Source organism: Rhinoderma darwinii, chromosome 12, assembly GCF_050947455.1.
Source record: "Rhinoderma darwinii isolate aRhiDar2 chromosome 12, aRhiDar2.hap1, whole genome shotgun sequence".
NCBI classification, from domain to species: domain Eukaryota; kingdom Metazoa; phylum Chordata; class Amphibia; order Anura; family Rhinodermatidae; genus Rhinoderma; species Rhinoderma darwinii.
In genome coordinates this window covers 33,169,120-33,313,298 of record NC_134698.1, presented here as the reverse complement: position 1 = coordinate 33,313,298, position 144,179 = coordinate 33,169,120, and the positions used below count along the sequence as shown (strand labels likewise).

Below are 144,179 nucleotides of genomic sequence, written 5' to 3'. Positions count from 1 at the left end.
AGCGGACACACGCTGCGCAAAAATCACTGACAGTCTGCACTGCCCCATAGACTAACATAGGTCTGTGCGACACGCGTGAAAATCACGCGCGTTGCACGGACGTATTACACGTTCGTCTAAATAAGCCCTTATGACCTATTTTAGCTTTATGCTAATGAGTTTCTCAATGGATAACTGGGCGTGTTTTACTATATGACCAAGTTGGCGTTGTGTAGAGAAGTGTATGACGCTGACCAATCAGTGACCAATCAGCGTCATACACTTCTCTCCATTCATTTACACAGCACTAGCGATATAGCTATCTATGTGCTGCCACATAAACACAGTGTAACGTTACTGCAGTGTCCGGACAATGAATATACATTACCTCCAGCTAGGACGTGATGTGTATTCAGAATCCTGACACTTCTGTAGCGTCTCTGTGATTTACAGCACAGCAGGCGAAATCTCGCTGTGCTGTGATGTAAATCACAGAGAAGTGCAGAGAAGTGACAGGAGACTGAATACATATCACGTCCTGGCTGGAGGTAATGTATATTCATTGGCCGGACACTGCAGTAACGTTATACTGTTTATCTGGCAGCACTTAGCGATATAGCTATATCGCTATGTGCTGTATAAATGAATGGAGAGAAGTGTATGACGCTGATTGGTCAGCGTCATACACTTCTCTCCACAATGCCCACTTGGCCATATAGTAAAACACGCCCAGTTGTCCATTGAGAAATTCATTAGCATAAAGCTAATATAGGTCTTAACTCCATCAAAAATTATTGTTTTTCTAAATAAAAAACACTGCTGTAATCTACATTACAGCGCCGATCACATAATGTACAATATAGGCCACTTATAAGGTGGTGACAGAGCCTCTTTAATATTTATTGTGAGTGTTTGGCAGCTGAGCTGATATCCAGCTTTGAATTATACTAGCAACATAGGAAAAACTAAGAGCAGCCTGGAGAACGCTGCCCCTCTCTCCACTACTCGTGGAAGACACGTTGCCAAGCAACAAGCCAGACGCTTAAGACCAAAACAGCACGCCAGCTGTTTAAATCACTGCTCACACGGTGTTCAACCAGCTTTAAGTTGAAATCACTCCTGCATCTGTGCATGTAACTCCGTGACACTAAAGGCAGCTTGAGGAACGCTGCCCTTCTCGTGGAGAGCACGTTGCCAAGCAACAAGCCAGATGCCGGAGACTGAAACAGCACGTCAGCTGTTTGAATTACTGCTCGCTCTTGTCTCTCCGTAAGCGGCGTCTAGCAGTGCCACTAAGGGTATGTTCACACGCAGAGTCAAAAACGTCTTAAAATACGGAGCTGTTTGGGGCGTGGCTTGGACCTGCATGAAGGCAGACGTGTGACCGAGAGCTCCGTGGCTGTGAAGCTTAAAACGGCTTAAATAAACCCTCATTTCGATACTTACTCTCCCTCCCGGTACATGTGGACGTCTTCTGCCTAGTTGTCGGCTTGAAGGTGTGTGATCGGTAGCGGACGGGAGCTGGCTCGGCTCTAAAACGGCTCAACGCCACAGAGGTGATACACGAGGTGCTTCTGCTCGGGCTCAGGCCTTTCTAAAGAGACTGCAGGCAGCAGCATAGCAGTCGCTGAATACTCAACTCCTGGTGTGTCACGGGGGAACGGCATTTCATGTGGACGGGAGACATTGTAGATTTATGTATATTCGCTGGCCTTGGAGACGAAGCTCAGACCGGAGGTGAGGAGTTCAGAGGGGAGGACTCGCCATCTTGATTGTCCCGTTCTCCAGAGGTATGTAACAAGGCTGCTCTGAGCTAATCAGAAGAGATTTAACAGCTTCGTACAGACTTTCATAGACAGTCCATAGACAGTCCTTCACTTTGTTACCTCTCAACTGTAACTTAGAAAGCATTTACCGAAGCGGTGGGACTATATTGGCGGGAAAAGACGCCATTTTCCTCCTTCCTTCTCCTCACTTTGTAAAGCTGCGTATCATTCATGTCCCCAGCCCCATTCTCTGATTAAGTTCCTCAAAATTGGCAGGGACTGAGTGGCGGGTAGATTAGGGCTCACTTGTCTGTTTCCCTACCCCCATCATTACAATTTCTTTATTCAACCTGTTAACAAAGTTCATAATGGGCGGCACTACAAAGAAAAAGGACCAGAAATCCAAACCCACTAAACTCACAGAGTTTTTTGCCACCTCTCCTTCTCGGCAGGGACGAGCGCAGAGACGACTGTCGTTGCCACCTTCGTCTCCTGCTTCTTCCTCCAGAGCAGAATCATTAAATAACGACATAGGGGAAGACTCTGATATACATCCAGTATCGGAAACTACAATTAAAAAGTTATTGAATTCTTAGAGAGACTCTTTACAATCTCACTTCAAAAGCATCTTGGGGGAGCTGAAGACAGACATTCTTACCATAGCTTCTCGCACGGACCATATTGAACATAAAATCGAAACCTTTGCTAAATCGCATAATTTGCTGATAGATGCGAATTCAACATTAGAAGAGGAGGTTCAGAGGTTATCCAACAAAGTTTTAGACCTTGAGGACAGATCACGCCGGAACAATGTGAGAATTAGGGGTATTCCGGAATCGGTGACCCCGGAGCAACTCTCTCCATATCTAACGGATCTCATGGCTACAGTATTACCTCAAAAAACGACCTTGGATATGACTATAGATAGGATTCATCGTATTCCTAAACCGCGGCATATCGCTGCCCACCTCCCGAGAGATTCCATCGCTAGGATTCATTTTTATCACATAAAAGATGAATTTCTTCGTGCTCTGAAAATCTCTCCAGAACTACCGGAACGTTTCAAAGAAATTGCGATTTATCCAGACCTGTCAGCAGCTACTATGCCAAGGCGTAGAGAATATATGGCCCTAACTAAAATTCTACGAGACAAAGGAATCCTCTACAAATGGGGATTTCCGGTGAAGCTCATTGTTTCTAGAAATGGCAGTACACATGTATGTACTTCACCAGATGCAGCGAAAGAATTACTTCAAGAATGGGGGTTTATCACTTCACCTTCACAGAGCCCTCGTCGCCGAGAAGATTCCCGTCCAGAGGTGATCACTCCATTGTGGTCGGAAAAAATCAGCCGATCTAGGAAAAGACCGGGAGACTGATATACAGATAATTATATTGTGTTAAATGTATAAAAGCTTCATTCTACCTCGGTATTCTTGGTGGAAGGTTGTGGAGGTATTCATATTTGCCTAAGGAAGGGCAGGTTCTACTGACGTTGCCTCCTATTTTTCCCTGAAAGAGGGAAATACTATGTTGTTGTATCACTTATGCAATCTGTTAGATTGGAAAGTGTTTTGTTTCTACATTGTAGTTTGCTTTGTTTTATGTTTATTTTTCGGCCTCCCCCCTATTGAGATTACTGCTATACACGAGACAGCCTTACTTAGTCATAATGGGTCTTACGTTTTTATCAATTAATGCACATGGTCTAAACTCCCCTTATAAACGCTCTATGTTATAGAAGGAAGCAAGCAATTCTAGGTGTGATGTAGTATGCATTCAAGAGTCACACTTACGTACTAAAGAGGCTCATCTCCTTAAACACTCAAAATTTCCTAATGTTATTTCAGCTACCACTACTGTGAAAAAAGCAAGTGTTACTATTGCAATTAAAAATTCGGTATTGTTCGAGAATATTGCGTCTTTAATAGACCCTCAAGGTAGATATATAATTCTGGTCTGCAAATTGGATTCAGTTATGTATATTATAGTTTCTCTATATGCTCCTAACAAACGACAAATTCCGTTTATTACTAAAATTCTTACTAAAGCTAAAACTATGCAACAAGGCGGCTTACTAATTTGTGGGGATTTTAATATGGTCATGCATAATAGATTAGATAGATCTAATCCAGGGAAGGGCAGAGAGATAGAGAGATAGAGAGATTTTATTAAACTCTGAAAAAACTGACATTGGGGTTATCACCTGGTCGGATCACGCCCCCATATCCTTAACCCTGAAGGCAAAATATAGTCTGCCTCCTAGAGCCCCATGGAAACTGAACACGTTTCTCTTGAAGTCTCGGCGTAATCAAGATTTTATATGCGCAGCATTAAAAGAGTTTTTTTTAAATAAACTCTCCCTCTGCTTCCCCAGAAGTGGTGTGGTGTACTCATAAGGCTTTCGTGAGAGGTCTTTTTATACAACAGGCGGCTAGGGCAAAGAGAGATCGGAACAAATAATTGGATCTGCTATTAACAGCAATTAAGGTTAATGAATCCTTGATGAAATCCAACCCTACGCTAGCTACAGGTGAGATTCTTCGAGATTTAAGAGATAAACTACAGATCTTGAATTTATTTCAATACGATAAAAATTTGAAACGCCTCAAAATGAACTTTTACGCACAAGGGGATAGGCCTGGTGAACTTCTAGCGAAGAGAGTAAAAGTTCAAACAGCCAGATCAAAAATTCAATACTTATCCCTTCCGAATGGACAAAAGGTGTGTGACCCTCAAAAGATTGCAGATTCCTTCGCAGACTATTATAGCCGATTATATAATTTGAAGGAGGACTCTTCTTTAACCCAGGTTTCGCCAGATCTAATTAAAGAGTTCCTGTCTGAAATTAATCTCCCTCAACTATCTGAGGCACAAATAGTTAGCCTAAATGAACCAATTTCAGAGATTGAAATAAAAAGGGTAATGAAGGGTTTAAAACTAAACAAAGCCCCAGGTGCAGACAGACTCCCTAATCAGTATTTTAAACTGTTTGATGAAGTTCTTCTCCCATATATGACTAATACATATAATGAGTTGGTAGCGAAACAGTCGCCTCCATCGGAAATGCTTCAGGCGATTTTGATAACTCTCCCTAAACCTGGTAAATCGACGGACAGACCAGAGAACTTTCGCCCAATTTCGCTGCTAAATAGTGATATCACAATTTTTTCAAAACTACTGGCTATGTGAATTAATGAGTGCCTGCCATCTTTGGTCTCCCTGGACCAGGTAGGATTTGTGAAAGGCCGCCAAGCTAGAGATGGCACCAGATGACTATTAGACTTGATTCAGATAGCATATGATTCGTCAGAACCCACAGTTGTCCTTTCTTTAGATGCGGAAAAAGCATTTGACCGGGTACAGTGGCGTTTTTTAGAAGCTGTCTTAGATAAATTTGGCTTTCACTCTTTTATTAAACAGGCGGTCCTCTCCCTCTATTCCAATCCCTCAGCTCTGGTGTATACATCTGGGTTTTTGTCCAAACCGTTTTTTATAAGCAATGGCACTCGTCAGGGCTGCCCTCTGTCCCCCCTAATTTTTGACTTATGTATGGAACCCTTTGCGGAAATGATTAGAACATCGCCATATATCTCAGGTATTATTGCAGGGGAAGAGAACACAAAATTGGTCTCTATGCGGACGATGTGGTTCTTATTTGTCAGTCACCTATGTCCTCCTTAGCTGAAATAACTAGGATTATAACCTGTTATTCTGAGATGTCATATTATAAACTGAATGTATCAAAATCCCTGCTAATGCCCATTCATATTCCTCCTATGATGAAACCGCTTCTCTCTAGCTTTAATTTTATTTGGACAAATGAAGGTATACCATATCTGGGTATAATATTGACTCCTCATCCATCTATGGTTATGAACACAAATTATATGGCACTCCTCTCCCAATTAACGAAGGATTGTAATAGATTGGATAAGTTTCAATTGTCATGGATGGCCAGGATTAACATAGTAAAAATGCTACTTCTACCCAAATATTTATATTATTGTTGGACAATTCCTTATTTAATATCGTCCTTGTTATTGTCACGACTACAAACGATACTTATGAAATTCATTTGGAATAATAAGAGAGCGAGAGTGGCTAAGCATCTATTGTTTCAAAGGGGAAAATATGGAGGATTGGGAGTTCCAAACTTAAAAGCGTATAATGTAGCGGCCATTATGGACCAGATGAAACCAAGTTGGATTTCTTCTGAACAGCTTTTGTGGTCTCAATTAGAAGATGCAATGTTTCCTACATTGATAATGAAGCATTTTATGGTAGCTGCGTATTTAGGGGCTAAAACACCACCTATGCCTTTTCGGTCAATGTCGGATTCACTACAGGTGTGGAGAGCATATGTCTGTAAAGAAAACTGCATCAATGTGCCATTGACTCAAATTCCAATCCTAATTATTGCACTCTTTCTCCCTCACATCTCGATTACTCCATGGCTGGAAGCTGGTATTGAGTGGATTTCTTATTTTTTTGAAGGTTGTACGTTTAAATCTTTTGAGAATCTTGTAATTACCTATAACATTCCCTCTAGATATTTTTTTCAGTACCTTCAAATGCGACACCTAATGCAGTCCATAAAGTTTCCATCGGCTCCAGAAAATCTCGGTGCCTTTCATAAATTCATGTGGATTGGGTCAGGTCATAGCAAAGGACTGGCGTGTAGTTATGACCTTATTCTTAAGATGGGGAAAGGTGGAAAGGCAGTGTATATGACTAAATGGGAGGGGGAATTGGGGACTTCCTTCTCAATTGAGCAATGAATTAAAGCTTCTACATGGCCAGCTAAACTGTCCAAATGTGTGAACCATATGGAATTAATGAAGAAAATCCATCTCAGATGGTACCTTACTCCTTCTAGGATGTTGCACATATTTCAGGGGTCTTCCAGAATGTGCTGGAGGGGGTGCGGACTCACGGGATCTCTATTACATATGTGGTGGTCTTGCCCTATTATTGCTTCTTTATGGACAGATACATTTAATCTAATTTCAGAGGTATCAGATTCAAAAGTTAATATCAATCCTCCTCTAGCAATTCTAGACATTTTGCTTGATGATATTTCTCCTGATAAGAGAATGGTCACACATCATATTCTAATTGCTACTAGATTAGCCATAGCTCGGTCATGGAAGTCCCAGGTTTCCCCCAATATTTCGGAAGTTATTCGGAGGGTAAATATGCAATGTCATTATGAAACATCATTACTCTTACAAGTTCATACTCATCACCGTACTTGGGTGTCATGGGAAAGATGGTTACAATCTAAGTATTTCAAGTGATGTAACATAATTGATTTCTTTAGGGGTTTTTGTTCCTTGGAGGCAATGTTTATTTCCATGTTTGGATTTACGTGTAACAAAGTCAGATCTCGAAATGTTTAGAGATCTTCAAATTCATGTTATGTTTTTGTGCTGGAAGATACAAATAAAAATCTATTGAAATTAAAATACGGAGCTGTTTTCAAGAGAAAACAGCTCCTGATTTCCAGACGTGTTTGTGCCACTCACGATTTTCACTGCGTTTTTCGCTGCGTTTTTTTACGGCCGTTTTTGGAGCTTTTTTCAATAGAGTATATGGAAAACAGCTCCAAAAACGTCCCAAGAGGTGTCCTGCACAGAACGCAGTTTTCCCATTGAAATCAATGGGCAGATGTTTGGAGGCATTCTGCTTCCGATATTTCGGCCATTTTTCAGGCGTTTACAGCCCGAAAAACGGCCGAAAATAGGCCGTGTGAACATACCCTAAGTATTACCCTGCTTGGTGATGGCTCACCAGCAGGTATTACCCGAGTAAATTTCCCTCCAAGTCAGTATTGTCTTCCCCTGATCTCTGATATGACCCGACGCACGTTTCGCTGACGTCAGTCAGCTTCATCTAGATCAGGGCTAAATTGGAATCAATAAAGATCCTCAAGAGGAATTTTTATTACTAGTTTCTATTGGTAGCATTTAAAGTACCATATAATGTACTGGGAAGCTGAAAAAAATTCGGTTTAGTTTTTACGTCTTTCACCGTGTGGTAAAAACAACAACTTAACTTTATTTGGTGGCTCAATAGGATTACGGTGATAACAAATTTGTATGTATTTTTTTATATTTTACTACTTTAAAAAAACAATAACTGTTTGTTAAAAAAAAATAATAGTTTTGTTTCACCACATTCTAAGAGCCATAACATTTTTATTTTTCCGTGCATTGAATGGTGTGAGGGCTTATTTTTTGCGGGACGAACTGTAGTTTTTATTGTTACCATTTGTTGGTACGTATGACTTTTCGATCACTTTTTATGAAAAAAAATTTGGGAGCCATGGTGACCAAAGAACTGCTATTTTGGTGGTTTACATTATTATTTTTTTACGGCGTTCACCGTTCACACAGCCGACACCCACAGCATATGGAGCGCGCGCCATACTTCCTGCCCTGCACCAGCACGTACCAGTGCGACCTGGTGCACTAAGGGGTTAAAGAGGTAATGTCGTGGGTCAATAATATGCCAATAGTTCCTATTATACAAATAGGGAGTTTTAACACTGTTATACAACCCTATTGGGATAGACTGGGATCGATACAAACCCTGAATTCTGACTCATTGACTCACTGGTGAACTAATAAGGGAAATATCATTCCTTGACTTGTGACGAGATCGCCACCCGGGGATTCATGTATTTTCATGTCATTCTAGATCCCATGACACACTCTCACGTATTGATCTAGCCATAGGTACTGAGAATATCTTACAATTTCTAGTCTATGTCGACTATAGCTCTAGAGTTCTCTCTGATCGCTAGGTATTGGTGTTGACCCTCCGGGCATCCTCGGCTGTAATGCCCTTGCAGCATGTATGCTCCTTTATTGCATTTTGGCTGCAGGTAATCAATGTTTCCAGTGTGGAATCCTCTTTTACTAGAATACTTTAATAATAATGTGGGAACGGTGTCATCAGGGATACTGTGGGACGCCATGAAAGCTTATTTACGAGGTAGTCTTATTGAAGCAGTGAGTAAAATTAAATTAAAAACCCATCAATTTGGGGAATTCTTGAGCTTAATGGTACAACATGCCCTTCTGCTGGAATGGAAAGAGGCACAGGATGCATATTCTTTCCATAAAAGTGAACTGGCTAAGACTCAGCGGGCATTCCAACAACAGAAATACTATGAGGATATGTTCACACGATTAACAAAATACGCCTGAAAATACGGAGCTGTTTTCAAGGGAAAACATCTCCTGATTTTCAGATGTTTTTTGAGCAACTCACATTTTTCGCTGCGTTTATTACGGCTGTTTTTGGAGCTGTTTTCAATAGAGTCTATGAAAAAACGGCTCCAAAAACGTCCCAAAATGTGTCCTGCACTTCTTTTGACGAGCCGTCATTTGCCGCGCCGTATTTTGACAGCGACGCGAAAAATAAAGGCTTGTGGGAACAGAACATCGTAAAACCCATTGCAGGCAATGGGCAGATGTTTGCAGGCGTAAATGGAGCCGTCTTTTCAGGCATAATTCGAGAAGTAAAACTCCTGAATTATGTCTGAAAATAGGTTGTGTGCACATACCCTGACGAGGGCGAGAGGACAGGTCATGTGCTGGCACTGATTGCACGAGCACAATCGGGTTCTACCTATGTATCTGCTATGAAGAACAGGGAGGGAGAGCTAGTATTTACAACTGCACAGATTCTGCCTCTATTCCACTCATTCTACACCTAACTTTGTGACTCTAGACCAATATATTCTGGGGAGCAGGTTATCTTATACTTAAGGGATCTTAATCTACCTCAACTATCTGAGGAAAATAGAGAATACCTGAATGGCCCACTAACACTTGAGGAACTGGAGAGGGTGGTAGCATCCATGGCCAATAATAAATATCTGGGATCCTGTAACGGCTGCGGCCACAGACAGCCGCCGTTCCCCTCTGTCGTACGCCCACGACCGCAGAATCTTGGCCCCCTACCAGCGCCTCCCTCCTAGGAGACGCCAGATCGCGCGGCCATCCTGCCCTGGACTGACTGCTAAGGTGCACGTGCCTACTAAAAGTTCCCTATCCAATCCCCAGATCACCCTGGGCTATAGAAATGCCTACGCCCTTCCATTCCTTGCCTGAGCGTTGGTGTTGTCTACCCGTATTTGTACTGCAAACAGTCCCTTAGTTGTATCCTGCTCCCAGTGTTCCCGTATCCTGCTCCCTGTATCTTGTTGCCGTGTTGTCTCCTATATCTAAGCCTGTAGTTGGAATTGTTTGTATCATCTGCCACGTCTGCTGTCATCTGCCACACCTGCTGTCATCTGCCATTCCTGGTGTGACCTCCCACGTCTGCTGTCAGCTGCCACGCCTGCTGCCATATACCACGTCTGGTATCATCCACCAGGTCTGGCGTCATCTGCCACGTCAAGTTCCATCCGTGCCAAAACCTCTGCTACTGTCTGGACTCTTACAGGTTCTCTTTTGCTAAGGACTTTGCATAGACTTTATAGACAGTTATTGGCCAGCTGCCACTCCACCACAACGGAGTGGGCGAGTGGCTCCACAGACCCCTAGATCGTGACAGTACACTCAGGCCATTGAACCCACTGGTCAACCTAAGACTGCGTTTTAGGTGATGCAAACACATATGCATGACCTGCGTGCATGCCAGGATCAGCTCCTACTGGCAGTAAATTCTATTATCACCCGTCTGGATCATCCTCCTCCTCCTCCTGTGGATGCTGCTGCTGTTCCACTGCCTGTTACCCCTCCTGCCTGTTTTGGATCCACAGTTTTGCTACCTCTACCACCTCGCTTTGATGGAGATCCCAGAACCTCTGGAGACTTTATTAACCAATGTACCATCCATTTTAGACTGCGTGCGCATTTGTTCCCCTCTGATGAGGCCCAGGTAGCATTCATCATTTCTATTCTTGCTGGCAAGGACGTGGCTTGGGCGAACCCCATCTTGGAACGGGTGGGCCCGGAATTCTCGGATCTAACATTAATTTTAGAGACTTTTTGTACAGAGTTCGAAGAGCTGGGTCGAACATCCTCTGCAGCGGCTTCTCTGCTAACCCTCAAGCAAGGGTAGTCGACGGTAGGAGAATATGCCATCTCCTTCCATACACTGGCAGCAGAGTTGGCATGGAACAATGAGGCCTTGGTGGCAACCTTTTGGCAAGAACTGTCCACGCACTTCAAAGATGAGCTAGCAGCCTGCGATCTTCCTTCCACTCTGGATGCTCTTATCCTGTTGGCAACCCAGGTCGACATTAGGATCTAGGAACGTGCTCAGGAGGTTCGGTGGGAGAGACGCTTCTACAGACTAGCACCCTCGCTCCAGAGACCTCTATTGCCGTCCTCCGTCATTCCCCCAGAGGAACCTATGCAGGTGGACAGAATAAAATTGTCCGAGCAGGAGAAACAGTGCAGATGCTCTTCAGGTTTGTGTCCTAATAGGTCTTTTTGTGCACCAATGTTCACAAAAGCCTGGAAACTCCAGCACCTAGAGTTGGTTGGAGAGACAACCCTGGGTGGAACGATGCCAAATGCCAAATCCTCTCCCAAATTCTCTATTCCTGTAACCATCGTCTCTAGAGAGAGATCACACTCCGCCTCTGCCTATCTGGTGTTAGGAAACGTCCGTCACTTTAAGGTTGGCATGACTACTAGTCAAGCTTCTGGGTGGCCCTGGTTTTTGATACAGAGCCAATCTCATTTATTTGTCTGCGTTCTATCAGGGCCAAGGGTGGAGTATTTGAATCTGTTCAGTTTGTCTCATTGTTGCTTGTGATTTCTTGTGTATGCATTGTCTGACCAAGCTCCTGGTTACACCCTGTATCACCTTGACTGTTTGGACTCTTGGAACTCGACTTCGGCTTCATCTTTGAATTTACCCTCTGCACACTGATTTGGACATTCTGCTCTCTGCCTCTGCTACTCCTGGTATTCTTCGGTTTTGCGATTTGGACTTTTTGTATTGATTTTTTATACTCTGCTTGCTGATTACCCCTCTGGCTTGTCTGGTTATCCGTTCTGGTATTGCCTGCAGTTGCACCTCCTGTGCAACACCGTATTCTGTAAAAGCAACCTGGGTTCCATGCAGCCAAATCCAACCTATTTTGTGGTGGGCTCTGGTGAAGACCATAGAGTAGCCTTAGACTCTGCTGACCAGACTGATCCAGACAGTCTCCAGCTGCCTTTGGGGAAATGCTTGTATAACAATTCCATAAACTTGCACTCTGGGGAATAGGTCAAGTAGTGATTCCTTTACATCTGAATTCCAGAGCAGCCGAAAATTTTATCCAGCAGGATCTAGTGGATCGCCTACAGTTACCCACAGTTCCTCTGGAGAGTCCTCTGGCTGTTGCTTCTGTGAATATACTGCCATTGCCCGATTCTATTGTGTCCGTTACTGAACCATTGACACTACAAATCAGATTTCTTCACTCAGAGCAGATTGCCTGTCTTGTCTTGCCTAAAGCTATCAACCCTATTCTGCTAAGCCTGCCTTGGCTTCGTCTACATGCTCTGGTTCTCGACTGGGGTTCTGGAGAAATCCTCCAAATGTCTTCAACGCTATCTGCCACTGGTTCATCCTGTTTTGCCTCCACTGCCTCAGTCACTCTCTGATCTGCCCTCACATTATGCCAGTTTTGCGGATGTCATCAGCAAGACGGAGGTAGAGACTCTTCCTCTTCATCACATCTACGATTGCCCTGTTGAATTACTTCCTGATGTCTCACCACCTTGTGGACGCGTCTATCCTTTCTCCCTGCTGGAGACCTAATGTGAGGGAGAACCTTGAGAGAGGGTTCATCCATAAGTCTTCCTCCCAGGCCGGAGCCGGAATCTTCTTCATGAAGAAGGATGGATCTCTTCACCCATGTATCAACTACCGAGGTTTGAACCAAATCACGGTCAAAAGCAAGTTCCCCTTGCCGCTCATCTCAGAGCTCTTCGACAGAATTTGTGGGGCCAAGGTGTTCACAAAGCTGGATCTACGCGGGGCTTATAACTTGATCTGTATCCGCAAAGGTGACGAATGGAAAACTGCATTCAACACCCGAGACGGTCACTACGAATATCTCGTGATGTCCTTTGCTCCAGCTGTGTTCCAGGAGTATGTAAATGGCATCTTCCAGGATCTGCTGTATGTCTGTGTGGTGGTCTATCTGGACGACATCCTGATCTACTCACCTGATTTAACAACGCATCGGAAGCATGTTCGTAAGGTTCTGTTGCGGTTAAGGGGGATACCAGATACCTTTATGCCAAACTGGAAAAGTGTGTATTCGAGAGGAACTCTTTACCCTTCCTGGGCTACATCATATCTGACCGTGGACTCAAGATGGATCTAGAGAAGGTGAAGTCCGTCTAAGAGTGGACACATCTACAGGATCTTTGAATCCATACAACGATTTCTGGGACTCTTATTTTTCTATCAAGAAGGGGGTGAACGCCAAGGTTTGGCCTCTGGAGGCAGAGTTAGCATTTACCAACCTCAAGAGCGCTTTCACCTCTGCCTCAGTTTTTCATCACGCTGAGGCATCTCGGCAGTTCTTTCTAGAGGTGGATGCGTCTTCTGTTGGTGCTGGAGCACTACTATGTCAAAGAAACTCTAAAGTCAAGATGGTGGCCTGTGGCTTCTTTTCAAAATTATTTTCTCCTGCAGAGCGCAACTATTCCATCGGAGATCGGGAGTTGCTGGCCGTCAAGTTGGCCTTAGAGGAGTGGAGACCCTTGCTGGAGGGCACTGTTCACCCTATTATCATTTATGCGGATCACAAGAACCTCACGTACCTACAGTCAGCACAACACTAAATCCTCTCCAAGTTAGATGGTCACTGTTCTTCGATCGGTTTCAATTCTGTCTTCACTTCCGTCCTGCTGACAAGAATGTGAAAGCTGATGCCCTGTCTCGATTATTTGAAACTAATCACTCTGAAGAGGTTCCTCAATATATCATAGATCCTTCTAGGATTATTGCCGCTAACCCTCTACAAGTTAGAGACATTCCTACCAGACAGACTTTTGTTCGTCTTGCAGACAGGAAGAGAATTCTCCGCTGGGGACACAGCTCCAAACTGGCGGGGCGCTCTGGCGTTCGAAAGACTCTGGACTTGATAGCTCATCATTACTGGTGGCCCAAGCTGCATAGAGATGTTATATATAACATAGAAAAGAAGGATGCTGAAGAAACACGTGATGTATGATAAATAGAAAAATACTTTATTAGCATACATAATATGAGACAATGAACAATGCATAAAACCGAAAAAATCCATAGACCAACAGTTAAAAAAGGGACACTGAGCTGTATCTGTGATTTGACTTCCAGGAAACAATATATGTGAGGAGAGACAATATGTGAATAAAAAATATATTAGACTTGCGGATCTAGATATAGCCCATAGTATAATTAAAGGTTTGTCCAGTAGCCGTATAGAAATGTAGCACTAAATTGCATACAGACAAACCATTTGTGCAAAATACTGGTGAACTGCATGAGCACAGAGAAAGGTAGATAAACCATAAATATGGTCAAATTTAAGTAGATGCAACAGTATATATCACAGATACGGTCAACATACAAGCGATCAAATATATACTGAAAGAGAAATCAATAAATGAACAATAAAGGTAGCGTATTTACACAGGATATACCATACCCATGATCAAATGCCAGGAGAGGCACAGCCAGCGTCCACCCCATGTGCATAGAGATGTTGTGGACTATGTCTCCTCATGTACGAACTTTGCCTCAAACAAGTTTACCTGCACCAAACCTTCTGGTCTGCTCCTACCCCTGCTTGTCCCTGATGCCCCTTGGCAATATATCGCTATGTGTCACAGCGGGTGTGTGGACCTACTCGGCCGTACCACCATAGCGGGATAGCAGCTGGCCAAACAGGATACCAATGCAAAGTCAATAGTTCAAATAAGGGTACCTGTGGCAATACAGACAGTAGCGATGGCAGGATCGGATGGGACCTTGGCAGCAGGCAGACACCAGGCGCGTTGAAATACAGCAGGTGTAGTATACGACACAATCACGACTCCAACTCTCTACGGCACAGGAACAAGGTAGCACGGGATACAGGATACAGGCAGCAGGTACGGGAACACTGGGAACTGGAAAACACTAAGGGACCATTTGCAAATACTAACACGGGTAAACACAACAACTCTCAGGCAATGAGTGGAGGGGCAGGGCCCTTCTTATAGACCAGGGTGGACTGGGAGTAATCAGTTCAATCTTACTCATATGTGCGCTCTGGCTCTTTAAGGCCGAGACTGAGCTCGCGCACGCACCCTAGTGGTCACTGCGGGACAGGACGGCCGCATGTGCTGGCATCTCTGGAGAGGAAGGCGTCGGCAGGATGAGAGGAGTCTGCGGTCAGTGACCACGGACATTACACTATGGACTTTATTACAGACCTTCCTGGGTAGTATTGGATCCTTTCTCTAAAATGGCACATTTTATTCCATTGACTGGTCTTCCATCTGCTCCTCGCCTGGCAAATCTATTTATTCTGCACATCTTCTGTCTGCATGGAATTCCTCTGCGTATTGTCAAGTGGAGAGGACCAATCAAATTTTAGAGAAATATCTTCGTCATTTCGTTTCCACCCAACATGACAATTGGGTACAACTTCTGCCTTGGGCGTAATTCTCCTACAACAATCAACAATCGATCCTCTCGACTTGGCCATTGGACAGGTAGGCTGAGGAAAAGTCCAACTTTACATCAAGGAGTCTGCAGAGGGCTCCCCAAAATTTTGAGGTGAACTGAACTCCCCGATCCGACATGATATGCAGAGTTAAGCCATGCAGGCGGAAGATGTGTTGGATGAAGAGGTCGGCCAGTTGAGAAGCAGAAGGTAGACCGGTCAGTGGAAAGAAATAAGCAATCTTCGAGAATCGGTCCACCACTACCCAGACCGCACTGCATCCAGCAGAGGGAGGCAGGTCCGTGACAGAGTCCATTGCTATATGCTGCCAGGGAGCATTGAGCACAGGCAGTGGCTGGAGCAGACCAGCATGCTTGGAGTGAGCAACCTTGTTAGCAGCGCACACCGTGCAGGACAAGACAAAGTCCATGATGTCTTTGAGCAGCATGGGCCACCAGAAATGACGGGCAATCAGGTCTCGGGTTTTACGGGCACCCGCGTGACCTGCCAGTTTGGAGCTGTGTCCAAAGTGCAGGATTCTCCTTCTGTCTGCCAAGCGCACAAAAGTCCTCCCTGGAGGGATTTCTCTTACTTGCAGAAGGTTGACAGAGATAATGCAGGACGGATCAATGATATTTTGTGGAGACTCCATGGTGTCCTATGTCTTGAACGACCTGGACAAGGCATCTGTCCTCACATTCTTGTCGGCAGGGAGGTAGTGGAGCGCAAACTGGAACCGGGCAAAGAACAGTGAGCACCTGGCTTGACGGGTGTTCAGTCATTGGGCCGTCTGGAGATAGGTGAGGTTCTTGGGGTCACTAAATATCAGGATGGGATGAACTGCGTCCTCTAGTAGATGTCTCCACTCATCCAGGGCCAATTTAATGGCCAGTAACTCCCGATCCCCCATCGAGTAGTTGAGCTCTGTGGAAGAGAAAAGTTTAGAGTTATAGTCACATACCACTGGCTTGCCCTTGGGACTTCTCTGGAACGGAAGAGTGCCAGCACCAACAGAGGAGGCGTCCACCCCCAACGAAAACTGTAAAGATACATCAGGATGATGGAGGGTAGAGGCTGACGTGAAGGCACTCTTCAGGTATAAATGCGGATTCCGCTTCTGGAGTCCAGACCTTGGCATTCATGCCTTTTTTTGGTGAGGGTAGAGATGGATGCTGTCAGTGAGAAGTTTGGGATGAACTGCCGGTAGGAAACGCTGTATGGACCTTAAGCCTTGAGGGCGTGGCCATTCCAGGACAGCCTTACGTTTTCAGGATCCATCTTGGGGCCTTGATCCGAGATGATGTAGCCCATGAAGGGTAGAGAATTTCTCTCAACCACGCACTTGTCCAGCTTGGCATACAGGCAATTCTCCCTGAATCGTAGCAAAACATGACGGACATGTCTCTGATGAGTCGTCGGGTCTGGAGAAAAAATTAAGATGTCATCGAGATAGACCACAACACAGACATAGAGGAGGTCACGGAAGATGTCATTAACGAACTCTTGGAAGACCAGGGGGAGCGTTACACAGACTGAAGGGCATCACGAGGTATTCATAGTGCCCGTCTCGGGTGTTAAATGCCGTCTTCCATTCGTCAACCTGGCGAATCCGGATTAGGTTGTAAGCCCCATGCAGGTCTAGCTTAGAAAAACTCTTGGCTCCTCGTATGCGGTCAAAAAGTTCTGAAATCAGTGGCAACTGATATCTATTTTTGACCATGATCTGGTTGAGGCCCCAGTAGTCGATGCAGGGTCGATAAGATCCGTCATTCTTTTTGACGAAGAAGAAACTGGCCCCGGTTGGAGAGGAGCATTTTCGTATGAATCCCCTCTCCAAATACTCCTTAATATAGGCGGACATAGAGTCTCTTGCAAGGAGAGAGGGTATACCCTTCCACAGGGAAGGGATGCGTCAGGAAACAGTTCAAAAGGTCAGTCATACACCCGGTGTGGGGGCAGCGGTCTCCGCCTCCTTCTTGCTGAAGACATCTGCAAACTGCGAATAGTGAGAAGGCAATCCTGCCAATGACTGAGCATGGGGAAGCTGGGCCGGGTGGATATGCCCCAGGCAGCGGTTGAGGCACTTGGGACCCCACTGGAGAACCTCTAAAGAATTCCAGTGCAGAACTGGGGTATGTAGTCGGAGCCAGGGCAAGCCCAGCAGCACATGGTTGACGACCTTGGGCAGGACAAAAAAAGAGATGAGCTCGGAATGAAGGACTCCCACTTGGAGCTTCAGTGGTTTGGTCACAGCTACAATCGAATCTGGCAGAGGCAGTCCATTCACCGATGCAACGATCAAAGGGGGGTTGTGGGCAACTGGAGAAGATCCACCAGGTCTCTTTGAATGAAGTTAGCTGCAGATCCAGAGTCCAGATAGTCAGAGACCTGGTGTGTATTTTCGCCGGACACTATGGTCACGGGGATGGACAATTTGGAGGAAAATCCTTCTTCAACCAGAGTTGTCTCTCCAACCAACCCTAGGCTCTGGGGTTTTTGGGGGCACAGACGCACAAGATGGCCTCCGAGGCCACAATACAGACAGAGTCCCGAAGAGCGTCTGCATTGTCTCTCCTGGGTAGACAGCTTGAGATGGTCCATCTTCAAAGACTCCTTGGTGGAACAGCTGATGAAGGCAGCAGGGGTTGCTGAAATGTAGGAGATGGACTAGGAAGTCCTCCCTCCAAACGAGCCTCTTGGAACCGTTCTCGGATCCTTATATCAATCCGGGTGGCCAGAAGAATGAGGTCATTCAGGGTAGAGGGCAGATCTCGGGCGGCAAGCTCGTCCTTAATCTCAGGGGACAGTCCCTGCCAGAACGTAGCCACCAAGGCCTCGTTGTTCCATAAAAACTCCCCAGCCAGGGTGCGGAAGTGAATGGCGTACTCGCCCGCGGAAGTGTCTCCCTGGCGAAGGTTCAGCAAGGAGGCAGCCGCTAACAAAACCCATCCCCACTCCTCAAACATAGTCTGAAATGTCACTAGGAAACCCTGGAAGTCACGGGTCTCTGGTCCTTGTCGTTCCCAGATAGGGTTCGCCCATTCTAGGGCCCTGCCAGTGAGGAGAGAGACGATGAAAAAAACCCTTGTGCCATCAGTAGAGAATGCTCTGGCATACAGGCTGAAGTGGATCTGGCACTCGTTCAGAAATCCGCTGCAGGTCCTTGCGTCGCCATCATAGCGATGCGGTAGAGGCAGAGAAAATCGAAAGTCAGCACTGCCAGGAGGTGTAGTCAGAGGGTGCGTACTGCCAGGAGGTGTAGTAGGAGGAACAGCAGAGGCAATAGGAGCAGGTGAACTGCCGCTTGCATATCCAGCCGATGTGCAATAATGTTCAATGCCTTGAAGAGTTGGTCCTGTTAAGACTGGAGGTCTAGCATATCCGCCCGCATCACTTGTGACGTCGTCATGGTCTTGGGTTGACCAGCGGCGTCCATGGCCTGAGCATACTGTCACGGCGGGTGTGTGGACCCACTGGGCTGTACCATTGTAGTGGGATAGCAGCTGGCCAAACAGGATACCAAGGCAAAGTCAATAGTTCAAATAAGGGTACCTGTGGCAATACAGACCGTAGCGATAGCAGGACAATCATGACTCCAACTCTCTACGGCACAGGAACAAGGTAGCACGGGATACAGGATACAGCTAGCAGGAACGGGAACACTGTGAACTGGAAAACACTAAGGGACCATTGGCAAAGACTAACACGGGTAAACACAACAACGCTCAGGCAATGAGTGGAGGGGCAGGGCCCTTCTTAAAGTCCCAGGGTGGTCTGAGAGTAATCAGTTCAATCTTACTCATGTGTGCGCTCTGGCTCTTTAAGGCCGGGACTGAGCTCGCACGCGCACCCTAGTGGTCACTGCGGGACAGGACGGCCACATGTGCTGACATCTACGGAGAGGCAGGATGAGAGGAGTCTGTGGTCAGTGACCGTGAACATTACACTATGAACTTTATTACAGACCTTCCCCCTTCAGCTGGATGTACTACGGTCTGGGTAGTATTGGATCCTTTCTCTAAAATGGCACATTTTATTCCGTTGACTGGTCTTCCATTTGCTCATTGCCTGTCAAATCTTTTTATTCTGCACATCTTCTGTCCGCATGGACTTCCACTGCATACTGTCTCGGACCGGGGTGTACAGTTTACGTCCAAATTCTAGAGAGCTCTGTGCAAGCTGCTAGATGTAAAGCTGGACTTTTCTTCCGCCTATCACCCGCAGTCCAATGGTCAAGTGGAGAGGACCAATCAAATTTTAGAGAAATATCTTCGTCATTTCGTTTCCACCCAACTTGACAATTGGGTACAACTTCTGCCTTGGGCGTAATTCTCCTACAACAATCATACAACTGAGTCTACTGCCTCTTATCTTTTCTACATTGTGTACAGCCAACATCCACGAGTTCCTCTTTCTGTGCCAGCCATGACTCAAGTACCAGAAGCTAACTCTTCATTTGGGACTTTTATTCACATCTGGCAGCAAACTAAGTCTGCAATCCTCCAGGCAGTGGACCGCATGAAAAAGTATTCCGATAAAAAAAGAAAAGTTCCTCCTCAATTCTCTCCTGGAGTCAAGGTCTGGCTATCTTCGAGAAACATTAGTTTTAAGATGCCCTCTCACAAATTCGCTTCTAGGTTCCTCGGTCCTTTAGAAGTTCTGTGACATATAAACCCTGTGTCCTATAAACTTCGGATGTCTCTTACTCTTAGGATTCCACTCATTTCACGTTTCCCTCGTTAAGCCTGTGGTTCTGAACCACTACAGTAAAGCTCCTAGTTCTGCAGTTGCTCCCAGTGGTTCTGTTGATGTGTTCGAGGTGAAGGAGATCTTGGACTACAAAAGAGTAGGAGGAAGGACTTTCTATTTAGCGGACTGGAAAGTTTTTGGTCCTGAGCAGAGGTCCTTGGAGCCAGAAGAGAGTCTTAATGCTCCTACCTGTCACGAAGCGGGTTAGTGGACCCACTAGGCCGTACCGCCGCAACGGGGAGGTAGCTGGCCAGACAACAGGACACCCCAGAAATACAATGTCCCGCACAAGGGTACCTGAATAGTCCAGATGGTGGCCGCAGCTCTGGCACAGATGAGATGGGTGCAGCAGATGGCGCCAAACATGGCGGATGACACAGGAGCCGCAAGTTGCGCCAGACGTGGCGGGCTCCTCCGGGCATAGCAGAAGACACAGGACGTGGCGGATTCCACCGGATGTGGCAGATGACACAGGTCGTGGCGGATTCCTCCGGACGTGGCAGATGACACAGGACGTGGCAGATGACACAGGACGTGGCACGACTCGATACTAAGGAACAGCACGGGAAACAGGAACGGGTAATAAGGCACGGGTAACAATTGGAATGGGAAACACTAAGGGACCATTTGCAAGACAGACTGGGAAAACTAACAACGCTCAGGCAAGGATCAGAAGGCCTGGGGCCTTCTTATAGACCAGGAAATCATGGCCGTTGATGATGATGACGATTTCCTTTGTGCGCTCGCTGGCCCTTTAAGGCCAGGCACGAGCCTGCGTGCGCACCCTACGGGACACAGCCGAATGGAGTGGAAGTGAGCGCTGGCGTCTCCTAGGAGGGAGACTGGGAACAACGCTCATGGATCCATGGCTGCGGGCGTCGGGAGGTGAGTGAACCCGACGGCCCGCGGCCATGGACGCTACACTACCCTCATGCGCTCTGGACCCAAGAAGAGGGGACATAAGGGGACGTACTGTAATGGCTGCAGCCGCAGACCGCCGTCAATACCCTCCGTTGGACGGCCGTGACCGCAGTCTCCTGGCCTCCTGCCAGTGTCTCCCTCCTATGAGACACCAGCTCGCGCGGCCATCCTGCCGTGGACTGATTGCTAAGGTGCGCACGCTCGTCCACGACCCTAAAGGGCATACTAAAAGCTCCCTATCCAATCCCCAGTTCACCCTGGACTATAAATTAACCCAAAAACAGTACCAATACAAACTACAACCCATCCCACAAAAAACAAGCCCTTACACAGCTTTTTTGATGAAAAATAAAAAAGTTACGGCTCTCAGAATATGGTGAAACAAAAAATTTATTATTTAAAAAAAAAAGGATTTTATTATGCAAACACTGTCAGACATTTTTAAAAAAATGATATACATATGGTATATTTCCGTAATTGTATTGACCCACAGAATAAAGTAAAACTGTAATTTATAGCACACGGTGAACACTGTAAAAAAAAAAGAATAAAAAAACTTGCCTGTTTTTGGTCACCCTGCTTGCCAAAAAAAATGAAAGAAAAAGTGATAAAAATATCGCATGTACCCCAAAATGGTACCAATAAAAATTACAGATTGTCCCGCAACTATACACACAAGAAACAGAGTATAATGCCAAATATACACTACCGTTCAAAAGTTTAGGGTCACTTAGAAATGTCCTTATTTTTTAAAGAAAAGCACAGATTTTTTCAATGAAGATAACATTAAATTAATCATAAATACACTCTATACATTGTGAATGTGGTAAATGGCTATTCTAGCTGCAAACGTCTGGTTTTTAATGCAACATCTACATAGGTGTATAGAGGCCCATTTCCAGCAACCATCACTCCAGTGTTCTAATGGTATTTTGTGTTTGCTAACTGTGTTAGAAGGCTAATGGATGATTAGAAAACACTTGAAAACCCTTGTGCAATTATGTTAGCACCGCTGTAAACAGTTTTGCTGTTTAGAGGAGCTATAAAACTGACCTTCCTTTGAGCTAGTTGAGAATCTGGAGCATTACATTTGTGGGTTCGATTAAACTCTCCAAATGGCTAGAAAAAGAGAGCTCTAACCAGAGTAGAAAGAGAAGTGGGAGGCCCCGCTGCACAACTGAGCAACAAGACAAGTACATTAGAGTCTCTAGTTTGAGAAATAGACGCCTCATAGGTCCTCAACTGGCAGCTTCATTAAATAGTACCCGCAAAACGCCAATGTCAACGTCTACAGTGAAGAGGCGACTCTGGGATGCTGGCCTTCAGGGCAGAGTTGCAAAGAAAAAGCCATATCTGAGACTGGCTAATAAAAGGAAAAGATTAATATGGGCAAAAGCACACAGACATTGGACAGAGGAAGATTGGAAAAAAGTGTTATGGACAGACGAATCAAAGCTTGAGGTGTTTGGATCACACAGAAGAACATTTGTGAGACGCAGAACAACTGAAAAGATGCTGGAAGAGTGCCTGACGCCATCTGTCAAGCATGGTGGAGCTAATGTGATGGTCTGGGGTTGCTTTGGTGCTGGTAAAGTGGGAGATTTGTACAAGGTAAAAGGGATTTTGAATAAGGAAGGCTATCACTCCATTTTGCAACACCATGCCATACCCTGTGGACAGCGCTTGATTGGAGCCAATTTCATCCTACAACAGGAAATTGGTAGAGGAGACCTCCAATTTTAATTTTTCTTAGATGTTAAATTTAATTATCCCTCCATGCTCAGGTGTACACCACCTAGTGAATCATAGAAATTATAGGTATGGGGAGAGAAGGAAAAGAGAGAGCATGGTGGATTGAATGTCGCCTTCAAGTGTTTTATTGATACCGACTATTTTGATAGGAAAGGATTATATTGTGCAATGTCCCCTTTTATTGCCACATTGTGTGTTAATTTATTAAATTAATACAAAGTGTAGTAACGACTTTCATCTGATTCCACTAGGTAGAAAGCCTGTTGTTTGCCTTACTACTTTAGTGAAAATAGAAGAGGTAGTGCTGCAAGGATTATTAGTGTATTGTAAAATACCCTGCATCAGCACTCCGCAAAAGGTTATGTTGAATCTCTGTGAGCAGCTGCCTAGTCACGGAATACGTTGTTGGCGCTGCCGCTCCAATCAGTTAGTTGTGCAGCAGCGCAAAAACAATTGCGATTTATGTCAGTGAAAGGTTTCTTAATCTGCAAGTGCGTTTTAATTATTATCTTCCCTGCACTGTCGCTTCGATCCTATTTTGAGCAACAATTAATTCAGCAACGTGAACAATAGAATTCTCACTCAGTGAGCAGCTGACTAGTCACCGAGTCTGCTGTATTGTGTATTTTCAGCGTTGCCGCTGCGATTCTCAATTCGGCAGCAGTGCAGAGATATTAGCTTTTGCTATGTTTTAGCAGATAGACAGACTGCCTTTTAGTAGTGAACACTACTGCTTCGTAAAGTTGTTAAGCTCGCTGGCTGTACGCCAGCAAGCTATCAAAGTATTAGCTGTGAGTGCCGCGACGTCATCGGCACTTACCAGCTCAGTAGCTTGTAGTGATACTCCCACTACGTGCATTCGTTCCAGCTTTATAAGGAGCGAAGTAAATGCGGTGAGATTAGTTTTTAAATTCCATTGAACTAATCTTGCCCTCTATAGTCATTAATCTTTCCCTATCTTCAGGGTCGGTATGGTCCCGACGCGCGTTTCACTGAACTAAGTCAGCTTCTGTGCTAATGGACTGAAACACAGACCTCCGAATCAAAGGTGCACCTAGTGAATTTTTCAGGCCACCCTTTCTACTAGAAAATATTTTAGGCACCATGTCAGGTTTGAACAGGTCTTGTGGTGCCAAAACATAGAGAAAACCCTCAAAAAGACACCATTTTGGAAACTACACCCCCAAGGAATTAATCTAGGGGTATAGTGAACATTTTAATCCCACAGTTTTCTTGCAAAATTTCTTTGAATTACACAATAAAAATTAAAATCAACATTTTCTACAAATAAAACATACAATGTTTTCATTTGTACAAGGAATAAAGGAGAAAAAGCAGCCCAACATTTGTAAAGCAATTTCTCCCGATTACGAAAAAAAACCATATGTGGTTATAAACTTATATTTGAACACACGGCAGCCCTCAGAAGGGAAGGAGCGCCATTTGGCTTTTGGAGCTCAAATTTTGCTATAATGATTTTCGGTGCCATGTAGCATTTGCAAAGCCCTTGAGGGAAAAAAACAGTGGAAAACCCCCAAATGTTACCCCGTTTTGGAAACTACATCCCTTATGGAATTTATCTAGGGGTATAGTGAGGATTTTGACCCCCTCAGATTTTTTTGCAGAATTAATTGGAAATAGGCTGTGAAAATGAAAATCCAAATTGTTTCCCAATAAATGACATTTTTGGCTTCGATTTTTTTCATTTTCACAAGGGCTAAAGGAGAAAAAGCACCCCAATATTTGTAAAGCAATTTCTCCTGAGCACGGCAATACCCCATATGTGGCCCTGTTTGTACCCACGGCAGCGCTTAGATGGGAAGGACCATTATTTGGCTTTGGAGCTCAAATTTTGCTTTAATAGTTTTTGGGTGTCCTGTCGCATTTGCAAAGCCCCTGAGGGAGCAAAACAGTTGAAACCCCCCAAAAGTGACCCCATTTTGGAAACTAAAGCCCTCAAGGAATTTATCGAGGGGTATAGTGAGCATTTAGACTCACAGGTTTTTTGCTGAACTTAGTGGAATTAGGGCGTGAAAATTAATATCAAAATTTTTTACACTAAAATGCTGCATTTTTTCATTTCCACAAGGGACAAAGGAGAAAAAGCACCCCAACATTTGTAAAGCAATTTCTCCCGAGTACGGCAATACCCCACATGTGGTCATAAACTGCTGTTTGAACACACTGGAGGGCGCAGATTTGGCATGTCGCATTTGCAAAACCCTGAGGTACCAGAGTACAGTGGAAGCACCCAAGAAGTGACCCCATTTTTGAAACTACACCCCTCAAGCTATTTATCATTTGCCTGGACATATGACAGGGCTCAGAAGTGAAGAGCACAATATGTTGTGCCCAGTTTGTGCCACTGAAGACAAATACCTCATAGAATGTTAAGCGGGTTCTCCCAAGTATGGCGATGCCATATATGTGTACGTGAACTGCTGTTTTGGCCCCCTGTAGGGCTCATAAGTAAGGCAGCGCCATTTGGCTTTTGGAGCGCAGATTTTGCTTGGTCGTTTTTCTGTTTGGGGTATTGCTGGTATTTCAGTTTATAATGTGGAGGCATATGTCTGCTGTGTGGAGTACATCAGGGCATAATAAGAGGGCATAATAATGTGGTAAATAAATAATAATTCATAGATATGTGGCAATTGTCGCACTGATAAATGGTGCCCAATCTTATTTGCTTTTGGAACACTCTGCCCATTTTGCATCGCCATATTCTGAGAGCCAGAACTTTTTTTTCTCCATCGGAGCTGTGTGAGGGCTTAGTTGTTGCGAGACAATCTGTAGTTTTCATTGGTACCATTTTGGGGTACATGCCATTTTTTGATCACTTTGTATTAAATTTTTTTGCACTCCTGACCAAAAACCAGGAATTCAGTAAAAGCCATCCCAGTTGGGCAGTTCCTCAGGATGAGGCGGATCTGCTCCACTGATCATCTATTTGAACAACAGTCTGCGGATCTCAAACACAGATTTGAAGACAGGGGATATAGCAAGAGATCTATTGAAGCAGAATATCGTAGAGCTAAAAACACACCCCACATTGATCTTTTAAGATCCAAAACCCGCAGAACAGGAGATATAGCAATAAGGTTTATTACCACCTACAATAACCGATGGGAGGATATGCGGACAATTCTGGGGAGACATTGGTCTATCATCAGATCTGAGCCAGCTTTGGCACCCTGTCTTGGTGAAAGACCATTGATGACGGCCAAGAGAAGTAGAAATCTTGGAGATCTCTTAGTAAAAAGTCATTAGACGCCAAAAAGAGTGAACTATTTTGGATCACGTGGACAGAGGTTAGGGTGCTACCCATGCGGCAATTGCGTTGCATGCCCAAATATCAGTAGGGTGACAAAATTTGACACAGTCGACGGTACTCGATCCTTTGACATCATAGATTATATTTCTTACAGTACTACGCATGTAATCTACTATGCTGTGTGCGGATGTCCGAAGGTTTACATAGGTCTGACATCTAGGGAGCTAAGAATACGTACAAGAGAACATGTGAGGGATATCGTTGGAGCGAGTGCCATCGATGGTCTCACAGAGTTGAAAACCCTACCAAGGCACTTTAAATTGTACCATGGATGTAATCCAAAATCTTTAAAAATCTGTGGCATTGAACAAGTACATTGCGGCATCAGATGGGGCAATATGAAGAAGGTGTTGGCACAGAAAGAGTGCAGGTGGATTGTCCAACTGGGGTCCATGACACCATCTGGACTTAACGAGAAACTTATTTTCGCACCTTATCTATGAATAAGCTCTACCACCTATCACCAGCTTTCTATTTTAATCCCTTTTTATTACCATTTGTGTGTCTTGTACTAATTTGATATTTTTTTTAATAGGTATTTGTTGTACCAGTTGACGTTACCATGAGTGCCTATGTATGTGAAACAACAATCTAAAAATCCAGATGATCTCCTACACTATGGATTAGGATAATATGTGTCAAGTATGGAAGATATGGATACGTGACGTGCCAAGTCTTTGCCATTTTAACCCCCCCCCTCTCCCCCCTGCCTCCTTTCTTTTGTATTCACCCTTTGCCGTATGTCTTTTACATACGACCTTATATATTTTTGTGGTTATTTCTAACAAAATATCCTTTTGTGTTCACAATTTGTAACATATATTTATTTAATTGTCGAGTTTATGCGGGAGGCATAGTGGTGTCTACACCTACACTCCTCGATACACTTTTATATTTATATACTTTTTATCTTGCTTTCTCTTTTACACTTTACCTTGTATTTTTACCTGGTCTTATTAAGTATACTTTTCACTGATTATTCATGAAAGTTTTTGATACGAATTTCTTCTTTATAAATTCTATATTTATAAACAGTTAAAAATTAGGATTAATTTGCATCATGACACTATCACAGTTCTCTGGTTTTTAATAATAGATTATTCACTGTACACCGGTGTATGTTGCTCCTTTGATTAGAGGGCATGTGAAATGGGCAGTTTTTAACACATTACAAACACACATTGACATTTGACACTTACCCTTTTCCTGCTTTCATCGTCCTATGGGGAGCGCGCTCCATGCGCACGTGACCGGGACTGTTGCTGACCCCGTCCGAGCCTCCTATAGTGTGGTGCGCATGTCCGGAATTCCTGGTACGCGTCAGGAACCCGGACGTGCGCCGCAGCACTGGAGGCCGGATGTGGGGCATGCCACACTTCCGTTCGCGTCGATGGATGTGCGCCACACACCGACGGACGTAGAAACAACTGTCTAATTAGATTGTAAGCACCTGGCTATACACTATTTTGGACACACACGAGTTAGACACCTTTATACCCCTTGAGGAAGTGGACATCGCGAAACGCGCGTCGGGGAAATACACAGGTATCCAGGCCACCAGGACCACTATCATGGGTAAGACTATCTGAGTCACCAATTTCAGGGGTTATTTGCTTCAGAAAAGATACACTCTTTTTCTTAACATAATAGCTTATAACCAATCTATTGACTTTATACAAGATAGCATACTGCCCTAGTCACATGCCCCTAATATAGGGACTTTAAAACACACCATATACTCGGTTCTGATCTTTACCTGTGTCTGCATTATATAGTGTCTCTCCCTTCATATACCTTTTTAACATGTATGTTTTTATATGTATTTAATAAAGATCTGCTATTTTTTTCACATACACTACCGTTCAAAAGTTTCGGGTCACCCAGACAATTTTGTGTTTTCCATGAAAACTCACACTTATATTTATCAAATGAGTTGCAAAATAACTAGAAAATATAGTCAAGACATTGACAAGGTTAGAAATAATGATTTTTATTTTAAATAATAATTTTCTCCTTCAAACTTTGCTTTTGTCAAAGAATTCTCCATTTGCAGCAATTACAGCATTGCAGACCTTTGGCATTATAGCTGTTAATTTGCTGAGGTAATTGGGAGAAATGTCATCCCATGCTTCCAGAAGCCCCTCCCACAAGTTGCATTAGCTTGATGGGCACTTCTTGCGTACCATACGGTCAAGCTGCTCCCACAACAGCTCTATGGGGTTGAGATCTGGTGACTGCGCTGGCCACTCCATTACAGATAGAATACCAGCTGCCTGCTTCATCCCTAAATAGTTCTTGCATAATTTGGAGGTGTGTTTTGGGTCATTGTCCTGTTGTAGGATGGAAATTATAGGTATGGGGAGAGAAGGAAAAGAGAGAGCATGGTGGATTGAATGTCGCCTTCAAGTGTTTTATTGATACCGACTATTTTGATAGGAAAGGATTATATTGTGCAATGTCCCCTTTTATTGCCACATTGTGTGTTAATTTATTAAATTAATACAAAGTGTAGTAACGACTTTCATCTGATTCCACTAGGTAGAAAGCCTGTTGTTTGCCTTACTACTTTAGTGAAAATAGAAGAGGTAGTGCTGCAAGGATTATTAGTGTATTGTAAAATACCCTGCATCAGCACTCCGCAAAAGGTTATGTTGAATCTCTGTGAGCAGCTGCCTAGTCACGGAATACGTTGTTGGCGCTGCCGCTCCAATCAGTTAGTTGTGCAGCAGCGCAAAAACAATTGCGATTTATGTCAGTGAAAGGTTTCTTAATCTGCAAGTGCGTTTTAATTATTATCTTCCCTGCACTGTCGCTTCGATCCTATTTTGAGCAACAATTAATTCAGCAACGTGAACAATAGAATTCTCACTCAGTGAGCAGCTGACTAGTCACCGAGTCTGCTGTATTGTGTATTTTCAGCGTTGCCGCTGCGATTCTCAATTCGGCAGCAGTGCAGAGATATTAGCTTTTGCTATGTTTTAGCAGATAGACAGACTGCCTTTTAGTAGTGAACACTACTGCTTCGTAAAGTTGTTAAGCTCGCTGGCTGTACGCCAGCAAGCTATCAAAGTATTAGCTGTGAGTGCCGCGACGTCATCGGCACTTACCAGCTCAGTAGCTTGTAGTGATACTCCCACTACGTGCATTCGTTCCAGCTTTATAAGGAGCGAAGTAAATGCGGTGAGATTAGTTTTTAAATTCCATTGAACTAATCTTGCCCTCTATAGTCATTAATCTTTCCCTATCTTCAGGGTCGGTATGGTCCCGACGCGCGTTTCACTGAACTAAGTCAGCTTCTTCCGGGGGCAGGAGCATTTTGTTTCTAGAGCTTATTATAGCTCAGGATTTGACTGACGTTGAGTATAGCCAATCAGCGCATAGGTGATTTGTTACATTGTTTCCTTCGTAAAGGAAACTCTGATGTGTATCTTTGTTATAAGTTACAACCTGACACCATCATATGCAAAAGTATCTTCAGCAGTATTTAATGCATTGACAAAATTCTTTGACTTCTGTCTGTTTATTTAAAACAAGCAGATGAATTGGACACATTTTTCACTAAATTGACATCTATTCTTATTCTCTGTATTGTTAGTCACTAAATAAATTATATTGTATTGAATTATCTACTAAAATATTTTGCTATTTGTTGTCTTGAAAAATAATTACTTTTTTTAAAAGATTTTTTTATATATATTAATTTTAATTATGTTTATTGTGAAATTTTATTCTTTTTATATATTGTTTTTAGTTATTTTTATATTTATGTATTGTTTTTGTTTTTAATTAACCCTTTAAGGTAAAATACTGTATTCCATATTCTATTTATAATAATTCTTTATAGAAACCATGTATGTATTTTATGCATCGCACACTGTTGAGAAAATTAATTTATAAAAATAGAATCAAACTTGAATTCCTGTCAGCTATAATTCTATATGAGTTATTATATAGTATTTTCATGTAGATATCGATATCACTGTCACTTTTTTGTCAATCCCATAATTGTTATATTTTTAACATTGTGGAGGTTTACGCCATCCACTATACTTGTAACATCTCAATCATGTATTTCATGTTCCCTTATTCTGGCTATTCCTTTAGATCATAGCACTGTATTGTATAACCATGATAAGTCTCCTTATTCTTTTTCGTCAAGTTTTTTTTATCAAGTTTTTTTAATGTGGTTTTTTGATGGACTTCTTGTTATATTGTTCACTTAGCTTATGACATCTTGTTTCATGGCATAGTTTATATAAGCAAGTTGAAAATATTGTATATACGGTAAATGTGGGAGTATCACATATTTAAAGAAAACAGCCAAAATTGAAGGATTCATTGAGTCCATGTGGATTCACAGAATTCATGTTAAAAATCCACTTGCTCTCCTCTTTCAGCAGCATGGAATCCACATCCCCTCCTCTTATTCCCGTAGTGAGGTGGCAGATGGCCCAACCTGATAGTTCTTTAATGTTGAGATTGTGGAAATATTTGAAGTGTCTGGCAACTGGTGTAGGTTGAAACAATTTATTTTGTTTTTTTGCCCCCATTTCCAATTTGTCATAATTTCTTATGCTTCCAATATGTTCCCTTATCCTAGTTTTAAGATCTCTCTTAGTCTTACCCACATAGTGTAAGTTGCACGTACATCTTAGGACATATATCACCCCCTTGGTGGAACAGGTGATATGTTCCTGAATTTTATAGTAATCTCCCGTTCCATTCTTGAAACCCTGCTTTTTTTCAAGAATATTACAGGCTGTACATAGGCCACATGGATAGAACCCTGGGTATTTTTGTTGTTTCTTTTTTATACAATCCCTCGAAAAGTGACTTTTAACAATGTGTTGTTCTATAGTGTTAATTTTTCTGTATCCTGAGGAGATTGTTGTGCCCAGATGTTGTTTAAGGTCTTCGTCCAGTAGTAGGATCTGCCAATGTTTAGCCATGATGTCGTGCATTTCTTGCCACTTTTCGTGCAGTGTGGTGATAAACCTCACTGTGTTTTCACTTTTCAACTTTGCCTTAGTAACTAGCAGTGTATCTCTATCTGTCCTAAGAGCAATATTGTATGCCTGTTTTATCTGGTGTCCAGAATAATGTCTGTCCTTAAGTCTTTGTTTCAAGTCTACTGATCCCTTCTTAAAATTCTCAAAGGTAGAGCAGTTTCTCCTTAATCTGAGGAATTCCCCCTTGGGTACTCCTCTGATTGTTCTCTTGAGGTGAGCACTGTTAGCATCTAGCAAGCCGTTAGTAGCTGTCTCTTTCCGATACAGGTTCGTGATAATATCACGATTGTGATCTGTACCAATTTTGATATCTAGGAATGTTACCTCCTGCCTGCTATAGTTTAGGGTCAATTTTAAATTCAAATCATTGGTGTTAAGTTCCTCAATGAAATTGTGTAATTCGCCCTCCGAGCCCCTCCAGATGAACACGATATCGTCAATATATCTTCGCCATATCGAGATCTTCTCAGTATACATCTGGAAGGGCTCGCCAAAAACAATTTCTTCCTCCCACCATCCAAGGAACAGATTGGCAAAGGTAGGTGCACAGGTTGTCCCCATCGCCGTTCCCTGGGTTTGTAGGAAGAAGCGGGAATCAAACAAGAAGTAATTCCTACTTAAGATGAATTTCAATATCTTATTGGCAAAGATCCTCCTGTTGGGGTTATAATCTTGTTTTCGACTCAAAAAGAAATCCACAGCTTTGCAACCTAGATCATGTCTGATGCTTGTATAAAGGCTCTCCACATCCAGGGTTACAAGGATTTCTCCCTCCTCCAAGTTAGCGTTGTTAAGCTCTTGGAGTATTTGCATTGTATCCCTGGTGTGGGAGGGTAATTCATATACAAAATTTCTTAGTTCCAAATCTAGCCATTGACTGCTTCTCTCAGTTAGACATCCTAGGCCCGACACTATCGGTCTGCCAGGTGGCTGTTCCACATTCTTGTGTATTTTTGGTAGCATGTAAAAAGTTGCTACCTTAGGATGCCCAACTGAGAGAAACTTGGCCTCACTTTCGGAAATAGCCCTTTCTTCTACACCTGACTTGATAAGTTTATTATATTCTTCTTGAAATTGAAGGGTGGGATCCCCCCATAGGGGTTTGTAGCAATCTTTATTATTAAGTTGTTTTTTGGCTTCCCTAATGTATAGGTCCTTGGGCCAGATAACCACATTCCCACCCTTGTCCGATTGTTTGAATACCACATCGGTCCAGGTTTTAAATTCTTCAAGAGCTTTATATTCTTCACGTGTAATATTATTGTGTCGTGGGTTTTCACTTATTTTGTGAAGATCTTTTGTGACCAATTCCACGAAGATTTTTACTTGTGGGCATAAGTCCAAGGAAGGCATTTTTTTTGATTTTACTCTTAATCTCGGATTTAGGGTATTGGTTTCTTCTAATTCTGTTATTGCAATTTCCAAATCAATTTCTTCATTCATAATACCACCTTCTATCGCTAGTTCTTCTAAATTCCTCAATGTTGCACTTTCTTGTGCATTAAGGCTCTTTATGAAAGGGTCCATTTCCCTATCTCTTTGACTAAAGATTTTTTTGTATATTAATTTACGTCCAAACAGGTGTAGGTCTTTGATGACCTCAAACTTGTTTAGCCTAGGTGTTATGCAAAAATTGTAACCTCTTTTTAAGATGTTTGTTTGTGCGTTCGTGAGCACATGTTGTGACAGGTTGATTATTTGCATTGTGTTGTATTCACCAGTACATGTATTTATCTTCTCCTCCTGCCTCTGGGCGGACCTCCTCTTTCTCTCTGTTGTCCCCTGTACCCCCAACGTAATCTGTCTCGTAAAAAAGTGGATTGTTCTTGTTGTATTTCTGGGTTAAATTGACCTCTTGAAGTACTGCTTTTTATTTTGTCGGATTCCCCCTCTATTTCTGAAGAGTCTGAGACTTCAGATTCACTATTATCTTGATTGTATCGAGAGAATCCTGGTTTGGCGCTCTTTTTATAATTTTTATCTGCAGCTCTCTGAGATCTGTTTCCCCAGATATATACTGAGTTGGACTTATAATCGCGCTGGTCTCGCAGAAATTTCCTTCTCTTTTTTTCTTTAATTTTTGCTTCAATTTTGTCAATCTGGACCAGGACTTTGTCAAATTTATCCTCAAATTCTTTATTTTGTTTATGTGTTTCAAGGGCTTCTATTGTTTTATTTAGCTGGGGTTCTATTTTTTCTAACAGGATGGTTTCATCTTCCACCAAGATTGTCATCAGTGTTCTAGAGCATATTGTCAGAGCTTCCTCCCACCTAGTTTTTAATTCTGGTTGGCTCAATTCATAGCTTGGGAATAAAGGTATTCTCAAGCCTCTAGTAATCAGGTTCAAGGACAGATATTGCTCTAATGTGGACTTAGTCCACCAGGCTTGAGTCTGCTGTAACGTTAAGTCCTTAAATTGTTTCAAAAGTAATGAGACGTCTAAGTTAGGGTTGTCCCCCTCATTTGTTAGTACATCCTCTGCTGAAAATAGATTTTGTACTGATGATAGTTGTTTATTTTGTCGTTCTTTAATTTTATCCACTATATTGTAAGTAGCCATGGATTCACCTATATCGCCAAAATTGGAAGATCAAGAGGTATCCAAGCAGGACACAAATAGTTTAGGAAATTGGTAGAGGAGACCTCCAATTTTAATTTTTCTTAGATGTTAAATTTAATTATCCCTCCATGCTCAGGTGTACACCACCTAGTGAATCATAGAAATTATAGGTATGGGGAGAGAAGGAAAAGAGAGAGCATGGTGGATTGAATGTCGCCTTCAAGTGTTTTATTGATACCGACTATTTTGATAGGAAAGGATTATATTGTGCAATGTCCCCTTTTATTGCCACATTGTGTGTTAATTTATTAAATTAATACAAAGTGTAGTAACGACTTTCATCTGATTCCACTAGGTAGAAAGCCTGTTGTTTGCCTTACTACTTTAGTGAAAATAGAAGAGGTAGTGCTGCAAGGATTATTAGTGTATTGTAAAATACCCTGCATCAGCACTCCGCAAAAGGTTATGTTGAATCTCTGTGAGCAGCTGCCTAGTCACGGAATACGTTGTTGGCGCTGCCGCTCCAATCAGTTAGTTGTGCAGCAGCGCAAAAACAATTGCGATTTATGTCAGTGAAAGGTTTCTTAATCTGCAAGTGCGTTTTAATTATTATCTTCCCTGCACTGTCGCTTCGATCCTATTTTGAGCAACAATTAATTCAGCAACGTGAACAATAGAATTCTCACTCAGTGAGCAGCTGACTAGTCACCGAGTCTGCTGTATTGTGTATTTTCAGCGTTGCCGCTGCGATTCTCAATTCGGCAGCAGTGCAGAGATATTAGCTTTTGCTATGTTTTAGCAGATAGACAGACTGCCTTTTAGTAGTGAACACTACTGCTTCGTAAAGTTGTTAAGCTCGCTGGCTGTACGCCAGCAAGCTATCAAAGTATTAGCTGTGAGTGCCGCGACGTCATCGGCACTTACCAGCTCAGTAGCTTGTAGTGATACTCCCACTACGTGCATTCGTTCCAGCTTTATAAGGAGCGAAGTAAATGCGGTGAGATTAGTTTTTAAATTCCATTGAACTAATCTTGCCCTCTATAGTCATTAATCTTTCCCTATCTTCAGGGTCGGTATGGTCCCGACGCGCGTTTCACTGAACTAAGTCAGCTTCTTCCGGGGGCGGGAGCATTTTGTTTCTAGAGCTTATTATAGCTCAGGATTTGACTGACGTTGAGTATAGCCAATCAGCGCATAGGTGATTTGTTACATTGTTTCCTTCGTAAAGGAAACTCTGATGTGTATCTTTGTTATAAGTTACAACCTGACACCATCATATGCAAAAGTATCTTCAGCAGTATTTAATGCATTGACAAAATTCTTTGACTTCTGTCTGTTTATTTAAAACAAGCAGATGAATTGGACACATTTTTCACTAAATTGACATCTATTCTTATTCTCTGTATTGTTAGTCACTAAATAAATTATATTGTATTGAATTATCTACTAAAATATTTTGCTATTTGTTGTCTTGAAAAATAATGAATTTTTTTAAAAGATTTTTTTATATATATTAATTTTAATTATGTTTATTGTGAAATTTTATTCTTTTTATATATTGTTTTTAGTTATTTTTATATTTATGTATTGTTTTTGTTTTTAATTAACCCTTTAAGGTAAAATACTGTATTCCATATTCTATTTATAATAATTCTTTATAGAAACCATGTATGTATTTTATGCATCGCACACTGTTGAGAAAATTAATTTATAAAAATAGAATCAAACTTGAATTCCTGTCAGCTATAATTCTATATGAGTTATTATATAGTATTTTCATGTAGATATCGATATCACTGTCACTTTTTTGTCAATCCCATAATTGTTATATTTTTTAACATTGTGGAGGTTTACGCCATCCACTATACTTGTAACATCTCAATCATGTATTTCATGTTCCCTTATTCTGGCTATTCCTTTAGATCATAGCACTGTATTGTATAACCATGATAAGTCTCCTTATTCTTTTTCGTCAAGTTTTTTTTATCAAGTTTTTTTAATGTGGTTTTTTGATGGACTTCTTGTTATATTGTTCACTTAGCTTATGACATCTTGTTTCATGGCATAGTTTATATAAGCAAGTTGAAAATATTGTATATACGGTAAATGTGGGAGTATCACATATTTAAAGAAAACAGCCAAAGTTGAAGGATTCATTGAGTCCATGTGGATTCACAGAATTCATGTTAAAAATCCACTTGCTCTCCTCTTTCAGCAGCATGGAATCCACATCCCCTCCTCTTATTCCCGTAGTGAGGTGGCAGATGGCCCAACCTGATAGTTCTTTAATGTTGAGATTGTGGAAATATTTGAAGTGTCTGGCAACTGGTGTAGGTTGAAACAATTTATTTTGTTTTTTTGCCCCCATTTCCAATTTGTCATAATTTCTTATGCTTCCAATATGTTCCCTTATCCTAGTTTTAAGATCTCTCTTAGTCTTACCCACATAGTGTAAGTTGCACGTACATCTTAGGACATATATCACCCCCTTGGTGGAACAGGTGATATGTTCCTGAATTTTATAGTAATCTCCCGTTCCATTCTTGAAACCCTGCTTTTTTTCAAGAATATTACAGGCTGTACATAGGCCACATGGATAGAACCCTGGGTATTTTTGTTGTTTCTTTTTTATACAATCCCTCGAAAAGTGACTTTTAACAATGTGTTGTTCTATAGTGTTAATTTTTCTGTATCCTGAGGAGATTGTTGTGCCCAGATGTTGTTTAAGGTCTTCGTCCAGTAGTAGGATCTGCCAATGTTTAGCCATGATGTCGTGCATTTCTTGCCACTTTTCGTGCAGTGTGGTGATAAACCTCACTGTGTTTTCACTTTTCAACTTTGCCTTAGTAACTAGCAGTGTATCTCTATCTGTCCTAAGAGCAATATTGTATGCCTGTTTTATCTGGTGTCCAGAATAATGTCTGTCCTTAAGTCTTTGTTTCAAGTCTACTGATCCCTTCTTAAAATTCTCAAAGGTAGAGCAGTTTCTCCTTAATCTGAGGAATTCCCCCTTGGGTACTCCTCTGATTGTTCTCTTGAGGTGAGCACTGTTAGCATCTAGCAAGCCGTTAGTAGCTGTCTCTTTCCGATACAGGTTCGTGATAATATCACGATTGTGATCTGTACCAATTTTGATATCTAGGAATGTTACCTCCTGCCTGCTATAGTTTAGGGTCAATTTTAAATTCAAATCATTGGTGTTAAGTTCCTCAATGAAATTGTGTAATTCGCCCTCCGAGCCCCTCCAGATGAACACGATATCGTCAATATATCTTCGCCATATCGAGATCTTCTCAGTATACATCTGGAAGGGCTCGCCAAAAACAATTTCTTCCTCCCACCATCCAAGGAACAGATTGGCAAAGGTAGGTGCACAGGTTGTCCCCATCGCCGTTCCCTGGGTTTGTAGGAAGAAGCGGGAATCAAACAAGAAGTAATTCCTACTTAAGATGAATTTCAATATCTTATTGGCAAAGATCCTCCTGTTGGGGTTATAATCTTGTTTTCGACTCAAAAAGAAATCCACAGCTTTGCAACCTAGATCATGTCTGATGCTTGTATAAAGGCTCTCCACATCCAGGGTTACAAGGATTTCTCCCTCCTCCAAGTTAGCGTTGTTAAGCTCTTGGAGTATTTGCATTGTATCCCTGGTGTGGGAGGGTAATTCATATACAAAATTTCTTAGTTCCAAATCTAGCCATTGACTGCTTCTCTCAGTTAGACATCCTAGGCCCGACACTATCGGTCTGCCAGGTGGCTGTTCCACATTCTTGTGTATTTTTGGTAGCATGTAAAAAGTTGCTACCTTAGGATGCCCAACTGAGAGAAACTTGGCCTCACTTTCGGAAATAGCCCTTTCTTCTACACCTGACTTGATAAGTTTATTATATTCTTCTTGAAATTGAAGGGTGGGATCCCCCCATAGGGGTTTGTAGCAATCTTTATTATTAAGTTGTTTTTTGGCTTCCCTAATGTATAGGTCCTTGGGCCAGATAACCACATTCCCACCCTTGTCCGATTGTTTGAATACCACATCGGTCCAGGTTTTAAATTCTTCAAGAGCTTTATATTCTTCACGTGTAATATTATTGTGTCGTGGGTTTTCACTTATTTTGTGAAGATCTTTTGTGACCAATTCCACGAAGATTTTTACTTGTGGGCATAAGTCCAAGGAAGGCATTTTTTTTGATTTTACTCTTAATCTCGGATTTAGGGTATTGGTTTCTTCTAATTCTGTTATTGCAATTTCCAAATCAATTTCTTCATTCATAATACCACCTTCTATCGCTAGTTCTTCTAAATTCCTCAATGTTGCACTTTCTTGTGCATTAAGGCTCTTTATGAAAGGGTCCATTTCCCTATCTCTTTGACTAAAGATTTTTTTGTATATTAATTTACGTCCAAACAGGTGTAGGTCTTTGATGACCTCAAACTTGTTTAGCCTAGGTGTTATGCAAAAATTGTAACCTCTTTTTAAGATGTTTGTTTGTGCGTTCGTGAGCACATGTTGTGACAGGTTGATTATTTGCATTGTGTTGTATTCACCAGTACATGTATTTATCTTCTCCTCCTGCCTCTGGGCGGACCTCCTCTTTCTCTCTGTTGTCCCAATACCCTAAATCCGAGATTAAGAGTAAAATCCAAAAAAATGCCTTCCTTGGACTTATGCCCACAAGTAAAAATCTTCGTGGAATTGGTCACAAAAGATCTTCACAAAATAAGTGAAAACCCACGACACAATAATATTACACGTGAAGAATATAAAGCTCTTGAAGAATTTAAAACCTGGACCGATGTGGTATTCAAACAATCGGACAAGGGTGGGAATGTGGTTATCTGGCCCAAGGACCTATACATTAGGGAAGCCAAAAAACAACTTAATAATAAAGATTGCTACAAACCCCTATGGGGGGATCCCACCCTTCAATTTCAAGAAGAATATAATAAACTTATCAAGTCAGGTGTAGAAGAAAGGGCTATTTCCGAAAGTGAGGCCAAGTTTCTCTCAGTTGGGCATCCTAAGGTAGCAACTTTTTACATGCTACCAAAAATACACAAGAATGTGGAACAGCCACCTGGCAGACCGATAGTGTCGGGCCTAGGATGTCTAACTGAGAGAAGCAGTCAATGGCTAGATTTGGAACTAAGAAATTTTGTATATGAATTACCCTCCCACACCAGGGATACAATGCAAATACTCCAAGAGCTTAACAACGCTAACTTGGAGGAGGGAGAAATCCTTGTAACCCTGGATGTGGAGAGCCTTTATACAAGCATCAGACATGATCTAGGTTGCAAAGCTGTGGATTTCTTTTTGAGTCGAAAACAAGATTATAACCCCAACAGGAGGATCTTTGCCAATAAGATATTGAAATTCATCTTAAGTAGGAATTACTTCTTGTTTGATTCCCGCTTCTTCCTACAAACCCAGGGAACGGCGATGGGGACAACCTGTGCACCTACCTTTGCCAATCTGTTCCTTGGATGGTGGGAGGAAGAAATTGTTTTTGGCGAGCCCTTCCAGATGTATACTGAGAAGATCTCGATATGGCGAAGATATATTGACGATATCGTGTTCATCTGGAGGGGCTCGGAGGGCGAATTACACAATTTCATTGAGGAACTTAACACCAATGATTTGAATTTAAAATTGACCCTAAACTATAGCAGGCAGGAGGTAACATTCCTAGATATCAAAATTGGTACAGATCACAATCGTGATATTATCACGAACCTGTATCGGAAAGAGACAGCTACTAACGGCTTGCTAGATGCTAACAGTGCTCACCTCAAGAGAACAATCAGAGGAGTACCCAAGGGGGAATTCCTCAGATTAAGGAGAAACTGCTCTACCTTTGAGAATTTTAAGAAGGGATCAGTAGACTTGAAACAAAGACTTAAGGACAGACATTATTCTAGACACCAGATAAAACAGGCATACAATATTGCTCTTAGGACAGATAGAGATACACTGCTAGTTACTAAGGCAAAGTTGAAAAGTGAAAACACAGTGAGGTTTATCACCACACTGCACGAAAAGTGGCAAGAAATGCACGACATCATGGCTAAACATTGGCAGATCCTACTACTGGACGAAGACCTTAAACAACATCTGGGCACAACAATCTCCTCAGGATACAGAAAAATTAACACTATAGAACAACACATTGTTAAAAGTCACTTTTCGAGGGATTGTATAAAAAAGAAACAACAAAAATACCCAGGGTTCTATCCATGTGGCCTATGTACAGCCTGTAATATTCTTGAAAAAAAGCAGGGTTTCAAGAATGGAACGGGAGATTACTATAAAATTCAGGAACATATCACCTGTTCCACCAAGGGGGTGATATATGTCCTAAGATGTACGTGCAACTTACACTATGTGGGTAAGACTAAGAGAGATCTTAAAACTAGGATAAGGGAACATATTGGAAGCATAAGAAATTATGACAAATTGGAAATGGGGGCAAAAAAACAAAATAAATTGTTTCAACCTACACCAGTTGCCAGACACTTCAAATATTTCCACAATCTCAACATTAAAGAACTATCAGGTTGGGCCATCTGCCACCTCACTACGGGAATAAGAGGAGGGGATGTGGATTCCATGCTGCTGAAAGAGGAGAGCAAGTGGATTTTTAACATGAATTCTGTGAATCCACATGGACTCAATGAATCCTTCAATTTTGGCTGTTTTCTTTAAATATGTGATACTCCCACATTTACCGTATATACAATATTTTCAACTTGCTTATATAAACTATGCCATGAAACAAGATGTCATAAGCTAAGTGAACAATATAACAAGAAGTCCATCAAAAAACCACATTAAAAAAACTTGATAAAAAAAACTTGACGAAAAAGAATAAGGAGACTTATCATGGTTATACAATACAGTGCTATGATCTAAAGGAATAGCCAGAATAAGGGAACATGAAATACATGATTGAGATGTTACAAGTATAGTGGATGGCGTAAACCTCCACAATGTTAAAAATATAACAATTATGGGATTGACAAAAAAGTGACAGTGATATCGATATCTACATGAAAATACTATATAATAACTCATATAGAATTATAGCTGACAGGAATTCAAGTTTGATTCTATTTTTATAAATTAATTTTCTCAACAGTGTGCGATGCATAAAATACATACATGGTTTCTATAAAGAATTATTATAAATAGAATATGGAATACAGTATTTTACCTTAAAGGGTTAATTAAAAACAAAAACAATACATAAATATAAAAATAACTAAAAACAATATATAAAAAGAATAAAATTTCACAATAAACATAATTAAAATTAATATATATAAAAAAATCTTTTAAAAAAATTAATTATTTTTCAAGACAACAAATAGCAAAATATTTTAGTAGATAATTCAATACAATATAATTTATTTAGTGACTAACAATACAGAGAATAAGAATAGATGTCAATTTAGTGAAAAATGTGTCCAATTCATCTGCTTGTTTTAAATAAACAGACAGAAGTCAAAGAATTTTGTCAATGCATTAAATACTGCTGAAGATACTTTTGCATATGATGGTGTCAGGTTGTAACTTATAACAAAGATACACATCAGAGTTTCCTTTACGAAGGAAACAATGTAACAAATCACCTATGCGCTGATTGGCTATACTCAACGTCAGTCAAATCCTGAGCTATAATAAGCTCTAGAAACAAAATGCTCCCGCCCCCGGAAGAAGCTGACTTAGTTCAGTGAAACGCGCGTCGGGACCATACCGACCCTGAAGATAGGGAAAGATTAATGACTATAGAGGGCAAGATTAGTTCAATGGAATTTAAAAACTAATCTCACCGCATTTACTTCGCTCCTTATAAAGCTGGAACGAATGCACGTAGTGGGAGTATCACTACAAGCTACTGAGCTGGTAAGTGCCGATGACGTCGCGGCACTCACAGCTAATACTTTGATAGCTTGCTGGCGTACAGCCAGCGAGCTTAACAACTTTACGAAGCAGTAGTGTTCACTACTAAAAGGCAGTCTGTCTATCTGCTAAAACATAGCAAAAGCTAATATCTCTGCACTGCTGCCGAATTGAGAATCGCAGCGGCAACGCTGAAAATACACAATACAGCAGACTCGGTGACTAGTCAGCTGCTCACTGAGTGAGAATTCTATTGTTCACGTTGCTGAATTAATTGTTGCTCAAAATAGGATCGAAGCGACAGTGCAGGGAAGATAATAATTAAAACGCACTTGCAGATTAAGAAACCTTTCACTGACATAAATCGCAATTGTTTTTGCGCTGCTGCACAACTAACTGATTGGAGCGGCAGCGCCAACAACGTATTCCGTGACTAGGCAGCTGCTCACAGAGATTCAACATAACCTTTTGCGGAGTGCTGATGCAGGGTATTTTACAATACACTAATAATCCTTGCAGCACTACCTCTTCTATTTTCACTAAAGTAGTAAGGCAAACAACAGGCTTTCTACCTAGTGGAATCAGATGAAAGTCGTTACTACACTTTGTATTAATTTAATAAATTAACACACAATGTGGCAATAAAAGGGGACATTGCACAATATAATCCTTTCCTATCAAAATAGTCGGTATCAATAAAACACTTGAAGGCGACATTCAATCCACCATGCTCTCTCTTTTCCTTCTCTCCCCATACCTATAATTTCCATCCTACAACAGGACAATGACCCAAAACACACCTCCAAATTATGCAAGAACTATTTAGGGATGAAGCAGGCAGCTGGTATTCTATCTGTAATGGAGTGGCCAGCGCAGTCACCAGATCTCAACCCCATAGAGCTGTTGTGGGAGCAGCTTGACCGTATGGTACGCAAGAAGTGCCCATCAAGCTAATGCAACTTGTGGGAGGGGCTTCTGGAAGCATGGGATGACATTTCTCCCAATTACCTCAGCAAATTAACAGCTATAATGCCAAAGGTCTGCAATGCTGTAATTGCTGCAAATGGAGAATTCTTTGACAAAAGCAAAGTTTGAAGGAGAAAATTATTATTTAAAATAAAAATCATTATTTCTAACCTTGTCAATGTCTTGACTATATTTTCTAGTTATTTTGCAACTCATTTGATAAATATAAGTGTGAGTTTTCATGGAAAACACAAAATTGTCTGGGTGACCCGAAACTTTTGAACGGTAGTGTATGTGAAAAAAATAGCAGATCTTTATTAAATACATATAAAAACATACATGTTAAAAAGGTATATGAAGGGAGAGACACTATATAATGCAGACACAGGTAAAGATCAGAACCGAGTATATGGTGTGTTTTAAAGTCCCTATATTAGGGGCATGTGACTAGGGCAGTATGCTATCTTGTATAAAGTCAATAGATTGGTTATAAGCTATTATGTTAAGAAAAAGAGTGTATCTTTTCTGAAGCAAATAACCCCTGAAATTGGTGACTCAGATAGTCTTACCCATGATAGTGGTCCTGGTGGCCTGGATACCTGTGTATTTCCCCGACGCGCGTTTCGCGATGTCCACTTCCTCAAGGGGTATAAAGGTGTCTAACTCGTGTGTGTCCAAAATAGTGTATAGCCAGGTGCTTACAATCTAATTAGACAGTTGTTTCTACGTCCGTCGGTGTGTGGCGCACATCCATCGACGCGAACGGAAGTGTGGCATGCCCCACATCCGGCCTCCAGTGCTGCGGCGCACGTCCGGGTTCCTGACGCGTACCAGGAATTCCGGACATGCGCACCACACTATAGGAGGCTCGGACGGGGTCAGCAACAGTCCCGGTCACGTGCGCATGGAGCGCGCTCCCCATAGGACGATGAAAGCAGGAAAAGGGTAAGTGTCAAATGTCAATGTGTGTTTGTAATGTGTTAAAAACTGCCCATTTCACATGCCCTCTAATCAAAGGAGCAACATACACCGGTGTACAGTGAATAATCTATTATTAAAAACCAGAGAACTGTGATAGTGTCATGATGCAAATTAATCCTAATTTTTAACTGTTTATAAATATAGAATTTATAAAGAAGAAATTCGTATCAAAAACTTTCATGAATAATCAGTGAAAAGTATACTTAATAAGACCAGGTAAAAATACAAGGTAAAGTGTAAAAGAGAAAGCAAGATAAAAAGTATATAAATATAAAAGTGTATCGAGGAGTGTAGGTGTAGACACCACTATGCCTCCCGCATAAACTCGACAATTAAATAAATATATGTTACAAATTGTGAACACAAAAGGATATTTTGTTAGAAATAACCACAAAAATATATAAGGTCGTATGTAAAAGACATACGGCAAAGGGTGAATACAAAAGAAAGGAGGCAGGGGGGAGAGGGGGGGGGGTTAAAATGGCAAAGACTTGGCACGTCACGTATCCATATCTTCCATACTTGACACATATTATCCTAATCCATAGTGTAGGAGATCATCTGGATTTTTAGATTGTTGTTTCACATACATAGGCACTCATGGTAACGTCAACTGGTACAACAAATACCTATTAAAAAAAATATCAAATTAGTACAAGACACACAAATGGTAATAAAAAGGGATTAAAATAGAAAGCTGGTGATAGGTGGTAGAGCTTATTCATAGATAAGGTGCGAAAATAAGTTTCTCGTTAAGTCCAGATGGTGTCATGGACCCCAGTTGGACAATCCACCTGCACTCTTTCTGTGCCAACACCTTCTTCATATTGCCCCATCTGATGCCGCAATGTACTTGTTCAATGCCACAGATTTTTAAAGATTTTGGATTACATCCATGGTACAATTTAAAGTGCCTTGGTAGGGTTTTCAACTCTGTGAGACCATCGATGGCACTCGCTCCAACGATATCCCTCACATGTTCTCTTGTACGTATTCTTAGCTCCCTAGATGTCAGACCTATGTAAACCTTCGGACATCCGCACACAGCATAGTAGATTACATGCGTAGTACTGTAAGAAATATAATCTATGATGTCAAAGGATCGAGTACCGTCGACTGTGTCAAATTTTGTCACCCTACTGATATTTGGGCATGCAACGCAATTGCCGCATGGGTAGCACCCTAACCTCTGTCCACGTGATCCAAAATAGTTCACTCTTTTTGGCGTCTAATGACTTTTTACTAAGAGATCTCCAAGATTTCTACTTCTCTTGGCCGTCATCAATGGTCTTTCACCAAGACAGGGTGCCAAAGCTGGCTCAGATCTGATGATAGACCAATGTCTCCCCAGAATTGTCCGCATATCCTCCCATCGGTTATTGTAGGTGGTAATAAACCTTATTGCTATATCTCCTGTTCTGCGGGTTTTGGATCTTAAAAGATCAATGTGGGGTGTGTTTTTAGCTCTACGATATTCTGCTTCAATAGATCTCTTGCTATATCCCCTGTCTTCAAATCTGTGTTTGAGATCCGCAGACTGTTGTTCAAATAGATGATCAGTGGAGCAGATCCGCCTCATCCTGAGGAACTGCCCAACTGGGATGGCTTTTACTGAATTCCTGGTTTTTGGTCAGGAGTGCAAAAAAATTTAATACAAAGTGATCAAAAAATGGCATGTACCCCAAAATGGTACCAATGAAAACTACAGATTGTCTCGCAACAACTAAGCCCTCACACAGCTCCGATGGAGAAAAAAAAGTTCTGGCTCTCAGAATATGGCGATGCAAAATGGGCAGAGTGTTCCAAAAGCAAATAAGATTGGGCACCATTTATCAGTGCGACAATTGCCACATATCTATGAATTATTATTTATTTACCACATTATTATGCCCTCTTATTATGCCCTGATGTACTCCACACAGCAGACATATGCCTCCACATTATAAACTGAAATACCAGCAATACCCCAAACAGAAAAACGACCAAGCAAAATCTGCGCTCCAAAAGCCAAATGGCGCTGCCTTACTTATGAGCCCTACAGGGGGCCAAAACAGCAGTTCACGTACACATATATGGCATCGCCATACTTGGGAGAACCCGCTTAACATTCTATGAGGTATTTGTCTTCAGTGGCACAAACTGGGCACAACATATTGTGCTCTTCACTTCTGAGCCCTGTCATATGTCCAGGCAAATGATAAATAGCTTGAGGGGTGTAGTTTCAAAAATGGGGTCACTTCTTGGGTGCTTCCACTGTACTCTGGTACCTCAGGGTTTTGCAAATGCGACATGCCAAATCTGCGCCCTCCAGTGTGTTCAAACAGCAGTTTATGACCACATGTGGGGTATTGCCGTACTCGGGAGAAATTGCTTTACAAATGTTGGGGTGCTTTTTCTCCTTTGTCCCTTGTGGAAATGAAAAAATGCAGCATTTTAGTGTAAAAAATTTTGATATTAATTTTCACGCCCTAATTCCACTAAGTTCAGCAAAAAACCTGTGAGTCTAAATGCTCACTATACCCCTCGATAAATTCCTTGAGGGCTTTAGTTTCCAAAATGGGGTCACTTTTGGGGGGTTTCAACTGTTTTGCTCCCTCAGGGGCTTTGCAAATGCGACAGGACACCCAAAAACTATTAAAGCAAAATTTGAGCTCCAAAGCCAAATAATGGTCCTTCCCATCTAAGCGCTGCCGTGGGTACAAACAGGGCCACATATGGGGTATTGCCGTGCTCAGGAGAAATTGCTTTACAAATATTGGGGTGCTTTTTCTCCTTTAGCCCTTGTGAAAATGAAAAAAATCGAAGCCAAAAATGTCATTTATTGGGAAACAATTTGGATTTTCATTTTCACAGCCTATTTCCAATTAATTCTGCAAAAAAAATCTGAGGGGGTCAAAATCCTCACTATACCCCTAGATAAATTCCATAAGGGATGTAGTTTCCAAAACGGGGTAACATTTGGGGGTTTTCCACTGTTTTTTTCCCTCAAGGGCTTTGCAAATGCTACATGGCACCGAAAATCATTATAGCAAAATTTGAGCTCCAAAAGCCAAATGGCGCTCCTTCCCTTCTGAGGGCTGCCGTGTGTTCAAATATAAGTTTATAACCACATATGTTTTTTTTTCGTAATCGGGAGAAATTGCTTTACAAATGTTGGGCTGCTTTTTCTCCTTTATTCCTTGTACAAATGAAAACATTGTATGTTTTATTTGTAGAAAATGTTGATTTTAATTTTTATTGTGTAATTCAAAGAAATTTTGCAAGAAAACTGTGGGATTAAAATGTTCACTATACCCCTAGATTAATTCCTTGGGGGTGTAGTTTCCAAAATGGTGTCTTTTTGAGGGTTTTCCCTATGTTTTGGCACCACAAGACCTGTTCAAACCTGACATGGTGCCTAAAATATTTTCTAGTAGAAAGGGTGGCCTGAAAAATTCACTAGGTGCACCTTTGATTCGGAGGTCTGTGTTTCAGTCCATTAGCACACTAAGGCCACATGTGGGATATTTCTAAAAACTGCAGAATTTGGGCAATAAATATTGAGTTGCGCTTCTCTGGTAAAACCTTCTGTGTTACAGGAAAAAAATTATTACAAATGAATTTCGGCAAAAAATTTTTCATTTGTACATTTCACCTCCACTTTGCTTTAATTCCTGTGACACGCCTAAAGGGTTAACTTTCTTTATGCTGTTTTGATTACTTTGAGGGTTGCATTTTTAAAACGTGGTGATTTATGGGGACTTTCTAATATATAAGTTCCTTAAATCCACTTCAAACTGAACTGGTCCCTGAAAAATAGCCTTTTGAAATTTTCTTGAAGATGTGAGAAATTGCTGCTAAAGTTGTAAGCCTTGTAACGTCCTAGAAAAATAAGAGAACATTCAAAAAATTATGCAAACATAAAGTAGACATATGAGAAATGTTAACTAGTAACTATTTTGTGTGGTATTACTATCTGTCATTTAAATTTAGAAAAATGCTAATTTTTCCAAACTTTCCCAAAATTTTGGTGTTTTTCACAAATAAATGTTGAATTTATCAATCACATTTTTTCAGTAACATAAAGTACAATATGTCACGAGAAAACAATCTCAGAATCGCTTGGATAAGTAAATGCATTACAAAGTTATTACCACATAAACTGACACATGTTAGATGTTAAAAAAATTGGCCATGCCCACAAGGGGTTAATGCTGCTAAGGCTTTTGATAGTGTTGAGTAGATCTATCTTTGGGAAGTAATGAAAATGTTTGGTTTGGGGGACCAATATTTCTCGTGGGTAAAACTGCTGTATGATTGACCAATTGCCAGAGTTAGACGGAATCCATGGTGTTGGGTAGGGGTACACGACAGGTCTGCCCTTGTCTCCCTTGCTCTTCGCACTGTCCATCGAACCTCTGGCAGCAGCTCTTTGAGCCCATGCAGGTGTGACAGGTTTCTGCTGAAATGGAGGAGAAGAGAAAGTGGTGCTATAAGCGGTTGATACTCTTTTATTTTTGGGCCAATGCTAGGGAATCCTTGGGGGTGACTATGAAGGTCATTACCACTTTTGGTGGCTACTCTGGATTGGTTATTAATTGGTCCAAATCTATTTAATTGCCTTTAGATATTCTTCACGATGAAGATTCATATGCCCAATCTGGATTACAGGTGGTGTCAGAATTTAAATATCTTAGAGTGATAGTTACTCGGCAACTTTCAGACTATGATAAACTTAATAGGCAGGTTTAGGCGGACATTAGATGCTTGGGCTAGGCTACCTCTGTCTGCGGTGGGATTAGCAAATCTTCTAAAAAATGATATTGATGCCGCAATTGTTATATCTGCTTCATAATCTTTCACCAAGTCAATAGGTGTTTTCATGACCTAATGTGGCGTGGTGGCTATGCACGCATTAAGTTGGAAACTCACCAAAAACGGAGGGGGGCTTGGCCATCCCTAATCCATGGGTATACTTTTTGTCGGGACAACTTCAGCAAATAAATTGGGAATGGACAGATTTTTGAAGGAGATAATTTATACGAGGTGCTGGATGCGGGTAAATTTAATCTGTCGGCGAGCCGTCTACCCACGGTAAATCTTATCCATAAGGTATGGTAGAAGGTTAGGAACATACAATCTATACAAGCTACTACTCAGTATCCAACCATTTGGGATACTCCATGGCTGCCTAATTTATATCAGCTTGAAGGACTGAGTACTTTTAAACGTGCTGGCCTCACAAGGGTGGCACAGTTTGTATGCAAAGGGATATTACTCTCCTTTGAACAGCTCCAGAGCTCCTATGTACTTCCCTCCTCAGATTTTTCTAAATATCTCCAGTTGCGACATGCATTTCAGGCAGATTATTCTGGGGACAGGGGATGTGTTGTCGCTGATAACGAGATTATCCGTCTGATAGAGACGGGGACTTCGGCCAGAGTTCTCTCCAGGCTTTATAAAGCGCTTATGATTCCGGTGATGGCTAAATATTCTGTGAGGAAAGAAGAATGGTGGGAGGCAGAAATAGGATCCTTGTAATATATACGCAATAAGGTGAAAAAATAAAAACGTTCTGGCTTTCAGAATATGGCGATGCAAAATGTGCAGAGTGTTCCAAAAGCGGATAAGATCGGGCGCCGTTTATCAGTGCGACACTGGCCACATATCTATGAATTATTATTTATTTACCCCATTATTATACCTTCTTATTATACCCTGATGTACTCCGCACAGCTTACATATGCCCCCACATTATAAACTGAAATACCAGCGAAACCCCAGACAACTACTACCAAGCAAAATCTGCGCTCCAAAAGCAAAATGGCGCTCCCTCCCTTCTGAGCCCTGCAGCGTGCCCAAGCAGCAGTTTGCGCCCACATATATGGCATCGCCCTACCCGGTAGAACCCGCTTAACGTTTTATGTGGTATTTGTCTTCTGTGGTATTTGTCTTCTGTGGCACAAACTGGGCACAACATATTATGCACTAAAATGGCATATCAGTGGAAAATTGCAATTTTCACTTTGAACCATCCGCTGTGCACTAACCCCTTTGCGCACTATGACTTAATTGCCTGTCATGGTGTGGGGGTTGATGTATGGAGCCAGCTCACGTGCTGAGCCCGCTCCATATGCTGCGGGTGTCAGCTGTGTATTACAGCTGACACCCGGGACTAACGGACAGGCACAGCGATCACTCTGTTACAGAAGCCTGTAAGAATAACAATATACTGCAATACATTAGTATTGCAGTGTATTGTACCAGCGATCCAATGATCGCTGGATCAAGTACCCTAAGGGGATTAATAAAATGTGTAGAAGAATTAAAGTTATGACCACATATGGGGTATTTCCGTACTCGGGAGAAATTGCTTTATAAAAAATGGTTGGTTTTTTTCCTCCTTTATTCCTTGTGAATATGAGCAAATTCAACATTTTAGTAGAAAAAAAATGTATATTAATTTTCGCACCCTAATTCTAATAAACTCTGCAAAAGACCCGTGGGGTCTAAATGCTCACTATAAACCTAGAAAAATTCCTTGAAGGTTTTTCCAAAATGGGGTCACTTAGGTGTGTTTCCACTGTTTTGGTGCCTCCAGTGCATTGCAAATGCGACATTGCACCGAAAACCATTCCAGCAAAATCAGAAATCCAAACTCCAAATAGCGCTCCTTCCCTTCTGAGCCCTGCTGTGGGTCCAAACAGCAGTTTATTACCACATATGGGGTATTGTCGTAAACAGGAGACATTGCTTTACAAATGTTGGGGTGCATTGTCTTCGTTATTTCTTGTAAATATTAAAAATTTCTATGTTGTTTCAGAAAAAAAGTAGATTTTAATTTTTACAGACTAATTCCAATATATTTAGCAAAAAACCTGTGTGGTCAAAATGCTAACTATACCCCTAGATAAATTCCTTGAGAGGTGTAGTTTCCAAACTGTGGTAACTTTTGGGGTGTTTCCACTGTTTTAGTGCCTCTAGGGCGTTTGCAAATGCGACATGGCACCGAAAACCATTCCAGCAAAATCAGAAATCCAAAATCCAAATGGCGCTCCTTCCCTTCTGAGCCCTGCTGTGGGTCCAAACAGCAGTTTATTACCACATATGGGGTATTGTTGTAATCGGGAGACATTGCTTTACAAATGTTGGGGTGCATTTTCTTCGTTATTCCTTGTAAATATTAACAATTTCTATGTTGTTCTAAAGTGGGTATTTTGGAAAACAGGAGAAAAAGGATGATAGATTTTGTGGTGTGTTTTTTCATTTTCATGTTCGCTTTACAAAGAAATCGGTCTTCAAACTGATACTTTTATGAAAAAAGTGAAATAATTTTTTTTCACCTGTTATGAATTAAATTTAGCAAAAAACTGTGGGGTCAAAATACTTACTATACCCCTAAATAAATACTTTAAGGGGTCTAGTTTTCTAAATGGGTTCGTTTATGGGGAGTTTCTATCGTTCTGGTAGCTCAAAGCCTCTCCAAAAGTACAGTGGGGCCTAAAACATTTTCAAGCAAAATATGAGTCCTGAAAGCCTCCGGGTGCTCCCTTCCTTTTGGGCCCTGCCGTGTGTCCAGGCAATGCATTAGGGCCACAATGTAGGTATTTTTGAAAACAGGAGAAACAGGGTGATTGATTTTGTGGTGTGTTTCTTCATTCTCATGGTCGCTTAACAAAGAAATCGGTCTTTAAACTGATACTTTTATGAAAAAAGTGAAATTTATTTTTTTCACCTGCTATGTATAAAATTTTGCAAAAAACTGTGGGGTCAAAATACTTACTATACCCCTATATAAATACCTTAAGGGGTCTAGTTTTCTAAATGGGGTCATTTGTGGGGGTTTCCATTATTCTGAGACCTATGAGCCTCTGAAAACCTGGCTTGGTGCAGGAAACAAAATGTACTTCAAAATGTATAAAATTATTATTCAATTTGTAAGTCCTCTAAATTGCTTAAAATTTATTTTATTTTTTCAAAAGTGCTGCCAAAATAGAGTAAAGAGATGGAAATATATATTTAATTAAAAAAATTGTACAGTATGTGTGTACATATGTGACATATTGCAGTTAAAAATAGGGAAAAATTTTAATTTTTACAAAATTTCTTCCATTTTTTTATTTTTTAATTAATTTACGCAAATTGTATCAGTCTACTTTTACCACTAACATAAAGTACAACATGTGACGAAAAAACAAGGTCAGAATTACTTGGATATTTAAAACTTTCACAGAGTTATTCTCTGATAAAGTCAGAGATACCAGATTTGACAAATCTGGCTTGATCAATAAGGTCCAAACTAGCTTGGTCATTAAGGGGTTAAGGCAAAACTTAAGACAGCCACAGTAAAGGCCTGGCAAAATATCACAAAAGAGGAAACCCTGCGTTTGGGGATGTCCATGGGTTACAGACTTCAGGCAGCCATTGCCTGCAAATAAGTCTTTACAAAGTATTTAAAAAAAAACATTTTATTTATGGTAATGTTAATTTGTCAAATTACTTTTGAGCCCCTGAAATGAGGAGGGTGTGTAGAAAAATCGTTGCAATTCCTAGACGTTTCACAGGATATTTTTATTGAACTCCTTGAATTAAACCTGAAAGTCTACACTTCAATTTTATCTCAGTTGTTCCATTTCAAATCCAATGTGGTGGCAGCAGAGCCCAAATCATGAAGATTGTGTCACTGTCCAAATAATTCTGGACCTAACTGTAGATTATCTCATTTATATCTGTTTCATAAAGTATGTAAGACGCCAAAATTTCTCTATGATATTGGGGTTAAACCTGACTTGCTATGCCCTCGGTGTAAACATGCCTTGCGGGTATGCTTCATATGTTTTGGTCTTGTAATGATTTGGAGAGTTTCTGGGGAGAGGTAGTAACTATTATCAATGAAGTTTTCCAGGTGAATGTTCAACTGAGTCCACTTGTTTGTGCAGTGGGATATGTGGAGGAGCTAGCGACATCAGAGCATGGTGAACTGGCGGTAGCCAAAATGCTATACATGCCATGCAAATTAATAGCCCAACGCTGGCTTGACGAGCTGGGGCCTACCCAACAAGACTTTGTCAACAAAATAAACTGGTTGATAAACCTAGAAAAAGGAGTATATAGTTAGAGAGGCACGCTGACCAAGCTTGAAAAGATTTTTTTTATTCATGTTGTGTAATGACTGGGTTGTACTGATAAACGTGATCGTTAAGTTTAAAGAATTAAGAGACATCACATTACTATTCATATATATATATATATATATATATATATATATATATATATATATAAAATATGTATAAGGCTTCATTCACATCTGCGTCGGGATTCCGTTCATGGGTTCCGTCTGAGCTTTCCGTCAGGGGAACCCATGACTGGAATCCAAACTGAAACACAGGGTTTCTGTGTGCATCAACATTGATTTCAATGGTGACAGATCTGGTACAAATGATTTCAATTTGTCATCGTTGTTTAAGGGTTCCATCGTTTTGACGGAATGAATAGCAAGGTTGACTACGGTATTGATTTCGACAAAATGACAGAACGCTTAAACAATGGTGACAAACGGAAACCATTTGCACCGGATCCGTCACCATTGAAATCAATGGTGATGCAAACGGAAACCTATGGTTTCCGTTTGTTTCAGTTTAGATTCCGTTCATGGGTTCAGACGGAATCCATGAACGGAGTCCCCACGCAGATGTGAACGAAGCCTAAAATACACTTTATTATGTACATTTATGTCAAATGGAGTACATTATATTACACTATGCTTTTGACATATGTAATGGATCATAGGACTTCAGAATTCCATGTATGCATGCTTTTTTATCTCTTAAAGGGGTTGTCCGAGATACCAAAATTTTTTCAAAAACGCTGTCATACATTACCCCTTATACAGACAACCTAAATAAAGCATTTTTTTTTAAAAAAATTCTACTTAGCACATTTCTTCTTTGAATTTAGCACAGTTTGTTTACATGCAGTTCAGCTCTGGTTTGTTGATCTTTCCTTGTGATGAAACTTTTTTCCCGTGCACGCTCATTGCAGGCTGCAATGAGCGTGCACGTACCTTCCAAGTGTTCATGTGAGCTGTCCTTGCTCCTCCCCGCTGACCTCCTTCACTGGACTTGTCTCCTTGCTGACATTCTTGAAGGATGGTGACCAAATGTTCTCCCCCCCCATTATGTTTTTCACATTTATGTTTTCTTTCTCTTTTCAGGTCTATAAACCTCTTCGTGTCTACCCCAACCCTCGTCCACCCTCTTCTATCTCATGTCTCTCTCCACTAAGGCTATGTTCACACAGAGTTTTTTGCAGGAGGAATATCTTCCTCAAAATTCCGTTTTGAATTTTGCGGCAGATTTAGCTCTCCCTGCACGTTGATTTTTGCGTCGTTTTTCCCGGCTTTGTCTGCGGCTTTGTTCGTGGCGTTTTTCTCTGCGTTTTTAGTTGCGTTTTTTGCATTTTTGTTTGCGGCTTTTTTCGCGATGTTTTTCACGGCGTTTTCCGTGGCGTTTATTGAAGCCTTTTTCGCCTCTTTTTTTGCGTCATTGTTTGCGGCTTTTTTTTACTGCGTTTTTTGTTGGGTCTTTCGTGGCGTTTTTTGCTGGCGTTTTTCGAGGCGTTGTTTGCGTCTCTTTTCGCGGAGTTTTCCGTGGCTTTTTTCGTAGCGTTTTTCCCTGCTATTTTAGGGGCGTTTTTCTCTGCGTTTTTCGCGAGGGTTTTAGCGGCGTTATTTGCGGCTTTGTTTATGGCTTTTTTTGGGATGTTTTTCACGGCGTTTTCGGTGTCGTTTATCGTAGCCTTTTTCGCCTCTTTTTTTGCGTCGTTTTTGGCTTTTTTTACTGCGTTTTTGGTTGGATCTTTCGTGGCGTTTTTTGCTGGCGTTTTTCGCTGCGTTCTTTGCCTCTTTGTTTGCGTATTTTTTCGCAGCGTTTTCCGTGGCGTTTTCCATTGCATTTTTCGCTGCGTTTTTAGCGTAGTTTTTCTGGGCATTTTTCGCCAGCGGCAATTGAGCGTAGCGGGCATAAAACCACACGAAATACGCTTTCTCTGCCTCCCATTGAAGTCAATGGGAGGTCAGAGGCGTAAACGCCCGAAGATACAGAATGTCACTACTTTTTCCCGCAAGGCAGTTTTACTGCTCGCGGGAAAAAGACGCCGACGCCTCCCATTGGAATCAATGGTACGCATTTTTGGACAGTTTTTTATGAGCTTTACAACGCTGTTTATGCTTAAAATCGTCAAAATACTCTGTGTGAACTTAGCATAATGCTGCCTCCATTATTGTACTTCATGTACCATTCCTCCATTGCACTTTGTGCTGTGAGGAGGAGTAATTTTATTACATAGATGACACACTACCCCTCCCCCACCTGTACCTAGCGCTATTGTAACTTATCGGAGTAGTGGAATCCCACTATGGTAGGGGATTCCGCTCCTGCACGCTTTGCTTGGACATAGACCTAGGCAGAGACATGAAGCAATCCGTTGTGGACCGGAATCATAGTGGTGCTGTCTACCTAAGGACGGATTTACACGAACGCCTTATACGTCAGTGCAACCCGCGTGTTTTTCACACGTGTGGCACGGACCTATGCAAGTCTATGGGGCAGTGCAGACTGTCCTTGATTTTTGCACAGCGTGATTACGCTGCGTAAAACTCACGACGTGTTCTATATTTCGGCGTTTTTCGCGCATCACACACCCATTGAAGTCAATGGGTGCGTGAAAATCACGCATTGCCGCATGGAAGCACTTCCGTGGGACGCGCGTGATTCGCGCAACAGCAGTAAAAAATATGAATGAAAACAGAAAAGCACCACGTGCTTTTCTATTTACAAACATCCAAACAAAGTGTTATAATGATGGCGGCTGCGCGAAAATCAGGCCTTCTACACATTATTAGGCAAGTTAGTTCAGACATTGATTAAAACTCCGCTGCGGACGATAGGCAGCGGTGCAGAAATTTCAGGCCGCAGCATGCACTGTCTGTTGCGGAGAAGTGGAATGGCACAAAGTATTTCAGCCTTTGCAATGCAAAAACTGAAATATGTGGCAATTCAGCTGTGTTTTCTGCAACGTCTGAATTACCTGTCAAAACTGCAAACATTGGTGCAGATTCGTTGCGTACTTTTCCCTAAATCTGCAGCAACATTTGAAGCATAAAAACTCTGCCACGTCTGAACGTGCCCTAATAATAACATCCAGCGCTGTGGCCACCACAGTATTATCGATGGTCAGCTACTGGATGTTACCCAGGTATGCTATTCCCAGTACCCAGTGGCGTAACTACCGCCGTAGCAGCAGTAGCGGCTGCTACAGGGCCCGTGGCATGAGGGGGCCCGTGTCGCCCGCCGGCACGGGCCCCCACCATGGCCGGAGTCTCCGCTAGCTGCCGCTATGGCTGCTACAGCGCGACGCCACTGAACACTACGGCAGAGCAGGGAGGTATCTCCCCGCTCTGCCATTAAACAAAAGACATGTATCCCCTCTCCACAGGATATACACAGGACATGTATCCCCTCTCCACAGGATATACACAGGACAGGGGATACATGTGTGATCGCTGGCATTGATAGGGAGAACGGGGGACTGAAAGTCCCCTGAAGTTCTCCATCACAAACCTCGGACTTCCGGGGTCTGTCTCGGCAGCTAAGTAGAAATGAATGGAGCGCCGGTCGTGCTTGTGCGCATGCGTGACCAGCGCTCCTTTCATTTTTATTGATCTGCGCAGACGCCGGAAGTCAGAGGTTAGTCATGGAGAACTTCAGGGGACTTTCAGTCCCCCGTTCTCCCTATCAATGCCAGCGATCACACATGTATCCCCTATCCTGTGGATATCCTGTGGAGAGGGGATACATGTCTTTTATTAGGACACACTGTAGGTCGCAATTTTTTGGGAGGGGGGACGCTGTATGGCGTTCCCTACAGGAGGGGGGGCTGTATGGCGTTCCCTACAGGGGGGGGCTGTATAGCGTTCCCTACAGGGGGGGGGCTGTATGGCGTTCCCTATGGGGGGGCTGTATGGCGTTCCCTACAGGGGGGCTGTATGGCGTTCCCTACAGGGGGGGCTGTATGGCGTTCCCTACAGGGGGGGCTGTATGGCGTTCCCTACAGGGGGGGCTGTATGGCGTTCCCTACAAGGGGGGGGGCTGTATGGCGTTCCCTACAGGGGTAGCCCACAAGGTAGCCTTAGATACATTACCCAAGCAGACAGTGTCACACATGGGCCATGTATCTAAGAATACATGTTAGGCTTAGATACAGGGCCCCAAAACACTAATCTTAGGGTATGTTCACACGGCAGCGTCCGTAACGGCCGAAATTATGGGGCTGTTTTCAGGAGAAAACAGCCCCGTCATTTCAGCTGTAACGGCATGTGCAGGCACTTGAACGCCGCGTCCATTACGGACGTAACTGGAGCTGGTTCTCCATGGAGTCCATGGAAAACGGCTCCATTTACGCCTGAAGAAGTGACATGACACTTCTTTGGCGCGGGCGTCTATTTACGCACCGTCTTTTGACAGCGATGCGTAAATATACGCCTCGTGTGAACAGACAAACGTCAGCCCATTGCTTTCAATGGGCAGATGTTTGCCAACGCTTTCAAGCCGTAATTTCGGAAGTAATTCAGGGGTTAATTCGCCCGAATTACGTCCGTAAATAGGCCGTGTGAACATACCCTTATACAGGAATAAAAAGAATGTCATCTGGGGTCCTGTATCTAAGCCTACATTGTGTTAGGCTTAGATACAGGCTCCATGTGTGACACTGTTTGTTAGACCCTGTATCTAAGCCTAACAATGTAGGCTTAGATACAGGACCCCAGAAGATCTTACCCAGTTCAGGACCGGGCTATTTTGCGCCTTCAGGACCAGACACCGTATATACATTTTTAGCACGTGTTAGTTAAATGGCTATAACTTTTTTATTTGTTGGGCTAACGACGTGATTTTTGCGACGTTTTTTCCGTAGACCATGCAGGTTTCTTTTTTTATCGTTTTTATACACACCTTTATTGCCATTTTAGAATTTTTATTCATGAAGTTTGAAAATAATAGTAAAAAAATAAGCTTTTTTACGTTTCGGCTATTGTTTTTGGTAATAACATAGTTTTACCCTAAAATAGACCTTTTATTTGTGATCGCCATTGTCTACCGTAAATTTTAATATATTACATGTCTATATTAGGGTAATTGGGTCAGCACTAGCGTTACAACAATGTTTGGCGGGGGGAACGTTTTTTTTGGGGTTGGGTATTTTATGTGTATTTATTATTTAATTTTTTTTTGTACTTTATTATTTCTTTATTACTGTGGTCTGTTCCTCAAAGGTCAAAAAAGACCTTTGGGGAACGTTATATATTTTTTCTTTCTTTTACACCATCTTTTCCACTGTAACTGGAGCTGCACAGCAGCCCCAGTTACAGGGGAAATCAGCCCTCTCATAGTGACGATTGTCACTAATAGGGCTGTGCTGGGTCTAGTAAGACCCAGCAGCAGCCTGCCACTAACGGCACCCGGCGATCATGTGACCAGTCACATGATCACCGGGAGGAATAGAGACAGCGGCGCGGCCGCTGTCTCTATTCATATACACAGCGTTCATTGAACGCTGTGAAAGAAGACATCGGAGAAGACAGAAGCAGCTAAAGCTGCTTCTATCCTCTCCTCAGGGTCCCCGGCAGTCACTGACAGCCGGAGACCCGACATTCAGCTGCCCGATCGCGTGGGCAGCAAGTTAAAACCCGAGCCGTAGAACGTCTATGGCTCGGGTTTTAAGGACCCGTCCCTGACCGCTGGCCATAAAAATACAGCCAGCGGTCGGGAACCAGTTGTTAAACAGTGTACGGTGTCCCGCGGGCCGCAGATAACAGCCTCAAGGGCTGCATGCGACCCGTGTGCTGCATCGTGTTGTATAATTCCCTATCAAAGCCTACTATGTGTAGGCTTTGATAGGGGAAGAACTAAAAGTACAGATGCCACTGTACCTCTCTAGTCCGCAGGTGCTGTCCCTCTTCACTTTTTTCACTGTGAACACGCATAGGCGCGCTCACAGTGAAAAAAAGCTGCATAGGCTGGGCGGGCACCCGCAGAAACGACACGTCTCCAGTGACGTGTCGTATCCCATCCGAGGTCTCGCTGGGGCGAGACCATGTGATCGGGATACGACACGACAGTGGAGGAGGAAGAAAACGTGACGTCAGAAGACAGGTGATCGGAAGAAAAGAGCTGCCAGAACGGAGAACAGAAGCAAGATTGCACAGGTAAGTATATTATGGAATATTTAATGTGTGCATTGTGTGTTTAACTTTTAAATAAAAATATATCTCGGACAACCCCTTTAAGTTGTTATTCCACACTACAATTGGTAATCGACGCCCGACAGATGTCGAACGATAGGTGTTGTGTCAAATGATGCTCTAAACTATACTCCCATTTTACTAAACAATAAAAGAAGGGGTGTAAGAGAATGTCCTTAGAGACCCCACATCAAACCAACCGCTGTGTGTCTGTGCCTTGCTCTCCGGCAGCTGTAGTCCATTACAATTAGGAACACGGGGTGAACTGATCTGATAGTATTTGTCTATCACCTAACCTTTGGATTACTCTAAGGCTGGGTTCACACGACCTATTTTCAGACGTAAACGAGGCGTATTATGCCTCGTTTTACATCTGAAAATAGGGCTACAATACGTCGGCAAACATCTGCCCATTCATTTGAATGTGTTTGCCGACGTACTGTGCAGACGACCTGTTATTTACGCGTCGTCGTTTGACAGCTGTCAAACGACGACGCGTAAAAATACAGCCTCGTCAAAAGAAGTGCAGGACACTTCTTTGGACGTTTTTGGAGCTGTTTTCTCATAGACTCCAATGAAAACAGCTCCAAAAACGGACGTAAAAAACGCAGCGAAAACGGCGCGAAAAACGCCACGAAAAATGCGAGTTGGTCAAAAAGCGTCTGAAAAGCAGGGTCTGTTTTCCCTTGAAAACAGCTCTGGATTTTCAGACGTTTTTGGTCACTACGTGTGCACATACCCTTAGGGTATGTGCACACACACTAATTACGTCCGTAATTGACGGACGTATTTCGGCCGCAAGTACCGGACCGAACACAGTGCAGGGAGCCGGGCTCCTAGCATCATACTTATGTACGATGCTAGGAGTCCCTGCCTCGCTGCAGGACAACTGTCCCGTACTGTAATCATGTTTTCAGTACGGGACAGTAGTTCCACGGGGAGGCAGGGACTCCTAGAGTCGTACATAAGTATGATGCTAGGAGCCCGGCTCCCTGCACTGTGTTCGGTCCGGGACTTGCGGCCGAAATACGTCCGTCAAATACGGACGTAATTAGTGTGTGTGCACATACCCTAACACAGCTAATATGGGCACCACTAAGCTCCCATAAGGTTGTCACAAAATTTTCCCAGACCCCAGTGATAAAGTGAGACATCACCTGCCTGTATACAACCAGATAACCAGAGAGATATACCGGCCACCATAGTACACCGTGTTCCAAATTATTATGCAGATTGGATTTAAGTGTCATAAACATTTAATTATTAGTTTTTCAATTAAACTCATAGATGGCATTGTCTCTTAGGGCTCTTTGGATCATTGTAATCAATCTCAGACACCTGTGATAATTAGTTTGCCAGGTGTGCCCAATCAAAGGAAAACTACTCAAGAAGGACGTTCCACATTATTAATCAGTTCAGTACCGGGCTATTTTGCGCCTTCAGGACCAGACACCGTTTAGCCATTTTTAGCACGTGTTAGTTAAATGGCTATAACGTTTTTATTTATTTTGGCTAACGACGTGATTTTTGCGACGTTTTTTCCGTAGACAATGCAGGTTTCATTTTTTATCGTTTTTATACACACCTTTTTAGCTATTTTAGAATTTTTATTCATAGAGTTTGAAAATAATAGTAAAAAAAGAAGCTTTTTTACGTTTCAGCTATTTTTTTTTGGTAATAACATAGTTTTACTCTAAAATACACCTTTTATTTGTGATCATCATTGTCTACCGTAAATTTTAATATATTACATGTCTATATTAGGGTAATTGGGTCAGCGCTAGCGTTACAACAATGATTGGCGGGGGGGGGAACAGTTTTCTTGGGGGTGGGTATTTTATGCGTATTTGTTATTTAATTTTTTTTTTCACTTGACTTTACTCTTTTTTTATTACTATGGTCTGTCCCTCAAAGGTCAAAAAAGACCTTTGGGGAACTTTATATATTTTTTTTCTTTCTTTTACACCATGTTTTTCCACTGTAACTGGAGCTGCACAGCAGCCCCAATTACAGGGGAAATCAGCCCTCTCATAGTGATGATTGTCACTAACTGGGCTGTGCTGGGTCTAGTAAGACCCAGCAGCAGTCTGTCAGTAACGGCACCCGGCGATCATGTGACCAGTCACATGATCACCGGGAGGAATAGAGACAGCGCCGCTGCTGCTGTCTCTATTCCTATACACAGCGTTCATTGAGCGCTGTGTAAAAAGACATCGAAGAAGACAGAAGCAGTGAAAGCTGCTTCTATCCTCTCCTCAGGGTCCCCGGCAGTCACTGACAGCCGGAGACCCGACATTCAGCTGCCTGATCGCGCGGGCAGCAAGTTAAAACCCGAGCCGTAAAAAGTCTATGGCTCGGGTTTTAAGGACCCTGACTGCTGGCCGTAAAAATACAGCCAGCGGTCGGGAACCAGTTAAGCAGGCCACAGGTTTCAAGCAATATGGGAAAGAAAAAGGATCTCTCTGCTGCCGAAAAGCATGAAATAGTGCAACACCTTGGACAAGGTATGAAAACATTGGATATTTCAAGAAAACTTAAGCGTGATCATCGTACTGTGAAAAGATTTGTGGCTGACTCAGAGCACAGACGGGTTCATTCAGATAAAGGCATAACGAGGAAGGTTTCTGCCATACAAATTAATAGGATTAGGAGAGCAGCTGCTAAAATGCCATTGCAAAGCAGCAAACAGGTATTTGAAGCTGCTGGTGCCTCTGGAGTCCTGCGAACCTCAAGGTGTAGGATCCTCCAGATGTTTGCAAGTGTGCATAAAGCTATTATTTGGCCACCCCTAAACAATGCTCACAAGCAGAAACGGTTGCAGTGGGCTCAGAAATACATGACTAATTTTCAAACCGTGTTGTTTACTGATGAGTGCCGTGCAACCCTGGATAGTCCAGATGGATGGAGTAGTGGTTGGTTGGTGAAAGGCCACCATGTCCCAACAAGGCTGCGACGTCAGCAAGGAGGTGGCGGAGTCATGTTTTGGGCTGGAATCATGGGGAGAGAGCTGGTAGGCCCCTTTAGGGTCCCTGACGGTGTGAAAATGACCTCTGCAAAATACGTAGTTTATGACTGACCACTTTCTTCCGTGGTACAAAAAGGAGAACCGTGCCTTCCGTAGCAAAATTATCTTCATGCATGACAATGCACATCCTCATGCTGCAAAGAATACCTCTGTGTCATTGGCTGCTATGGGCATAAAAGGAGAGAAACTCATTGTGTGGCCCCCATGTTCACCTGACTATTGAGAACCTTTGGAGCATCCTCAAGCAAAATATCTATGAGGGTGGGAGGCAGTTCACATCAAAACAGAAGCTCTGGGAGGCTATTCTGACATCCTGCAAAGATATTCAAGCAGAAACTGTCCAAATACTCACAAATTCAATGGATGCAAGAATTGTGAATGTGATATCAAAGAAGGGGTCCTATGTTAACATGTAACTCGGCCTATTAAGTTTTTTTTGATTGAAAGAGCTTTTGATTTCTGTAAATATGACCTCCTGATGCTGTAAATTCAACAAATTACCATTTTAGTTCTCTTTACAACCTTTAAAATGTTTTGATCTCTGTTGTGCATAATAATTTGAAACAGTGCATTTTGAGTTTTTTACTTCTAAAAAAAAATCTGTTATCATTAGGAGATTTGTTCAATAAAATTTGCATTGTACTCCAACGGTTGATGGCTTGAAGATTATACTGACTGTCATTTGAATCGACTATTTAGGAAAATCAGCAAAAAATAACATTTGCATAATAATTTGGAACGCGGTGTAGTTGTCAGCCAAACCAGTGCAGTGTCTAAAGCCAATATATATCAAGAAGTATCAAAAAAATGCTTTATTAAATATGCAGAACAACAGACATTTAAAAAGTGTATATGACAGGAGAAACTCAATAAGAAATCAACATAGAGATACATCAGGGAAACCAGAGTTATTAATAGTAAACCCTTTTTCTATAGGTTGACCTATATAAAACCTATAGAAAAAGGGTTTACTATTCATAACTCTGGTTTCCCTGATGTATCTCTATGTTGATTTCTTATTGAGTTTCTCCTGTCATATACACTTTTTAAATGTTTGTTGTTCTGCATATTTAATAAAGCATTTTTTTGATACTTCTTGATATATATTGGCTTTAGACTCTGTTTTTCTCGCATCTATATATATATTATAGAGTTGCCTTAACATTATAAATGGGAGGATGTTCTTTGGAACAATACCTAGCCCAGTAATTTCGCTTGCTTCTGGAGGCTATTAGTTATAATCAAGACTCTTAACAATGGTACGTTTTGAAAAAAACCGCTTGCAGCAGTTGTACCGACTTAGTTAAAGGGGTTTTCCCATTAGGGACATTTATGACATATCCACAGGATTTTAAATATCTTTTACAGTTAAAGAATATTCTCTATGGAGGTCCATTCACCACACACCAGCGGATATACGACCAGGATGAAGATCATAATTGTTCCTCTCATTTTTCCATCTATTGCGAGTGTTTTTTGCATTTATTATTGAGAACATAGGGATCTTAATAGGGAGGTCACAAATGACGATCGATAATCAATTTATAGTCTTGTGTTTCTTTTGCGGTATAATTGTCTGATGTTTATCATCGGACAGATATTACGAGCATTCCCTTAAATATTTTTGATCACTTCAGTGATCTAATTCATGTAGGCGGTTTAACACAGTAGATTATTTGAAGATCTTATCACTTTGTGATCTATATTATTAGCTAGAGGCAGATATAACCTGCCCTTTCTCCCCTTTTTTCATTGATTCTTCGGACACCTAGTCACATGTGACTTATCGTCACTTAGTGAAGGTGTCCTTGACAACTGAATTGATTTCATTTTAAATTGTTTATATATATATAGTTGCAATTACACCATGTGGATCGATGGATTCTCGCCATAAGAGGCGTGATCGAGGATATTATCTCGTCTATAGTCACTCGATTATGATATTTTTCTTGGTTAAATGCTTGTTTTCATTGTGCCGCGGAGATGCACTGATTGCGGAGCATGCGCGGTGGTGTCCTGAGATCGTAACTGGAACCTGGAGTGTGGTGAACTTCCCTCCTTCGTTTTCCACTATAAGAATAATGATTGATGTATCGATATTAAGGATGGATTGAAGATGTATTGTATGATGCATTTTTACACTTTTGGAATATTATATAACAAGTTCAAGATTGTCATTAAGACTATTGTATGTTTCACCTGGGAGACCGGGTTCACGATTCTCACTGGCTGAAACGGACCATGTGATTACTTGTATTCACCTATTTAAAACGATGTTTTTAGACATGATGTTAGGCTTGACAAAGACCCCTCACTCACTATGAGTCGAAACATTGCCTGTCGTTTGTGGATGTCTTGACAATAAAACCACTTTGAAGATTTGGAGACGTGTGCTGTTGTCCTACTATTTCTTTTGGAATATCCACAGGATATGTCATAAATGTCAGATAGATGCGGGTCCCACCTCTGAGAACTGCACCTATCTCTAGAACGGGGCCCCTAAACCGACTTCTAACTCACTGTGTCCTGGCTGATTTCCGACCATGATGAAGAAAACAGCGTGGCACGCTGAACTATGCTGTTTTCGTAACTCCCATAGTAGTGAATGGCAGTTTCTGTAACTACTATTCAGATCTATGGGACTTACGGAAACAGCATAGCTCAGCTTCTTCGTGGTCGTAAATGAGGCGGAACACAGAGAGGTAGAACAGGGTTTAGGGGCTCTGTTCTAGAGATAGGTGCGGGTCCAAGAGGTGGGACCGCATCTTTCTGACATTTATGACATATCCGGTGGATATATCATAAATGCCCTTGAAGAAAAGAAAACCTTTAGTCACCTGACTTCATGCTTTTAGGACAGGTCCTATACTATGTCTACAGCTAAATGTTTACATTTAGGCCTCAGCTAAGTTTCTACATTTTAGGTCAGGAGCAGGAGGAGGGCAGATGGAGCCAAGTACTGAGTATGCGGCAGTCTGAGTGAGGAGGTCATTGCGTGCCGGCTCGGGAGTGGACCAGTTCAGACCTCACATCAGGTGACTGGACTGGTACACTCCCAGGCCGGCACGCACTGGCCTCACTCAGACCACCGCCATACTTGTCTCAGACCGTCACTGACGTGAGGTCAGGTGACTGGACTGTGCCAGCCCAGGAGTAGACCAGTCCGGTCACCTGATCTCACTTCACTGACTCAGGTCAGGTGACAGCACTGGTCCACTCTTGGGCCAGCACGCAACGACCTCGCTCAGACCGCCGCTGCCGCCCTTCTCCTGCTCCTAAATGCGAGTAGGGCAGACATGGCCAAGGAGGAAATTACATGGCGGCAGTGGCGGTCAGAGTGAGGTCGGGGCATGCTGATGGGATGGGAGTGGACCAGTCGAGCCACATGACCTCACGTCACTGACGTGAAGTCAGGAGACTGGACTGTGTCGGCCCGGGAGTGGACCAGTCCGGTCACCTAGCCTCACATCACTGGCTCAGGTCAGGTGACCGGACTGGTCCCCACTCGGGCACCGACCTCATTCAGACCGCCGCCGCCATACTTGAGCCAAGTAGCGAACGATGCGGCGACAGCAAGGTCTGAGTGAGGTCGGGCCAGAGCAAATGAACTTGTGGGCCTTGTACGGCCCGGGTGCCGGACGTTTCCCAGCCCTGGTTTATTTGTATACAGAAATTCTGGAAAGAAAGCCAAGCCCCATTAGCCACATCCACCAGATAAGACACACCCATCACATATGCTGTCCCCATAACCAAAGTGTCCCTGGAAAACAAATTGAAATGTTGGCAACTATGACTATGGGTGGCAGAAAACTAGACAAGTATGATTGAAAGGATTTCTCCAGGCAAAACTGATACACTCAACTTTTGAGTAGATTTGAGAAAGATTCCAAGGCACAAAGAAATAAGTATTAGAGTATGTTCACACGTGGTGTTTTCAGCCGTTTTTCGGGACGTTTAAACGGCTGAAAAATCAGAAGCGTTCTGTTCCGACGGGGTGTTTTTTTATGCCTCGTTTTCCAAAAATGGCACGTAAAAAGATGTCCGCAAAAAAGAAGTGCATGTCACTTCTTGGGACGTTATTGGAGACGTTTTTCATTGACTCTATAGAAAAACAACTTAAAAAACGGCCGTAAAAAAAGCTGCGAAAATCGCGAGTGGCTTGAAAAACGTCTGAAAATCAGGAGCTGTTCACACTTAAACTCAAAAACATTTGAAAATACGGAGCTGTTTTCAAGGGAAAACAGCTCCTGATTTTCAGACATTTTTTTAATAAAACTCGCGTTTTTGACGGCGTTTTTTACGGTAGTTTTGTAGTTGTTTTTCTATAGTCAATGAAAAACGGCTCCAAAAATGGCTGAAGAAGTGACATGCACTTCTTTTTTGCGGCCGTTTTTTTACTCGCCGGTTTTTAAAACGGCCGCGTAACAAATGCTCTGTCAGAACAGAACGCTATTTTTCCCATTGAAATCAATGGGTAGATGTTTGGAGGCATTCTTCTTCCGATTTTTCAGTCGTTTTTCGGGACGTTTACGGCCCGAAAAACGTCTGAAAACACTCCGTGTGAACATACCCTTACACTGTGAGAAATTTTTTACATGTGCCCCACATATTTATATTTATATAGGGCACAGTCCCAACTTACGGCATTTGAATCACAGATAGTGCATATGATCCCCTTCATCACACCCCAAAATTAATACAGTCCTCAGACCCCTAAACACAGACCACAGACCGTACCCCCTAAACTTGTTCAGATTCCAGATTTCCAATTTTATAGCCGTATTTCCACCATATAAGGCCTAATGAACGCAACCGTAGTTTTTATCCGTAATTACGAATAAAATACTGACCTATTAGTTTCTATTAGCCACGGACACCTTCCCGTATATTAACGGGTATGTGTCCAAGCCGTAGAAATCAGCCGCAAAAAATAGGACGTCTTAATTTTCGCATTTACAGACCATGCTCCTATACTTGTTACTGTGAGCACGGTCCGGGCAGTATCTACTGACCGTAAATACTGCACGGTTGTGTGAATTAGGCCTTAGAGGTGGTAAGTTTGCATTTGTCAACTTATTTAACGATTCTAATAATAATAAAAAATATAAAGGTATACGTTGAATATAGCGGGAGTAAAAAGTTTGTAAAATTGTGTTTCTGACACTGGTGATAGAACGACTTATGGGGACATTGGCAGTAATTTATGTGGCTTTGGAGCTCTGTGCCCTCTTACTAAAACAGTCAGTCTGGTAATAGTTGCTGGTCCCGTATATATACACCTATATGCACCTATAGATGGCGCTGTATCCAAGAGATTCCTGTCACGTATTACACCTAGGCGCTCTACAGACGCACTTCTGAATCGCCTCTGTATTTGCGCATGTTCGGAAATGACGTCACAAAACTTTGAAAAACGGCTCCCGGGAAAAAAACAAGAACGAGAGAAACTCATTTTGAATTTATATTTTTAGTTGAATGGTGTGTGTCGTGCTGCAAATCTCTGCCTGGTTTCCAGTCAGTCGGCTAGCAGGTAATGCTGGTGGTTGGAGTTCTACAAAACGCTGTATTACACCCGCGCAGAGGCGTCAGTAAAGCGTGTTATGTGTGTCTCCTCAGGTGCAGCGTGCTATGATGATGAAGAAATCGAAGCTGCCAGTTTTTAGAGCTCAAGCGGCTAGCCCTCCAGGTATGTACTATGTATATCATGTCACTATGGAGTGGTAGTAATATCCTGGAGTAACAGCAGTGTGTGTCATTACTTGTATTTGGAGGCAGTCGCCAATCTCTGTAGATGCTCCCCATGGATGATGGGACATGACATAAGCCGCAGTATGATCAGTGATGGAGTTGTAATTGAGGCTGTATAAGGTTATTAGAATGTATGTGTGTGTGCAGGGCTGCCATCAGGGCAGTACTGGAGTCAGGGGCCCGGCCATGATGCGTTAGGCCCTATTCACACGGTAGGGTTTCCCAGCTGTTCAAAAAACTGCTGTCACACGGCCGCACTAGGAACAATAGACCCCCAAATGGGGCTGTTCACACGGACGTTTTTTTTTTGTTTTTTTTTTATGACGGCCCTGCAAACCCTGCTGTCAAAAAATGGAACATGCCCTATTTTCGGGCGTTTTCCTGGCCGCCCGGCTCCGATAGTCTATGGGGCCGGGTAATACACGGCCATCACTTGAATGTGCTCCAAGTGATGGCCTTGTATTCTGTCACACTCTCCATGCGAGGAGGAGCAGGGTATTTTTTTTCTCCCTGTAGGAGCAGAATCCTAAATCCCTGGCCACAGCTTCAGGAACGCAGTGGCAGGGGATTTGGGATTCCAGTGAAGTCAGGGACTTCTCCTGGAGCCGTCCCCTACAGGAAGGTAGGGGGGGGGGTGCCATCTATGGGGGCTGTACAAGTGGGTGCTGTGTGGCGCTGCCTGCAAGGGGGCGCTGTGGCACTATCTACAGAGGGAAGTGTGTGGCAAAAAAATGACAAATGAAATTCATCCGATTTTAAAATAGACAGGGGGAAAATACTGATGCAAAATGGGACAAAATCGGCCGTTAAAAATGGGAACATGGTCCGAAACGGATGCAAAATGGCTGGAAGAAACGTCCGTTATCGGCCGACACTCGGACCCAGTCATGTGAATAGAGCCTTACTTGGAGAAAGGAACGGGCCCTGCAATGTAACGGGCCATTCTTTACTCTGAAGTAACTTACACTGGGGCCCTGAGAGGAAGATGCTGCATGAGCAGGAAATCGAAGCTTCGTGTGGAGGGATCCGCCCATCAGACAGCTCCTTCTAAACAGGGGCAGGACGACGAAGAGCTGGAGAGGAGCAGTGACACATCCCTCCTCCTGCCTGCAACTTCTACCAGGCAGCTGATGAAGATTTTGCCACAGTGCTCAGGACAGGTAAGAGGGAACTGTAAATGCTATATGTGGGGGAGGGGATTTTGTGCAAAATGTTTTTTTTTTTTTTGTGGGGGCGGGGGGACCTGACTGTAAATGCTATATGTGGGACAGGGTGGGACTTGGCTGTGACTGCTATGTGTAGGGGAAGGGGATTAATTATACATTTTTATTGGGGGGAACTTAACTGTTAGGGGCAGATATGCTGTGTAAAATCACGCAGCGTATCCGCCCTGTGCGCCGCAGGGAATTCCTGGCGAATATCCACACCAAACTGGTGCAGTTTTTTCGCCCGGAATGTCCGTTGTGGAAACTGCAGCATTCAGGCGGCCTGCTAGCAGACCGGCCTCCTGGGATGACGTTTTGTCCCATGTGACTGCCGCTACAGCCTGTGATTGGCTGCAGCGGTGGCATGTCATTCCAGGAGGCCACGCTAGAGGGAGGAAGAAACAGACTTCTGTGTAAGTATAGTATTTCTTTTATTTTTTTCGTGGCGCAATCGCTCGAACCCGCCTCCAAGCACAACTGCTACTATTTTGCGGGTTTTACCTCACCATTGAATTCAATGGCGAAAACCTGCAACAAATAAGCAGCGATTCCGCAAATACAATTGACATGCTGTGGAATAAAACTGCACCACAGGTCTATTTCTGAGCATTTTTTCTGCGGCGTGTGGATGAGATTTGCTCTTATCTCATCCGCTCTGCTGCTACTGTATTTGTGCGTATTTTAAGCAATGTACTCCATTTGCGGAAAAACCACAGTATTTACGCTACGTGTGAACTTACCCTAAGGCCTAATTCACACGACCGTGCTCGGTCCGTGATATACGGTCTGCATGTCGGCCGCATTTCCCGGACCACACACAGTGCAAGGAGCACCGTAGCTATTTATGACGCTGTTAGTCGCTGCCTCCCCGCGGGAATACTGTCCCGTGCTGAAAACATGATTACAGTTCAGGACAGTTTTCCCGCAGGGACTCCTGGCGTCGTACATAACTATGATGCTAGTCCTCCCTGCGCTGTGTTCGGTCCAGGAAATGCTTCAGTCATACGGTCCGTATATCACGGACCAAACATGCTCATTTGTGGAGGCCTAAATGTTATGTGGGGTGAGGGGATTCTGTTTAAAGTCTATGTAAAGCTTTTAAAAGCTTATTTTATTTTTTTAAATATAAATGTCTGTGTTTGGTGCAACTTTGCAATTACGTTTTATTAAAAATTATTTAAACTTTTTGAGATACAGCTGCTTTATATCCTGTATACAGAGCAGCTGTATCTAGTTCTGAGACCTGAATCTGTCATGCCAGTGGGGCTGACTGGTTCAGTGACAGCCATCGGATCAAGCTGTTATCAATCAATCACATCTTTGTTCATAACTTAGATGTGATCTGTAAAGCCGGGTCCCCACGTAGTGTAAACGCTGCGGAATTTCCGCAACTGATTTCCGTGCGGAAATTCCAGAGCATTTACAGTAGCCGCAAAGACTATGAGATTTAGTAAATCATGCCCACGCTGTGGGGAAAAAAAACACAGCGTAAACGTTAATAAATTGACCTGTGGTGCGGAATTTAATGCTGTGTTTTCCTTGATATTCTGTGGCGGATTTTCCCCATTGGATTCAATTGGAATGTAAAACCTGCAACAGTCAAGTGTTGCGACGTTTGTGGCGTAATTGCAACGTTTATGCTGCAAAAATTGAAACTCTTTTTCCTACAATCTGGCCTCCTGGGATGACGTTGCATCTGCTGCAGCCCATCGCAGGCTGAAGCGTCACATGGCCTGCAACGTTCTCCAGGGAGGCTGCAGCGGACATTAGAGGAGAGTATACGTATGGGCGCTTTTTTGCGCAGTGGAATTTCCGTCTTAAATTTTTTTTATTTATTTTTTTCCTCCAGGCGGAATGTCCTGTGGGTTCCAGGTCTAACATGCTGCGTGATTTTTATGCAGCATATCCGACCTGTGAGATCCCAGCCTAACAGCTTGATCCTTCTTGCCAGTGACATGCTGATCCTGCTGACCTGAAGGATTCAGGTCTTGGTGCACGATACATTATACAGAGCAGGTGTATCTCAAAAAGTTAACCGAGCTCTGGTTTTTCAGGACACGTGTTACATTGATATATTGTGTCCTTCCTTATCCCCCTCTTATAGCAGACTTTGCACCTCTTTTGACTTTTGCCCTTCTTGCCAGTTTGGGGAACTTCTCCTGGAAATTGTTGCCCTGGTACGTTGCGTGTGGCCTCGCTTCCAGAAGTCCTGGGTGCCCCCCCCCCCCTTCTCGGTCCCTAAAGATTAGGTTCTTGATAACCACCTCTTGAAATTCCAGGAAAGTTCCCGTCTGGTCTGTACATCGACGTAGCACGTACAATGAGTATAATGCCATCTGTATGATGTGCACGGCCATCTTCTTATACCACACCGCATGGCGCTGTAGGGCTTCAGGACTTGATCTGACAAGTCCACCCCTCCCATGTACCTATTGTAGTCCAGCATGCAGTCTGGTTTGGGGGTCTCTGTACTGGTACCTTGTACAGGTACATGGGTACTGGTGTGGTATCTCTCTTGTCTTGTACTTGACCCACAATATGTTGCTGCTAGAATGTGACCTGCTCTCACCCCTTCTGAGTGTTTGCCCAAGCATAGTCTTAGGGAGGCCTCTCAGATTTCTTCTAGCAGTGCCGCATGCCGCAGGACTTCTGGAAGCGAGGCAGTTGGAGTGGGACGCTGGTTTAAAAATTATCCAGGTAGAGGTGGTAACCCTGGTCCAGCAGTGGGTGCACCAAATCCCACACAATTTTTGCATTAACTCACAGTAAGGGGGGGGGGGGGGTCATTTTGGGGGCTGAATACTGCTGTCCTTCCCTTCATATATTCTAAATTTGTAGGTATACCCTGATGCACTCTCGCACAGCTTATACATCTTCAGCCATACCTTGCCCTCTTACCCGGCAGGAACTGGCAGGAATTGAAGAATCCCTTTAAAATGTACCAAGGACTCATCAATAGAAATACACTTCTCGGGAGTGTATGCTTGGGAAAACCGGGCACTGAAACGGTCTAATATGGGTCTCCGTTTATACAATCAAAACTGGGGTCATCTCGGGGTGGGCACTGTTCTTTATCAATATAATGTAAGAAGTGAAGAATTGCCTCTTCCTCCTTTTTTTTTTTTTTCTTATTTTTCTTTTAGGTTTCAGTTCTGAAGTTGCTTTGAGGGGCCCATATATTAGAAACCCCTATGAAACACCCCATTTTAGAAACTAGACCCCTCAAAGTATTCACAACAGCATATAGAAAGTTTATTAACCCTTTAGGTGTTTCACAGGAATTTAGAGCAAAGTAGAGGTGAAATTTAATTAATTTAATTTATTAGGCACCATGTCTGGTTTGACGAGGTCTTGTGGTGCCAAAACGGTGGAAACCCCCCACCCCTCCCCTAAAGTGACCCTATTTTTTGAAACTAGACCCCTTAAGGAATTCACTGTAGTTTTCATGGGGTGCATGCGACTTTTTGATCAGGTTTTTATTCTATTTTTAAGTGGCGTGGTGACTAAAACACAGCAATTCTACTATTGTTTTTTTATTTTTTACCGCGTTCACCGTGCGCTATAAATGACAACTTGACTTTATTCTGCGGGGCGATACGATTCGGGCGATACCATATGTTTCAAGTTTGTTTTTTTTTAAATGTCTTATGGCGTTTGCACGATAAAATACATTTTGTAAAAAATCATTTACTTCTTGTGTTACCTTATTCTAAGAGCCATAACTTTTTTTTTTTTTTCCATCAGTAAAGATGTGCGAGGACTTGTTTTTTGCGTAACGAACTGTAGTTTCGATCAGCACCATTTTTAGGTACATGCAACTTTTTCATCTATTTTTATTCCATTTTTTGAGGTGAAGTGACCAAACAGTTGTGATTCTGGTACGGTTTATTTTCTTTTATGGCGTTCACCGCGCGGGATAAATAACATCATTTTGTAGTTCAGGCCGTTACTGATGCGGCGATACCAATTATGTATAGTTTGTTTATTTATATTTATTAATAATAAAGGACTGATCAGGGAAAAGGGGGATTTTTACTTTTAAGACTTTTTGCACAACTTTTTCTTTTTATTACTTTGTCCCACTAGGGGACTTGAGGGCAGGAGGCCCTGATCGCTATTCTAATACACTGCACTCCATTCGTAGTTCAGTGTATTAGAGCTGTCAGCTACTCACTTCGTCAGGACCCACTAGGCTTCAGTCGATGGCATAGCCAGAGTCCATTGTTAGGATTCTGGTTGCCATAGTAGCCACCGCCCGCCATCATGGATCGGGCCGTCTATTGTGGCTTAACCCTTAAGAAGCCGCAATCGCTATTGAACGCGGCTTCTAAGGGGTTAATCGGCGGGGGACCTCCGCGATCGGTCCCGGCACATTAAGCTGTGATAGTCTGCTGTCTAAAACCGCAGCTGTCACAGCTCGTGAACGTGCCGACGGAAAATGGCGCCTCATTTACTCCATGACCTACTATTAGGTCACTGAGTGCGAACGCTCTAGTTAGCATGACCTAATAGTAGGTCATGGAGCGTTAAGGGGTTAAATAGTTTTCGTTGGGGATGGGGGGACTTGACTGTAAATGCCATATGTGTTGGAACTTATTTAGCATATATTTACAGGTTACGGTGATATCACGTTTTGTTTTTTTTGCAGAGATATTTGCAAAACCATGGCAAATTACATGGTTATAAAGCAATTTTACAAAAGCTGTTGCATACACGTGATTTGACCTCGACGTGTGAAGATACCGTTGTATTACATTTGTGTAGGGTAGGGGGGTTTTGTTGTAGATATTATGTGAGGGAAAATTTTAGTTATAGTTTTTGTGCGGGGAAGGGTATATTCACATGTAGCGTTTGAGGTGCAGTTAAAAAAAAGATGCATCAAAACCGCGCAGTCGACTGCGCTATTGATTCAGTCAAAACAACGGAAACCTTACAGAACAGAGACTAACGGAAACCATTTGCAATGGCTGCGTTACCATTGAAATTAATGGTAACGCAAATGAAAAGCTATGGTCTCCATTTGTTTGTATGATTTCCGTTCATGGGTTCCCCTGATGGAAAAGTCAGACGGAACCCAGACGCAGAAGTCTAACCTATATGAACATCAGGAACTGCCCCAGAGTTACATAGTTACATAGTTAGTACGGCTGAAAAAAGACACATGTCCATCAAGTTCAACCAAGGGAAGGGAAAAGGGAAGGAAAAATTTCTACACATAGGAGCTAATATTTTTTTGTTCTAGGAAATTATCTAACCCTTTTTTAAAGCCATCTACTGTCCCTGCTGCGACCAGCTCCTGCGGTAGACTATTCCATAAATTCACCGTTCTTACTGTAAAGAAGCCTTGTCGCCTCTGCAGCTTGAACCTTTTTTTCTCCAGACGGAGGGAGTGCCCCCTTGTTTTTTTGAGGGGGTTTTACAAGGAACAGGATTTCACCATATTTTTTGTATGTGCCATTAATATATTTATATAAGTTAATCATGTCCCCCCTTAGTCGTCTTTTTTCAAGGCTAAATATGTTTAATTCTTTCAATCTTTCCTCATAACTTAAATTCTCCATGCCCCTTATTAGCTTCGTTGCTCTTCTTTGTATTTTTTCCAACTCCAGGGCATCCTTTCTATGAACTGGAGCCCAGAACTGGACTGCATATTCTAGATGAGGCCTCACTAATGCTTTGTAAAGTGGTAATATTACATCCCTGTCCCGCAAGTCCATGCCTCTTTTAATACACGACAATATCCTGCTGGCCTTTGAAGCAGCTGATTGACACTGCATGCTGTTATTGAGTTTATGATTTACAAGTACACCCAGATCCTTCTCAACAAGTGAATCCGCCAGTGTAGCTCCCCCTAGGACATATGATGCATGCAGGTTGTTGGTACCCAGATGCATAACTTTACATTTATCTACATTAAACTTCATCTGCCAAGTGGACGCCCAAACACTTAGTTTGTTTAAATCTGCCTGCAATTCATGAACATCTTCCATAGTCTGAACTATATTACATAGCTTGGTGTCATCTGCAAAAATAGAAATCGTGCTATTAATCCCATCCTCTATATCATTAATGAATAATAGTGGTCCCAGCACTGAACCCTGGGGTACACCACTTATAACCGGTGACCATTCAGAGAAGGAATCATTGACCACAACTCTCTGAATACGGTCCTTGAGCCAATTCTCAATCCAATTACAAACTATATTTTCTAAACCTATAGTCCTTAATTTACCCATTAGGCGTCTATGGGGGACAGTGTCAAATGCCTTTGCAAAGTCCAAAAACACTAAATCCACAGCGGCCCCTCTGTCTAGACTTCTGCTCACCTCTTCATAAAAACAGATTAGGTTGGTTTGACAACTTCTGTCCTTAGTAAAACCGTGCTGGCTGTCACTTATAATGCTATTTATTGTCACATAATCCTGTATATAGTCCCTCAATAGCCCCTCAAACATTTTCCCCACGATGGATGTTAAGCTTACTGGTCTATAATTACCCGGGGAAGACCTAGAGCCCTTTTTGAAAATAGGCACCACATTTGCCCTGCGCCAGTCCCTTGGCACTATACCAGTCACTAGAGATTCTCTGAATATTATGAAAAGGGGGACAGAAATAACTGAACTAAGCTCTTTAAGAATTCTAGGGTGTAACCCATCTGGTCCCGGGGCCTTGTGCACATTTATTTTATTTAATTTAGCTTGGACCATCTCTACATTCATCCAATTCAGTATATCAACTGATATATTAACAGCACTGGCATCGGCTACATCAGCTGCTCCTTCTTCAGTTGTATATACAGAGCTAAAGAACCCATTTAGTAACTCTGCCTTCTCTTGATCCCCTGTGACCAACTCCCCATTACCATTATCTAGGGGTCCTACATGTTCAGACCTTGGCTTTTTTGCATTTATATGCTTGAAGAATTTTTTGGGATTTGTTTTACTATCCCTGGCCACCTGCCTTTCATTTTGTATTTTTGCTAATTTTATTACATTTTTACAGATTTTATTAAGCTCTTTATATTTTACAAAGGCTACAGCTGTACCCTCAGATTTGTATTTTTTAAATGCCCTTTTTTTGTCGTGTATTGCCCCTTTCACAGAAGGTGTAAGCCATGTGGGGTTTAATTTGAGTCGTTTATACTTGTTACCTATAGGAATAAATTTTGCACTATAATAACTCAAAGTAGATTTGAAAATCTCCCATTTATCATTTGTTCCATTATTTGACATTAGTTCTTCCCAGTCTATATCCTGAATTGCCGCCCTCATCCTGGGGAAATTGGCTTTCTTAAAATTAAATGTTTTTGCCCTCCCAGTCTGCGTTTGTTTTTTACAGTTTAGGTAAAATGTAACTATATTATGATCACTGTTACCGAGGTTTTCACGAACATTGACATTCCCAACAAGATCTGCATTATTAGAAATGACCAGATCCAACAGAGCTTCACCTCTAGTCGGGTCTTCCACAAACTGGCCTATAAAATTTTCCTGCAACAGGTTGAGGAAATGTCTCCCCTTTGCAGTTGAAGCCGAACCATGACACCAATTAATATCCCGGAAATTAAAATCTCCCATTATCACTACAGTACCCGCCTGTGCAGCCCGCTCCATCTGTTTATATAGCTGAACTTCCATCTCCTCAGTTATATTGGGGGGTCTATAGATTACACCAAAAGTAATTTTTTCAGTGTTTACCTCCCTTTCTAGTTCCACCCACAAGGTTTCAACCTCCTCACAGTATTCACCCACTATTGTCTCTTTCACACTCGACTTCATATCATTTCTCACATACAGACATACACCACCACCTTTCCTATTTGTCCTGTCTTACGAAAAAGTGTAAAACCCTGTAGATTTACAGCCCAGTCATGTGAAGAGTCCAGCCATGTTTCAGCAACACCAACTATATCTATATTTTCTTCCAGTATCAAGGCCTCCAGCTCCCCCATTTTGCTTGCTAGACTTCTGGCATTTGTGAACATACACTTTAACTTGCCTGTCAGTTTTTCACTTTTATTATCAGAAATGTGATTTGACATTAATCGGGCCTTTTTATTTACACTGATGTTTTGTAACGAAAGGATCTCCTTATCTTGTTGTCTAGTCCTCTCCCCACATTCTGTTTCTCCCCCCACCAATATAGTCTGACCCCTCTCTAACCTGGCTACCCCTTTTTTTTTTTCTACATTGACCTCCCTCCTCAGCCCTAGTTTAAATACTCCGCCACCCCAGCTAGAATTCTCTCCCCCAGCACAGCGGACCCCCTTCCATTTAGGTGCAAATCATCTGCAGAATACAGTTTGTACCCCAATGAAAAGTCAGCCCAGTGCTCTAGGAACCCAAATCCTTCTCCTCTACACCAAGACTTCAGCCATGCATTTAACTCCCTGAGCTCCCGCTGTCTTTCCTGTGATGCGCATGGCACAGGCAGTATTCCTGAGAATACTACTTTGGAGGTCCTTCCCTTCAGCTTGTAGCCTAGTTCTTTAAAATTATTCTTAAAGGCATGGTGTCGCCCCAAAAACATGTTTTTTTTTTAAAATTTAAACATTTAGTGTGTGGGTGATTAAACATTGTTCAAATTTTTTTTATTTTTTTCGCGAGTCAGGAAATATTATAAATTTTTTCAAATTTATAATACTACCCATTTTTGGTCACTAGATGGAGCTGTTTGGAGCTAGTTCCCAAAATTGCAGCATTGCAACATTGGGTTAAAAGCTATCGCTCTAGTGAGCGCTCAGCATCCCCCCCTCCTTTATCCTGGCTAGTGACGGGATAAACGAGGGGTTTGAAAGGTTTAACCTGCTACACTGTGCGTCGCCATTTTTTGAGGTAACCCACAGTGTAGTAGGTTTACATGCAGTAGTAAACACACACAAACACTAACATACATTGAAATCGCTTACCTGCTCCTGCCGCCGCGGCCCGTCCGCTCCCTTTGCTGCCGCTGTTCCATGTGCACTTGTCCGGAAGCCGCGACCGGAAGTAGTAATCTTACTGTCCGGCCGCGACTTCCGGTCCACAGGAAAATGGCGCCGGACGGCGCCAATTTCGAATAGGACTGTGTGGGAGCGGCGCATGCGCAGTTCCCACACAGACGCCGTACACGGCAGTCAATGGGACGGGAGCCGTTCGCAGTCCCTATGGGACTGTGGCTGCCGTATTCCATGTCTGTGTGTGTCGTTAATCGACACACACAGAAATGGAACAAAAAATGGCAGCCCCCATAGGGAAAAAAAAGTGTGAAAAAAAGAAACAGTAAAACACAAACACACAAATGAAAATAAACGTTTATATTAAGGCACTTACATCTTTAACATATAAATAAAATATTTGTGATGACACTGTTCCTTTAAGGCTCCTCCACCTACCATTTATTCTGTCGTTGGTACCGACATGGACCACGACAGCTGGATCATCACCAGCCCCTCCCAGCAATTTGTCCACCCGTTCCACCACATGCCGAACCCTGGCACCAGGGAGACAGCAAACCATTCGGTTGAGGTGGTCTTGGCGACAAATTATTCTATCCGTCTTCCTGATTATAGAATCCCCTACGACTATCAATTGTCTTGGCTTACCTGCATTACCATCCCGCCGACTACTAGCTGGGCTGTTCTCCCGGCTGTTAGGGAGATCAGTATCCACTAGGGCTGCCATTTCTGAGACTGACACCCTCGCATCATCACCCAACTTGGCAATTTTGCCTGGAATGTCAGAAACCGGATCGGCCTTCCTTGTCTTTGACCCCTTTCTACTGCCTCTAACTACATTAACCCAGCTACTTACCTGATCCTGCTCACCCATGTCTTCACCCTCCAGTTGTAACCCACTAACTGCATGCTCTGTGAGCAGCAAGCTCCGTTCAAAATTGTCTATCCTCAGTGTTGCATTCTGCTCCTCCAGATCTCTAATACGAGCTTCCAGGTGAACAACATGCTCACATCTGCCACAGAGATATTCACCCTGGAACTCCGGCTCCAGTCGTTCATACATATGGCAAACTGTGCACTGAAGAAAACCTCCAATCTTGCTGTCCATTATCCCTGTTACCAAAAAAACAGCGAACAGGTGTTAATCAAAAAGATAAAGAAGTGGAAGAGCACTTACTTGGGCTTTAACTCCTCTTTTGAACTCCGGTTTTTGGAACTACACTTGATATACAAACCACGTGTTATTCAAGCCACAGAGCAGGCTCTACAGAGTAGTGAGGCCTGATTTATAGCACCTGGTAGCAGCTAACCCCTCCCCCTTGCTCAGCTATTCAGCAGGAAGGAAGCTGTAAAGGAAAAATGGTTTTAAATAATGTCACTTTTGCAAACTTTGTAGCAAGCAAGCAATCAATACATATATCACATACAATGGCCCCCCACTTTGTCACACACAACACAGTAAATCAATCTGGTTTTTGGAACTCCACTTGATATACAAACCACTTGTTATTCAAGCCACAGAGTCCCTGGGCAGAGTGCTAATAATAGACTCCAGCCCTTCGAAAGCTCCACTCCCCGTGCGACGTATCCCACTGTATGCCATACAGTGGGATACGTTTTGGCTAAATAGAACAAAATCCAAGGCTCCACGATTTCGTTCACTGTAGTTGACGTTGGCACCAAAATGGATTAACGCATGTAACGTACAAACATCAGCATTACACTTTCAGTTGTCCACCACCGGTACTGGAGGGGGGGGGGGGCAGACATCTGTGTCAGTCTCTCTGTCTGTGTGTCTGTCTCTGTGTGTGTCTCTCCTCGGAACTAAGAAACTCTTATACTTACCCAGAACACTCTGCTCTTGTGTCCAGCCTGGCCTCCTGGGTTGAGGCTGGTGCGACCACTACAGCCTGTGATTGGCTGCATCGGATGAAACGTCATCCCAGGGGACCAGGCTGCAGGATGTCAGAGGGAGGCATCCCATGACTATGGGTAACTATAGATATTTTATTTTTTTTACTTTGTTTTTCCACAGCAGACGTTTCTTCCGAAAAACTGCACCATGATTTGGGCCTTTTTTCTTTTTGGTCCGGAATTTCCTGCTGCGTCCAAGGTGGATACTAAGGCTGCGTAAACGTACAATCTGCCCTATGTGAACATAGCTATAAAGTTCAAGGTAGTGCTGGGCGGTTAATCGAGTCCTGTGACGAATCTGTATTTAAACAATCATTGAATCTATTTAATAATCTCACCGTCGGGCTGAGCTACAGGAGTAAACGCCGCCCCGTCGCATCGTCACCTGTGACTAAGATGGAGTCGCTCGTTTACCACTGTTGCTCCCCTGCGCTGTAGCTGGCTGCCATTCCATCCATTCTGAGAGGAGAAACAGGACGCAACAATGCTGTCTCCTCCCACTTCCTCCTGTGGCTGCCCGACCTAATACTCCGTAGTACTGGCATGGCAGTACTTAATCAGTTAGCCTTCTATTGGCTGGTAGCTTATGGATTCATATGCTGCCAGGCAATGGCCGTCTGTCATTCTGAAAAACGGATGATTGGGGATATAAACGGAGATTCGTGCCGAAGCCCCTGACAATCACGGCCCATATATGAACAGTGATGTCAGTAGAAGAGCAGGAGTCCCAGGCAGAGTGCTAGTAGTGCTCTGCCCAGGACTATAGTTCTGGTGCTGAACCTGACATCACTGTCCATATATGGACCGTGACGTCACTGGCTCCCCCTGAAGCGGAAACCTCGGCCAGGGAGTCGGTAATGCTTTGGTTGGGGATTCCACTCCTAGCGGGAGCCCCAAAGACACTAAACTGGGTGGAGGGGGGTGCACTGTGTGATACTTGCTGGGTGGAGGGGGGGGGGCGCTGTGTGATACTTGCTGGGTGGAGCAGGGGGCGCTGTGTAATACTTGCCGGGTGGAGGGGGGTTGCTGTGTGGCACTCGCTGTGTGGCAAGGGGGGGGGGTGCGCTGTGTGGCACTCGCTGGGTGGAGAGGGGGGGTGCTGTGTGGCACTCGCTGGGTGGAGAGGGGGGGTGCTGTGTGGCACTCGCTGGGTGGAGAGGGGGGGTGCTGTGTGGCACTCGCTGGGTGGAGAGGGGGGGTGCTGTGTGGCACTCGCTGGGTGGAGAGGGTGCTGAGTGGAGAGGGGGGCTGCTGGGTGGCACTCGCTGGGTGGAGAGGGGGGGGTGCTGTGTGGCACTCGCTGGGTGGAGAGGGGGGGTGCTGTGTGGCACTCGCTGGGCGGAGAGGGGGGGGTGCTGTGTGGCACTCGCTGGGTGGAGTGGGGGGGGCTTAAATCTATGGGGGTACAACCTGGGAGCCTAACTTCTTTATGGGGGCATAAAGTGAATTGGTCTGCCATCTTACTGCGACCAAATGGCGGAGCCGAACGCAGCCTATGTATTGAAAGCTAGATGAGCTCGGTGAGAAAATAAATCTATACGTGTACAAGATGCCTATTACAAACAGGCAAAGAACTAAAAGTTTTCATGGGAGTGCTTCTTTAAATTATCTCCTGGTATTTTTTTTTCAATTTATTTAATAGTAATAAGAAAATCGAGATGGACATGTGTTTTTTTTTTTTTTTTTTTTTTTGTTCAGTAGGAACCTTCGTCGTTTACTTCCAATGAGTTGAGGTTTTCCAGCCAGTAAAAATTGATGGCCTGTCCTGAGGACAGGCCATCAACAGCTGATCGCTCGGGGTCCGACTCCTGGAACCCCTGCCGATCAGCTGTTTTGAAGTGGGTGTAGCGCTCGTGCGAGCGCTGCTTCCCCTTAATTTCTGTTTGCTCACTGTGAATCTTTGACATGCATTTAGCGGCGATTCAGTTATTGCAGCCGCCTTCTCCTATTGAAGCGAATGGGAGAAGGCTGTAGTACCGGTGAATTGCCACAAAATGTGTGTCAACAATTCACAGTGAGCAAAAAGTAATGAACGAAGCGGCGCCCCCTTCAAAACAGCTGATCGGCTGGGGTCCCGGGATTCAGACCCTGACCCATCAGCTCTTGATGGCCTTTCCTGAGAATAGGCCATCAACTTTTACTGGATGGAAAACCCCTTTAAGTTCCTCCATGGTCTCGTGATGGACACACCGGTGCTGGAAACGTTAGGCCACATGCACACGATATGGATTTACAGTACCAGCAAAGTAAATGTGAGTTCACGTAATCTCATCTACATGAATTTTTCCACACCTAAACTGATCTGCTGTGTGGTCAAATCTGCAGCATGTCGATTTATCTTGCGTTCTGTCTACGAATTGTATCTGACGAGTTAATTAAAAATGCACATATTTCAGGTCAAAATGTAAAATCTGCACCTCCGTTGCTTGAGTGCCTATTTATTTTCTTACGCCATTCAACTGTTATCACGTTGCGGAGGGGACGATGAGCTTTCAAAAGGGGTCGTCCCCCTCTTTCGAACCCCTTTGGCCCCATGCACACAAACGTGCTTTTGCGGCCGCAATTCCTCCGAAAATCCATGGTAGTATTGTGGCCCCATTCATTCCTATGGGGCCATGCACACGACCGTGGTTTCCAGAGTCCGTGCATGGCCGAGGAGCCCGCGCCGCATAAAGAACGGGCAAGCCTTATTGCGTCCCTGTTTCTGTGGTCCGGGCTCATTGAAAATAATGTGCATGGCCTGAGATTTGCGGGCGGCTCGTGGCTGACAGTTCGCTGCCAGCTGTCCCGAAAATCACGGCCGTGGACATGACTACGGTCGTGTGCATGAGGCCTTAGATGCTGCATTCACTATTGACTGCGGCATCTAAGGGGTTAAACGAGCAGGGTCATTAAGTGCGGGATTACCTGTTTACCTGCGCTTCTGTTTTAGATTGTCCGTATCCAATTGTGCAACGTGTGCATGTAGCCCCACAGTTACACAGAGCTGCCTTGTAACGAGCCGTGCCCCTGTGTGATCACGTGACCAGGACAGAAATGTATCCGCTGGAAGTAAATAATGTTCCAACTGAATAATTTATATTCCAATGCAGCAAGTCGTCTCCTTCTAGGTTTTATATAATGTTTTCTCTTTACCAGGTGATTATCTTTACTGACCTTTTTATTGCAGTTTGTGTTTTAGTAATATAAAATGTTCATATCTTTATTTTGTTAGACCTTCCATTACCTGTTGCCAAAAAGCCCTGTCCTCGGAAGCCTGTTGTTCCTCTCTACAGTAGGGATCCCAACATTGCATTCTCTTCTGGTACCCCAAAATGTGTTGTGTTTAAGGCTGGAAGTAATGGGTAAGTCACTGCATTGTCTCTACACAATAAATCTACTAGTTGTGTTATCACATTGTGATTACTTCCCTGAGGTAGTTGCCAGGGATCGATATCTTGTCTTGCTTTCGTTATGTGCAAACTTACAAGCGTGTCACAGCTTTCATAGAGCCTATGACAGGTGGACTGTTTGGTCTTGTTCACACAGTGCAGATTTACTATGATTTTTTTTTTATTAAACCCTATACTAGACAGATTGAAAGGGCCATGGTATTCCCCCCCCCCCCCTCTCTGCCTGGGCTAATCTGAAGCCATACAGGAAAAGGAGGATCACAGATCTCCTCCCCCTGAAGTGAGAGCTGCAGGAATATTCCCCCACTTTAACCTGCCTTAGCTCAGATTAGATGACGGCTAGAGGCTGGGTAACGTCTTGTCTAAAGTGATGCCGTATTCTCAGCGGAACTAGAGCCTTTAGGGGAGGGACACATGGCTTGATGGAAACTGCAGGAAATGCCGCCCGAAAAACTGCACCAAATCGTGGTGCAAATTTTTTGTTTTGGGCAGAATACTGCAGAAAAAAAAGCTTATACTTACCACTTGGGCATTGTCATGGCAACGCATCACTCTGTTCTGAGTGCACCCTGGCCTCCTGAGATGATGCTGTAGTCCCATGTGACCACTGCAGTAAGTAAAAGCTATTTTGTTTTTTTTTCAGCAGAATTATAGCATTTCCAACGCATGTCTCCTTGCTGCAGGTATTACCTCCCTACTGAATTAGATGGGGAAAACACACAACGGAAGAGCAGCGGTTTGGCAGCATAAATTGACATGCTGCGGATTAAAAAACCGCAGGTCAATTTATGAACGGTCCTCTGCTTTTTTTTTTTTTTCTGTTTTTACCCGGTGTGAATGAGAATTTCTGCATTGAAATTCGTTACAGAAAATCTGGAGTGTATACACCAACTTAACAGTTAATCCCGGAACTGTGCTCAGGCTTCAGGAAAAGTACATGAGATGAAAGTTGCCTGCAATGGTAAATTTCAAGCATTTCGCCAATCATTTCAAAATTTATCGAAAGTGATTGGTCATGTTAGGTTTTGTTTTTGGGGATAGTGGTCCGCTGAAACAATGCATGATGGGCCAATCATTCACCACTTTGCGCAGCACGTTCTGTTTTTTTTTTTATGTCCCTATCCCGGTTACTATGTCACCTGTCTGCCAGTTCGGTCTTGCCTGTTGATGGTTAGATCGTTCATTGCATTGTGGCCAATCCTGGTTAGAGATATTGCCATCTCAGACATTTTATAGTATAATCATATCCACATTTACCCTCTGCTGGATGGGGTGGCTGGCTCACCAGGGGGGACGTGGGTAGATGGTCCTCATTCCTCCAGATAGGTGAAAATCCCAGAGGTGGAGAAGGACCGTGTTATCAGTCATAATGTGGATAGGTGTAATTTGAACTCTGGGATTGCCACAGTTAACTGGGACAGGGGTCTCTATTCTGTCAGTTGGTCACACTTGTGCATTAATTTGTCATAGTAATGGAAGGGACAGTTAGAGACTGAGCTTGAGCACTCCTATTTGACAGCTTCTGTCATTCAGGTTGCTTGGTTAACTGGAATTGTTCAAAAAGCTGGGCTATATTCATGGTAGAATGTTTGCTCTATTCACATCTATGTCCAAGTTTCCGTTGATAGAAACCAGGACGCAGTGTTGGGTATGTCGTAAGGAGCTATTGCAGTTCTCTTCAGAATAATAGATATGTACTATTTTTTTATTTTTTTAAACAGAAAGAAGTCTCTCGTGTCTAGTAGACGTGGTCCTCCTACACAGGGGTGAGTAGCTGACATTAGTTATGAAAGCTGATGAATGTAATTTATTGGTAACATATTTATATCACTGTGGAAGCTGTTTTACTACTGAACTTGCATTTTATTCTTGGTGGACCTCTTTTTAAATATGTACTTTCAAGGTGCAACACCTACATATATATATATATATTATATTCTACACGTAAGCATTTATTTGTGTATTTCATTGACCAATCTGGCCATCGAACTAAGTGCCTTATTAATCAAGTCCTTGCACCACCTATAGTACATAATCGATAAGGTTAAGACACAGGTCCCATCACATCTCGCCTATAATCCTACCTTGTGGATCCAGAGGAAGGCAAAAACCCCTGAGGCAGATGCCAACTGCCCCCAAAAATTCCTCCCGGACTCCTAATATGGAAATCAAAATAAATCTCCAGAAATTAGTACTCATAACCTGTAATATATTTTTCAAAGAAGGCAGCAAGGCCCTTGATGAACGTGTTCAAAAATCAACCATCACAACATCCTGTGGCAGAGGGTTCCATACTCTCACTGCTCTTACTGTAAAGAATCCTCATCTGTGATCCTCTTTTCCTCTAGACGTAGGAGATGTCCTCTTGTCCTTGGTACAGGCCTAGGTGTAAAATGATCATTAGATCTCTGTACTGTCCGATTTTATATATTTGTAGATTGCAATTAGATCGTCCCTATGACGTAAAGCGTTAATGTGTTTTTTGTTTTTTTTATTTAGTTTTTTTTGCACATAAACCCTCTCCCCAAAAAACTAAACTCCAAGGTAAAAAAAAAACACTTCCCCACCTAATACATTGAAAAGAGGAAAAATAAATAAACATAATTGGTATCGGCGAGTCCGTAAAAGTGTGAACTATTAAGATATAACACGCACGGTGAATGCCATAAAACTCCAGAATCGCTGTTTTTTTGGTCACCTAATCTCCCACAACAATTGTAATAAGTGATCCAAAACTTGCGTGTACCTCAAAGTATTACTATTAAAAACTACAGCTCATCCGACAAAAAATAAGCCCTCATACCGCTCGATCAACGGAAAAATAAGTTATGGCGCTCACAATCTGGCGACGCAAAATAAAGTTTGTTTTTTTTTCCGTTTTTTTTTCCCTTGTAAGAGAACTATTGCCGTAATTGTATTGACCCGCGGAATAAAAATAACATGTCTTTAATTGCACGGTGAATTCTGTAAAAACAAAGCGCAAAAAAATATGGAGGAACTCTTATGGCTGGATTGACAAAAAAATACGTTACGGTGGGGAGGAGAAAAAGGAAAAATGGCTGCGGCGGGAAGAGTAATTACATTGGTCGCCCTCCTTTGCATCGGCTCTAGTTCAGCCATGTTCTTATATGCAGGTGCCAAAAACTGTATGCAATATTTTGTGTGTGTGGCTGCACATAGCGATATAGCTATATCGCTATCTGCTGTGTAAATGAATGGGGAGAAGTGTATGACGCTGATTGGTCAGCGTCATACACTTCTCTCCACAACGCCCACTTGGTCAAAAAGTAAAACACTGCCAGTTGTCCATTAAGAAACATTAGCATAAAGCGAAAATAGGTCATAATGATTGTTTTTCTAAATAAAAAAACTCTGATGTACTCTACATTACAGCGCTGATCATATGTACAAGATAGGGCACTTATAATGTGGTGACAGAGCCTCTTTAAAGACATCAAGGGCTTTCCTAAGACAGGAGTCCCCGGCTGGAGATCTTGTGATGCTCTGGCTGGGAACTCCGTAGTTGAAAGCCCTGACTTCACTGTCCATATATGGACGATGTTGTCAGGGGCTTCCACATGCTCAAAGTAGCGCTGTGTGTGGGGAGTCCTCGGCCAGGATCAGTTTTTACCGACCATAACCAGGATCGATTCCAGAAAATGGCCGGTAAAAATTTTAATACATTATGCTGTTACTATAGCATAGGCTGCTGTTAGGGCAGCACATCGTGTGCCCCAACAACAGGCATACTGAACAGACAGCTCTGGGGTCCTTTCTAGGTCCCGAGGGCTGACTGCAGAGGAATTCCCCGGTCTTGTATCATGTCACCGGGTTTCCAGTGACGCGATGAATGAGGGCAGTTCTCTTTAAAAATGCCGTGGTTACGGAGCGTGGCGATCAAAGCTGGGGTCGGAATGTTTTCCGATACCAGCTGTGTTCAGGAGACTTGTCTTTCAGGAGCTGTAAATTACAGCTCTTGCTTAGAGGATGAGCGTTCATGTCCTCTTCTACAGCAACGCCAAAAGACGTTGCTGTAGACTAAGCACCTGCACCGCCTGCCGTCAAGTTGTTACTGAGCGGTTAAAGAGGCTCTGTCGCCAGATCATAAGTGCCCTATCTCCTAGATAAACTGATCGGCGCTGTAATGTAGATAACAGTGGGTTTTTATTTTGACAAACGATAATTTTTGAGCAAGTTATGAGCAATTTTAGATTTATGCTAATTAGTTTCTTAATGACAAACTGAGCGTGTTTTTACTTTTTACCAACTGGGCGTTGTAAAGAGAAGTGTATGACGCTGACCAATCAGTGACCAATCGGTGTCCTGCACTTCTCATTGTTCCAGCCCAGCTTCTTTCACTGCACACACAGTGTGATTGTTCACAGCGTAATTGTGCGGTGAAAGAAGCTGGGCTGGAACAATGAGAAGTGCAGGACACCGATTGGTCACTGATTGGTCAGCGTCATACACTTCTCTTTACAACGCCCAGTTGGTAAAAAGTAAAAACACGCCCAGTTGGTCATTTAGAAAGTAATTAGCATAAATCTAAAATTGCTCATAACTTGTTAAAAAATAATAGTTTTTCCAAAATAAAAACCACTGCTGTTATCTACATTACAGCGCCGATCACATTATGTAGGAGATAGGGCACTTATAATCTGGTGACAGAGCCTCTAAGGGGTTAATTTATATACCGGGTAAAGCTCCCGAAGTGTATGTTAAAGAGGCTCTGTTACCACATTATAAGTGCCCTATCTTGTACATAATGTGATCGGTGCTGTAATGTAGATAAGTGGTTTTTATTTAGAAAATTTTTGACTGAGTTATGACATATTAGCTTTATGCTAATGAGTTTCTCAATGGACAACTGGGCGTGTTTTACTATATGATCAAGTGGGCGTTGTGGAGAGAAGTGTATGACGCTCACGAACCCGTGACCACTCAGCGTCATACACTTCTCTCCATTCATTTACTCTGCAGATAGCGATATAGCTATATCCATATCTGCAGCCTCATACACTCACACTAACATTACTGCAGTGTCCTGATGAATATACATTACCTCCAGCCAGGATGTCATGTGTATTCATTCTCCTGACCACTTCTGTAGCATCTCTGTGATTTACGGCATAGCAGGCGTAGGTTCGTGAGATTACACTGTAAACTGTCATTCACAGCGAGATCTCGATGTGCTGTAAATCACAGACACTACAGAAGTGGTCAGGATTCTGAATACACATCACGTCCTGGCTGGAGGTAATGTATAAGCATTTCAGAAGATACTACTGGACATTTGGGGTCCTTGCATGCCGCTTATTACTCAAGTGTTGGATGAAGTGTCAGGGACTTCAGGGTTGCGCTTTGCACATTTATCTTCAGTGGGGGGAAACAAAGCCTTGTCGGACCTGATGTTTTAAGCCTACACAATGTTTATTAACAGGGCATGTAGTATTGTAATAGTAAACGCATTTATTTATTTTTTTTGTTTATGTAGCCTCATTAACCACAACAAAATGGTATCTGAGCTGAAGGACCAAAATCAGTTATTGGAAGCCGAAAATGCCAGTTTACACAACAATCTGGTCAATGCGCAGGTGAGTTTCTCTTGATTGTTTTTTATAACCTCCATAAAGCATTCCATTATTCTCGACCAACGCTACATGTTCTAGTGAAGATTGGCTAATCTGGACATCCCATGCTAAACCTGGTTGGAGAAGTATGTGGTCTCTACAAACCCTTGTAACACCCAACATGCGTATCTATCTTATAGCAGGGATACGTGTCCCTAACTGCTCCAGTTCTACTACAGACATCGGTTTCTAGGGGATCTGCACTTATCCAGAGATGTTTTTGCTACACTACTGATGACGACATTCTGCAACTGCTGCTAGCAAAATCTATATCGCTACTAGGGATGCACGATGCATCGAAACTTCGATACTGTGCATCCCCAAACGGTTCGATACTGTCATGTATTTCGATACACACTCAGTATAGTAATACATGAACGTATGAGAGCGGGGCTGCGGCTGTGTAATACAACCATTGCCCCGCTCCTGAGTCCTGACTTGTGCGCGCCGTCAGGATGATGTGATGCGGCCGGCGCTACACTAATGAGCGGCGGCAAAAACAACATGGCGGGCGCACTACAAAACACCCCCATTTTCTGTCTTCAGTGCCTGCGCCGCCGCTTATTAGTGCAGTACCGGCCGCCTCTCCTCATGCTGACCTCGCACGCACTTAATGTCAGGAACGGGGCAATGGCTGTATCACACAGCCGCAGCCCCGCTCTATAACGGCAGGGATCAGAGAAACCTAATCTCCGCCGCTATTCTCCTGAATGCTGCGATCAGAGCGGACTGCAGCATTCAGGAGAAAATGAGAAGCGGGGGAATCGCATCGCAGGAATCCCTTGAAGGACCCCAGGGCTGTCTTACCATATTTCCTGTTAGGGCATACTTGGGTATGTCCTAACAACTGCCAGTGTACTATCAGTATATCGATATATACCAGTACATTAATGTTTAAAAGTAAAAACTTAAAAGTAGTATTAAATAAAAAAATACACTTGACACTTATTTTAATGTTTATTGTAAAAAAAGGTGCAATACATAAAATATACACATTCAGTATTGGTGCGGCCGTAATAACCTGCACAACAATTTCTCTGCGTCATTTATGATGTGTACGCTGTAAAAAAATTAAATAAAAACTGCTTTCTATCACTTATTGTGGGGCACGAGGTGCGATGATGAATTTAACCTCCATGTTCCTCACATTAATAGTAATTAACCCCATCATGTAACTTACACATTAACCCATTATAACTGGGAAACATGATGGGGTTAATTACTCTTAATGTGAAGCACACAAAAAATTAATCACACCTTACGCCTCACATCACAAACTCGAACTTTTTTTATTTATTTTTTTATTACTGTTGGCAAAGTATCATTTTGGTATCGAAATCTCAATACTACACTAAGTATCAGTATCGAAGTCCAAATTCTGGTATCGTGACATCCCTAATCTCTACCATCCTAATGTGTCAATTCTAGTTCCATACCCTAGTAGTCACACTTGTTGCCATTGAGCATTGTATCAGCAGATATACATGTCACTACTACTCCCATCCTCTGTTGTAGTAGAGTATTGTTCCCATCCTTCCCTCATTACCTACACTTGCCACTACCAACTTCTTGCAATCTTCCCTTCACTACTGTACAACTATCTGCTAGAAATCTAAAGCCCTGTTTACAGTTTTTTTTGCAGGCAGAAAGAAAATCTGCCTTAGAATTCCTTCAAGACTTTTGAGGCAGATTTTGACCTGCCTGCGCTTTTTTATTTATTTATTTATTTTTTAAATTTATTTATATGGTTTTCATGATGTTTTTCGCCCGTTGCCATTGAAGCTAATGCAAGGTTTTTGTGTCCTTAACCCCTTAAAAACACAACCTATTTTGGCCTTGTGGACACAGCCGATTTTTGCAAATCTTGACGTGTCGCTTTATGTGGTAATAACTCCAGAATGCTTTTGCCTATCCAAGCGATTCTGAGATTTTCTCGTGACATATTGTACTTTATGATACTGAAAAAAAATGTCGTTAAATTCAATATTTATTTGTAAAAAACACCAAAATTTAGAGAAAATTTGCAAAAATCTGCATTTTTCTAAATTGTAATGTATCTGCTTGTAAAACAGATCAGAATACCGCACAAAATATTTACTAGTTAACATTTCCCATATGTCTACTTTGTTTGCATCGTTTTTTGAATATTCTTTTATTTTTCTAGGACGTTACAAGGCTTAGAACTTTAGCTGCAATTTCTCGCATTTTCAATAAAATTTAAAATGTTAAATACTTTTGTGTCAAAAAAGACAAAAGTATAATAGGTATGATACCTTTATTGGCTAACCATAAAAGTTCTATACGCAAGCTTTCAGAGCGCAGAGGCTCCTTCAGGCAGTTTACAAATGAATGACTTAAAAAAAAAAAAGCACAACATTTAGATGTTACACAAAGACAATTAGTACATGAAGTGATACATCATTAAGATAAGCCGGGGCAATAAAACTGAGGTTATAGGGGTGATGACTTAGGAGTTAAGGCATCTGGAGTCAGTCTGATGGGGGACGTGACGTGTGTCCATGTAGTGGCTCATAAATCCTGGTCTTAGGCCTCATGCACACGACCGTAAAAACTCCCGTTTATTACGGGTCGTAATTACGACCCGTAATAACGGGCTCATAGACTTCTATTGGCCACGGGTACCTTCCCGTTTTCTTACAGGAAGGTGCCCGTGCCGTTAAAAAAGAAAGAACATGTCCTATTTCAGGCCGTAATAACGGCACGGACAGTCCATAGAAGTCTATGGAGCTCCCGTAATGACGGGTGGCTACATGTGTGCACCCGTCATTACGGCAGCGTTGCTAAGCGATGTCAGTAAATAGTCACTGTCAAGGGAGCTGAAAGAGTTAATTGATCGGCAGTAACTCTTTCAGCACCCTGGACAGTGACTACCGATCAGAATAAAGAGCAACCTGTAAAAAATAAAAATAAAAGACGTTCATACTTACCGAGAACTTCCTGCTTCCTCCAGTCCGGTCTCCCGGCCGTTGCCTTGGTGACGCGTCCCTCTCGACATCCGGCCCGACGTCCTGGCGGTCCCTGGATGACGTTTCACCCATGTGACCGCTGCAGCCAATCACAGGTCAATCACAGGCTGCAGCGGTCACATGGACTGCCGCGGCATCCAGGGATGTCGGGCTGGATGTGAAGAGAGGGACGCGTCACCAAGACAACGGCCGGGTAAGTATGAATTTCTTTAACTTTTATTACTGAAAGGGCTGTCCCTTCTCTCTATCCTGCACTGATGAGAGAAGGGGCTGCCGATTAGTGCAGTTCTATTTTGCCGCCAAAAACGTGCCCGTAAATACGGGTGGAATACGGGTGACACCGGACCCATATTTACGGGCACGGGTCCGTAAATACTGGTGCAAAACGGGTCGAATACATGTGACACCGGACCCGTATTTACGGGTGGGAAAAAATACGGTCGTGTGCATGAGGCCTTAGATTGAGGCCTTGTGTCAATGACTGGAATTTTATCATCATCTTGAATTCCCATATTTTTCTTTCTCTGTTGTTTTTAAAATGACCCTTCAGAATGAGTACCTTTAAATCTGCCAAACTGTGATCAGGTCCAGAGAAATGTTTTCCCACGGGTATCTCCACCTCCTGTTTTATTGTATGTCTGTGAAGATTCATCCTGGTTTGTAGTTTTTGTATTGTTTCTCCAATGTAGATTCCTTTATTGATGCACCTTGTACACAGGATCATGTACACTACATTGGAGGATGTACAGGAGAACGTGCCAGTGATTTTATAGTCCTGCTGCGTGTTTGGTATCTGGATGGTGTTAGATGACAAGATGTTGGTACAGGTCTTGCATTTTCTACTGTTGCAAGGAAAAGTGCCAGTCTCTGATGGTGGTGAGAGGGACTTCTGACCAGGAGATTCCTTAGGTTTGGTGGCTGTTTGTAGGCAAGGAGTGGTAAATCTGGGAATATTTCCTTCAGTTTATTGTCTTTGTTAAATATAGGTTGGAGATCAGCAGCAATTTTCCTCAAGATGTTCATTTGGGGGTTGTATATGACCACTAGGGGCACCCTGCTGTTGTCTTCCTTCTTTTTGTACTCCAGAAGATTGCTCCTTGGAATTCTTGTTTCAAAAGGCAATTTTTTCAGGGACCAGTTCAGTTGTGAAGTGGCTTTGAGGGCCTTATATATTAGAAACCCCTATAAAACACCCCATTTTAAAAACTGCACACCTGAAAGTATTCAAAACCGCATTCAGAAATTATTTTAACCCTTTAGGCATTTCACAGGAAATAAAGCAAAGTAGAGGTGAAATTTACAAATTTCTATTTATTTTTTTTTTTACGAAATTCATTTGTAATAGTTTTTTTTGTAACACAGAAGGTTTTACCAGAGAAATGCAACTCCATATTTATTGCCCAGATTCTGCAATTTTTAGAAATATCCCACATGTGGCCCTAGTGCGGTAATGGACTGAAATACCGGCCTCAGAAGCAAAGGAGCACCTAGTGGATTTTGGGGCCTCTATTTTTTCTTAGAATATATTTTAGGCACCATGTCAGGTTTGAAGAGGTCTTGTGGTGCCAAAACAGTGGAAACCCCCCAAAAGTGAGCCCATTTTGGAAACTACACCCCTCAAGGAATTTTTCAAGAGGTATAGTTAGCATTTTTAGCCCACAGGTTTTTTGCTAAATTTATTGGAACTGGTCTGTGAAAATGAAAATCTACTTTTTTTTTTTCTGAAAAAACATACGGTGTTTTAGTTTTTACAAGGAATAAAGGAGAAAAAGCACCCCAACATTTGGAAAGCAATGTCTCCCGATTACGGCAATTCCCCATATCTGGTAATAAACTGCTGTTTGGACCCACGGCAGGGCTCAGAAGGGAACGAGGGCCATTTGGATTTTGGAGCGCAGATTTTGCTGGAATGGTTTTCGGTGACATGTCGTGTTTGCAAAGCCCTGGAGGGACCATAACAGTGGAAACTCCCCAAAAGTGACCCCATTTTGGAAACTACACCCCTCAAGGAATTTTTCTAGGGGTATAGTTAGCATTTTGACCCTACGCGGTTAATGCTAAATTTATGGGAATTATGCCGTGAAATTGAAAATCGGAATTTTTTTTTTCTAATAAAATGTGGTTTTAACTCAGATTTTTTTCATTTTTACAACAGATAAAGGAGAAAAAACACCCCAATATTTGTAAAGCAAACTCTTCTGACCACAGCAATACCCCATATGTGGTAATAAACTGCTGTTTGGACACATGGCGGAAGTTAGAATGGACGGAGCGCCATTTGACTTTTGGAGCTCAAGTTTTGCTGGAATGGTTTGCGGCCCCATGTCACATTTGCAAAGCCACTGAGGGGCCAAAATAGTGCAAACCTGGCAAAAGTGACACCATTTGGGAAACTATACCCCTCGTGGAATTTTTATCTAGCGGTATAGTGAGCATTTTGACCCCACAGTTTTTTTTGCTGAATTGGGATTCTGCAGTGAAAATGAAAATCTACATTCTTTCCACTAAAATGTTGAATTGTTTTCATTTTCACAAGGAATAAAGGAGAAAAAGAGCCCCAACAATTGTAAAGCAATTTCTCCCGAGTACAGCAATACCCCATATGTGGTTATAAACTGCTTCTTGGATACACCGCAGGGCTTAGAATGGCAGGAGTGCTACTTGGCGTGTAGATTTTGGTTGATTGTTTTTTGAGCGCTATGTTGCATTTGCAGAGTCCCTGAGGTACCCGTACAGTAGAAACCCCTGAGAAGTCACTCCATTTTGGAAACTTTACCCCTCAAGGTAATCATCTAGTGGTGTACTGAGCATTTTGATCCCACAGGTATTTCATAGATTGTATTAGAATGAGGCAGTGAAAATGAAAAATTATTTTTTTCCCCAAAAATATATAGTTTTGCACCCAATTTTTTTTTTTCCCACAAGGGCTAATAGGAGAGAACACCTAATTTGTTACCCAATTTCTCCCGAGTACGGCAATACTCCATGTGTGGCCCTAAACTGCTGTTTGGGCACATGGCAGAGCTCAAAATGGAAGGAGTGCCATGTGGCTTTTGGAGCACAGATTTTGCTGGGCGCCATGTCGAATTTGCAGAGCTCCCTTAGGTACCAGAGTAGTGTGTAAAACCATGAGAAGTGACCACATTTTGTAAACTACACACCTCAAGGCATTTATCATTTGCCTGGACATATGACAGGGCTTAGGAGTGAAAGGCGCATGTGAGACCTATTTTGGTGATTTTCGCAGCATTAGCCCACAATGGCTGGGCTCTGGGGTCAAATAGTAAAACAAACCCCCAAGTAGTGACCCATATTTTGTAAACTGCACCCCTCAAGGCATTTTGACCACACAGGTTTTTTTTTTTCTATTAGAAATGAATTCTCAGTGGATGGTCCAAAGTGAAAATTGCAAATTTCCACAGGTATGCGCCATTTTAGTGCACAACAGTTGACGGCACAGTTCTGTCACCTTGTCCTTTGACAGGATGACAGTTTTTAGCCAGGACGCACCGATACGTCCCTGTGGCTTAAAGCAGGACGTACCGGTGCGTCCTCGTGCGCTAAGGGGTTAATTTACAGTTTACGGTCTGGTATAAATAACTTTATTCAGCGGATCGTTACGATTGCAACGATACCAAATTTATATAGTTTTCTTACGTTTTACCCTCTAAAAAAACGTTTTTCCCAAAATATTTGTCTCCATATTTGAAGAGCTGTAACCTTTTTTTTTTTTTATTTTTTTTTTTTTCCCACCGATGCAGCTTGTGGTGTTATAGGCAATTTTAAGTGTAGGTTATTAAGTGGTCAGTTCATAACCCCTTCTGACACTGAAGATTCCTCTGTTTTACCTAAGAAATGCATATCTTTGGCCATCAAATGATGTCCACCGTCAGGCAAATGTGTAATTGGCCCTTTCCAAGCCAAGGTGCGAGATGTTTTGATTAAGAATTTGTCACTAGGGCCTGTATCTAGCATCCGATAACATTCTCACCCAGGGTTAGAAGTAATTGCCTACACATCCTGACCAAACATCTAAAGCTATGCAAATGGATACCTGTGCTGTGTCTGCTATGTGGACCAGGTGAAACGTGACAATGGCCTACGCTTAAAGAAAATATGATGCATCAAGGCAAACCCCATCATAATTGATATTTGTAGTGACCCACATAGCTAGTTATGATCAGGGGAAATAGCCCTCCTATATATGTCAAATTCACATCCCTACACCCAGAGGAACTACCTGCAATTGGCTACTGGCTAAAAACATGAGCCCGTTACAGTGGTGTTTGATATGCCCTGGTTGGTAAATGTCTGCACAGATGAATGCAGGTAATATTATATTTCTATGGGATAACTGCAAGGACACATGACCACTTTTATGTTTCTCTATAGAAATACAACTGTGTAATGGGAGGAGTATGCTTCATTATCATATGAACAGCCTCCTCTCAGTGACATCACCAGCCAGTGGACTGGGGAAAAAAATGGGTTTAAAATGCCAGGAGAAGAGCGGGTCCGTGTCAGTTGTTGGGGATCCATATCTCGGTTGGAGTGACTGCCCATATTTTCAGCTGTCCCCACAGCCAGGATATCTCCGCTGTACATCAGTAAGGTTTTGTTCTGTTTCTTTTATTTTTATAAACTGAATGCATTGTAACTATGTGTATTTTTCATCTTTTAATCTGACACCTATTTTTTGTACTGCACTATTGTGTATTAAATTCGAAATATTTATAAGTCTCTTCCTTGTAGTCTTACAGAACTTAATCTTCCGAAGGTGAAGGACGTTACCTGTGTTTTATGTTCCATTTAGATAACCTGTGTTGTTGTAACTGGTGGTAAGGGAATATAGAGACGTAGGCCCCTATTGCCTAGATAAGTATAGGTGGTGTAGCACACTGTGGTATAAAATGACTGGGGTATTGGAAACTACGGGAGTAATTTAGCATAATCCAGTAATCTAGAGTAGGTGGGCGAGGTAAATTAATAAACTCAGTAGTGTAGTTCACCCCTTGTGACGTGACCTGCGATCGTCACACAGCTGTATGAGGGTTTTGGGTGTTTTTTTTGCGGTAAGACTTCATATTTATCAGTACCATTTTGGAGTACATGCGACTTTTTGATCACTTAACACATTTTTTTTTTTTTTTTTAAGGCAGGCTGCACAGAAAACTGCAATTCTGGCATTGTTTTTTTATTTTTTTTCTACAGCATTCGCCGAACCGGTTAAATAACATAGCTTTAGAGCTGGGGTCGTTATGGATGCATTGATACCAAATATGTGTAACTTTTTGTGTTTTTTTTTTTGTTTTTTTTTCTCAAAGCATTTTGTAAGGGCGAAAAGTGTTCTGTTTTTTTTTTTTTTTTTTTTACATTTTCTTTTCTTTGGGGACCTAACTATGTGATCGTTTGATCGCTTTTATAATACACTGCAACACTTCTGTACTGCAGTGTACTATTGCCTGTCAATGTCTGTGCCTGTCAGTTTTACACCAACTAATGGCAGACCTGGTGGCCTTTGTTAGGCCCCCGTCTGCCTTAGAAACCACTGGCACCCAGCGATTGCATGTGGGGTTAGAGAGGGAGCCCCCTACTGCCTCCCCCCCCTCCAAAAGCACTTAGATGCGTTGCTTGCTATTGAGCGCCGCATCGTAGACGTTAAATGGGCAGGTTTCGATTTGCCCGCTTGAGCTGCGCTGCTCCAAGCCCTCAGCTACCGGAGGTAGCAGGGAGCATGGAGTTTTAACTCCTCACGGCGCAGCTTATTTATTCTGATGCAGCGCTGTGAAAAGGGGTATGCATCCGAATAAAGCCCGTTAGTGGCCGCCGTGAAATGTTGTGTTGGTGGTCCCTAACGGATTACGTTAATTAGTTTTTTTAATACTTTGCATTTACTCCTCAGAAATTGTTCTTTCATCTCCAATGAGTCCTACAATGAAGTTTCTTTAGTCTGGCGCCTTGTTCCAGATACCAGAGTGGCCGTATGCAGGATTACTGGGTCACAATGTTGCTGTTCTCTACAGTTTTCATGTCCGTTAAAATTGGAATATTATTTAACCTAAAATGTTCATGAATTCCACTTTGCAGAATACAATTCAAGAGATGTCTGAGCAACAAGAGTCGTTGAAGAAGGAGCTTAAAGAACTACAGGGGCGTCTAGAAAAAAATATGATTCTACAGAGCAGAAACATTGACCCAGGTAATGTAAGGAAATTCTGTGTTCTTGTTAAATCACAGGAATTTCAAGGGGTATTCTGGAGATACTTTTTATAGCCATATGTTTGATGGGGGTGGGGTCAAAATGTTATGAACCAGTGTATTGTGTCCCCATTGCTCACTAGCAACTTGTGGTAGAGGGGAGAAGCATGCTTGCAGCACTCATTTATATTATAGAAGGGTTTACCGAAACAGTCAAACCAGCATACTCCCATCCTATAGATATGCCATTAATATCTTCAGAATTCCCCTTTGAAGTTATAGATAGAAAAAATCAATACGTTCTGCACGAAGACTGGTTTCAGATTGGTCATCGACAATGCATTCTTTGTTGCAGGATCGATTTCCCCTAGATTATGGCCATGGGGCAGTCAGAAGAATATAATTTAGGGTGCACGCATTATGACCCTGAATTTTAAGACAACAGGCCTCGTCCAGCAAAATTGTCTAAGAGAAAAACTGGCCTTGTTGCTTGCAGCAACCAATCACAGTGCAGGTTATTCTGTTAGACATTTTTTGAGAAGACCTAAATATACATTGTATGTTTATTTTTATTTTTTTAAAGAATATATTTCATATATCCAAGTAATTGTAACCAACTCTTGGGGTATGTTCACACGGCTTATTTTTGGGCCGCACCCTCGGAAGCAGAAAAATCGGAAGCAGAACGCTTTCAAACATCTGCCCATTGATTTCAATGGGAAAAACGGCGTTCTGTTCCGACGGGCCGTTATTTACAGCGCAAAAAAAAGGGAATGTCACTTCTTGAGACTTTTTTATTTTTTTTTGGAGCCGTTTTGCATTGACTCTATAGAAAAACCGCTCCAAAAAACTGCTGTAAAAAACTCAGCGAAAAAAAACGCGAGTGGCTTAACCTCTTAAAGGGAATGTGTTGCCAGAAAAACATGTTTTTTTTTTAAAAAATTAAACATTTAGTGTGTGGGTGATTAAACATTGTTCAAATTTTTTTTATTTTTTTGCACGAGTCCAGGAAATATTATAAATTATTTCTAATTTATAATACTACCCATTTTTGGTCACTAGATGGAGCTGTTCCCAAAATTGCAGCATTGCAACATTGGGTTAAAAGCCCTCGCTCTAGTGAGCTCTCAGCATCCCCCCCTCCTTTATCCTGGCTAGTGCCGGGATAAACGAGGGGTTTGAACGATGTAACCTCCTACACTGTGTGTCGCCATTTTTTGAGCTAACCCACAGTGTAGTAGGTTTACATACAGTAGTAAACACACACAAACACGAACATACATTGAAATCTCTTACCTGCTCCTGCCGCCGCGGCTCCCTCCGGCCCGTCCGCTCCGTTTGCTGCCGCTGGTGCAAGTGCACAAATCCGGAAGCCGCGACCGGAAGTAGTAATATTACTGTCCGGCCGCGACTTCCGGTCCACAGGAAAATGGCGCCGGACGGCGCCAATTTCGAATAGGACTGTGTGGGAGCGGCGCATGCGCAGTTCCCACACAGATGCCGAACACTGCAGTCAATGGGACGGGAGCCGTTCGCAGTCCCTATGGGACTGTGGCTGCCGTATTCCATGTCTGTATGTGTCGTTAATCGACACACACAGAAATGGAACAAAAAATGGCAGCCCCCATAGGGCAGAAAAAGTGTAAAAATAAGAAAAAGTAAAACACAAACACACAAATGAATATAAACGTTTTTAATAAAGCACTAACATCTTTAACATATAAAAAAATAATTTGTGATGACACTGTTCCTTTTAAGGACGCAGCCTAGTTTTGGCCTTAAGGCTCAGAGCCCATTTTTCAAATCTGACATATTTCACTTGATGTGGTAATAACGTCGGAATGCTTAAACCTGGCCAAGCGATTCTGAGATTATTTTCTCGTGACACATTGGGCTTCATGTTCGTGGTAGCATTTGGTCGATTATATTCAGTGTTGGTGAAAAATTGCAAAATTTAGAGAAAATGTTGAAAAAATAGAATTTTTCAGAATTTAAATGTAACGGTTTGTAAAACAGACGGTTATACCACCCAAAATAGTTACTAGTTCACTTTTCCCATATGTTTACTTTTAGATTGGCATCGTTTTTTGAACATTCTTTTTTTTTTTATTTTTTTTAAAATATATTTTTATTCAAAGTCAGAACAGTTAGGCCCCATGCACACGAGTGTTTTTGCGGCCGCAATTCCCCCGAAAATCCACTGGAGAATTGCGGCCCCATTCTTTTCTATGGGGCCATGCACACGACCGTAGTTTTTACGGTCCGTGCATGGCCCGGGAACCCGCACCGCAGAAAGAACGGGCATGTCCTATTACGGACATCTTCTGCGGTCCGGGCTCATTGAAAACAATGACGGCGGCCATGTGCATGTCGTACGATTTGCGGGCCGCCCGCGACTGACAGTCCGCAGCCGCCCTACCTGAAAATCACGGCCGTGCACACGGCTACGGTCGTGTGCATGAGCCCTTACAGGTATAAAGTGTGTGTCAGACATACAATAATAAGTACATCATATAAAAATGTGTTCTAACTCCAAAATAATTTTTTCATTTTACTTAAGTTACAAGGCAAAACAAAGCCGAACATCCCCTTCCCTCCCCCCAATTCTCCATCTCGGTGAGCAGTTTCTTAACTAGCCAGTAGCATGCCTAGCGTGCCCTGGATACTCTGTGAACTATACCATGATGTATGTCGAAATGTGCGCATGAACACCCCTATCTCCGCTGTGGAATAATGTTTTTCAATAAATATACACCAAGTTTTAAAAAATTGTTCTGTAGACCTTTCTTTGTCTTTCTAGGTCCGTTTTATCATATCCCAATAAAGTTTTAAGAGTAGTCACAACCTCCGCAATTTCCGGGACCGATGCCTGTAACCAGTGACGCAAGATGCACTTCTTGACAATAATGCCATATGGATTCCTTTCTGGGCTATTAGAGGTGGTCCCCCCCCATCTGGATCCAATCCAAGGGGATATAGTGCACCTCTCTTCCCCCCCCCCCCCCCCCCCCCCCCCCCCCGATGTCTTTAATAAATTGTAGAGCAAGGTTCCAAAACACCCGAATTTGTGGGCATAACCACATCCCGTGAAGTAGATTAGCTTTGTGTAGGTCACATTTAGGACACCTACGCAGATAGTGTGCTGGAGCGTCCCTATAGGATAAATTAAAGGCATATGTCGCTCTGTGCGTAAGCCGGAAGTGCATCTCACGCCACTTCTCATTTACCATGACCTTCCTCACCCTCTCCCACCCTTCCCGAATTTTGCTTGAGAGTTCTGGATCCTCCAGCTCCACTTCCCAGGTCCGAAAGCAGGAGGTGCTAAGAGTCTAGGTGGACATTCCGAAGCTTACCATATAAACTTGCAAAACTTCTACCCATAACGCCCTGCGGCACCTTCCCATCAAATGCTCCCCGCATCTCCACTACATCAATATTGCGGATTTTGGTTTTACATAACTCTGTTACTTGAGCATATTGCAGATACTGATTATCCCTCAAATTATACTTACTAGAGAACTCCTGCCACATAAACTATCTTCCCTCTTCAACATTCATGAGTTGGCCCAGGACATTGATCCCCTCAGATCTCCACTGCGAAAGTAATTTATTCTGGCTCCCCTGTGGGAACATGGGGTTATCCCATAATGGGCAGAATTTAGAAAGACCATACGGAAGGCCAAAAAGCTTCCGCACCGCCTTCCAGGCGCCTATTGTATCCCTTAGCAACAGACTTGACTTAAAGGGAATGTGTTGCCAGCAAAATATTGTTTTTTTTTTAAATTAAACATTTAGTGTGTAGGTGATTAAACATTGTTCACATTTTTTTTATTTTTTTCACGAGTCAGGAAATATTATAAATTAGATTCTAATTTATAATATTTCCCATTGCTGGTCACTAGATGGAGCTATTCCCAAAATTGCAGCATTGCATGTGGTAAAGCAACCACATTGCTTTTTGCTGCAAAATTGGGAAAAAAGCACTCGCTCTAGTGAGCTCTGAGAATCCCCCCCTCCTTTATCCTGGCTAGTGCCGGGATAAACGAGGGGATTGAACGGTCTAACCTCCTACACTGTGTGTCGCCATTTTTTGAGCTAACACACTGTGTGTGTTTACTACTGTATGTAAACCTACTACACTAACACGAACATACATAGAAATCTCTTACCTGCTCCTGCCGCCGCGACCGGAAGTAGTAATCTTACTGTCCGGCCGCGACTTCCGGTCCACAGGAAAATGGCGCCGGACGACGCGTATTTCAAATTGGACTGTGTGGGAGCGGCGCATGCGCAGTTCCCACACAGACGGCGTACACAGAAGTGGATGGGACGGGCCCCGTTCGCAGTCCCTATGGGACTGTGGCTGCCGTATTCCATGTCTGTATGTGTCGTTAATCGACACATACAGAAATGGAAAAAAAAATGGCAGCCCCCATAGGGAAGAAAAAGTGAAAAAATAGAGAAAAGTAACACACAAACACACAAATAAAAACGTTTTTAATAAAACACTAACATTAAACTGACATGACATTTTTTTTTGTGGTGACACTGTTCCTTTAACATTATTAGGCAGCTGAGCATAGGGCAGGTGTAACAGTGCCGTCAACAAATCCGATCCAGCCCAAGCCTGTTCCAGCTGAACATTGGAGTACAAATTAGTGTTATGCAGCCAATCACCTATGTGCCTACATATGGCCGCTAAATTGTAATATCGAATAAGTGGTAACTGTATGCCACCATCAACTTTGGGCAGTGCCAATTTTTTATATGCAATCCTAGTTCTTTTCTTCTGCCACAAGAATTGTAGAAATGCTGTCTGTCATTTTTGGCTATCTAGGTGCTTGATCAATATGGGTATGGTTTGCATTGGATATAGCAGACGAGCAAAGCTTATCATTTTTAAAAGAGCAGCTCTCCCAAACAATGACAACGGCAGTGTCGCCCATCGATTTAGTTCCTTATGAATTTTTTCAAACAAGGGTGAATAATTTAGTTTATAGAGGGAAGAGGGAAATTTGCCTATTTTAATCCCCAGGTATGTGATATAAGATCTGGCTATTTCCACCGTACCCTGTAAGGGTGGTCTTGCCCCTGATTCCTTCAAGTAAAGTAATTGACTCTTTTGCGCATTGACTTTATAGCCTGAGAATGATCCAAAGTACCGTAGCTTCTCCAACACCCCCCCCCCCCCCCAATCATCCCCAGGCGATCTCAGAAATAGCAAAAGATCATCAGCAAAGCATGTCAGTTTAATCTCCTGACTACCAACCATTATCCCTTCAAAATCACTGGAGGACAAAAGATGTCTCGCCAGCGGTTCCAAAGCGAAGTCGAACAGCAATGGAGACGGGGCAGCCCTGTCTTGTTCCCTTCTGTAAATGGATCGGTGCTGAAAGAAAACCTGTGGTGAACACCCTAGCTAGAGGTTCTGAATATGACGCTTCCAGGTAATTCCTAAACAAGCCCTGTATCCCAAATCTGTCTAGAACTGTCCCCAGCCAATCCCAGTGAACATTATCAAAGGCCTTTTCGGCGTCTAATGTTAAAAGTGCTGGCGAATCGTATCCCTCCATGTTAGTAGTCTTTATTGCATCTTGTACCTCCAGAACCGTGCGTATATTTTTGACCGCCGATCTCCCTTTAACAAAACCCACCTGGTGTGACCCAATCAGATCCGGGAGAAACGGGGCCAACCTGTCGGCCAATATCTTCGACAATATTTTAACATCCTGATTTATCAAAGAGATTGGGCGATAGGAGCCCGGGTTAGTCGGATCTTTCCCTTCCTTGTACAATACCTTGATAGTAGCTACATTGCCCGATTTCAGGAATTCCTTATTTAAAAGCATATGATTATACGCCGGCGATAAAATGGGTGTGACCTCCTCCCTCATAAGCTTGTAAAAGTCACTAGAAAACCTGTCTGGTCCTAGCGCTTTATTATTCATCAATGATTTAATGGTTGATACTATCTCTTGTTTCGTGATCAAAGCATTTAACGATTCTCTATCAGAGTCCGAGAGAGATGGTATCGTTAAAGAGTCCAGAAACGCCCTTCCCTCAGTCCTCCCCGAAGTATCCTGTGCATATAGCGCAGTGTAGTAATCTCCCAGTATATCATTGACGATCTTTGGATCTTTCTGTATTTCCCTGTTTCCATCTCTCAACCCCCCTATGTGAGTCGGGCGAAATTGCCCTTTCGCCATTTTGGCCAACAGGGATCCTGTTTTATTACCATACCTAAAGAAATGCGCAGTTGTTTGCTCTCTGGAACCTTTCCTTTCTATCTAGCCACATTTCAAACTCTGCCTTAGCAGTAAGCCAGTCATCCCTAAGCGCTAATGTGGGATTTGCCGAGTACGCTGTATATTTCATGCAAAGATTTCTACTAGACTCGTTATAAAGCTTGTTGGTTTTTCGTTTAAGCGACGCCACAAAAGAGATCCTCCCCCTCAGCACTGCCTTGGCTGTGTCCCAAAACAAGTGGCTGTCCTCCTTATGGGCTTGATTTTCCTGACTATATTCCAATAACCAGCCCTTCAAACATGCCTGAAAGGATTCATCAGTTGCCAAGAAAGAAGGACATTTCCACAAGATATCCGATCCCCGTTTAAATGTATCTGCCAAGATCAGAGAAACCGGTGAATGGTCTGAAATCACCAAGTCCTCTATTCGAGCACTAAGGATCCTAGGGAGGAGCACCGGAGAAGCCACAAAGTAGTCAATACGCGACCATGCGGTATGCGCATGGGAAAAGTGAGTGAATTCTCTACCTAATGGGAATTGTGTTCTCCATACATCTACCATGCCTGTGGAGGCCAGTAATGGGGCCAAGACTTTATCGTGCGTTCTTTCAACCAGTACCCTACCATCTCCCCTTCGCCTGTCCTCCGTTGTGCATAAAAACGAGCTAAGGTCCCCTCCCAAAAGAATCTGAGGTTCTTTATGCGCTAAAAGTTTACCTTCCAGGAATTTAAAGAAGACCCGATTGTCATTCGGTGCATATATACAGTACAAGCACATTCTCCCCATTGCGCCATCTAAGATCACATGTAAATATCTGCCCCCTCCATCCTGCTCAGAAGTAACCACAGAACAATCAATTCTTTTGTGTATGAGGAGTAAGACGCCCGCCTTGCCATTGACTGCTGGAGAACCCACTACTGTGCCCACCCATAGCTTGCGCATTCTCTGGTAATCTTGTTCCAGCAGATGGGTTTCCTGCAAAATTGCTATATCCGCTTTCAACTTTTTCAGGTGGCGAAGGACCATCATGCGCTTATGTGGGGACTGCAGTCCCTTCACATTCCATGTTATTACTTTAGGCATCTCACAGCAATGGCAAAGCAAACCTCATCCACCGAGACAGTTTCTCCCCCTCCCTAAACATAAAACAAGATTGAAACCCCAACAACAGATCATTACTAGTTTCAGACTTCTCTTTTTTTGCACATTTTAGCGTGGAATATCTGCACATTCCACCACTAGAAACCCCTTGGTATACCATGAACCCCCTGTATATCAGGAAAGTATCGACAAAACCGTACACTCCCACCCGACTCCATGCAGAAATTCCCTCAAGCCTCACTTCAGCTGCGCAATCCCCTACCAATAAGATCAGTAAGCATCATCCTCCGATGCACCGATAAGTATAACAATTGTGCCTCAAACATTGTGGAACTTAAAATAACATGAGTCTCCTTCCATCACCATCTGGACATCTCTCGTCAGTCCGGAGAAGAAGAGGTAAGACCCCTCCTGGTACTCCTGTTTCTGGAACGTCCCCTGCGAGGCAATCCATCTCTGTATGTCTGGCGATTCCCATTGTTGTCTTGGGACAAGCTTTCCACAAATTTAGCCGCCTCCCCTGGAGATGAAAACTATTCCACACCACCACCGGGTTGGAAGATCTTAAGAATGGCGGGAAACATCAAAGAGAACCAAATGCGTTTCTGGACCAGTAGAGCGCACACCGTGCTGAAGGCACGCCGCTTGCGTGTAACATCTGCCGAGTAATCTCAGAACCTTAAGATTCTGTTGCCTCGCACTCTCACTTGTGCCGAGGACCTTCAATAGGCCTGTAACACGTTTGTTTTATCCACATAGTCCAGGTACTTCACAATAACTCGTCGCGGTCTTGCTGGAGCGCCATCTTGGGTAACACTTCGCATTGGTCCCACTCTATGAGCTCTCTCCGCTCTCAGCGGGGCAGGCAAGCCCAGCGCCTGAGGCAATTCCACAGCACACAACTTTAGCAGCTGGCCTGCTGGTATAGATTCTGGGAGCCCAATGATGCGTAAATTGCTCCTTCTCGAGCGATTCTCCAGGTCATCAACTTTATCTACCAGCTGGAGATTGGAAGCAGTCACCTTCACCTCCTCCTGTGTTCCCGCTAACTCATCCTCCGATAAACTGAGACGTTGCTCCAAATCAGTGATTCGTTCCGCCTGAGCTGAGACATCCGACTGTATTTGATGTAATTTCGACACCGTCGCCTCCAAAGAAGCTGTAATATCTGGGGCTATGAGTTTAGCTACTTCTATGGCCAAAGCTCGACATGAAATGTCCATATTGTGAAGCATAGTATCGGGCTCACCTTCTTCCATTGCTGGCTGCACCAGAGGAGGTTGTGATGTAGAGCGCGATCTCGTGCTCCTCGTGTTCCTGGCCGGCTCAGGCGCCATTTTTCCCCAGCGGCAGCATGTCGTCAGTCTGCAGGCCCTGTGAGTTTAATCCTGGGGTCCCGGTTTTCACCAGGAATCTCTCGATACGCCGGAGAGAAGCCTGTACGTCGGGTTGTCGGCCAATAGCCTCAAGTCGGGTATCAAAGCCTCGGGACCCCGTTTTTTTTGTCGGGTTAACGAAGCTCTCTTTACTCGCGTCTAATCATGTGCGCGCCGGAACCGGAAGTCCTTTGAACATTCTTTTATTTTTCTTGGACTTTACAAGTCTTAGAACATAAACAGCAATTTCTCATATTTTTAAGAAAATTTCAAAAGCCTTTTTTTTAAGATACCTGTTCAGTTCTGAAGTGGCTTTGAGGGGCCTATGTATTAGAAACTCCCATAAAACACCCCATTTTGAAAACTAGACCCCTGAAAGTATTCAAAACCGCTTTTAGAAAGGTTTTTTTTTAACCCTTCAGGCATTTCACAGGAATTAAAGCAAATTTCATTTTTCTTGCTGAATTTCAATTTTATTCCCAAAAGTTTTTTCTGTAACACAGAAGGTTTTACCAGAGAAACACTACTAAATATGTATTGTCCAGATTCTGCCGTTCTTATAAATGCCCCACATGTGTCTCTAGTGTGCTCGTGGACTAAAACACAAGCCCCAGAAGCAAAGAAGCACCTAGTACATTTTGAGGCCTCTTTTTTTTATTCGAATATATTTTAGGCAACATGCCAGGTTTGAAGAGGTGTTGAGGTGCCAAAACAGTAGGAATCCCCCATTAGTGACCCCATTTTGGAAACTACACCCCTCAAGGAATTCATGTATGGTTGTTCTCATTTTGACCGCACAGTTTTTTCACAGCACCTATTTGAATTGCGCTGTGAAATTAAAAAGTCATTTTTTCCAATAAGATGTCATTTGTGATCAAAATTTCTTATTTTCACAGGGAACAAAATACCCCATTTTGTTGCCCAATTTGTCCTGAGTTTTGCAATACCCCATTTGTGGTGATAAACTGCCGTTTGGGCCCATGGGAGGGCTCAGAAGGAAAGGACCACCATTTGGCCTACTGGGGATTTTCCTCATGCGAAGTCATGTATGCAGAAGCCCCTGAGGTACCAGTACAGTTGAAACCCGCAAGAAGTGACCCTGTTTTAAAAACGACACCCTTCATTTAGTGGTGTAGTGAGCAATTTGACCGGAGACCTACACCCCATAAACTGTAATGTGGGTTCTCACGGGTATGGCAATACCCTCAATGTGGCCTAGGCACACAGCAGGGCTCAGAAGGGAAAGATAAGGGGGATAAGATGTGCGGAGTGTATCGGGGTAAGTAAAACTGGGGTAAATTAAAAACCAAGGGATGTATGATACATTTTAAAACACTTTCATACAGAGCTCTGGTTTGTTGGGACACGTGTCACCTTGATATTTTGTGTCCTTCCTTATCCCCCTCTTATAGCAGACTTTGCACCTCTTTTGACTTTTCCCTTCTTGCCAGTTTGGGGAACTTCTCCTGGAAAGTTCTTGGTCCCTAAAGATTAGTTTCTTGATAACCACCTCTTGAAATTCCAGGAAAGTTCCCCTCTGGCATGTACATCGACGTAGCACGTACGCATTGTACAATGCCTTCTGTATGATGTGCACGGCCAGCTTCTTATACCACGCCGCATGGCGCTGTAGGGCTTCAGGACTTGATCTGACAAGTCCACCCCTCCCATGTACCTATTGTAGTCCAGGATGCAGTTTGGTTTGGGGGTCTGTGTACTGGTACCTCGTCCTGGTACATGGGTACTGGTGTGGCCATGTATTTTTGTCAATACAAGGACATCTCTCTTGTCTTGCACTTGACACACAATATGTTGCTGCTAGAATGTGCCCTGCTCTCGCCCCTTCTTGTTTGCCCAAGCAGTCTCTTAGGGAGGCCTCTCAGACTTCTTCTAGCAGTGCCGCATGCCGCAGAATTATCCAGGTAGAGGTGGTGACCCTGGTCCAGCAGTGGGTGCACCAAATCGCGCACAATTTTTGCATTAACTCCCAGTAAGGGGGGGGGGCGGCATTCTGGGGGCTGAATACTGGTGTCCTTCCCTTCATATATCCTAAATTTGTAGGTATACCCTGATGCTCTCTCGCACAGCTTATACATCTTCAGCCATACCTTGCCCTCTTACTCGGCAGGTACTGGCGGAATTTAACCCTCCCTTTAAAATGTCCCAAGGACTCGTCAATAGAAATACACTTCTCGGTGGTGTATGCTTGGGAAAACCGGCTACTGAAACGGTCTAATAGGGGTCTTCGTTTATATAAACGGTCAAAACTGGGGTCATCTCGGGGTGGGCGCTGCTCATTCAGTATAATGTAAGAAGCGAAGTATTGCCTAATTTTTTTTTATTTTTTTTGGGGGTTTCAGTTCTAAAGTCGCTTTGAGGGGCCTATATATTAGAAACCCCTATGAAACACCCCATTTTAGAAACTAGACCCCTCAAAGTATTCACAACAGCATTTAGAAAGTATGTTAACCCTTTAGGTGTTTCACAGGAATTTAGAGCAAAGTAGAGGTTTTACCAGAGAAACACAACTCGATACTTATTGCCCAGATTCTGCAGTTTTGAGAAATATCCCACATGTGGCCCTAGTGCGGTAATGGACTGAAGCACCGGCCTCCGAAGCAAAAGGAGCACCTAGAGGATTTTGAGGCCTCCTTTTTATTAGGCACCATGTCCGGTTTGAAGAGGTCTGGTGGTGCCAAAACAGGGGAAACCCCCAAAAAGTGACCCCATTTTGGAAACTAGACCCGTTGAGGAATTCATTGTAGTTTTCATGGGGTGCATGCGACTTTTTGATCAGTTTTTTTTCTTCTATTTTTAAGTGGCGTGGTGACAAAAAACAATAGTAGAATTGCTGTTTTTTAATTGTTTTTTTTGTTTGTTTTTTTTACAGCGTTCACCATGCGCTATATATGACATATTCACTTTATTCTGCGGGGCGATATGATTACAGCGATACCATATGTTTATCTTTTTTTTTGTCTTGACGTTTGCATAATAAAATCCTTTTTGTAAAAAATCATTTACTTTTTGTGTTACCTTATTCTAAGAGCCAGAACTTTTTTTTTCTTTTTCCATCAATAAAGCAGTGCGAGGACTTATTTTTTGCGTAACGAACTGTAGTTTCGATCAGGACCATTTTTAGGTACATGTGACTCTTTGATCTCTTTTTATTCAATTTTTTTGGGAGGTGAGGTGACCAAACAATTGTGATTCTGGTACGGTTTATTATTTTCTTTTACAGCGTTCACCACGTGGGATAAATAACGAAATAATTTTGTAGTTCAGGCCGAATACGGACGCGGCGATACCAATTATGTATCGTTTATTGGTTTATTTTTATTAATAAAGGACTGATCAGGGAAAAAGGGGGATTTTTATTTTCTTCTTTTTACACCTTCCTTTTAACTTTTTTCTTTTTTTTTTTTTACTTATTACTTTGTCCCACTAGGGGACTTGAGGGCAGGAGGCTATGATCGCTATTCTAATACACTGCACTACATGCGTAGTGCAGTGTATTAGAACTGTCAGCTACTCACTGACGGCAAGCATAGTGGGTCCTGACTTTGTCAGGACCCACTAGGCTTCCGTCGATGTCATAGCCGGACGCCATTGTTGGGTGTCTGGTTGCCATAGTCACCATCGCCGGCCGCTATCGTGTAGCAGGCTGGCGATTGTAGCTTAACCCCTAAAAAGCTGCGATCGCTATTGAACGCGGCTTTTAAGGGGATAATCAGCGGGGACACAGCGATCGGTCCCCGCTATAGGAGCTGCGGCAACTGCTGTACGAGACAGCAGCTGTCACAGCTCCTGTATGTGTCGGGAAGGCGGCCGACATGGCTTACTCCCGCGATGTAATATTCCGTCGCTGAGCACGAACGGGTCGGTTAGCGCAACGGAATATTACGTCGCTGAGCGTTAAGGGGTTAAACGTCTGAAAATCAAGAGCTGTTTTTCCTTGAAAACGGCTCTATTTTCAGACCTTTTTGATCTTGTGTGCATGCGCACATACTCTTATATTTCAAACTCAAAACTTGTGCACTTCTGCTCTAGATTTTTTTGCTGTTATTTTGTTTTTTTTGTATATTTTATTTTATTTTTTCTTTTGTTTCAGGAGAACATATCACAGCTGCTGATGAGACCAGCAAAGTAAAAGAGACCAAGGTGAGTAAGACTTAGGCCTCATTTACACGAACGTGATATACGTCCGTGAGACTCGCGTGCTTTTCACGCGGGTCGCACGGACCTATACAAGTCTATGGGGGCATGCAGACAGTCCGTGAGTTTTGCTCAGCGTGAGTGCGCTGAAAAAAACTCACGACATGTTCTAAAAATCTGCGGTTTTCGCGCATCACGCACCCATTGAAGTCAATGGGTGCGTGAAAACCACGACGGTCGCACGGAAGCACTTCCGTGCGAACTGCGTGATTCGCGCAAGAGCTGTCAAACTGAATGTATACAGAAAAGCACCACGTGCTTTTCTGTTTACAAACATCCGAACGGAGTGTCTTAGAGATGACCGAACCGAACTTCACCGGGTTCGGCCGAACTCGTTTTGACCGAACCCGGCAGGAGACAGTCACTGTCCAGGGTGCTGAAAGAGTTAAACTGTTTCAGCACCCTAGACAGTGACTTTCGATCCTAATATACGTGAACGTGTAAAAAAAAAGTTCTGACTTACCGATAACTCCCGGCTTCTTCCTCCAGTCTGACCTCCCGGGATGACAATTCAGTCCAAGTGACAGCTGCAGCCAAGCACAGGCTGCAGCGGTCACATGGACTGCCGCGTCATCCAGGGAGGTGGGGCCAGATGTCAAGAGAGGCGCGTCACCAAGGACGCGTCACCAAGGCAACGGCCGGGAAGTTCTCGGTAAGTACGAACCTCCTTTTTTTTTTTTTTTTTTTTTTTTTTAAACAGGTTACTCGATATGGTGATCGGAATTCACTGTCGAGGGTGCTGAAAGAGTTACTGCCGATCAGTTAACTCTTTCAGCACCATGGACAGTGACTGACGTCAGCTAGCCTCATCTCTATGATGGCGGCTGTGCGAAAATCACGCAGCCGCGCATCATACACCGATGACACACGGAGCTGTCAAGTGCCTTTTGCGCACGCAAAACGCTGCGTTTTTTTGCCTGCGCAAAACGCACACGCTCGTGTAAATGAGGCCTAAGGATACAACTCCAGCAGAAGATATTTAATGAAGCGGGGGGGGGGGGGGGGGAATACTTATGCCAAATGCTCAGTGTTTATGTTGTATTGGAATAACTGTTATTTAACCCCTTCCCTCTTTGGCCACTTTTGACCTTCCTGACCGAGCCTCATTTTTCAAATCAGACATGTTTCACTTTATGGTAATAACTCCGGAATGCTTTCACCTATCCAAGCGATTCTGAGATTGTTTTCTCGTGACACATTGGACTTTAAGTTACTGGCAAAATTTGCTCGATATGTTCAGTATTTAATTGTGAAAAACACCAAAATTTTGCGAAAAATTAGCATTTTTCTCAATTTAAATGTATCTGCTTGTAAGACAGGCAGTTATACCACACAAAATTGTTGCTAATTAAAGAGGCTCTGTCACCAGATTTTGCAACCCCTATCTGCTATTGCAGCAGATAGGCGCTGCAATGTAGATTACAGTAACGTTTTTATTTTTAAAAAACGAGCATTTTTGGCCAAGTTATGACCATTTTCGTATTTATGCAAATGAGGCTTGCAAAAGTACAACTGGGCGTGTTGAAAAGTAAAAGTACAACTGGGCGTGTATTATGTGCGTACATCGGGGCGTGTTTACTACTTTTACTAGCTGGGCGTTGTGTATAGAAGTGTCATCCACTTCTCTTCACAACGCCCAGCTTCTGGCAGTGAAGCACTGTGACGTCACTCACAGGTCCTGCATCGTGTCGGCACCAGAGGCTACAGATGATTCTGCAGCAGCATCGGCGTTTGCAGGTAAGTCGATGTAGCTACTTACCTGCAAATGCTGATGCTGCTGCAGAATCAACTGTAGCCTCTGGTGCCGACACGATGCAGGACCTGTGAGTGACGTCACAGATCTGCACTGCCAGAAGCTGGGCGTTGTGAAGAGAAGTGGATGATACTTCTCATCAGAATGCCCAGCTAGTAAAAGTAGTAAACACGCCCCGATGTACGCACATAATACACGCCCAGTTGTACTTTTACTTTTCAACACGCCCAGTTGTACTTTTGCAAGCCTCATTTGCATAAATACGAAAATGGTCATAACTTGGCCAAAAATGCTCGTTTTTTAAAAATAAAAACGTTACTGTAATCAACATTGCAGCGCCTATCTGCTGCAATAGCAGATAGGGGCTGCAAAATCTGGTGACAGAGCCTCTTTAAGAATCACCCATATGTCTACTTTAGATTGGTATCGTTTTTTGAACATCCTTTTATTTTTCTATGACCTCACAAGGCTTAGAACTTTAGCAGCAATTTCTCACATTTTCAAGAAAATTTCAAAAGGCCATTTTAACAGGGGCCAGTTCTGTTGTGAAGTGGCTTTGAGGGCCTCACATATTAGAAACCCCCAAAAAGTCACCCCATTTTAAAAACTTCACCCCTCAAAGTATTCAAAACAGCATTTAGAAAATGTCTTAACCCTTTACACATTTCACAGGAATTAAAGCAAAGTAGAGGTGAAATGTACAAATTTCATATTTTTTTGCAGAAATTTTTAATACAATTTTAGGTTTTACCAGAGAAATGCAACTCAATATTTGTTGCCCAGTTTCTGCAGTTTTAGGAAATATCCCACATGTGGCTGTAGCGTGCTACTGGACTGAAGCACCGGCCTCAGAAGCAAAGGAGCACCTAGTGGATTTTGGGGCCTTATTTTTGTTAGCATAAATTTTAGGCATCATGTCAGATTTGAAGGGCTCTTGCGGTGCCAAAACAGTGGAAATCTCCCAAAAGTGACCCCATCTGGGAAACTACACACCTCAAGGAAATTATCTAGGGGTACAGTGAGCATTTTGACCACACAGGTTTTTTACAGAAATTATTGGAAGTAGGCCGTGAAAATTAAAATCGACATTTTTTTCAAAGAAAATGTAGGTTTAGCGATTTTTTTTTTTTTTTTTTTTTTTTTTTTTTTTCTCATTTCCACAAGGACTAAAGGAGAAAAAGCACCATAAAATTTGTAAAGCAATTTCTCCCGAGTAAAACAATACCCCACATGTGGTAATAAACAATTGTTTGGAGACACGGCAGGGCTTAGAAGGGAAAGAGCGCTATTTGGCTTTTGGAGCTCAAATTTAGCAGGAATGGTTTGCGGAGGCCATGTCACATTTACAAAGCCCCTGAGGGGACAAAACAGTGGAAACCCCCCACAAGTGACCCCATTTCGGAAACTACACCCATTGAGGAAATTATCTAGGGGTATAGTGAGTGTTTGGCCCCCACAGGTTTTCTGCAAAAATTATTGGAAGTAGGCCCTGAAAATGACAATCTAAATTTTTTTCAAAGAAAATGTAGGTTTAGCTAATTTTTTATAATTTCCACAAGGACTGAAGGAGAAAAAGCACCACAAAATTTGTAAAGCAATTTCTCCCGAGTAAAACAATGCCCCACATGTGGTAATAAACGGCTGTTTGGAGACACGGCGGGGCTTAGAAAGGAAAGAGCGCGATTTGGCTTTTGGAGATCACATTAAGCAGGAATGGTTTGCGGAGGCCATGTCACATTTGCAAAGCCCCTGAGGGGAAAAAACAATGAAAACGCCCAAAAAGTGACACCATTTAGGGAACTACACCTCTTGAGGAATTCATCTAGGGGTGTAGTGAGCATTTTGACCCCACAGATGTTTCATAGACTTTATTAGAATTGGGCAGTGAAAATAAAAACAATCCTTTTTCTTCAATAAGACGTAGCTTTAGCTCAAATTTTTTCAACAAATAAAGGAAAAAAAAGAACCCAACATTTGTAAAGCAATTTCTCCCGAGTACGGCAATACCCCATATGTGGTCATAAACTGCTGTTTGGGCACACGGCAGGGCTCAGAAGGGAAGGACCGCCATTTGGAGTGCAGATGTTGCTGGATTGGTTTCTGGGCGCCTGTGGGCCCAAAACAGTGGAAACCCCCCAGAAGTGACCCAATTTTGGAAACTATACCCCTCAATGCATTTACCTAGGGGTGTAGTAAGCATTTTAACCCTGCAGGTGATTGGCAGAAATTGGTGTGCACTCGATGTTGCAGAGTGAAAATGGGATTTTTTTCCGTAGATTTGCCAATATGTGGTGCCCGGCTTCTGCCACCATAACAAGACAGCTCTCTAATTATTATGCTGGGTTTCCTGGTTTTAGAAACACCCTACATGTGGCCCTAATCTCTTGCCTGGACAGTCGACCAGGCTCAGGAGTGAAAGCGTACCATGTCAAATTGAGGCCTAATTTGGCGATTTACAAAGTATTGGTTCACAACTGCAGAGGCTCTGATGTGAAATAATAAAAATAAACCCCTGAGAAGTGACCCCATTTGGAAACTGCACCCCTCAAGGCATTTATTAAGGGGTGTAGTGAGCATTTTCACCCCACAGATCTTTTCCATAAATGAATGTGCTGTGGATGGTGCAAATTCAAAATTTATATTTTTCTCTAGATATGCCATTCAGTGGCAAATATGTCGTGCCCAGCTTATGCCACTGGAGACACACACCCCAAAAATTGTTAAAAGGGTTCTCCCGGGTATGACGGTGCCATATATGTGGAAGGAAACTGCTGTTTGGGGACGCTGTAGGGTTCAGATGGGAGGAAATGCCATTTGGCTTTTGGAGCGTGGATTTTGCTTGGTAGTAGTTTTGTTTGGAGTCTTACTGGTGTTTCCGTTTATAATGTAGGGCATATGTAAGCCGGGCGGAGTATATAAGGGGCATAGTCAGGTGGTATAATAATGGGGTAAAAAAAAACAATAAAATGATCCATAGATGTGTGTTACGCTGTGAAGCAATCCTTTCTGCACAGGCCGGTGTCGCACTGATATATGGCGTCCTTTATTATCCCCCTTTTGATCCACACTCCGCACCTTTGCAGTTTGGGGAATTTTGCTGGGAAGTGTTGTCCTGGTATAATACGGGCACCGTCGCTTCCAACGGATATGTTTGGGCTCTCCCTTTCCTAGTTCCCTAATTTTAGGTCCTTGATAAATCGCCTCTTCAAACAGAAGAAATGTTCCCCTCGGGCACAACTGCATATTTTTTTATTTCTTGACTTATTGGTGCCATAACTAATTTTATTTTTCATAGATGTAGTGGTATGAGGGCTGGTTTGTTGCGGGACGAGCTGTAGTTATTATTGGTACCATTTTGGGGTACATGCGACTTTTTGATCACCTTCTTATCCTATTTTTTGTTATGCCAGGTAAACAAAAAAACGCAGTTCTGACACAGCTTTTTTCGGGTTTTTTCTACAGCGTTCACCAAGCGTTATAAATTACATGTTAACTTTATTCTGCGGGTCAGTACGATTCCGGCGATACCAAATTTATAGAACTTTTTCATGTGTTACAACTTAAAAAGAATGTGTTTTTTCTGTCGCCAAGTTGTGAGAACCATAACTTTTTAATTTTTTTGTCGATGGCGGTGTATGAGGGCTTGTTTTTTTGCGGGACAAGCTATAGTTTTTATAGGTACCATTTTTGGATACGTGCGACTTTTTGATCACTTTTTATTCTAATATTTGTAGGGCAAAGTGACCAAAAAACAGAAACTCTAATGTTTTTTACGGTTTTTTTTACGCTGTTCACCGCGTGCAATAAATAATATAATATTTTGATACCGCCGGTCGTGGCGATACCAAATACATATGGTTTATTATTTTTCAATAATAAAGGACTTGATAAGAGTAAAAGGGGGATTGCGTTTTATTTGATTACTTGAAACTTTTATTGTTTTCAAACTTATTTTTTGCACTTTTTTTTTTATACTTTTTTTACACTTTTTCTCAAGTTCCACTAGGGGACTTGAAGGTCCAACGGTCGGATTTTTTATTTTCTAATACATTGCACTACCTACGTAGTGCAATGTATTAGATCTGTCAGTCATTCACTGACAGCAAGCCGATTTAGGCTTCGCCTCCCGGCGGGGCCTAAATCGGCTTCCGTAATGGCAGAGCAGGAGACCATTGTGTCTCCTGTTGCCATAACAGCAGTCGCCAGTCCTGATTGCCTGTCAGGGCTGGCGATCTGTTAGTAACCGCTACGATGCAGCAATCGCTTTCGATTGCTGCATCGAAGGGGTTAATGGCAGGGATCAGAGCTAGCTCCGGTTCCTGCCGTTACAGGTGGATGTCAGCTGTACAGTACAGCTGACTTCCACCGCTGATGACGCCGGATCAGCTCCTGACCCGGCGCCATCTTGCCGGCAGCTACGGAAGCCAATCAGGCTCCACCGCCGGGCGGATCTTGACCGGCTTCGGTGCTAGGCAGACCGGGAGGCCAGTATTAGGCCTCCGGTTGCCATTGCAGCCACCGGAACCCCGGCAATTTCATTGCTGGGGTTCCGATGTGCTGCAAACACCTTAAGTGCAGCGATCGCGTTTGGGCGCTGCACTTAAGGGGTTAATGGCGGGGATCGAAGCTAATTTCGGTCCCCGCCGTTACAGCCGGATGTCAGCTGTAAGATACAGCTGAGATCCGGTGATGGAAGGCACCGGCTCAGCTTCTGAGCCGGTCCCAAACATTCGGGCGTATGGGTACGTCAAGATGCGGGAAGTCAATGCTTTCCAAGACGTACCTATACGGCAAATGTCGGGAAGGGGTTAAGAATGGGCATTCAGAACTGGTTTATTTTTTTGTCTTGGCTAGATAGCTCTTCCCTTATACCTATAATTCACTTCTAAGCAGGCAGTGGCAGGGCAAAAACATAGCCCAAAACATTTCAAATGTCTGACAGGTTATTTAAAAATGTTGTGTGGAGCTACTTATCATGAATACCTGCAGCCACATATAAACACTGACTACAGCAGGGGTCTCGAACTCGGCCGAGTAAATGGGCCGCACATATAAAATATTTGAAGTTGACGGGCGGCATTACTTTCAAATTTTATACAATACTAAATGGTTCATTGGTTATATAAACTATTATCCTGCTACGTTGCCATAACGCCCTGCTACGTTGCCATGGCTAGGTATAAACTTACCGGAAATTAATTTTTAATTATTAATTAAATTAACAAACCAGTTTAAGTGTCGCTAAATGCAGTCTGGCTGCTCACTTGGCAGCGTTTGGCAGACCCCAAAATTTCCAGATTGGGCAGCCACTTTTTTAGATGTCACAGTATTTTTGTTGCCGCAGGAGATAAGCTGTTGCCAAAGGGGTCTGGCAGCGACTTCTTTACAGTGTCTTAGCGCACAAGGACGTACAGTTACTGAGTGGGTCCCGGTGCACACTGTCGGCGAGAGTGTGCACCGGGAACCGGGAGGTCAGCTGTCGCCGACAGCTGACACTCCACTCTTGCCGACCAGCGGTCCTTTGCCGCTGGTTTTGGCGAATTAACCACTTAATTGCGGGTGCAATCGCCAAATTTTGGGGGTTTCTAACATATCGGCAGACCCCGGTCCGAAATCGCGGGGTTTGCCGATAGTATGGCAAACACGGAAGCCAAACAATGGCTTCCGTGTCTGCCATGGACGGAAGCCCATCAGGACCAACCTTCGGCTGCTCCTGATAGGCTTCCTGTCAGAGTGACAGGAAGTCACTGTGTCGTTCCCGATGCACACTGTCGGCGACACTGCATCGGGAATTTGGAGATCAGCTGTCCCCGACAGCTGACACTCCAGTGTTGCCGATCAGCGGCTCATAGCCGCTGATTTCGGCAATTAACCCGTTACATGCGGGGCTCGATTTGTAATCTCCGCATGTAGGGGGTTTGTAGCACATCAACAGCCCCCATTCAATCGTGGGGGCTGCTGATGCTTGTGATGGCATCCGGAAACCAGGCAACGGCCTCTGGGTCTGCCATGTATGGAAGCCTATGAGTATCATAACCTCGTAGACTAACTGTCAGAGTGACTGTGACGTCACACTGACAGTTGGAATACATTACACTACCTAGGTAGTGTAATGTATTCTAGCAGCGATCAGAGCTGCAGGTCAAAAAAAGAAAGTGTAAAAAAGTTAATAAAAATGTTTTATAAAAGGGTAAAAATAAGTTTTTGTTTTCCTATAATAAGTCCTTTATTATAGGGAAAAAATGAAAACATTAAAAAAAAAAAAAAAGGTACACATATTTGGTATCACCGTGTTCGTAACGACCCAAACTATGAAACTATAATGTTCATTTTTCCGCACGGTGAACGATGCAAACAAAATAAACGGAAAACTGTCAGCATCGCTATTTTTTGGTCACCACCCCTCCCAAGATATAGAATAAAAACTGATCAAAAAGTCGCATTTACCCCAAAATGGTACCAATAAAAACTACAACCAGTCCCGCAAAAAACAAGACCTGGTATCGGTGTAATCGTATCGACCGGCAGAATAAAGTAAAACGTAATTTATTGTGCACGGTGAACGCTGTAAGAAATAAAGAATTTAAAGCGCCGAAATTGTTGTTTTTTGGTCACCTTAGCTCTAAAAAAGACCCTGTGGGGTCAAAATGCTCACTATACCCCTAGAAAAATGCCTTGAGGGGTGTAGTTTCCAAAATGGGGTCACTTTTGGGGGGGTTTCGACTGTTTAGGTACCACAAGACCTCCTCAAACCTGACAAGGTGCCTAAAAAAATATATTCTAAAAAAAAGGAGGCCCAAAATCCACTAGCTGCTCCTTTGCATCTGAGGCCGGTGCTTCAGTCCATTAGCACACTAAGGCCACATATGGGATATTTCTAAAATCTGCAGAATCTGGCTAATAAATATTGAGTTGCGTTTCTCTGGTAAAACCTTCTGTTACAGATTTTTTTTGCTTTAATTCCTGTGAAACGCCTAAAGGTTAAAAATACTTTCTGAATGTGGTTTTGAATACTTTGAGGGGTGCAGTTTTCAAAATGGGGTGATTTATGGGGACTTTCTAATATATAAGGCCCTCAAAGCCACTACTGAACTAGTCCCTGAAAAAATGGCCTATTGACATTTTCTTGAAAATATGAGAAATTGCTGCTAAAGTTCTAAGCCTTGTAACGTCCTAGAAAAATAAAAGTACGTGAAAAAAAATGATGCAAACATAAAGTAGACATATGGGGGATGTTTACTAGTAACTATTTTGTGTGGTATTACTATCTGTTTTACAAGCAAACACATTTAAATTTAGGAAAATGGTAATTTTTGCACATTTTTGCTAAAATTTGACGTTTTTCACAAATAAATATTGAATTTACCAAATTTTTTCACTAACAAAGTACAACATGTCACGAGAAAAGAGTCTCAGAATCGCTTGGGTAGGTAAAAGCGTTCCGGAGTTATTACCACATAAAGTGACACATGTCAGATTTGAAAAAATCATCTGTGTCCACAAGGCCAAAACAGGCTGTGTCCTAAAGGGGTTAAGGGTGCACTAGAAAAAATATATATGGGATGCACACCTAGGTTGACGGTGTGGTGCAAAAGGGTTATTGAAGTCCCAATGTATATAATCCCTGGTAGACGTCCATATACGATTCTTTACTACATTTTAAGCGAGTGTGATAAAGGCAGTGGATTGGCCGAAACGTCATTAAGTCCCTTCAACTCATGTATTCATATAAAAACGCTGATTACATTTGGAATATGATATACGGCTTTGTGAAAAAATAAATCTATTCAAACTTGCAATATATTTTCTTGTGAGTTCTGGGGTATTTGTTACTATATACCTTAAGGGTCCAGGCACACATGGTGTAGAATATTACACAGTAATAATTCTGCAGCAAAATTACTTTTGAGGACTTTGTGGCAGATTTTCTGCTTATTTGTTTTGCATATTTCAATGCAGCCTTTCAAATAGCATTGAAGTCTTTGATGAAATTCTGCACCCATAATCCGCAACATACTTTTTGCAGCGGTTTCTGTATTTCTGCAGCAGTAAAATTCGGCATGGACATCTGCAGGCAGCCAGAGTAGCAGATCGGTACGGGGCACAAACCATAAGTTTTTCCGCTGCAAATGTTGGTGCGGATTTGGGGCAATTACGCAACGAATCTGCAGCAACATTTGAATATTTGACGAGTAGTTCAGACGTTGCTGGAAACACAGCGGACTTGCCACAGATTTCAATTTTTGCATTGCAAAGGCTGAAATCCGCAGTGACATTCCGCTTCTTCTCCGCAACAGTCAGTGCATGCTGCGGACTGAAAATTCTGCACTGCAGCCTATGGTTCGCAGCGGAGTTTTCCGCAATGTCTGAACTAACTTGCCTAAAAATGTATTGAAACAAATGTAAAAAACGGCCGCTGTAGAATTCCACTGCGGACCATCCACAGCGGACTACCACAGCAATTCCGCCACGTCTGAACGTGCCCTAAGGCCGCATGCACATGACCATGTTTTGTGGCTGCAATTTATCCACATTATTGTGGACTCCTTTTCTAAGGACCCATGCACATGACCGTGATTTACACGGTCCGACTTTGCAGATTCACAAATACTGGTGAATTTTGGATCTGTGAGTCCTGATGTTACACAGATGCACAAGGGTCTTTTGCAATCCGATGGATCGCAATGGACCCAGGTTTTGCAGACCGCAAAACCAATGTGGTCATGTTCATGAGGCCTAAAAGTTGCCTCCTATGTTGTCTCTTTATAAATAAAGGCTATTGATAATACGGTTCTTAATCATTTAGGCTTTTACAGAGAATCTGTTAACAGAACTCAAGGTTTTTACTGTAGCAACCAAAGAACAAAAGAGACTAATTCAGGTATGTACTAAGTTGATTGTGAATATCTTATAGTACTAGATTTATCTAACCTTTATAATACACCAGGGGGTTGCAGACGTTGCTAGAACTATTAAATGTTTTTTGGTTTTGTTGTTTTTTTTTCCCTGATCGTGCAGACATGGCCCTACAGCTTGTGTTTGCAGTCTCCTTAGTTTTGGAGCTGGCTCTTAAAGAGGCTCTGTCACCAGATTCTCAAATCCCTATCTCCTATTGCATGTGATCGGCGCTGCAATGTAGATAACAGTAAGGTTTTTTTTTTTTTTATTTATTTTTTTTTTTTTAAACGTTCATTTTTGGCCAAGTTATGAGCTATTTTATTTTTATATATATGTATATGCAAATTAGGTTTTAAATAGACAACTGGGCGTGTATTGTGTTTTTAACTGGGCGTGTTTACTTGTTTTACTAACTGGGCATTGTGAATAGAAGTGTATGATGCTGACGAACCAGTGACCAATCAGCATCATGCACTCCTCTCCATTCATTTACACAGCAGCATCACGTTCTTACTAGAACGATGTGCAGCGACATACACAAGTGTCCTGATAATGAATACACATAACATCCAGCCTGGACGTCATGTGTATTCAGAATCCTGACACTTCTGAGTCTTTTCTGTGATTTCCAGCAAGGGAAACGAAATCTCGTTTACCTCGTAATCTCGCGAGATTACGCGTGGTTTGCCAGGAAAAGGAGGTGGTTGAATCTTCTAATCCTCCTACACTGTGCATTCGCTCAGAAAATGGCAGCACACCGTGTATGAGGATTAGATACAGTGGTAATCAGACAGTATAACACGAACATAATACACACATCACGGACACAAAAATGACTTACCTGCTGCCTCCGATCCTACTCCTCGCGTCTTCGCTGCCTGGAACATATGTCCGGAAGCCGCGGCCGGAAGTTATCTTGCTGTCCGGCCGCGGCTTCCGGTCCACATGAAAATGGCACCGGATGTCGCTCTGCCGAAGACTTTCCTTTTTGGACTGTGTGGGAGCGGCGCATGCGCCGTTCCCACACAGACTGAGTACACTATAGTGAATGGAACGGCTCCCATTCGCATGCTCTATGGGGATGTATGTGCCATATTCCATTTCTGATGCAAAAAAAAATGGCAGCCCCCATAGTGAAGTAAAAGAGAGAAATGTAAATACATTTATTTATTTGTGTTTTACTAAAAGCAAAAACATCCCCCAAAAAATTTTTTTTTGCGACACCATCCCTTTAAGGAAGCTTTGTCTCCACATTAGAAGTACCCTATCTTCTACATAATGTGATCGACGCTGTAACGTAGATTACAGCAGCGTTTTTATTTAGAAAAACGATCATCTTTGACGGAGTTATGACTTATTTTAGCTTTATGCTAATGACTTTCTTAATGCCCAACTTGGCGGTTTACTTTTTGACCAAGTGGGCGTTGTGGAGCTTATCTCCATTCATTTATTCTACACATAGTGATCTTACTAGATCACTATGTGCAGCCACATACACACTAACGTTACTCAAGTGTCCTGACAATCAATAGACATTACCTCCAGCCAGGACGGGATGTGTATTCCGAGTCCTGACACTTGTTTGTGGTTGATTTACAGCACTGCAGGTGTAGTCTCGCGCGATTAGGCTGTAAGCTGTCATTTACACCACGTGCTTTTCTGTTTACAAACATACAAACAAAGTGTCATAATGATGGCGGCTGCGCGAAAAGCATGCATCATACGCAGCTGACACACTGAGCTGTTAAGTGCCTTTTGCGCACGCAAAACTGGTTTGCGCGCGCAAAATGCACACGCTCAGGTAAATCCGCCCTAATAATCACACATGAGAATGTGGGGGGGGTAATACACCTGGATACTCCCACAACATCCCTGTGTATAACCTGCGTTTTAAAAGTAAATGCAAGATTGTATTTAAGAGGCAGATAGGCCGGGTTCACACGTGCTGGATATGCTTCATAAAACTACGCAGTGTATCCGATATAGAACCCGCAGCACATTCCGTGCGAAAAACTCCACCACATTGTGGTGCAGTTTTTCGGGTGGAATTTCCACTGCGGAAAGCAGCGCTAGAAAACAAACTTTCATTCTTACCCTTGTCTTGACCGTAACGACGCATCCCTGACGTCCTGCAGCCCAGCCTCCTGGGATGACACTTCATCCCATGTGACCACTGCAGCAACTTTATTTTTATTTTCCTCCTCCTGCGGAATCGCAGCTTTTCACTGCAAACATAGCAACATCTGCTATTTGTTGCGGCTTTTACCTCCCCATTGAATTCAATGGGAATAACCTGCAACGGTTCCGCAACATAAATTCACATGCTGCAGATTATAAATTGCCCAGCAGTGAGTTGTTTTTTTTTAAACTGCTTTATTTTTTACGCAGCGTGTGGATTAGATTTGTACGGATCTACTCCACTTTGCTGCTACAGTAATACGCTGTGTATTTTCCGCGATGAAATCGGTTGTGGAAAATCGGCAGTATTTACGCTACATGTGAACCCGGCCATATAAGATCTGCGATGAAGATTAGATAAACGCCCCTTTAGTAAAACTTAGTATTGAAGACCGATTAGACCTCGAGGACAGGGCCCTTTTTCTCCTTCAAGCCTGTTCATGTTCGGTATAGCAGACTGACAGAATTACAAGTGTCCCCTTTTGCTCTATTCATTCCTAGGTTACCTTCTCTTTGGTTGGTCAGATTAATGTCTCGCATGAAATGTTTTTTCTTTTACCAGACTATGACGGCAAAGTGGAACGAGGCAGAGGAAAGCCGGAATCTGTTTCTCCGGGAGCAGGAAGCTTTTCAGAGCGATTTGGAGCGGTTTCAATTATCCCTTGAGCGTGCCGAGAAATGGCTGGACTTCTAGTTATTGCGTGATTCACAACAGTATTTGGACAAACATCTGACGAGCCACATGTCAATATAGAAGATAGAATAAAATGGAACCTGTCTAGTTTTGTAGCCACTAAAGCAGCAGCATGTCATTATTCAGCTGGGGTTTAGCGTTTAAAAATGCCCACATCAAAAACCAGCCATTTCCCTATCACCCTATGACAACACCCCCTGGAGGAGTTCTCCGCATACTTTCTTTAAGCACTATAGACTTTTAGAACTGAGGATCTGTCCTTTGGGAGGAAAGTTTTGCAGGCAGTGGCGGACCCAGCCTAGATTATCTAGTCTAACCTCGAGGGGTGCTGTCATAGGTCAATAGGGAAAATCAAGGTTTGTTTCCTGTCCAGTGGAGGAGGATTAAAGAAAGTATGTGGGAAAATCCTCTAGGGGGTGCTGCCATGAGCGCAAGAAAAACTGATTACCATTAAGTTCTCTTGCTCGTTATTGTATTGTGCAAAACCTAAAACTATATACATATGGTGTTGCCATAATCTTATCGAGCCATAGAATAAAGTAAAAGTGTGTGTGTGTGTGTGTGTGTGTGTCCCCCCCCCCTCTGGAAATAAATGTATAGGTGCCAAGCAAGTCGTCCCGATCCAAGGACAAAGCAGTATTCAAAAATAGAAATCTTGCAGCACTCCAAATGTGAAGAAATAGTTGTTTATTCAGCCAACAAACAGCGATGTTTCTGTCAAACAATAAGACCTTTATCAAGCATGGTGACACACTGAGTTATTTGAATTACTATAATACCGCTAGGTTTAAAATTTGAGATATTTCGCCACGTGCTTATTTCAACAATCCAGCTTTCCAGTTTAAGTGTCGCTAAATGCAGATGCTGCCGCAGTGTGCCCTCCGCAGATGCTGCCGCAGTGTGCCCTCCGCAGATGCTGCCGCAGTGTGCCCTCCGCAGCTTGCCTAGAGCTGGCGTCCCGGAGCAGAGCCGCTTCTGGCACTCTGCCTGGGATTCCAGCTCTGCTCCTGACATCACTGGGACTCCTGCTCTGGGGAAGCCCCTGACATTGTCGATGTATGGACAGCGATGTCAGAGGCTTCCCCAGAGTCCCGGAGCAGAGCCGATAATAGATCTCTGCCCGGGACTCAGCTCTGGGGAAGATCCTGACACACTGTCCACATATGGGCAGCGATGTCAGGGAATTCCACAGAGTCCCGGAGCAGAGCCGACACCAGCGCTCTGCTCGGGACTCCGGCTCTGGGGAAGCCCCAGACATCGCTGTTCATATGTGGACAGCGATGTCGGGGAATTCCAGAGTCTCGGAGCAGAGCCGATACTAGCGGCTCTGTGTCCCGCGGGCCGCAGATGATAGCCCCAGGGGCCGCATGCGGGCCGCGTGCTTGAGACCCCTGCTTTACACATCCTCAAACTGAAAACTTACAATATCAGACATACATTTACTTGTGATTCTGATTGGGTTGTCTATGCGCTATGGTGCCCTTGTCAATTAGTATATGTAGGTGAAATTACCTGTACTTTTAAAACTCGTCTAAATAATCACAGATTTTCAATTAGGAAGAGAAAAATGGATTTGTCTGTTGCGCAACACTTTTCTGAGAAAGGACACACTGAGAGAGACCTAAAGTTCATGATCCTCGATCACATCCCACCACTACACAATGGTGGTGACAGACATATGGCATTACATAAAAGGGAACTGAGATGGATATTCACTGAATACATTGAGACATAATGGACTCAATGTAGAGTTCAATGTAGATAGGATTACGATGTAACACTTTGTCCCCCTTTCTTCCCCATGAATTCTTGTATATAGGTCCTCATTGGTCATTTTTTTCGGTGACATGTTTTAATTATATTACTTTTTATAAGTATTTTCTTGATATTAATACATTTTGTTTTGTATCATTCTAGACCCCAGCAGAACTTCAGGACCATTCCGTTATGTACACCAATAATAGCATCATCATTCTTTTAAATGTATACGCCAAATTGGTTGCTGTAGGTTTGTTTAGTCCCAACCTATACAATAAAGATAATTTTGTTCATATATTGCTTATTTCTTGTCTCTAATGGTGACAATCAGTTAGGTGATATTGGGTTGATTACCCAGGTACAAACCTTTTTATTAATATAAATATCAGTATTTTGGATTTGTTACTGCATCGATATATATAGGTCCGATACACGTTTGCGATCTTTTGGACTTCCCATATGCATGAAAATGTAATTGGATTAATCCTATAGATCCTGGGGACTGGAATCCTTTGACCACGAAAGTGTGGCCAGGGATCTAGTATACCCGCTCGTGGACCTTTTTAGGTGCTCTTTGTCAGTCAACATATATGAATGGTTAGATATGTCTTTATGTATCGCTATATCAACACTGATTGTCCCTATGAGCATATTTTAGATTAAGTTATGATCTTTTTCTTGGTTGGGACTACACATTATACCATCAATAATTGCGCTACAATTCTTACCTCTTTAATGAGACAGAGTTCAGTGATTGGTTGTTGCCTGACAACGGTGGATTCTCTGCAAGCGAGGTGCACGGGGCGGAGAACACGTTGTCGTCATTACGCTCTTGAAGCATCCTGTTGCATAGCGACGTAAGACTTCCGGTCTCTCAACCGGATGTCAGCAACACATATACACACCCACATATTTTGAATACTACGTATTGTGGAAAGATCATCGGGATACACACAACCTGAGGGTGATTTGCATTTAGAAGGTCCTGAAGCTCTGATTGGTGAGAGGAACTATCATGATTAGTTCTGACAACTGTTGTATATGTGATTATGTTATAATCATGTAATTTTGATTATTTGTTATGCTGTATTGTTTAATATATATGTATATGCACTTTCACTTTATGTATCAACTTTTTGATTGTATTTGATACCGCATAAACACATAGATACAATGTATTTTTTGCACTATGCACTTTATTTGTATTTTAATGAGATCAATTATGTAAATGCTTTCTTGCTCTATATAAACTGTTATCACTCAGTGTGTCACCATGCTTGATAAAGGTCCTATTGTACAGAAACATCTGTTGGCTGAATAAACCACAATTTTTTTCACATCTGGAGTGCTGCAAGATTTCTATTTTTGTATACTGCTTTGTCCTTGGCACCTATGCATTTATTTCCAGAGTGCTGCTGCTTTTTGCTGTGCGTGTGTGTATTTTTTTATATATATATATATATATATATATATATATATATATATATATATACACACACACACACACACACACACACACACACACACACACACACATATACACCACTATTTTTTCACATTTGGAGTGCTGCAAGATTTTTATATATATATATATATATATATATATATATATATATATATATATATAATAACGCGCACACACACGGATGCATTTACATATATACAAATGAAACACATACATATATCCACATTACACATGAGGAAACATTACTCACCTGGTATATCCCTGCCGCTCCGGTGATTTTGCCACTCATTTTAGCTGTCCTGCAGTGATAACATTTCAGCTTCACACATGTGACCGCTGCATCAATGCTGAGGCCAGTGGCTGGCTATAGCAATCGTGTAGGTAGTTATCATGTCATCACTGCATGACAGCAGACACATGCCTGCTAAACCTCTGAAGCAGAGGTGGATATATCAAGCGAGTAATTATTATTTTATCAAATTCTATTCCTTCAGTAAATTTTTATTTTGTCTCAGAAAATGCCACTGTCTTGGCTATTCCAGGAGCGGAATCCCTGGCCAGACCATTGCCCACCCCCTGGCTGGGGGATTTCAGCACCTTAAAGCCCTAAGTCACTGTCCATATATGTACAGTGACGTCAGGGTCTTCCTCTAGAAGCGAAATGCCTGTCCAAAGCTTTGGCGTTGCTCTGGCCGGGGAGTATCTCATTACAAAGCCCTTACATCCCTCCATATATGAACATTGACATCAAGGTCTTTTTCGAGACGGGCGTACCCGGCTAGAGCGCTTTCTGTAAAGAACTTGGTTAGAGCATTTCCGATGCTCTGGCTGAGAATTCCTGCATCTTAAAGTCCCCACCATCACTGTTTATATATGGACAGTGACGTCAGGGGCTTGCATTACATGGCACTTACCATCACACTCCATATAAATGAACAGTGACATCAAGGTCTTTCTCAAGACAGGAGTCCTTGACCTGACCGTTTGCTGTAAAGCACTTGGTTAGGGGGTTAGGGTTTATGGGATAGGGCTTTTTCAAGAGTGGAATCCCTGGCCAGAGCATTGCCTGGGATTCTCGCATTACAAAGCACTTGACACCACTCTCCATATATGAATAGTGACGTCAAGTTCTTTCTCAAGCCAAGAGTCCACGGCCAGAGCGCTTGCTGTGAAGCTCTCGATTAGGGGATGGAGGGTTGGGGTTATAGTTAGGGGGTTAGGAATAGGGTTGGGGTTAGGAACAGGGTTAAGGTTAGGGGGTTAGGAATAGGGTTAAGGTTAGGGGGTTAGGAATAGGGTTAAGGTTGGGGTGCTAGGGTTAAGGGGTTTTGGTTCTAGGGTTAGGATTTAGTGGTTAGGGTCAGAAATAGGGTTAGGGTGTTAGGTCTTGGGGTTTAGGATTGGGGTTAGAGTTAGGTTAGGGTAAGAGGGCTAGATTTAATGTTAGTGTTAGGGTTTTTCCAGGAGCAGAATCCCCAGCCATAGTGTTGTTGACACTCTTGCTGAGGCATCTTAACGCCCCTGCCGTCACTGTCCATTTATGGACATTGACTTCAGGTGCCCACTCTAGGAGTGGACTCCCCGGCCAGAGTGGTGCCGACGCTCTGTCAAGGGATTCGCGCATTACAGAGCCCTAAACGTTACTCCATATATCAACAGGGATGCCAAAGTCTTTCTCAAAACAGGAGTCCCCGGCCAGAGTACTTGCTGTAAAGTTGTTTTTTAGGGGTTAGGGTTAGAGCTTTTCCAGGAGCGAAATCCCCGGCCTGAGCATTGCTGATGCTCTGGTTGGGCATTCCAGCATCTTATAGCCCCTACCGTTACAGTACATATATGGACACTGACGTCAGGGGCTTCCTCTAGGAGAGTAATCCCCAGCCAGAGTGTTTTCTATGTTGGGGTTAGGTTTTAAGTTAGTGGATTAGGAAGTTGTTGGTTTAGGGGTTGTCGATAGGGGGTTGGGGTTAGGATTAGAGTTAGGGTGCTAGGGTTAAGGGGATAGGTTTTGGGGGTTTGGAGTTTGTGTTAGGGTTTAGAGGTTAGTGTTAGAAATAGGGTTAGGGGGTTAGGGCAAGGGTTGGGCTTAGGGGGTTGTGGTAGGATTGGGGTTAGGTGTTGGGTTAGCGTGTTAGGAAATTAGAATGTTAGGAGTTGGGGTTTAGGAACAGGGTTAGAATGAGGGGGTAGGGTTAGGATTTAGAGGTTAGGGGTTAAGGTTGGAAAAGGGTTAGGAATAGGGTCAGGGTAGTGGGTTGGGGTTAGTTATAGGTTTGGGGTTAAGGGATAGGATTTAGAGGTTAGGGGCTATGGTTGCGGGTTAGGAATATGGTTAAGGTTAAATGGGTAGGGTGTTAGGGTTAAGGGGTGGGGGTTAGGGAGTTGGAGTTAGGGTGCTAGTGTTAAAGGTTTAGAGGTTAGTTGTTAGGGTTGGGGGTTAAGTTTAGGAATAATAAGGGTTAGGGTGCTGGGGTTGGGGTTCGTTGTTAGGGTTTTGGTTAATGGGTTCGGGTTAGGGGGTCAGGGATAGGGCGTTAGAAGGTTAGAGTTTAAGGTGTTAAGATTAGGGTCTTAGGGTTAGGAATAGGGTTAGAGTGAGGGGGTAGAGTTGGGGTTAGGGTTTAAATGTTATGTGTTTAAAGTTGGGGGTTAGGGTAAGGCATTGGATTATGGAGTTAGAAACAGAGTGAGTGTAAGGGTTGGGGTTAGGGGGACTGCGTTACGAACAGGGTTGGTGTTAGGATTTAGAAGTTAGGGGCTAGGGATTAGGAATATGGTTAGGGAGTTAGAGGTTAGGTTTACAGTGTTAGGTGGTTGGGATTGGGTGCTGTTTTAAAGGGATTAGGGGGTTAGGTTAGGGTTTAGAGGTTAGTTAGGGTTGGGGATTAGGGGAAGGAATAGGGTTAAGAGTTAGGGTGTTGGCATTAGATTTTGTTTTTTGATGTAGGGGGGCTAGGGTTTGAGTTAACGTTAGGGGATAGGGTTGGGGGTTAGGAATAGGGTTAGCATTTAGGTTAAGAATAATGGGGTTAGGGTTAGAGGTTAGAGTTGTGGGGGTTAGGGTTGGGGTGTTAGAGGTTGGATTAGGGGCTATGGTTAGCGTTAAGGGATAGGATTAGGGCTTTTCCTGACGCTCTGGTTGCAATCCCCTAATGTTACTGTTTATATATGGACAGTGACATCAGGGGCTGCCTCTTGGAGAGAAATCCCCGGCCAGAGTGTTGACTACGCTCTGGCCGGGGATGCTCGCATTACAAATCCCTTAATGTCACTCTCCATATATGAACAGGGATGTCGAGGTCTTCCTCAAGACAGTCCCAGGAGGCCCTGGAGAGAGCCATTTGCTGTAAAGGGTTATGGTTGAGGTTAAGAATACAGTAAGGGGGTAGGGTTTGGTTTAGAGTTTAGAGTCGGGGTTAGGAATAGGTTTAAAGGTTAGGGTATGGGTTAGGATGCTAGGGCTAAGGGGTTGGGGTAAGGAGATTAGGCTTAGGGGATAGGGTTAGGTTTATAGTTAAGATGTTCTGAGGCTAGCTTTTGACTTGTAAGTCATAGGCGCTGTTCTAGTTTGCATTGATTTCTGCGCCTGGCAGACGGTTCAGAAGCACCTTCTTTGTCGTCTTTGGCTGATTCTGAGGCTAGCTTTTGACTCGTAAGTCATAGGCGCTGTTCTCGTTTGCATTCATTTATAATATTCCCCTACACCAGTTTGACATTCACACAGCGTTCAGGGATCTTCAAAAAACGTATCAAAAGTATGTACGATCGTGCTGGGAAATAGCCAGTCTTGAAACATATATACAATAAAAAATAGTATACAGAGGCTTACGCATTAATATTACACCCAACTCATATCGGGACAATACCGCCATTATTAAAGGTTGGGAAGAACTTCTGACTGACAGTTCCCTGCGCATGCTCCACTAGTTGCTGGAGTTTGAAAAACAGAATTGCAGTAAAATTGGTGTTCAATTAGAAAAGGAAATAGCGGATATACAGGTGTTCCACTCCTGCCCTGAATTCAATATCTCAGAAAATAAACTGCAGAAAAGCATTGAGAAATTAAAGAGCGCAAACACCGAAAATATATTAGTGACCGGAGAGATTTTGATATAGGACAGATTTATACGTATAGAACACGCTCATACCCCACTCTCAAACGTACCACTGGTTTCACTGACTTTTCTGAGTCAGACACCTCAGGCATGGAGGAATCTAGACAGACTACTGATCGTCTTAGGTTGGGTACCAAACGTAAGATTAGAAATAATAGACCTGGTCTATCCAAAAGAATACCAGCTGCACCCAAACAAGTAACAACAGATTTCTCCAACAGCACTAAGATTTATCCACCCACTACCTCCAATTCCTAATCTACCTCTTCTATCTCTGTTCCTATATCTATGCCAAATATTTTGAACACACTGGCTATCTCTCATCCCCTTGGCCCAAACACAATTCAAAATGGAGGGAACAGTACTGTCAATACACCTATGGGTCCCCTTACCACCTTTCCTTTTTTAGGACCACCCGATCTACATTGGGGTGTAAAACAATAACATCCAGTATGCATGCCGTAAGGGACGAGGAGATGCCGATATTTAATCTGTCTTCTTGTCAACTGGACTTTCACCAGGAAGCCGTATTACGTAAGGGACTCTCATACACCCCTACCCCTGCTTTTGACGAGTTCATTTGGGCAAAAGACATCAATCTTTTTGCTGGAAAATTAGCCCTACATAAACACTTCAAGGGCATTATAGATAGAACTTGTCAAAATCGCGAAGAATCCAACACACTTAGGGACCTCGAAAGCCTACTTCATGAAAATGAATTTGGAGCCACTGGGGTTGTTGGTCCTTTTTCATCTCTACGACCTAAGTCCAAGCTTACTCCCCCCTTCTCTCAGTACAGCCACATCAACATTTTTGTCAAGATGGTCTGTAACGATCTGAAGAAACTCAGAGGTGATAGATCGAGGATTTTCGGCAACCTTAGTGACAATGAGAGAATGGCACTGGATGATCTGTGCAAGAACGATTATTTGGTCCTAAAACCCTCAATAGGAGGCAATATTGTGATCATGGACCGTCATGACTATGTCAGCATGGTCCATAGATTACTCGATGACAATACCACCTATGTCATTCTGAAGGGTAGCCCCACGGATGGTTTCCTATTCGAATTATATATTCTTCTTACTGAGGCTAGGAGGAATAACTTAATTACTATGGACGAATTTAAACGTTTATGCAATCCTACTCCGACTTTGGCAACATTTTATGCCCTGCCAAAGATTCATAAGGCCATTCGCCCTCTCCCTGGCAGGCCTATTGTGTCTTGACACAGGGAATTAGCCTTTATGTGGATGAAATATTGTCACCCTTAGTGTCCTTTAGGTAAGAGGATAAGGAAGAGACAAAGGACACTGTCACCAGGATCCAGGAGATCAATGTCACTTCTACTACCATGATAGCTAGTATAGACGTGGAATCATTATATACCAATATCCAGCATGATTTGGGCCTTACTGCAGTCCAACATTTTCTGAGCACAAAAGGCACCCAATTTCAGTTACACAATGAATCTGTGTTATCACTCTTACGTTTTTTGCTTACACATAATTTTTTCATTTTTGATAAAAAATATTATCATCAAACAAAGGGCACGGCCATGGGCACTGTCTGTGCACACACTTACGCTAACTTATTTTTGGGGTGGTGGGAAGACACAATTTTTTTTTCTGATGACTTACTTTTTTTCACATCTCACATTTTATTTTGGGGGAGATATATTGATGACATTCTCATTCTTTGGGATGGGGATGCCACTATATTCACTGATTTCATGTCTATACTCAATTTTAATTCTATCGGTATGAGGTTCACACATGAGATACATGATCATGTGATCAATTTTCTCGACCTCAAGATCTCCTTGGACCCTGGTGGCAGTGTCCAAACTGGCATTTTTCGAAAGGCAACGGCTACCAATAGTTTCCTACGCTGGGAAAGTTATCCACCTGCCCTCAAGAAAGGAATTCCAATAGGCCAAATAAAATTGGGCCCTAGGGCTGGTAATCTAGATGGGAGACTTTTGCAAGAAGAGGCACGGTGTACCATGACTCCTTTGGATCTAAATGTAGGATTCGCCTTCACTGCCTTTCTTTGATCCCAATAAAAATCTTTTTCTCTGGTGTGTATTTTGGGTCTAATTCCACGTCTGTGAACACAGGCTGTTGGATGAATTAACCCTGCACCTGCTCTATATACCCAAAAATATATATATATAAAAATTAAATAAATATACCTTTAAATTATGTAGAAGTTTTCTTCTACATTAGAAATAGTCAATTTTATGACTCTAGACCACACAAGTATGGCGGCTCCCTGTCTTCCATATGTTCCGTACCCCATGTCTGTCGATTGATTACCATCTAATCAAACGTTTCTATACATTCTATAGTTTCTTAGGACCCACTTGTGCCTCTATAGAGTAGATCATGTGCATGTCTCTTGATTGAGTATCTTTCATATTGCATGCCGACACACACGCTCTACACTTTCCCTCTAATGTGGCTCCTATTATGTTTTTTATTTAAACAGACTCAATCATCTTATAATACTTACCTCTGGCACCTCGCAATAATCGACTGTTATCACACTAAGTCCTATTTTTTACAGAAGCGCCTGCGCTGACTTCTGATTTTTTGCTTCTTACAGAAATCAGTTTAAGTCCTGTTATTGCTTGTCTGCGCATGCGTGATTTTCGCTGATTCCAATATATTCACTGAGCATGCGCTGACGATTTATGGACAATTTACACTATGTCCTTACTTGTCATACAGTGAAGGAAATAAGTATTTGATCCCTTGCTGATTTTGTAAGTTTGCCCACTGTCAAAGACATGAACAGTCTAGAATTTTTAGGCTAGGTTAATTTTACCAGTGAGAGATAGATTATATAAAAAGAAAAAAAAGAAAATCACATAGTCAAAATTATATATATTTATTTGCATTGTGCACAGAGAAATAAGTATTTGATCCCCTATCAACCATTAAGAGTTCAGCCTCCTCCAGACCAGTTACACGCTCCAAATCAACTTGGTGCCTGCATTAAAGACAGCTGTCTTAAATGGTCACCTGTATAAAAGACTCCTGTCCACAGACTCAATTAACCAGTCTGACTCTAACCTCTACAACATGGGCAAGACCAAAGAGCTTTCTAAGGATGTCAGGGACAAGATCATACACCTGCACAAGGCTGGAATGGGCTACAAAACCATAAGTAAGACGCTGGGTGAGAAGGAGACAACTGTTGGTGCAATAGTAAGAAAATGGAATACATACAAAATGACTGTCAATCGACATCGATCTGGGGCTCCATGCAAAATCTCACCTCGTGGGGTATCCTTGATCCTGAGGAAGGTGAGAGCTCAGCCGAAAACTACACGGGGGGAACTTGTTAATGATCTCAAGGCAGCTGGGACCACAGTCACCAAGAAAACCATTGGTAACACATTACGCCGTAATGGATTAAAATCCTGCAGTGCCCGCAAGGTCCCCCTGCTCAAGAAGGCACATGTACAGGCCCGTCTGAAGTTTGCAAATGAACATCTGGATGATTCTGAGAGTGATTGGCAGAATGTGCTGTGGTCAGATGAGACTAAAATTGAGCTCTTTGGCATTAACTCAACTCGCCGTGTTTGGAGGAAGAGAAATGCTGCCTATGACACAAGGAAGACCGTCCCCACTGTCAAGCATGGAGGTGGAAACATTATTTTTTTAGGGGTGTTTCTCTGCTAAGAGCACAGGACTACTTCACAGCATCAATGGGAGAATGGATGGAGCCATGTACCGTCAAATCCTGAGTGACAACCTCCTTCCCTCCACCAGGACATTAAAAATGGCTCGTGGCTGGGTCTTTCAGCACGACAATGACCCGAAACATACAGCCAAGGCAACAAAGGAGTTGCTCAAAAAGAAGCACATTAAGGTCATGGAGTGGCCTGGCCAGTCTCCAGACCTTAATCCCATCGAAAACTTATGGAGGGAGCTGAAGATCCGAGTTGCCAAGCGACAGCCTCGAAATCTTAATGATTTACAGATGATCTGCAAAGAGGAGTGGGCCAAAATTCCATCTAACATGTGTGCAAACCTCATCATCGACTACAAAAAAGTCTGACTGCTGTGCTTGCCAAAAAGGGTTTTGCCACCAAGTATTAAGTCTTGTTTGCTAAAGGGATCAAATACTTATTTCTCTGTGCACAATGCAAATAAATATATATAATTTTGACAATGTGATTTTCGTTTTGTTTTTTTAATATAATCTATCTCTCACTGGTAAAATTAACCTAGCCTAAAAATTCTAGACTTTTCATGTCTTTGACAGTGGGCAAACTTACAAAATCAGCAAGGGATCAAATACATATTTTCTTACACTGTATGTGCGCCTCTTATTGGCTCATCTTATGTTCTTCTCTATTCGCCAATCCATTCTTTCTGGGGGTCAGTCCAATCTTACCTGTTCTGACTGGCCAGCCGTACTGACACACCTCCGATGTATGTCATCGGAAATGTTTACATGAGGAAGAGTTCTTTCGGCGTGCCGCCATTAGCCCCGTGTACCCCTGAGGACGCTACAGTAGTAGCAAAACATGTCGGGGGGCTTTCTATATTTTAATTCCTGCTTTATGCCGGACCTACTGTTGGACAAATTTAACCAATTGACTGCCAGAAATAGCGGTCCTCACGCCGGTCGTTAGGTGTCTTATACCGCTGCATATTCAGTAACCCCTTACACTTATATCCGGTACCGAGCAGTGATAATTTTAAAATCTCTATGTGTGGTCTGTCTTTTTGCTATATATAGCACAATAAAGAATTTATTTTACTTTTATGGTAGTTGGGAAATAGGGTTTCGTGCCTGTAGGCAATTTGTTGTGAGGCTAGCTTTTGACTCGTAAGTCATAGGCGCTGTTCTAGTTTTCATTCGTTTCTGCTCCTGGCAGACGATACAGAAGCACCTTCTTTGCCGTCTTTGGCTGTTTCTGAGGCTAGCTTTTGACTCGTAAGTCATAGGCGCTCGTTCTAGTTTGCACTCGTTCTAGTTTGCATTTGTTGCAGGCGTACCCGGGTAGAGCGCTTTCTGTAAAGAACTTGGTTAGGGGTTTAGGGAGTTGGGGTTAAGGTTAGGGAGTAAGAGGGTTTGGAGCTTAGAGGGTTAGGGTTGGAGTTAGGGGTTAGAGGGTAAGGGTTTAGGGCGTTAGAGATTTAGGGCTTTTGAGGTTAGGGTTAGAGGGTTAGTGTTAGGGGGTTATAGGGTTAGTGGTTTAGGGGTTAGGTTTAGGGTTACAGCTTTTCCAGAAGCAGAATCCCCAGCCAGAGCATTGCCTGGGATTCTCGCATTACAAAGCACTTGACGCCACTCTCCATATATGAATAGTGACGTCAAGTTCTTTCTCAAGCCAGGAGTCCACGGCCAGAGCGCGTGCTGTAAAGCTCTCGATTAGGGGATAGAGGGTTTGGGTTGGGGTTAGGGTGAGGAGGTTAGAGTTAGGAGGTTAGGGTTGGGGTTATAGTTAGGGGGTTAGGAATAGGGTTGGGGTTAGAAATATAGTTAAGGTTAGGGGCTTAGGGTTAAGGTTAGGGGCTTAGGGTGCTAGGGTTAAGGGGTTTGGGTTAGAGGTTAGGAATAGGGTTAGGGTGTTAGGTCTAGGGGTTTAGGATTGGGGTTAGAGTTAGAAGGTTAGGGTAAGAGGGCTAGATTTAAGGTTAGTGTTAGGGTTTTTCCAGGAGCAGAATCCCCAGCCATAGTGTTGTCGACGCTCTTGCTGAGGAATCCGGCATCTTAAAGAGGCTCTGTCACCAGATTTTGCAACCCCTATCTGCTATTGCAGCAGATAGGCGCTGCAATGTAGATTACAGTAACGTTTTTATTTTTAAAAAACGAGCATTTTTGACCAAGTTATGACCATTTTTGTATTTATGCAAATGAGGCTTGCAAAAGTACAACTGGGCGTGTTGAAAAGTAAAAGTACAACTGGGCGTGTATTATGTGCGTACATCGGGGCGTGTTTACTACTTTTACTAGCTGGGCTTTCTGACGAGAAGTATCATCCACTTCTCTTCAGAACGCCCAGCTTCTGGCAGTGCAGACACAGCGTTTTCTCGAGAGATCACGCTGTGACGTCACTTCCCCAGGTCCTGCATCGTGTCAGACGAGCGAGGACACATCGGCACCAGAGGCTACAGATGATTCTGCAGCAGCATCGGCGTTTGCAGGTAAATCGATGTAGCTACTTACCTGCAAACGCTGATGCTGCTGCAGAATCAACTGTAGCCTCTGGTGCCGATGTGGCCGACACGATGCAGGACCTGTGAGTGACGTCACAGATCTGCACTGCCAGAAGCTGGGTGTTCTGAAGAGAAGTGCATGATACTTCTCATCAGAACGCCCAGCTAGTAAAAGTAGTAAACACGCCCCGATGTACGCACATAATACACGCCCAGTTGTACTTTTACTTTTCAACACGCCCAGTTGTACTTTTGCAAGCCTCATTTGCATAAATACAAAAATGGTCATAACTTGGCCAAAAATGCTCGTTTTTTAAAAATAAAAACGTTACTGTAATCTACATTGCAGCGCCTATCTGCTGCAATAGCAGATAGGGGTTGCAAAATCTGGTGACAGAGCCTCTTTAAAGCCCCTGACGACACTGTCCATTTATGGAGATTGACTTCAGGCGCCCACCCTAGGAGTGGAATACCCGGCCAGAGTGTTGCCGACGCTCTGTCAAAGGATTCGCGCATTACAGAGCCCTTAACGTTACTCTCCATATATCAACAGGGATGCCAAAGTCTTTCTCAAAACAGGAGTCCCCGGCCAGAGTACTTGCTGTAAAGTTCTTGGTTAGGGGCTACATTTAGGGTTAGGGTGTTAGGGTTAGAGCTTTTCCAGGAGTAAAATCCCCGGCCTGAGCATTGCTGATGCTCTGGTTAAGAATTCCAGCATCTTAAAGCCCCTAACGTTACAGTACATGTATGGACACTGACGTCAGGGGCTTCCTCTAGGAGTGTAATCCCCAGCCAGAGTGTTTCCTACGTTGGGGTTAGGTTTTAAATTAGTGGGTTAGGAAGTTAGTGTGTTAGGGGTTGTGGATAGGGGGTTGGGGTTAGGATTAGACTCAGGGTTAAGGTAAAAGGGGTTGGGGTTAGGGGGCTAGGGTTAAGGGGTTGGGTTTTGGGGATTAGGGTTTGTGTTAGGGATAGGGTTTAGATAGAAATTGTAAGGAGGAAAGAGAGGGTGGGAGGAAACCACCAGCTCCACGTTCTTGTATTCGGATCTCGCCCCGATCACCGCGACGGCACACGGCAGGCAATACAATGGAAAAAAGGAAAGGATCCAGCGATGTATAATAGAAGTGGAGAAACTCGGTTTCCACTTTTATTGGATGTGAGCAAAAAATAATGAACACAAGAGGAGTAACAAGGTGGTTAGGATGGCAAATAGATAGAAGCCTACGCGTTTCGAGCACTATCCGTGCTCTTATTCATGGCTAATTCAAGTGAGCTGCTGCAAGCCGTAGATGTAGATCTATCCTGGGATAAATGAAAGGCAGTGCCCAGACAATGACAACGCCCCTAGATCATGATGGTTTCAGGTGGGAGATTGATCTCCCATAGCAAGATTGGAAGTAGATGGAATAAAACTGGGTGTACGTGAGACTGGGCAATATACAATACACAGAATAATTTATAAATGATGGTAACGTAGTGGTCTCAGATAACAGGACCAACAGAGTTGTAACATAGAAAAGGTTGCAAAGATTTGGATGCAACGCAACGATCTCCAGAAAAAATAGGCTTGCAGGGCATCACCAATGAATGTTTGGAAGGCAGGGAAAGAGAAACACAAAAAGAAAAAAATACATTAGATCAAGGAAGAAAAAATGCTTGACATGGAAAAGCGAAAATGGTAGGTTAACAATGGTAATAACAGATGGCAATATACATATAACATAACAACCTTTATAGATATGATTATGATGATAGGACATGACAAACTAATTGATGTAATGAAGAAATAATAATGAGATGTAGCGATGTCTAAGGGCAGATTCACACGAACGTTGCGTTTTTGCGCGCGCAAACAACGCAGCGTTTTGCGAGCGCAAAAACCATTTGACAGCTGCGTGTGTCATGCGTGTCTGATGCGCGGCTGCGTGATTTTCGCGCAGCCGGCATCATAGAGATGAGGCTTGTCAACGCCCGTCACTGTCCAAGGTGCTGAAAGAGCTAAATCTTTCAGCACCCTCGACAGTGAATGCCGAACACAACAGCGAAAAACCTGTAAAAAAAAAAGATAAAGTTCCTACTTACCGAAAACTTCCCGGCCGTTGCCTTGGTGACGCGTCCTTGGTGACGCGTCCTTGGTGACGCGCCTCTCTTGACATCGGGCCCCACCTCCCTGGATGACGCAGCAGTCCAAGTGACCGCTGCAGCCTGTGATTGGCTGCAGCCTGTGCTTGGCCTGTGATTGGCTGGAGCTGTCACTTGAACTGAAGTGTCATCCCGGGAGGTCGGACTGCAGGAAGGAGACAGGAGTAATCGGTAAGTTAGAACTTCGTTTTTTTTTTACAGGTTAATGTATTTTGGGATCGCAAGTCACTGTCCATGGTGCTGAAACAGTTTAACTCTTTCAGCACCATGGACAGTGACTATCTCCTGACGTCGCGTACCGATAATTTTTTTGCCGGGATCGGCCAAAACGAGTTTGGCCGAACCCGGTGAAGTTCAGTACGCTTGTCCGGCTTCGCTCATCGCAAAGACACTCCGTTTGGATGTTCGGAAACAGAAAAGCACGTGGTGCTTTTCGGTTTTCATTCATCCTTTTCACTGCTGTTGCGCGAATCACGCTCGTCCCACGGAAGTGCTTCCGTGTGGTGCGCGTGATTTTCACGCACCCATTGACTTCAATGGGTGCGTGATGCGCGAAATACGCAGAGTTATTGAACCTGTCGCGCTTTTTGCGCAGCAGACAAACGCTGCGCAAAAAGCACGGACTGTCTGTACTGCCCCATAGACTTGTATTGGTCCATGCGTGCCGCGTGAAAACCACGCGGCCCGCACGGACCGAATACACGCTCGTGTGAATCCCCCCTAACAGTTACAAATGTAAAAGGCTGAAAACGGAATGTCATTAAATATATCCAAAATTGATACTGTATCTAAATCCAAAGCAACACTAGCATAAACTGTAAAATAGAATAGTAACTAAACACAATAATCGTTATAATAGAAGATTAGTACTGATATAAAAATGTAACAAGCAAATGACATGTAAACATAAAAACGGAGTATCTTTGTTATGACAGAGAACTAGAAGGCTAGATCGGTCTAATAAAGCACAGGAGTGAATAATACAAGGTTGCTTTTAAAAACTATGCATAGATATGTATGCAATAGCACTGATGTATGATTGGGCAACAGTAGTGATGACTATATATGCATTATTTTGCAGAAAAAAGAGAGAGGGTCTAGAACGGAACAGTCGCAACTAAAGAGCAACAGCCGAACAAAGTTTAAAGATTAATATACGCAGACAGTAGTGTGTAAGTCGCAATAATAATGATAGTGATAATGACTATGTATGCTTTATTTTGCAGATAGAATAAATGAATCAAAAGCAGTCACGAAGAAGCAACAGGTGTGAACAGGACCAGGTCAGCAGAATGGGAACAGCACAGACAAAAACTTACTGAAAAGGTAATGTTAGCCCTAAACAGTACGTTAGTACTAGTTTGGAAGGTATCATTTGTATCTGACTTATGTTTTTTTTTTTTTTTAAATATTCTTTAATTATATATAGATAATGGTTAGAGATGATATTTAAATGTCAATAATGAAACCTCAGTTCTTGACTAAGATTAAGACCCGAGGGAAATCTTGTGTTGAGATGATAGATCCAGAATGCTTCACGTGTCAGTAATCTATGTTTAAGATCACCTCCTCTATTGGTCCTAATTATTTTTTCAATACCGTATATTTTGAGAAAAATGATATTTCTATTATGGCAGGTTATAAAATGTCTGCTGACATTTGAAATATTAACGATGGCCGGGTTTCTAATATAGCTTAGGTGTTCTAAAATCCTGACCTTGAGTTTCCTTGTGGTGCAACCCACATATTTTAGGTTACATTGAGAACATTCGATAATGTAAACTACGTGGTCACTGTTGCAGTTAATGTGAGTTTTTATTGAAAAATTGTTTGCACCATTGGAATCTGAGAACTTCTTAGTAGTTTTGCTGACTGTGCATACCTTTCAGGGATGGGACCCACACCTGAAAAAGCCTGTGTAATGTAACCAAGTTGGAATTGTTTTATGAGGTGGCAGAAATGAGGGGGAAAGAATGTTCCCCAAAGTTGGTGCCCTGCGGGAAACTATGCGACAGCCGTTCTTAAGTATTGATTCAAGTTTAGCATCCTCAAAAAGTATGGGAATATAGCGGTACACCATATCTCGTATTTCGTTGAACTGATTGCTGAATTGTAGGACAAGTGTGGGTTATGATACTCTCAGAGCTCCTGAGGGGTCACTATCTATCTTGCCATTATCTATGGCTAATAGGTCCTTCCTGTCTTTGGAGCTGACTATAGCTTGCGCTCTATTAAGGGTCCATTTCTTATACCCCCTGTTAGATAATTTTTTGCAGATTTTTTTGTTGCTCCAGTATGAAACTTTGGTTACTTGTACAATTTCTTTTCGCCCTGGTTAGCTCACCCACAGGTATTGCCGAAATGGTATGCTTGGGGTGGCTACTGAAAGCATGGAGGATGGTGTTGCCAGAAATGGGTTTGTGTAAAATCTCGGTCTGAATAATTTTACCCGCAGTACCCGACAATGTTAGATCCAAATAGTTAATGGTGGTTTGGTGGAAAGTATGGGTAAATTTTAAATTGCAAGAATTAATGTTGATGTATTCAAGGAATTCGGGTATGGCAGAGTCATCTCCCTCCCAGATGATCATTTGGTCATTGATGTATCTGCCATACCAGTGTACCTGTTGAAAAAACGGGTTGAGAACAGAGAATAGAGCAGTTTCCTCCCACCACGCCATGACCAGATTTGCTATAGAAGGGGAAAACTTGGCGCCCATGGAGACCCCTCTATTTTGAAGGAAAAAACAACCCTCGTAGTGGAAAAAGTTATGGGTCATAAGGAATTGGAGTACATCTGACATGTAAAGCTGTAATGTCTCATCATATGAGCTATACTTTGATAAATGATGTTCTAGAGCTTGAGTGGCTGTAGAGTGGGGTATGGATGTATATAATGCCACCACGTCACAGCTCAGCTGTGAGAATTAGGGGTATACCGGAATCGGTGACCCCGGAGCAACTCTCTCCATATCTAACGGATCTCATGGCTATGGTATTACCTCAAAAAACGACCTTGGATATGACTATAGATAGGATTCATCGTATTCCTAAACCAGATAATTTTTCAGTGAGTGACCCAATGCCAGAGACGATGGGGCGCATGGGTGAGGGAATGATACCTTTGTGTGTCTTGGATAGGGCATAAAGAAAGGTTTAGTAGCGACTGTTCCGTTCTAGACCTTCTCTCTTTTTTCTGCAAAATAATGCATATATAGTCATCACTACTGTTGCCCAATCATACATCAGTGCTATTGCATACGTATCTATGCATAGTTTTTAATAGCAACCTTGTATTATTCACTCCTGTGCTTTATTAGACCGATCTAGCCTTCTAGTTCGCTGTCATAACAAAGATACTCCGTTTTTATGTTTACATGTCATTTGCTTGTTACATTTTTATATCACTACTAATCTTCTATTATAACGATTATTGTGTTTAGTTACTATTCTACTATTTTACAGCTTATGCTAGTGTTGCTTTGGATTTAGATACAGTATCAATTTTGGATATATTTAATGACATTCCGTTTTCAGCCTTTTACATTTGTAACTGGTAGACATCGCTACATCTCATTATTATTATTATTATTTCTTCATTACATCAATTAGTTTGTCTTGTCCTATCATCATAATCATATCTATATAGGTTGTTATGTTATATGTATCTTGCTATCTGTAATTACCATTGTTAACCTACCATTTTCGCTTTTCCATGTCAAGCATTTTTTCTTCCTTGATCTAATGTATTTTTTTATTTTTGTGTTTCTCTTTCCCTGCCTTCCAAACATTCATTGTTATTCATTGGTGATGCCCTGCAATCCTATTATTTCTGGAGATCGTTGCGTTGCATCCAAATCTTTGCAACCTTTTCTATGTTACAACTCTGTTGGTCCTGTTATCTGAGACCACTACGTTACCATCATTTATTAATTATTCTGTGTATTGTATATTGCCCAGTCTCACGTACACCCAGTTTTATTCCATCTACTTCCAATCTTGCCATGGGAGATCAATCTCCCACCTGAAATCATCATGATCTAGGGGCGTTGTCATTGTCTGGGCACTGCCTTTCATTTATCCGAGGATATATCTACATCTACGGCTTGCAGCAGCTCACTTGAATTAGCCATGAATAAGAGCACGGATAGTGCTCGAAACGCGTAGGCTTCT

The 144,179-nt window shown here is 42.8% G+C and overlaps 1 protein-coding gene across 1 annotated transcript; it reads left to right on the top strand.

Annotated features, from left to right (window-relative positions):
• Positions 1-67,248: 67,248 nt before the first annotated feature.
• Positions 67,249-124,451, top strand: KNSTRN (kinetochore localized astrin (SPAG5) binding protein). The gene is made up of 9 exons (XM_075844840.1): positions 67,249-67,407; positions 67,494-67,563; positions 82,894-83,023; positions 84,793-84,837; positions 88,566-88,665; positions 97,776-97,887; positions 110,721-110,770; positions 121,384-121,458; positions 124,216-124,451. Exons 2-9 carry the CDS (start codon positions 67,506-67,508, stop codon positions 124,345-124,347), a joined length of 702 nt encoding a protein of 233 aa, XP_075700955.1. The 5' UTR covers positions 67,249-67,407; positions 67,494-67,505; the 3' UTR covers positions 124,348-124,451.
• The last annotated feature ends 19,728 nt before the right edge of the window (positions 124,452-144,179 follow it).

Excerpts from the sequence above, each read along its gene's own strand:
- KNSTRN (XM_075844840.1), top strand. The coding sequence starts at position 67,506 with ATGATGATGAAGAAATCGAAGCTGCCAGTTTTTAGAGCTCAAGCGGCT. Across the intron at positions 67,564-82,893 it reads TCAAGCGGCTAGCCCTCCAG|ACCTTCCATTACCTGTTGCC; the intron begins GTATGTACTATG and ends TTATTTTGTTAG. Across the intron at positions 110,771-121,383 it reads GCAAAGTAAAAGAGACCAAG|GCTTTTACAGAGAATCTGTT; the intron begins GTGAGTAAGACT and ends TTAATCATTTAG.